At 40.5% G+C, this 144179-nt stretch overlaps 8 protein-coding genes across 8 annotated transcripts; 1 reads left to right on the top strand and 7 right to left on the bottom strand.

Moving 5' to 3' along the window:
* Positions 1-6178: 6178 nt before the first annotated feature.
* On the bottom strand, positions 6179-11471 carry LOC133013549 (O-acyltransferase like protein-like). Its single transcript, XM_061080524.1, has 15 exons — positions 11315-11471; positions 10579-10712; positions 10397-10475; positions 10181-10316; positions 9857-10053; positions 9023-9235; positions 8829-8931; positions 8315-8416; positions 8019-8184; positions 7840-7919; positions 7613-7723; positions 7303-7426; positions 6971-7157; positions 6398-6540; positions 6179-6280 (listed from the first exon to the last, which is right to left on the bottom strand). Exons 1-15 carry the CDS (start codon positions 11469-11471, stop codon positions 6179-6181), a joined length of 2034 nt encoding a protein of 677 aa, XP_060936507.1.
* A 4346-nt stretch (positions 11472-15817) lies between these two features.
* On the bottom strand, positions 15818-21466 carry LOC133011011 (O-acyltransferase like protein-like). The gene is made up of 15 exons (XM_061078690.1): positions 21310-21466; positions 20497-20630; positions 20315-20393; positions 20100-20235; positions 19776-19972; positions 18893-19105; positions 18699-18801; positions 18185-18286; positions 17883-18054; positions 17704-17783; positions 17477-17587; positions 17168-17291; positions 16820-17006; positions 16247-16389; positions 15818-16126 (listed from the first exon to the last, which is right to left on the bottom strand). The coding sequence occupies exons 1-15, from the start codon at positions 21464-21466 to the stop codon at positions 16025-16027; spliced, it is 2040 nt and encodes a 679-aa protein (XP_060934673.1). The 3' UTR covers positions 15818-16024.
* Positions 21467-23666: 2200 nt separating this feature from the next.
* Positions 23667-37411, bottom strand: znf532 (zinc finger protein 532). The gene is made up of 9 exons (XM_061077454.1): positions 37352-37411; positions 33179-35513; positions 32348-32529; positions 27999-28175; positions 26265-26427; positions 25788-26108; positions 25133-25245; positions 24342-24474; positions 23667-24211 (listed from the first exon to the last, which is right to left on the bottom strand). Exons 2-9 carry the CDS (start codon positions 35480-35482, stop codon positions 23708-23710), a joined length of 3897 nt encoding a protein of 1298 aa, XP_060933437.1. The 5' UTR covers positions 35483-35513; positions 37352-37411; the 3' UTR covers positions 23667-23707.
* Positions 37412-44313: 6902 nt separating this feature from the next.
* grp (gastrin-releasing peptide) lies at positions 44314-45663 on the top strand. Its single transcript, XM_061082733.1, has 3 exons — positions 44314-44464; positions 45289-45515; positions 45603-45663. Exons 1-3 carry the CDS (start codon positions 44314-44316, stop codon positions 45654-45656), a joined length of 432 nt encoding a protein of 143 aa, XP_060938716.1. The 3' UTR covers positions 45657-45663.
* Positions 45664-47403: 1740 nt separating this feature from the next.
* Positions 47404-49712, bottom strand: rx3 (retinal homeobox gene 3). The gene is made up of 3 exons (XM_061080333.1): positions 49448-49712; positions 48926-49152; positions 47404-47850 (listed from the first exon to the last, which is right to left on the bottom strand). The coding sequence occupies exons 1-3, from the start codon at positions 49710-49712 to the stop codon at positions 47404-47406; spliced, it is 939 nt and encodes a 312-aa protein (XP_060936316.1).
* Positions 49713-54336: 4624 nt separating this feature from the next.
* Positions 54337-59250, bottom strand: cplx4a (complexin 4a). The gene is made up of 3 exons (XM_061080405.1): positions 59087-59250; positions 56956-57043; positions 54337-54564 (listed from the first exon to the last, which is right to left on the bottom strand). The coding sequence occupies exons 1-3, from the start codon at positions 59248-59250 to the stop codon at positions 54337-54339; spliced, it is 480 nt and encodes a 159-aa protein (XP_060936388.1).
* Positions 59251-61133: 1883 nt separating this feature from the next.
* Positions 61134-72853, bottom strand: lman1 (lectin, mannose-binding, 1). The gene is made up of 13 exons (XM_061067302.1): positions 72612-72853; positions 70660-70814; positions 69330-69437; positions 68729-68790; positions 68275-68374; positions 67696-67819; positions 67282-67340; positions 66980-67112; positions 66531-66718; positions 66082-66158; positions 62401-62563; positions 61641-61765; positions 61134-61545 (listed from the first exon to the last, which is right to left on the bottom strand). Exons 1-13 carry the CDS (start codon positions 72829-72831, stop codon positions 61509-61511), a joined length of 1551 nt encoding a protein of 516 aa, XP_060923285.1. The 5' UTR covers positions 72832-72853; the 3' UTR covers positions 61134-61508.
* A 7868-nt stretch (positions 72854-80721) lies between these two features.
* On the bottom strand, positions 80722-125616 carry ccbe1 (collagen and calcium binding EGF domains 1). The gene is made up of 11 exons (XM_061075715.1): positions 125333-125616; positions 125159-125239; positions 98111-98163; positions 97785-97919; positions 97332-97469; positions 95921-96030; positions 94631-94736; positions 93851-93990; positions 91847-91882; positions 81812-81847; positions 80722-81354 (listed from the first exon to the last, which is right to left on the bottom strand). Exons 1-11 carry the CDS (start codon positions 125434-125436, stop codon positions 81154-81156), a joined length of 1140 nt encoding a protein of 379 aa, XP_060931698.1. The 5' UTR covers positions 125437-125616; the 3' UTR covers positions 80722-81153.
* Positions 125617-144179: the final 18563 nt, after the last annotated feature.

Below are 144179 nucleotides of genomic sequence, written 5' to 3'. Positions count from 1 at the left end.
GCTGTGTAAAAGAGAGATGGAGTCCAAGCCCCTCATCTGACTGTCTGGGAGAGACACCGATGACCGAACAAGGTCAGCGGTGTAAAGGAGTGACACATCCATCAGGACTGCTAGCTGAAATTGCTCAAGGGAATATTCAGCAGCAAGACTGCGGCTGTCAAACAGCAACTTTAGGCAGAATTTTGGGACAAAGTTCTCCGTGCCGCGACAGATCTTTTTTGCAGGGTGACATTTCCTCCCCTTAGGGTGCAGCTGGATCCTTTAATGTTTACTGTCAGCACCTGCAAAGTAAAGTCATAACCAGAACATTTTAATACTTCAAAAAATGAAGTAAATTCACTGTCAAAAGCCTCTAAACTGAGTCTTGTGTGTTTATTTATTTTATTTTATTTTGTAACTATTTGAAGCCAGGCCCACTATCTCCCTCTAGCTGTCAATTTGTGAGACATGATTATCTTAGTTGCAGATGCAGATGCCCCTGTGAACGATATCGCCTGCATTTTAGAAGCTTTAAAAGGCCACTTGACAAATCTTATCAACAGGAAACCTCCCGGTTGTTGTTACTTTGAGGCTGATAAAGACATCTGATGTGTGTGTGTCTATGTTCCAGGTATTACTCGTTCTGTTTTCACCGTCACATTATGGGGACATAGTTGTGGGGAAAAAAGTCTAAAAGTCTAAATCACTAAATGTAATGTCCTCTGAAGTCATGGAAACATGACTCCGGTGTGTGTGTGTGTGTGTGTGTGTGTGTGTGTGTGTGTGTGTGTGTGTGTGTGTGTGTGCTCTTGTACAGCTATCTTTGTGAGGACCGGTTTGAGTCTACTTACGGAGTGAGGACATTTTGGGAGAGTGAGGACATTTTGGCTGGTTCTCACTTTGTGACCCCCTTTAATGGAGTATTTTGGGGTTAAGACTTGGTTTAAGGGTTAGAATTTGGTTTAGGTTAGGTTAAGGGTTAGGGTTAGGCATTTAGTTAGGTTGGTTAGGGTTATGGAAAGGGGCTAGGGAATACATTATGCCAATCAATGTCCTAAGATAACTGTACAAACGTGTGTGTGTGTTGTTAATTGTCTCCAGACAACAATGTCCTATTTCTACTACCTTGCACAGCGAAGAAAAAAATTGATATGCATCTTTTATCATATATATAGAATATATAGCACGTGGAGCTCAATGTCATGTTATTGAATCCTGTGTGAATTTGTAATTTTGTCTACAGATGATCAATGAATGTACACCTTATCTTATCTTAAATTAATTTGAATTAATTTAAATATACAATGTGACCTGTTACCATTATGAGTATATTTGTAAGCAGTTTCTTAAATTTCTAGTTTTGTCCTTTAGATTACTGTTGCAACTATACTGGCCAAGGCCCAACCGTTCCCTTATGAAAACACATTTAAATAAGAAAAAATTTAAACAGATTATCATGCTCAAAATTGCAAACACTCCCTCCCTACATGTATCAGATTTTTTTTCATCAAGATCCATGAATTATTCTCTGAGAGAAAAGGTTTTGTATAATACCAATAACTAATAACCAAACAAACACAGACAAAAAAAGAACCTCCTTATTGGTGGAGGAAATCAATTCGTGATTTGAGTTGACCGTCAGAATATAACCTACTTCAAAGCACTAAAACGATATATAACCTGTGTTTGTCTTACTAGCTACGTGCAGCATGACATACGTGCAGATGCCTGATGAGAAGTGTTGAAGGGAGGAGGCTCCGAAACACGTAGCCTGATACACAAGATTGCAGGACCAGGAGCTGGTGGCACAGACACTGGAAAAATACCAGTACTTCTTCACCCATGACCTGCATTTGTCACATTCCTGCTGCACTGAAGGACACCTAGCTGAGCCCTTGAGTCTGAAATGTTTACTATGGAGCTTAGAGTCACACTTGGTGAGTCTATTGACAAACACACATTGCATTTTATCAGTTTCTAATAAAATGAAAAATTGAAAAATCCATTATTGAATGTTTTAAAAAAGCTGTAGCCTAATTTTTTTATTCCATCGACGACGATCACCTATAGTTGACTCACTCCATATCTACATACGTTTGAATTGCAATCAATTGTTTATTAGTGCACTAAATCACACCTGTACTTAAATTACAGAAAAACAATAAAGCTGTCAGCACATGTGTGGCTGACTGCAAGGAAGTGTAATTCGATTTCATTTCAAGTGTCTGTTTCAAAATAGATCCAGCCTCAGTCACACAACCCCCCCCAAACCCACACCCCCCATAACCAGCAAGAGCCTGCATCTTTTAAAGCGTCTGTATGCGAATGTTTTGCCTGAAAGACGTGAGCTAAACGAGCTTCTGAGTACATTTTAACAACATTCTATCAAGGAACACCACTGCATCTAAATACGAGACTTTTTCGACAAAGAGAGGTTATAAAATAAGCAGGGAGGTGAAAAGTATTTTTGATATGCATAAAAATTCATTACATACATAAATCACATTCATTTAATTCTGATGCTTGGCAAAGTGTATGATGCGGCATGGCAGAATGTGTGTGTCAGCCTGTCAGCGGGGTAACAGGCTAGTGTCTATTCCCCAAAGAGAACCAAAAATACAAAACAAGTTTGGTCGCAGTGGAATCACACAACATTGAAGGATTATCATTACTCGAGCCATTAAAAGAGTCATCAAGCTTGTGAAGGGGTATTTCCAGCCATGCAAGTCGTACGTACCCTTCTCATAGCCATGAAGTTGAGGAGATAGACCTATGATGTTGGACTTCAGCGGGAGTTCAGGCAGAGCCGGCCGTCTCGGGGTGTGAGTCTATTTTTAACTGTTGTCCCCCGCAAGTACAAAGTCGGATACATGATATTGCGGGCATGTGCCGATCTTAAATATTTAACACTGGATATCTATATTTACAGGCCTTTTTGGTGATGGCCTGATTTACGCAATGACTCTGCTGTAGATCTGTAGAAGAGTGGATGTGGCTTATTTGACTGTTGGGAATAAGGATTTAAGAATAAGAATATGGGCAAAACCTGCATCCAAGTTTATTTTTTCCATACATTTATACATTTTGTATACAGGAAAGAAATTTGTGAATTTTCAATCGTATGATGACATTGTCCAGTATGTTCATTATTTCATTTAAATGCCACTGTTAGAAGTCTATACCCTACTGCATGTTATAGATTAAGTTATCCTGTGTTTTCCTCTTTCAAACTTAATTACGATTAGAGTCACATTTCTGGGGCAATACCTCTAACTGCACTGGCAAAGCAACATTGCAACCGTATGAGGCCTAAACTGTTCTTTGAAAAAGTATTATTTGTGAATTTGCTCACCTTGAAATGACATAAGCAGTGGGCTAGTTTCCAATCATTTAAATGGTGGGATGATTTTAACTTGGAAAAGCATGAAATATTGATGTTTTTACTTGCCAAGCTTCATAAGTCCATTGAGGCTTTTATTAATTAGAAGTGGTGTCAGATTGGATCAGAATAAACAGTTTCACAATTTGGGAAACAGGTGTATTAGCTTTCTTGCACGGAGGTAGCTCAGAAGATTGATACCACTTTATCAGTCTGCTAAATTTAAGGTAGAGGAGTTAGCTTTAGTTGAGCATAAAGATTAGAAGCAGATGGATACAACTCACCAAACTCGTCAACAGAAACTAAGCTTAGCTAAGATAAGCTAAATAAGCAAAACTGAGCTAAATTAAGCTAAGACTAAATAAGATAAGCTAAAATAAACTAAGCTAAGGTAACCAGCTGCTGGACTACTTGATCTATAGCACGTCGTGACCCGTAGGTTGTCACTGATCTTTTCCAGGCCTTTCCAAATCTTCATCTCTGACTATCAATACTTTTAATTGGACCTGACTTGACTCATATTGCATGTACTGCAAATTTTTCCACGTAAACCGCTTCCTAAAAGTTGTTTCGTAACAACAGCAAGGGGCAGTGTTCTAACCAGGTAACGGCAGTTGCATCTTTGTCCCTTTGACAGTTGAGATGGAACAGAGACTTTTATGGCTAAAATCAACACGTTGTAAAAAGTAGTTTAACAACAGAGACATGGCCTCGCGTAAAACAGCAATGCTCCAAGTTTAAAATGGTAGAGAGAGAAAATAGACTGTTTCTAGCTACTGCTCATCTGAGAGCTCCACCTGCTTTCGCAAAACAACATGTGAAGTAATCAATCAATCAATCAGTTTTATTTGTTTAGCCCATATTCACGAATCACAATTTGTCTCATAGGGCTTTAACAAGGTGTGACATCCTCTGCCGTTAACCCTCAACAAGAGTAAGGAAAAACTACATAACTGAAGGTCAATGATTTGATGGATTATTGTCATCATGTGGAGTATCTGAGAAGAAATATTTTATATCAAGCAGTGTTGTTGAATTCATAGTCCTCGGTCAGCAGCCACCATGAACCACCATCACCACCAAATACCCATTGTTATGGTGAGGCATTAATGATGAGCTTAATGAATTAACATCCCTCACACACACACACACCCACACACACAAATCCTTAAATTATCTTTTAACTAAAATAAGTTGATGAGGACAAGTTGAATTTATGTCATGTCCTTGAACTCCTTTGTGCCATTATGTAACAGTTGTGTGACCCTCCCATGCTCTTGTGTTGCATGAAAAATCTACTGAGCAACAAGGGAATTATTATTGGACTATTATATGTGTGAGGGAGTTGTTTTATGCTACTTTGCATCAAAACTGGAGATTCTGGAGATTACATTGTTGATATAAAATAGAAAGATATATTTGAGGGCAGGTTCATTCTAATGAAACAACCTTGTAATGTAATGGAGAGCAGTTTAACTAACAAGCTTTACTCATATTGTGTCACATTTCATCGGACTGATCATGTCCTGGGATGGGACTTGAACGAGGCAGGACAAGTTCTGATCTTGTTATGATGTAGCTTTTAAAAGATATATGTGTGCATATGCATGTGGAAACATCTGTGGCCTCTCAGCAGCAACACATTTAACGTCTCGGTAGGGAACAGCTGATGGGCTGTAAATATTGTGTGGACGGACAAATATTCTGCACCGAAATTCACTGCACAAAATTGGAAAATAACCACTTTCTGTTTTCAGTGGTGGGGGCAACAGTTGATCTTTTAATTACAGGTAGAAATATAGAATTAGGCAGCAGAACTAATATCAATATGAGTATCTCAACCATGATCAATATTGTCTAAATTAAATATTTCTCAACGGCAAATGAAACCTTCACATCGTAACTTTAAATGCTCTGAGAGTCTCAGACATGTTAAAGCATCTTGGGCATGTTGTTGTGGGGTTATGGATTGGCTGTGGCCCCTTGGACCCATGTAGTCATGGAGAAAGAGGTATCATCTTACCCAAGCTGGATATATTTTTACACCGTGTTGTTGCACTGGCTGTCTTGGCCTGGCGTCTGCTGTCTCTCCTCAAACTTCCCGGTTGAGAGCCAGGAGGAGAACTGTGCTGCACATGGAAGAGGTGTGCGTCACGACCAGGTTTTGTTTGTGTGTGTGTGTGTGTGAGAGGGTCAGTTAAAGGATGCTTTTTCCAAAACCACTTAAGGCAGTAGTGTCATAGCAGGTGACTGACTCATATGAGACACCTCTTATATGCCAAAGTCTTATAAAGAAATACCAAACCATATTTGGCAATAATCTTATACAACTGAGCACATGACAGTATATCCTTAGTTAAACAATTATTGATAATTCAAGTATGTACATTGAAAGTTAAAATAATAATCATCATAATCATAATCATACACTTTATTTAAATAATACAATGCAAAACACAGCGACAAGAGGTTTTACAAGTTACAAATGAAAAATTTAAGGCAAACAATAAGAAATGATTGAGAGCAGTTTGAAGAACACACAACATTAGAGCACAAATACTTTATAAATAAAATGTACAAGAGGTTTAAAGCTATAGATGGTAACACAGGACTGTGGTTAATAATGAATTAAGGCCCAAATAGTATATGTAATGATATAATGATATAACAAATAAAATGTTACATCCGTGTTATTGGTTGTATGTTTGATTGGAAACTACAATCTATTTTCAATATATTTAAACATATATCAATCTGAAGAATATAGAAATGGAGGTATAACGACTGGATAAAGGTTCTCTATTGGGTTCTGACTATCATCTATGTACGGCTGTATTTTAGGAGGTAGGGCTTCTCAATCAGCACAGTCAGCACGTAGCTCAGCACCAGCGTCAGCACCACATGGCCAAGGAACATGTACATCTAATGAAGAGAGAAGAAACAGTGCACTAAGTTAAAATAGTATATATATATATAAATAGAGAGCCAACTCTGTGTCAGCTGTAGGGTTTATGAAACCAAATGAAACGAACCACTTACAAAGTTTAAGTCTGTGTAGTGGATTGGGGTCTCTTGCAGGCCTATATAGATGATGATGAAAATAGGATGTGACAGGTAGCAGGCAAAACTCATGTTGGAAAGTGGAAGCCAGAAACCCAATGACAAGAAGCTCTTGATAAAACCTGGAGAATCAGAAATTAAAAAGACCTTCATATATTTGCTTTCATGTGTAAAATATTTCACTTATCACTTAACAGGAAATGTACACACATGCTACAACTGAACACAGTTTGTTCTTGTATACTGTGCAAAAGCAAGCTAAGCAATTTTGTTTTTCATGTTAAGTGTAATATGGGCTTCAAGCTCGGGTTGGTTATCATGGAAAAGCAGAGCAGGCTTCACTTTGAAAAAAATGCAACGATAAATCCTACACCGTCCCATTGTCAAAGACACGCCCCCAAAATGCATGAACACATCACTAACTGAAAATTTCCATTACTTTCATGACAACTGCTGTGATGTATGACACCCCAGACCCAGATGACTTTATTTGTAGATGGAATATTTCAACAACCAACAGTTTTTTGGACTCAGGGCTCGGGTTTTGTTTACCTCCATAACCTTCCTCGCAGGCCACTATGATCCAGGTCACAGCCAAAGCCCAGAGGGGTCTGTGCAGTCCTTGATAGAAGGCATGTGGCAACGACAGAGAGGTTGGCTCCTCCTGTAGGACGTAGGCTAATCCAACCACCACAGCCATAAGTGAAAGACAGCAGAACCAACCAAGTGCAGCCTGCCACTGCAGCAACAGCAAGAACAGCAACAGTAAGATCACACATGAGGGCAGCATTGTGACTTGTTGAAACAAGCATATAATTCTTGTTGAAACAATGTGTGTTGCATATATGCCAGAGGTGCCTTTCAATATAATCATACGTTCTTACCTTGTGCTTTAGGACCTGATCTTTCTTTGTGGTCAAGTATATTCCAGTCAAGACCCCTATTAGAAATGGCCCATATCTTGTGTAGGGTTTCACATAGTAATGTAAGCCATAATTCAAATGGAACCTACAAAAATTAACGAATAAGATATTTATTTTAATTACAAAAAAAACAGATGGAATGGCTAGTTTGTTTTTACTCTCTTTGACATTGGACGCTACAGTAATGACGTGTCAGTGTCAACAGACAGATTTATGGAATTATTAGATAGATTTGGTTCCTATTTGCATTCGCACTGGACCACAATCTTACACTGAAGATGGCTGGAAGACGGGCAGCTGCAGGAGCGCGGTCGTGACGACACCAGCAGCAATGGTCATCAGCATCAGGCCTCCGGCCACAGCTGCAAACACACCTTTGTTCCTGATAAACACCAGATAGGATGGGTAGGATTACGTGTGTGTAACGCGGTGGCTGTTTTAAAACATTGCAAATTACAAAATATTTTTGGAAATTATATGAAAGCACAGTGGACATACAAGTTGTAGAAATAGAGTAACAGTGGAGTGGTGGCATAGCACTGGAAGTCAAGAGACAAGTACCATGCCCAAGGGATGCACTGGAGAGAGAGAAGAGACAAATGTGCAGAAATAGAGTGGGTCAATAACATACAAATACATTTTGCTACAGACAGCCAGAGACAGGTTAAAATTACTACCGGCTGTGAGGATGTGAGGAGATTGCTAATCAACAGGATGTTCCCCCACCAGTACGTCTTACAGTCCGCCATTGTCTCCATGATTTGGAACCAGTAGGGCCCCCCCTGTACTAAAGAGGTGAGGCCATTGGTGAAACACAGGATGAACAGATGCAGTGGCTGAATCCTGTAATGAAAGAAATAAACAATTAAATTGACATTGGTTCTGAGATCAAGTTTTAAATGAAGAAAAAATGTCTTTGTGACACTGACAGATTTGCATGAGTTGATTGGGTGAATTGATGAATACACTTTACCTTTTAATCCTGTTGAAGAGGTAGCTGGCCACCATAGAGATGCTCAGTTTGCCACCAGCCCTGTTGATGGAGTTTAGCAGAGACCTGGCACTGAGCAGACCCCTGAAACACAGAAGCTGCCTTTAAACTAACCCTTAACCCTTTTTCAGATACATTGGATTATAACAGCTTTCAGGCATGAACACCAGAATATAATATCCAGAAAATTGGTTCTTTTTCAGGAACCTGCCTCTTACATATGAGGAACGTAGAAGGAGATTGTCCGACACATTCACAACAACAGGAACAATCGTAAATATTTGTGTACTCTTTAAGTTAAGCCTACTTTGCGTGTTAGAAATGTCATCAACACGGCCACTTTCTTGAACTTTCAATACATTTCCCTGTTGTATTCTCACATAGGCCCACTTGGACATTTTCCTGGCCCTTTTAATTAAGGGGCTGACAGGGGAAATTCTGGAACTGCCTCGAACCCGCTTGGTGATTCCACCACTGTCTTTACGCTTCTCCTCACCCCAGCAGCAAAAAGCTGTCAACAGCCAGAAAAACAGGTCCAGCGAAGGCAATCACATACAGAGGGTTGCTTTTTACTGCTTTCTCCCAATGTTTCTTGTTATCTGCAACAGAGATGATACAATATAGGTACAATGATATGTGAGTAATCGGGAGAATTCCAAACTGAATGAGCAAAATACCAGTATCTCATACCCAGGTTGTATATGACAGAAAACTGGGTTGAGTGGCCACACATGATCCAGAACAGGCTGAGGACACGGATGCCGTTCAGGGAGGAGTAGCCTCCTCCTGGGATGGATGAGGAGGTGCTCAGGACACCTTGGTTGGTATTCTGAAGAGAAAGTGCCTCCAGGCCCCGGTTCACACAGCTTCGAGGAAAACACAGTGGTGTGTGGCTGGTGCTATCTACAAGGACAATATAAAAAATAAACAATCCATAAATATAAAGATTTGGCTACTGCACCTTGAAATTATTATTGAAATTGTGTTGCACATAAATTACTTTTATATTTGGTTTCAAAATGTAGCAACTGCTCTGTTAGTAAAAAGTGTAGCTGTTTAGTAGGGTATTCAAAAGTATTGATACTTTGATACTTTTTCAATAACGTGTGTTTAAAAATGATGCAATCTGCATAAATTTCACTTTTGATGGTATCGAAGAAAATAAGTGAAACAAATCAACTGATCCTAAACACCTTTTGTGGCCAGTTTTTAGTATAAATCCATTCCTTGTACAAATTGATGAATTCATTATTAATTAAATGAATATGTATTGTATTTGTAAATGACCATCACTTATTGTCACAAGCTTTGGGTTGTTACACAAAGAGTAGGGTCGCAAATACAAGCGGCCTAAGTGATTTTTCTTCGTCAGGTGGCTCACGATGAAGCGTTGTTTTTTATACATTATTATCAAAGTTTTTGTTTAGTTTTGGTATCATTACAACCCTAGTTCAGTATCTATTTCATTATCTATTGTTTGTTGATCTTGCAGTCACAACTTGCAACATGTTCCTGTGAACTTACCCTTTTCCTCTAGGGTGCCACCATCCCATTCACTGCCAGAGGAGCCATTGCTCTTCAGGGTCCCATAAAGGTTGAGCTCAGTGTTTATAGAGGAAGACTCAAGAGACGGACTGACCTCCCTGTTCCTTTTCCACCTTATTATAGCGGTGAGCAGGGTGGCGGCAAGAGGAATCGTGACCACCACGCAACACACAAACCTGCAGGAGAAAAGGTGCCAGTATTTTAGATGGAGTGTAGAATCCCTCAGATGAAGTCCTGCACATGTAAAGAAGCACTTCTCCTGTTCAATACTGATGGAAATAATTCAGTAGAGTGTACACTGACAGGCAGATGATATCGAATGCATCTGGGGAAACGGTGTTGGACAAACAGTGGGTCATCAACAGGGCCTGAGCGGTTTGATTGACCAGGATGGAAGGAAAAGGAGGAATGAGGGAGGTCTGACCAGTCTGAAGTCTCCCTGTTAAAAAAGTCAAGATGTCAAGATAACAAAATTTCACCAAATAAACTGAGTGAATCAAGAATTTTTGAATCACTGACCGTATAGCACCAGCATTTCCACATCCTCTTCCCTGCAGGAGTCAGGAACACAAATACCCACAACATAGTGGACTGCTTCCTAGGTAAGTTAAAACACTGCAATTGAAATAGAAATCTCCCATCCTTGTAGCTAGATGCCAGGACAAGTTTCTATATCTTAAAATGACGGTTCATGTTGTTACCTGCTGAAGAAACACCTGGCAGTACTGTCCAGAGAAGGTGGAGCCATGGGCAGACTGACACTGCTGCCGCGAGCCCAGCTGGTTGACATTACCTCCTTCAACATTGCTGCCCATCTTTCCAAATGAATCATACACTGATAATAAACACAAATACAAAAACAATTCTTTTTTATTCACTTTCTTTAACATTGCTAGATAAGGCTTTTTTCAACATTTTCCATGGTTTGTCAGAGAGTGAAATAATTTTGCATATTTATTGGACTGATGTTTATGACAATTTAATGCAGATCTAAAAATAAATCCAGATCCAATGAATTCAAACTTTGATCTTAACAGAGTAAATCTTTCAAACTTATATAAAAGTCACAAACAAGAATAGTTATTAAATAAATTCAGTTTCATTTTATGAAAAAAAATTCAACAATAATAATAATCAAATAATAATAACAATCAAAATAAGAACAATGAAGAGTAATTGAATAACTTCGTTTTCAGAACATATTTCTTGCATAAACAAGCATCTAAAAGTGTCTTAAAAAGAACAAAGAAAAAGGCAAACATTTTTTTAAATGGGTTAAATTTAAATATAAGTTAGTCAACAAGTAAATGAAATTATATGCCTATCTAAGTATAAGTGAATTTAAATCTATTGACTCAAAGTTGGAACTATCAGAAATCTCATATTTTTTCTATTTTCATAATTTATGTATTTCTTTAAAAAGGCAGCATCACTTACTGCGGACAGCGTATTCCCGTGGTCTCTCCTGCTTTAGTTCCCAGAGGAAAGCGTTGGTGTCCTCCTCACATTTTGTAGTCACATTCAATACCTGTGTGGTTTCCAGCTCTAAACTAGACCCTGCAAAAAGAAAGAACACCAAAAAACCCAGAGCCATTTTCAGGACTGAATGTATATGTTAGTAGAGGAGAGTTTAAATAATATAGGAAGGGACACACCCTTTTCAAAGAGGTCACATAAAGTTATCCTCTGGCCGGACCTACAAAAAAACCTTCCAATCAAAAAACAAGGCAATCATCCCCACCTACAGGTGTGAGCAGGATTGGTTTACATGAGGAGGCTGACAGAGAGATCCAGGCTTTGTGATTATGACCCCGTGCCAAATCAGCTAAGTGTTTTGGTCCCATGATTACAACTGGGACTCCAGATGATTTATCATATATGTGAAATACATTTTTCAAAAAGCCTTAAAATTCACTGAAGAAGAACTGTTACATTACACCCCTTGAATTAGATCTTTTATCTCAATTATCTTATCATAACTGTAAATCCAAAGTTAAAATGTGGGAAAAGAAATACCACAGACAGTCCACTATCTGACCACTAGAGGGAAAACTTGTCCTAAAATTGCATTTACCAGGCAACAGTGAGAGAAGATACCTGCACTAATTTAATATGACATAGTTTCAGTCAAGTCAGTTATAGTTTATGAGCTTATGAACTATTTGCTAACACACCAGCTACACTTCTCATCAGACTGGTGGAATGGTTGGCATAGAAAAAGGTTTGAGGAAATGTCCCAACTCTGAGAGAGAGAGAGAGAGAGAGAGATGTCACCTTTGCAAGACATTAATATTCCTTTGATTTTTGACCACTGACACTGTCACTGCAGGAGTTGAGTTGTTTGTTAATGGCTCAGCATCAAAGGATTCATGGTCCATGTATGTCTGAGATACAGAACATCGTGTTTTAATGGCGTGTAATCAAACTTTGACGCCACGCCACGGTCACACCATGTGACGAAAAATTGATCTTTGAGGTTGTTTGTATCTTCGTCTTGTTGTGATGACACTCATCTCAATTTGAAGTGGATCTGATGTAAGCCCTGGAACAAGTACCTCAAAGTAAAAATGTGGAATATGGCAAAAATCGCAACTTAATCCCGTACAGGCTTCCTGTTGCGTTTTTCAAATTGGACCTCAGACTTTTTTGTTTGTCCGGTCATGATAACCCTGTGTATTGATTTTTGTGAACAGTCAGTGCTCCGGCCCTAATAATAATAATCCTTACAATTGCAAAAGGGCGTCACGTCTGTCAGTGCCTGTCAGTGCCTGTCAGTGCTCGGGCCCTAATTAGCAAATAAATAATAAAATCACCAATAAGACATTCCATATTAATTAATGAGGGTCTTTTGTAACCCATGAAGTTGAGACTCCACTAGGCTCAACCAAGGCAACATTGAAAACAGCATTCAGTAAAGGCTACGGAAACTGTTATGCCTTCTGAAGTACAAATTGTACATTTCACTGCTGAATTCAATGCTCAATCACAGATAATTCAAAAGCTCTCTACTCAAGAAGACTCCAACCTCACATCGACATATTTCCTTTGACTTCTCTTTGACCCGATACCCATGTCAAATTCTTTTTTCTAAGGACAATCGTCCTCGCTGAGTCATCAGTTGCAGGATTTGTGGGTGTTAGACATGGCGGCTTAACCTGAGTTTGTTTTATCCATGTGGCAACCTTTCACTGACACTATCCATCATCAGCACTACTGATCATTTAGGTGTTAAGGAGCAGGTGCTCTGTGTGGTTTCGGCTCTTGTTGTGCCTCAAGCCTAAAGCTGCATTACCATCTGAAATTAAACAATTCACACTGAGCTGAACTGTATATTTCAATATATTAAATTATATTTTCATATCCTGATCTGAAATTACCACAAAAGTTTCTTTAAAACATTAGGTGCAGCTGAAGGTTTAATGTCTTCATGTGAAACACAACACTCATCAACAGCTGGGACTCTAAACACTTATTTCAGTTTCCTAATAATTATAATAATAACAGACGAGCCCTTTTATTCCAACGTCACATCATAGCTCTTCCTTCCACACTGACACATTTCCCTGTAACCCAACACCCATGTCCAATTCCTTTCTCTCAGGAAAACCTCCCTCGCTGCTTCGTCAGTAGCAGGATTTGTTGGAGGTAGACATGGTGGCTTAACTGGAGTTTGTTTTACATCGGCAGAAGCCAGGGGCTGGAAGCATTATGTTTCTGGGTGGCTGGGCGGGTGGGTCCGTCCGTCTGTCCGTCCGTTCCTTCATCCATTTGTGCGTCTAATCCAACCATCCCCACTTGTGAACATGATATCTCAAGAATGAAATGGGTGAGCTTCTTCAAAGTTGACAAACTTTCACTTCAGCTCAAGGGTAAATGATTAGAATTAGGTGGTTAAATGTCAAAGTTCAAGGTCACTGTGACCTTGAACTTTACCCTATGGACATGTTTTCTTAAGAACACAACTCAAGTAACAGCTGGGATTCGCTTAACACTTCTTTCAGTATGTATGTACCAATTGAGTCTTGTAATGTCGGGCAGTTAATTCATAGTACACTTTTGTGTGTATTTTTCAGGTTGATCTACAAGTGCTCCATGTGTGACACTCTGTTCACTCAGCAGTCCCTGCTCTGCGCACACTTCGACCAGCAAGTTGTCAATCATCGTCTCAGTGTTCAAATGCCCGAATGCTCCTTGCACTACGCACAGAAACAGCTTATGTTGAACCATATCAAAGTAGGATTGAAGAATTGTTATTTCATGCATGTTATTGAGTTTAATAATGACTTATGTTCCTAACATCATCATTAAGTCTGCAACAAAACATCATACAAAATTCTAGAAATGTTTTGCATACCAGTGTTAGAAATAAACACATTGAGGTACGGTGAAGGTTCATCCTTCGCCAAAGGAGACGATGTTGTCATAACTCCAGTGTGCATTGTCCTATCACCACCAAACTTCTGTCTCATGATCAGAGTCCAAGCCTGAACAGCTCTATGTGTAGGAAAGATCATCGGTGCCAACCTGCCCACCATCCAAGTACTGTACACCTCCAGTCAGGAAACGGGCAGGACAGATCACTGCAGACCCCTCACACCCTGGACACAACCTTTTCCATCTCCTCCCCTCTGGGAGGCACTACAGATCTCTGTTTACCAAAACCTCCAGAAACAAAAACAGTTTCTTCCCCCTCGCCATCTCACTTCTGAACAGCCAACCCACTGTGGCACTGTGCAATAACCCTGGATCTTTATAAATACCACTGTAAAATTACTCCCGGAATTATATTTTATTATAATTATATTTAATTTTATTTATTTACTTCAACCCTACTGTATCATACTGTTTAATATTTATCCCTGCACTTCTTTTCTTTCTTTTTCCTAGACCATCGTACTGTTTGTATTGTTTTGTTTTTGTGATGTGTATTCTGTGCAAGCACACTGAGAGCTTCTTCACCATGTCAAATTCCTTGTTTGTGTAAACTTACTTGGCCAATAAAACCTGATTCTGAGTCAATATTTCCTCAGTCATTTTTTTTTTTCAGGCAAAACGCATGCAATGCTTCAAAGGTTGTTTCGTAACAACAGCAAGGGGCAGTTTTGTAACAAAGTGTGAGCTGTTCAACATCGTTGTTCCTGTGACAAGTGAGATGGAACAGAGACTTTAACGGCTAAAATCAACACGTTGTAAAAAGTAGTTTAACAAAAGAGACTTGGCCTCGCGTAAAACAGCAATGCTCCAAGTTTAAAATGGTAGAGAGAGAAAATAGACTGTTTCTAGCTACTGCTCATCTGAGAGCTCCACCTGCTTTCGCAAAAAAACATGTGAAGTAATCAATCAATCAATCAAATTTTATTTGTATAGCCCATATTCACGAATCACAATTTGTCTCATATGGCTTTAACAAGGTATGACATCCTCTGTCCTTAATCCTCAACAAGAGTAAGGAAAAACTACTAAAAACCCTTTTAACAGGGTAAAAAGAACGAAGAACCCTCAGAGAGAGCCACATGTGAGGGGTCCTCTCCCAGGAAGGACAGAAGTGCAATAGATGCCACGTGTAATGGAAAACATCAACAAATAAGGATGTTTTCCATCTTGATTTGAATAAACAGTTTGTAGCATAATGGAAGGTTAATGAATTGATGGATTACTGTCAGTAATGGTCGAGTATCTGAGAAGAAGTATTGTATAGCAGTCTTGTTGTGATCATAGTCCTCGGTCAGCAGCCACCAAGATCATTAACCACCATCACCACCAAGCAACAATCGTTATGGTGAGAAATCAATGATGAGCTTTATGAATTAACACACAAACACACACACACTAATGCTTACATTATCATTAAAAGTACAAGGAATTGGTTGTATGTTTTATTGAGAACTAAAATCTATTTTCAATATATGTAAACATATGTCATTCTGAAGGTTGGTGCAAATGTGGATTTTAGTGCAATCAATCACAAGCTCACCTTGTTTTGGAGACGTTTCCTTTTTCTATATAAAACACGTACCTTAAGTTTATTAACCGGGAAGCGTATTTCCACAGGGAAACTGTTACAGCTCATAAGGCACAACCAAACAGAGTATAGAAATGGAGGTATAACGACTGGATGAAGGTTCTCTATTGTGTTCTGGTTATCATCTATGTACGGCTGTATTTTAGGAGGTAGGGCTTCTCAATCAGCACAGTCAGCACGTAGCTCAGCACCAGCGTCAGCACCACATGGCCAAGGAACATGTACATCTAATGAAGAGAGAAGAAACAGTGCACTAAGTTAAAATAGTATATATACCGTATATAAAGAAAGAGACAACTTTGCATCAGCTGTGGGTTTTATCGAACCAAATGAAACAAACCACTTACAAAGTTTAAGTCTGTGTAGTGGATCGGGGTCTCTTGCAGGCCTATATAGATCCTGATGACAATAGGATGTGACATGTAGCAGGCAAAACTCATGTTGGAAAGTGGAAGCCAGAAACCCAATGACAAGAAGCTCTTGATAAAACCTGGAGAATCAGAAATTAAAAATACATTCATATATTTGCTTTCATGTGTAAAATATCTCACTCATTACTTAACAAGAAATGTACACACATGCTACAACTGAACACAGTTTGTTCTTGTATACTGTGCAAAAGCAAGCTAAGCAATTTTGTTTTTCATGTTAAGTGTAATATGGGATTCAAGCTCGGGTTGGTTATCCTGGAAAAGCAGAGCAGGCTTCACTTTGAAAAAAATGCAACGATAAATCCTACACCGTCCCATTGTCAAAGACACGCCCCCAAAATGCATGAACACATCACTAACTGAACATTTCCATTACTTTCATGCCAACTGCTGTGATGTATGACACCCCAGACCCAGATGACTTTATTTGTAGATGGAATATTTCAACAACCAACAGTTTTTTGGACTCAGGACTCGGGTTTTGTTTACCTCCATAACCTTCCTCGCAGGCCACTATGATCCAGGTCACAGCCAAAGCCCAGAGGGGTCTGTGCAGTCCTTGATAGAAGGCATGTGGCAACGACAGAGAGGTTGGCTCCTCCTGTAGGACGTAGGCTAATCCAACCACCACAGCCATAAGTGAAAGACAGCAGAACCAACCAAGTGCAGCCTGCCACTGCACCAACAGCAAGAACAGCAACAGTAAGATCACGCATGAGGGCAGCATTGTGACTTCTATCTGTATCTGATATTACAAACAAGCATTTAATTCTTGTTGAAACAATGTGTGTTGCATATATGCCAGAGGTGCCTTTCAATATAATCATACGTTCTTACCTTGTGCTTTAGGACCTGATCTTTCTTTGTGGTCAAGTATATTCCAGTCAAGACCCCTATTAGAAATGGCCCATATCTTGTGTAGGGTTTCAAATAGTAATGTAAGCCATAATTCAAATGGAACCTACAAAAATGAACGAATTAGATATTTATTTTAATTCAAAAGAAACAGATGGAATGGCTAGTTTGCTTTTACTCTCTTTTACATTGGATTCTACAGTAATGAAGTGTCAGTGTCAACAGACAGATTTATGAAATTATTAGATAGATTTGGTTCCTATTTGCATTCGCACTGGACCACAATCTTACACTGCATATGGCTGGAAGACGGGCAGCTGCAGGAGCGCGGTCGTGATGACACCAGCAGCAATGGTCATCAGCATCAGGCCTCCGGCCACAGCTGCAAACACACCTTTGTTCCTGATAAACACCAGATAGGATGGGTAGGATTACGTGTGTGTAACGCGGTGGCTGTTTTAAAACATTGCAAATTACAAAATATTTTTGGAAATTATATGAAAGCACAGTGGACATACAAGTTGTAAAAATAGAGCAACAGTGGAGTGGTGGCATAGCACTGGAAGTCAAGAGACAAGTACCATGCCCAAGGGATGCACTGGAGAGAGAGAAGAGACAAATGTGCAGAAATAGAGTGGGTCAATAACATACAAATACATTTCGCTACAGACAGCCAGAGACAGGTTAAAATTACTACCGGCTGCAGCTGTGAGGATGTGAGGAGATTGCTAATCAACAGGATGTTCCCCCACCAGTACGTCTTACAGCCTGCCTTTATTCTCATGAATTGGAACCAGTAGGGGCCCCCCCATACTAAAGAGGCGAGGCCATTGGTGAAACACAGGATGAACAGATGCAGTGGCTGAATCCTGTGATGAAATAAATAAAAAATTAAATTGACATTGGTTCTGAGATCAAGTTTTAATTGAAGAAAAAATGTCTTTGTGACACTGACAGATTTGCATGAGTTGATTGGGTGAATTGATGAATACACTTTACCTTTTAATCCTGTTGAAGAGGTAGCTGGCCACCATAGAGATGCTCAGTTTGCCACCAGCCCTGTTGATGGAGTTTAGCAGAGACCTGGCACTGAGCAGACCCCTGAAACACAGAAGCTGCCTTTAAACTAACCCTTAACCCTTTTTCAGATACATTGGATTATAACAGCTTTCAGGCATGAACACCAGAATATAATATCCAGAAAATTGGTTCTTTTTCAGGAACCTGCCTCTTACATATGAGGAACGTAGAAGGAGATTGTCCGACACATTCACAACAACAGGAACAATCGTAAATATTTGTGTACTCTTTAAGTTAAGCCTACTTTGCGTGTTAGAAATGTCATCAACACGGCCACTTTCTTGAACTTTCAATACATTTCCCTGTTGTATTCCCACATAGGCCCACTTGGACATTTTCCTGGCCCTTTTAATTAAGGGGCTGACAGGGGAAATTCTGGAACTGCCTCGAACCCGCTTGGTGATTCCACCACTGTCTTTACGCTTCTCCTCACCCCAGCAGCAAAAAGCTGTCAACAGCCAGAAAAACAGGTCCAGCGTAGGCAATCACATACAGAGGGTTGCTTTTTACTGCTTTCTCCCAATGTTTATTGTTATCTGCAACAGAGATGATACAATATAGGTACAATGATATGTGAGTAATCGGGAGAATTCCAAACTGAATGAGCAAAATACCAGTATCTCATACCCAGGTTGTACATGACAGAAAACTGGGTTGAGTGGCCACACATGATCCAGAACAGGCTGAGGACACGGATGCCGTTCAGGGAGGAGTAGCCTCCTCCTGGGATGGATGAGGAGGTGCTCAGGACACCTTGGCTGGTATTCTGAAGAGAAAAGGCCTCCAGGCCCCGGTTCACACAGCTTCGAGGAAAACACAGTGGTGTGTGGCTGGTGCTATCTACAAGGACAATATAAAAAATAAGCAATCCATAAATATAAAGATTTGGCTACTGCACCTTGAAATTATTATTGAAATTGTGTTGCACATAAATTACTTTTATATTTGGTTTCAAAATGTAGCAACTGCTCTGTTGTGGTTGATTATGTAAAGTTTATTTAAGTAAAAAGTGTAGCTGTTTAGTAGGGTATTCCAAAGTATTGATACTTTGATACTTTTTCAATAACGTGTGTTTAAAAATGATGCAATCTGCATAAATTTCACTTTTGATGGTATCGAAGAAAATAAGCGAAAACAAATCAACTGATCCTAAACGCCTTTTGTGGCTTTTTTAAATTTTTTTTTTTTACAGTTTTTAGGATAAATCCATTCCTTGTACAAATTGATGAATTCATTATTAATTAAATGAATATGTATTTTATTTGTAAATGACCATCACCTATTGTCACAAGCTTTGGGTTGTTACAGAAAGAGTAGGGTCGCAAATACAAGCGGCCTAAGTGATTTTTCTTCGTCAGGTGGCTCACGATGAAGCGTTGTTTTTTATCCATTCTTATCTAAGTTTTTGTTTAGTTTTGGTATCATTACAACCCTAGTTCAGTATCTATTTCATTATCTATTGTTTGTTGATCTTGCAGTCACAACTTGCAACATGTTCCTGTGAACTTACCCTTTTCCTCTAGGGTGCCACCGTCCCATTCACTACCAGAGGAGCCATTGCTCTTCAGGGTCCCATAAAGGTTGAGCTCAGTGTTTATAGAGGAAGACTCAAGAGACGGACTGACCTCCCTGTTCCTTTTCCACCTTATTATAGCGGTGAGCAGGGTGGCGGCAAGAGGAATCGTGACCATCACGCAACACACAAACCTGCAGGAGAAAAGGTGCCAGTATTTTAGATGGAGTGTAGAATCCCTCAGATGAAGTCCTGCACATGTAAAGAAGCACTTCTCCAGTTCAATACTGATGGAAATAATTCAGTAGAGTGTACACTGACAGGCAGATGATATCGAATGCATCTGGGGAAACGGTGTTGGACAAACAGTGGGTCATCAACAGGGCCTGAGCGGTTTGGTTGACCAGGATGGAAGGAAAAGGAGGAATGAGGGAGGTCTGACCAGTCTGAAGTCTCCCTGTTAAAAAAGTCAAGATGTCAAGATAACAAAATTTCACCAATAAACTGAGTGAATCAAGAATTTTTGAATCACTGACCGTATAGCACCAGCATTTCCACATCCTCTTCCCTGCAGGAGTCAGGAACACAAATACCCACAAAATAGTGGACTGCTTCCTAGGTAAGTTAAAACACTGCAGTTGAAAAAGAAATCTCCCATCCTTGTAGCTAGATGCCAGGACAAGTTTCTATATCTTAAAATGACGGTTCATGTTGTTACCTGCTGAAGAAACACCTGGCAGTACTGTCCAGAGAAGGTGGAGCCATGGGCAGACTGACACTGCTGCCGCGAGCCCGGCTGGTTGACATTACCTCCTTCAACATTGCTGCCCATCTTTCCAAATGAATCATACACTGATAATAAACACAAATACAAAAACAATTCTTTTTTATTCACTTTCTTTAACATTGCTAGATAGGGCTTTTTTCAACATTTTCCATGGTTTGTCAGAGAGTGAAATAATTTTGCTTATTTATTGGACTGATGTTAATGACAATTTAATGCAGATCTAAAAAATGAATCCAGACCCAGTGAATTCAAACTTTGATCTTAACAGAGTAAATCTTTCAAACTTATATAAAAGTCACAAACATGAATAGTTATTAAATAAATTCAGTTTCATTTTATGAAAATTCTACAATAATAATCAAATAATAATAACAATCAATAACTTTGTTTTCAGAACCCATTTCATGCATAAACAAGCATCTAAAAGTGTCTTAAAAAGAATAAAGAAGGAGGCAAACATTTTTTTAAATTGGTTAAATTTAACTATAAGTTAGTCAACAAGTAAATAAAATGATATATCTATCTAAGTATAATAACTTAGATTTCTATAACCACTGTCATAATTTTACAGTTTTGTAGTACTGCATATATTTTTGTAATCTAAGAAAAACGATTTATCTTTGTCTATATCTTTTGTTTTTGATGTGAATTTAAATCTATTGACTCAAAGTTGGAACTATCAGAAATCTCACATTGTCTATTTTCATAATTTATGTATTTCTTTAAAAAGGCAGCATCACTTACTGCGGACAGCGTATTCCCGTGGTCTCTCCTGGTTTAGTTCCCAGAGGAAAGCGTTGGTGTCCTCCTCACATTTTGTAGTCACATTCAATACCCGTGTGGTTTCCAGCTCTAAACTAGACCCTGCAAGAAGAAAGAACACCAAAAAACCCAGAGCCATTATCAGGACTGAATGTATAGCTTAGTAGAGGAGAGTTTAAATAATATAGAAGGGACACACCCTTTTCAAAGAGGTCACATAAAGTCATACTCTGGCAGGGCTTAAAAAAAACCGTCCTGCAGCAAAGACAAACATCCCCACCTGCAGGTGTGAGCAGAATTGGTTTACATGAGGAGGTTGACAGAGAGATCCAGGCTTTGTGATTATGTCCCTGTGCAAAATCAACTTAGTGTTGTTGTCCCATGATTACCACTGGGACTCCAGATGATTTATCATATTAGTGAATTACACATTTCAAAAATCCTTAAATATTCACAGAAGAAGAACTCCCCTTGGATGTGAACTTTTATCTCAATCTTATTTTAACTGTAAATCCAAAGTTAAAATGTGGGAAAAGAAATACCACAGACAGTCCACTATTTGACCACTAGATGAAAAGCTTGTCCGAAAATTGCATTTACCAGGCAACAGTGAGGTAAAATACCTGAACTAATTTAATATGAAATAGTTTCAGTCAAGTCAGTTATAGTTTATGAGCTTAGGAACTATTTGCTTTCACACCAGCTAAACTTCTTATCAGACTGGTGGAATGGTTGGCATAGAAAAAGGCTATACCCTTGTCCATTGTTTTAACATTCAGTATATTGCAGGACAATCGCATTTCAAATCACGGTTATTAAATTCAGCAGGAGTATGAACAATCACGAGAGGATTTGTGATTTAGGTCCTTGGAGATGTCTTATGTGCAGTCGACATCAGATCGCCCTCTGGCAGGTTTCATAATTTATTGACACAAAGAACAACTTTGTACACAAGCATCAGAAATGTCTTAAAACAGCGGCAGCAGCAGATGCAAGACACTCTCTAACCCACAAACAATTCACAGACTGATTCTCACTTGCAGTTTTACAGCTTAAAACAGTTTGATGAAGATGATGATGAGACCTGAGTCAAGCTGTAGATAGTTTAAACACAACTTCCAAAGGTATGTTCACTGGTTTGATTTTATGAGTGTCACAGCCAAGTTTACATTCCTGCACATAAATACTGCTCTGTAATATCAACATTCATTATGATTTCACAATAAACCACAAACTGAAGAAGCTTAAAGAGAAAATGCGAAAAAAAGATGTGCTATGGCTCATTTTGGCAAATTTCCCAGGGAATAGTTCATGGAATTTAATGAAATATAATTATGAGAGTGTGTGATTTGGTGCACCTTGATTGAATTCACAGGAACTGAATGATTTCTACTGAATACATTTCTTGTTTTTATTGTGCTATATTGATAGGTGAATTAATCTGTGGATTAACTGCTGTTTAAAAGACACGTTAGTGTTTTGTGTCATATACTTTAAATATTCAGGTACATAAAAAAATGTCAGAAGTCAAGTTGAAATCTCAAAGAGCTGCCATTTATAGTGTACTAAGACAGGCATGAAACGTCAACTTACAAAGACTCAGAGTATTTTTCAAAATTCAGTTTTAAATTCAAATTTGGCACATATTTTTTTCTTTAAAAGACAATGCCTGGTGTACTAGTCAGAAAACCTGGGCTATAAACTAATTTTAAATCCATCTATATTCCATATTTTCATGGTATGTGTGTTTGATATATAAAAGATAATAACTTGACTGGGTGGTGTGGGGGTGCAGCTGAAGGTAGGATTTATCTTTGAATGATTGTCCTAAAATTTCTGATGTTCCATTTAATTGCAGCTCCAATCTAATGGAGAGATTGAGTTTCACTTCAGGGTGTTTTAGAAGGAGACAGGGACCTCTGTTTTGCCAGGAATGGCTCAGAGAGAAAAATGCGTTATCTGTGAAAATAAACAAAGTTGAGGTTAAGTTACAATTGAGGACCTCAGCTTGGTGAATCATCTGAGAAACCAAAATCTCCAAGTTGAACATTCATTCTTGCAGACATTCAATGGACATTAGCAGCATTGAGAATTTGGATCGCTGCTGACTGTATGAGGATTAGTCCCATATTACACTAATACATCCATACATCATCTTATCTGAGTTAAAAATTACCATGGAAACTGTTTAAAATAAAAAGGTCTATTCAAGGCCTGTAAAGTATCTTGTTTTTGTAACTTAAAGACACTGACTTCAACATGTATTACATATTTCTGTGAGTATATTGTATACATGATGTAGTATTTATTGTGTACATTATGTACAGCATAATCACCAATGTACTGTATGTTGTTTGCAATGTTAAAAAGTGAGTTCTTCTCACTTCTCAGCTGCACTCAGTCTCTTAGACTTGATAAAGGCCATTCCATGTGTCCTCATGTGAGTGTTCAGGTTTCCCTCAGTTTCAAACATCTTCCCACACACTTTGCATTGTGTGATGGGTTTCCCATCGTTGTTCTCGTCCGTAACATCCAGCTGGTTCTCCCTCTGACTCTCATCATCATCCCTGGCCCGTCCGTTGTATCGGGCGAGGCCGTGCGGCTCCTTCAGCCGATGAACGATGAAGAGGTGTCGGGACAGTGATCGGTTGGAGGTGTAGCACAGGCCGCACTCCTGACACTGGTAGGACGAGCCATCGGACTTGTGCTGGGGAATGTGTTTTTGGAAAGCATCGATGTCATCTGAGGTGAAGCCACAAACCGCACACTTGTGAAATTTGGGGATGTTCACTTTGAGCCTTTTCAGAAGCTGTGAGTCTGATCCCCTGAAGTTCAAACCTGACGATCCCTCATCCTCCTCTGGCTTCCTCTTTGGGCTGGGGGTCTGTAGAGGTGATCAAGAAAGTAGGTTAGGTAAAGACGGGAGAATCATGAAATTCACTTGTAGGGTATTGATTCAAAAGGAGAACTTCCCTCTGATAAAGTTGCATGTCTCCAAATTTGTGCCAGAGTACCTTGTCAGGTAATTCCTCCACATTCTCAGAGCGGACGGTCTTCCCCTCTGGTTCTTTGACGCAATGCATCATCTGAATGTGCTGATCCAGCAGCACTCTTTTAGTGAAGGGCTGACTGAGAGCTGGACAGTGACTAACGGAGCACAGAAAACCATCAATTTTAACACCAGCAAGCTGAAAATTTGACATTTTATGTTCATCCTCAGGTTCACAATTTTATTTGCGTTATAACTTAAAAGGTTTATGCCGGCCTCTGCTGCTCATGCTGGTCACTTTACTTGGCTTTATTGGGGGGTGCCAAACTAGCTGTTAGGCATGTTTTATGCAAGTGTGGGTTAGGCTTAGGGTTTACTGCGGCCTTTTGAATTTCTGATTGGCCTCACTTGATATTCTTCCTAACGTTAAACAATGATAACTCTCAATGCATAAAACTAAAACCTTCAGAGGCAGGGTACAACAAATCCTGTATGATACAAGATTATGATCATCAAGGATGAGCAGTGTCCAGTGTTTCCTCTCGACTAAAAAGACATTGGATTTGTAAGACAAGAAGAATTAAGGGGCAACTTAGAAATTAATAATTTTCTGCTTTAATCGACTACACATCAGGAGCCTTTTGAGTTTGGTTGCTGCAGATTTGTCAACATTGGATACTGTAGTGTTGTAGAGCAACAATAACTCCTTTACATACAAGAGTGTGACTCAAACAGTTAAACACAACAATTGTTTGGACCCTGCATGGATTTGCAATTGTATTCACTGAGACCTGATGAAACAGTGTGTGTACTCACGGGCATGTGTAGACCTTCCGCAGCCCCTTGTGTTTGAGACGGTTGTGTCGACAGAGACTGTGAGAGGAGCTGAAGGACTTGTCACACTGTCGACATGGGTGCTTCTTCAAGATCTACAATGTGAGCATGAGACTGTTTAAGGTAACCTAAAGAAATGCTTCATGAACACCATCTATCTATCTAATTCCAGAACTCTGACTGTCTGTCTGTATGTGACTCGCATATCTCAAGCTACCTTCAACTAATCGGCTTCACACTTGGACCTGAGGAAGTGCAGTGTCCAATTTGGTCCAAGTTGGATATATGGTACATTCAATATTGATTAAATATATATAAACAGGCAGTTAGCATTCGCTAGCGGTGGCAGCTGGAATTCATCAATGTAAGTTACGTTGTCGATCCTGACGACAGCAGGACTTTTCCGGGGCTCATGAACTTCAGGTCACTTTAACACATTTTAGAAAGACAGCTGCATTCAGAATTACCACAGACCAAGAAAAAAGCCCATTCCAGACATGATCACTTTTTCTGTCTTTATATGCTATAAATATGCTGAGAATCTTCTCCATTTTGGACTCACCTCCTGACAAGGTATTTCAAAAACATGATGTGATCAAATAAAAAAACTTCTATAAGAGTGAAGTCAGACATTCACCTTTCCATGTTCACGCCTCATATGAGCCACAAAGACCTCCCTGGAACTGAAGAGGGTACTGCAGTCCCCACATGTGTATCTTGAGCTTGGAGGGCTCTTGAGCCCTGCTGAGGATTTACTGTTGCTTTTCTTTTGTGGCGAACTTGAAGGTTTCTTTTCTCCCTTGTCTTGATGATTAACATTTCCTCCATCTTTTTTGTTGTTATTGCTGGAGCCGTTGGTGTTACTGCTGTTATTAGAATTTGTGGGCTTGATGCTGAGAGGAAGGTTGATGCCCAAGTTTGGTGGACCCTCGATGGTCTTCACGGTTCCATGAATGGCCTGGATGAATGATCCACACATGCAGATTTAATCATATTTCTGAATTTATATCATTAACACTGGTATGCAAAACATTTCTAGAGAATTGAAATAGAAATCGTATAATTTTGCATGATGTTTTGTTGCAGACTTAATGATGATGTTCTTCAATCCTACTTTGATATGGTCCAACATGAGTTGTTTCTGTGCGTAGTGCAAGGAGCAATCGGGGCATTTGAACACTGAGACTTTATGATTGACAACATGCTGGTCGAAGTGTGCGCAGAGCAGGGACTGCTGAGTGAACACAGTGTCACACATGGAGCACTTGTAGATCAACCTGAAAAATACACACAAAAGTGTACTATGAATTTACTGCACAACGTTACAAGACTCAATTGGTACATACACACTGAAAGAAGTGTTAAGCGAATCCCAGCTGTTACTTGAGTTGTGTTCTTAAGAAAACATGTTAATAAGGTAAAATTAGATTTCTTGAGGTCAGAGTGACCTTGACCTTTGACATTTGACCACCAAATTCTAATCATTTACCCTTGAGCTGAAGTGAAAGTTTGTGTCAAATTTGAAGAAACTCACTCATGTCATTCTTGAGATATCATGTTCACAAGTGGGGATGGTTGGATTAGACACACAAATGGACTGAAGGACGGAGAGACAGACAGACAGACAGACAGACAGACAGACAGATAGACAGACAGACAGACAGACAGACAGACAGACAGACAGACAGACAGACAGACAGACAGACAGACAGACAGACAGACAGACAGACAGACAGACAGACAGACAGACAGACAGACAGACAGACAGACAGACAGACAGACAGACAGACAGACAGACAGACAGACAGACAGACAGACAGACAGACAGACAGACAGACAGACAGACAGACAGACAGACAGACAGACAGACAGACAGACAGACAGACAGACAGACAGACAGACAGACAGACAGACGGACAGACAGACAGACAGAGGGATGACCCAGAAACAAAAATCTTCCAGCCCCTGGCTTCTGCCGATGTAAAACAAACTCCAGTTAAGCCACCATGTCTAACTCCAACAAATCCTGCTACTGACGAAGCAGCGAGGAAGGTTTTCCTGAGAGAAAGGAATTGGACATGGGTGTTAGGTTACATTGAAATGTGTCAGTGTGGAAGGAAGAGCGATGATGTGACGTTGGAATAAAAGGGCTGGTCTGTTATTATTATTATTATTATTAGGAAACTGAAATAAGTGTTTAGAGTCCCAGCTGTTGATGAGTGTTGTGTTTCACATGAAGACATTAAACCTTCAGCTGCACCTAATGTTTTAAAGAAACTTTTGATAATAAAATTATGTCAGATCAGGATATGAAAATATAATTTCATGTATTGAAATATACAGTTCAGCTCTGTGTAAATTGTATAATTTCAGATGGTAATGCAGCTATAGGCTTCAGGCACAACAAGAGCCGAAACCACACAGAGCACCTGCTCCTTAACACCTGAATGATCAGTAGTGCTGATGAGGGATAGTGTCAGTGAAAGGTTGCCACATGGAATAAAACAAACTCAGGTTAAGTCGCCATGTCTTACACCCACAAATCCTGCAACTGATGACTCAGCGAGGACGATTGTCATTAGAAAAATGAATTGGACATGAGTATCGGATCAAAGAGAAGTCAAAGGAAATGTCTCGATGTGAGGTTGGAATCTTCTTGAGTAAAGAGCTTTTGAATTATCTGTGATTGAGCATGGAATTGGGCATGGAAATTCAAGTTTTTGTACTTCAGGAGGCATAACAGTTTCCGTAGCCTTTACTGAATGCTGTATTCAATGTTGCATAAAATTGAAACAGATTGCGTTGAGAACAACATTTTATATAAATCACAAGTTTTGCAAAGACCTACTTGGGCTCTCCAGCCTTCACTCCTGGATGCTGTATATGTGCATGGGAATGTGTGCCAGGTGCAGTCTTGAAGGCCATGGGGCAGAGAGGACATTTATAGAAGGTCTCACAGTGAGCGCTCTGGATGTGGGACTTCAGCGTTGCAACATCGGCGAAGACCACACTGCAGTGATGGCAGCTGGAGGGAGACAAGGGGCAACAAAGGTAAGGTAACAGTCAAAAAGGTAACAGTCACACAGACTTGAACGTAAATTCAATTTAATTCAAATTTTCAAATGATTTTTTAAAAATCTGTTTGATGTATTGTCATTCAGCTCAGCTTAGCTTAGCTTAGCAGGTGAAACAAGGTTAAAAGGTTACAAATAAAATCTGCGTCTCAAAAAGAAAACACTAATGAAGCTCAGCTTAATGTCTATCAGGAACGTCATCTTTCTCATTTATTCACAGTTCTCTGTTTTTCTAATCAGCTGATTGTGGGTATTGTTTCAGTAATCCAATCAGACTTCTCTATGATCTCAATCAGCCGATCAAGTTGTTGCTATCAAACTTTGAATCTGCTCTCTTCTCATTTCAATGATTCTCCCGTTTCGATCCGTTTTTCATATCCAGAGCCTTGGTTGAGCCTAGCGGAGTCTCAACTTCATGGGGTACAAAAGTCTCTCATTAATAAATATGTAATTCTATGGAGTCCAAGCCTGAACAGCTCTATATGTCAATATTTCCTCAGTCATTTTTTCTTTTTTTCAGGCAAAACACATGCAACTCTTTAAAATGCATGTGCTCTGGGACACCGAATGCTGCTCTGCAGTCCTAGACATTTTTGAAATGATATTTTATAGTTGGTTCTTTGCAGGGTTGAGTAATTCTGGTTTTAATTATTGTTTTTCTTAATGTTATTAGGTGACTTTACATGATTTTTTGAAGGTATTCCTTTTTGATTCACATTCGTTTTCCCTTTCCTGCTTTATGTCAACATCTGCACATAAATACATAGCTCAAAGCAGCAAGTGGTTAACTTAGCTTAAAGCAAATATTGGAAGTAGTTGGTTCAAACAAAAACTGTTGGCAAATAGACTATCATTGGTTGGCCGTGTCTGCTTAATCTTACACGTCCACGTAAACGAAAACAAACAGATTTTAAACAAGTTGAGATGGAAAAACACACACAACCAATTATATGAGCAAAGGCAAAAACAACTTTCAGCAAACACAACCAAAAACAAACACTGTGTCGTGGACTACTGCATATTCACGCACACAATTCAGGTTTTTCAATGGACCTCGCCAAATGGAACCCTGGGTAATCAGGCCCAGTTTTCCACTCACTATAATGCCAATATAATTTTTGCAAAGATATTATATATCTATATATTGCCAATTCCAATCCTTAATCGCCCTTTGTGCTGACTCAACACAACTTAGAAGCTGTTGAGTCTTTATATATGTATTGTACAAACTGGCTAATGTGTACAACTTCAAGCATGGTTGTGTCTTCACGTTGCCGTCCCTACAGGCAAGATACCCTACAGGTGTATTGTCACCCTGCTGGAAACAACTGCAAACACAAACGCAGGCCCATTCAGTGAAGATAGTCTAATGATAAATAAACAGGCTTACATATAGATGTGTGGACAAGCTGGCGGGCATGTGTACAGGCAAATAGACTATCATGGCAAATAGAGTATCATTGGTTGGCTATGTCTGCTTAGTCTTACACGTCCACGTAAACAAAACAAACAGATTTAAAACAAGTTGAGATGGAAAAACACACAACACAACCAATTGTATAAGCAAAAACAACTTTCAGCCAACACAACCAAAAATAAACACTGTGTCGTGGACTACTGCGTATTCACGCATACAATTCAATTCAATTTTTAAATGGACCTCGCCAAATGGAACCCTGGGTAATCAGGCCGAGTTTTCTACTCACTATAATGCCAATATAATTTTTGCAAAGATATTATATATCTATATATTGCCAATTCCAATCCTTAGTCGCCCTTTGTGCTGACTCAACACAACTTAGAAGCTGTTGAGTCGTTATATATGTATTGTACAAACTGTGAAGATAGTCTAATGATAAATAAACAGGCTTACATATAGATGAGTGGACAAGCTGGCGGGCACGTATACAGGCAGGTTAACATCCAGTCAGTTACAAAATACAGCTAATAGACACAAAAGGTTCATAAACCGACAAACGGACGAGGAGCTGCTGACAAAGGCAGCTGTAAATACAAATTTTTGTATATTTTTTGTGCAAGAATTATAAATATGAATTTCAAAGTTTAAATCTTTAATAGTTTGCAAGTAATGTCAAATTTGTAAATGTGTTATGAGTCACTATATACACAGTTAAAAACAGAGACAGCGTTCATTTCAAACTATTTTGACAAGACTCGCTATTATTATTATTTTTTTTCTGGCAAATGAATTGGCTTTTTGAGGGCTTTAACAGGCTCAATTTCTTATAAAAATTTGCAGAAAGTTAGAAAATGGTGGAAATTTAAGTATTCTGGAGGAATTTTCAATGGGCGTCACAAGTGGCTCAACGGTGACCCCCGAGACCCCCGGAACATGTTCACTTCGACCGATCTTCACAAAAATCAATACACAGGTGTATCATGACCAGACAAACAAAAAAGTCTGAGGTGCAATTTTAAAAATGCAACAGGCAGCCTGCTTTTTGGCATTTAGTGGCCATTTTGGCCATATTCCACCTTTTACTTTGAGAGGTACTTGTCCCAGGGCTTTCATCAGATCCACATCAAATTGAGATGAGTGTCATCACAACAAGACGGAGATACAAACAACCTCAAAGATCAATTTATCGTCACACGATGTGACCGTGGTGTGGTGTCAAAGTTTGATTACACGCCATTACAGAACACGATGTTCTGTATCGCGGACATACATGGACCATGAATCCTTTGATGCTGAGCCGTTGTAAGTGGTCAAAGATCAAAGGAATATGTATGTCTTGCAAAGTTGACGTCTCTCTCTCTCTCAGAATTGGGACATTTCCTCAAACCGTGTAAACATTGAGGTACGGTGAAGGTTCATCCTTCGCCAAAGGAGAGGATGTTGTCATAACTCCACTGTTATAAAGCAAATATTGGAAGTAGTTGGTTAAAACAAAACCTGTTGGCAAATAGACTATCTTTGGTTGGCTGTGTCTGCTTAGTCTTACACGTCCATGTAAACAAAACAAACAGATTTAAAACAAGTTGAGATGGAAAAACACTCAACACAACCAATTGTATAAGCAAACGCAAAAACAACTTTCAGCCAACACAACCAAAAATAAACACTGTGTCGTGGACTACTGCGTATTCACGCACACAATTCAATTCAATTTTTAAATGGACCTCGCCAAATGGAACCCTGGGTAATCAGGCCCAGTTTTCCACTCACTATAATGCCAATATAATTTTTGCAAAGATATTATATATCTATATATTGCCAATTCCAATACTTAGTCGCCCTTTGTGCTGCTACTTAGAAGCTGTTGAGCCTTTATATATGTATTGTACAAACTTGCTAATGTGTACAACTTCGAGCAGGGTTGTGTCTTCACTTTGCCGTCCCTACAGGCAAGATACCCTACAGGTGTATTGTCACCCTGCTGGAAACAAATGCAAACACAAACGCAGGCCTATTCAGTGAAGATAGTCTAATGATAAATAAACACGCTTACATGTAGATGAGTGGACAAGCTGGCGGGGCAGGTATACAGGCAGGTAAACATCCAGGCAATAAGAAAATACAGCTAATAGACACAAAAGGTTCATAAACCGACAAACCGACGAGGAGCTACTGACAGAGGCAGCTATTTTTCGTGCAAGAATAATATTAAATGTTAAATCTTTCAATATTTTGCAAGTAATGTCACATTTGTGAATGTTTTATGAGTCACTATATACGCAGTTAAAAACCGAGACAGCGGTCATTTCAAACTATTTTGACAAGACTCGTAATTGAACCATAACTAATTGATTGAACCATAATTAATTGGTAACTGTCTATTTTCTTCCCCCAAAGTTTCATAATGTATAAAATCACTTTAAGTGATGTGGAACTGTCAAGCTGGTGAAAACACCATGTAATATTAAGTATAATTAGAGATGACATCATAAGTGGTGCTTTGAAAGAAAAGCAAGAGCCATTCAAATCAGAGTATAACCACTTACCAAAGTTGGACACTACTCTTTGGTAAATACAATCAACATGTTTTGCAGATCTGACTATCCAAAAAACAGGGTCTTCAGAAACAACTTTGAGAACTATATCACAAGTGAGGACTTAAACTTATGTTCAAATAATTGGATTTACTAAAGGTAGACTGACCGGTAGCCGACTCTGCGGGTGTAATGTAAGCAGCTCTTGGTAATGTGCGACTGGAAGTGGACAGATCGGCAGCTGGCGCCACACTCAGGACAGATGTGAGGAGACTTGTGCTGGTGGATCCGCTGGTGTGACTGAAAGCTGCACTGATTTGGCAGAAGCATTTGGCAAATAGTGCAGGTTTTCTGTGAGCACAGAGGAGAAAAAATTGATTGAAATGGAGAAATATATTAAAGAAAATTATTGCATCCTGAGGGCTAAATATGTATTTCCCAGAGAGTACTTACTTAATTATGATATTACACAGATCTCATTTACTTTGGAACTACCTTCTGTTACTGAGGGAAAAAGTGCCGATAGAAACAATGTACATCTCAGAACCTTGGCCCAGTAACACTAGAATGAAATTATAAAGTAATATGAGTAAACAGACTCAGCTTTACAGAGCTTTAGAGTTTCAGCTTATGATTTCAGCTAAGTCTTTAGCAGTCCAGCTCACAACTTCACTGTTTTGGTTCACTCTCACTACACTCATAGATACCAGCTACAGCAGGCTTCTTATTTTTGGGCTCGAATAGTTATATCTGCTGCATGTGTAAATAGACAATTGTTTGCTAACAGTCTCTCTATAACAACTTATAAAGAACAATAAAGTTACATCTTGTTTTCACTGCCCCCAAGTGGCCACAAACATCAACAACACTTCATAGGCCACTATACTCGGTAAACAAATACATCTTGCATTAGCCAAATTGATTATTTCCATTTCAGAATCCCAAAAATGTAATGGAACAATTTTATGTTAGAGTTCACGCCATAAATATATCCACACACCTGTCCACTGGACTCTGGTGCATGTTGATAGTGCTTGGCTAGCAAACTGTCATCTTGGAACATTTCATTGCACTCCATGCACTTTAGGCCGGGCCTGCAGAGCTTTGATCCATCATCCTCCAAGGGCATGGCTGCCACAAAAGGAACACTGCAGGGAGCTGAAATCACTGCAGTCTGGGACCCACTGACAGTGCCTTTCCATGAAAATTGACTTTTGTGTGCTTGGGCTTGGGAAATGGTGGTGGTACCGGTGATGTTGGTTGAGCCTGATGACAATGATGTGGGTATCATCTGGTCTGCAGGGATGGGTTTTAGGATTAGATGTGAGCACTGCATGACAACCCCTTTGTCCTTGTGGCACCTAGCATGAGACAAGAGGCTGCATTTATTGTAGAACACTAGACTTTTGGCACAGTGGTTGCAGGTGACCTCGATCCGCACACTGCGACGTTCGTAGTGCTGTGTCCGGCTCCTCTCCAGAGCAAATGAATCTCCACACTCCAGGCAATTGTAGCCACTTGAGGGTAGAGAGATACCGGCTGCGGTTGGCGGGGATAGGTTTGGAACATACACAGGGACAGGATTAATGCTACTTAGGACTTTATTAAAGGCGTCCACTACAGAACTTTGAGTGCTAGAGATGACTTGAACCCTGGAGACTTTCTTTGAAACCTGGCCAGTAAGAATTATCTGCTGCTTGACATGTGATTGTTTCGGGCTCTGCTTGGAGGAGGCCAGGGCCTGTCTCAGGTCACAAGTCACAGTCTGAGGCAGGAGGTTGAGGTTACCAAGATGGACTGTCTTTGGCACAAGTTTGGCATTGGGCAGACTGGAGGCAGGTACCATAAGAGTCTTTCGCTGGAGGACTTTAGCAGCTTTCAAGATGGCACTGCTGGCACTTTGCACTGATGCAGCAGGAATGACTGTTGCTTTGATTGTGGTGTTGTTTGCCAGCTTAAGGTTGATGACTTGTGAACCAGCTGTCTTGACTGCAGATATCGGCAAGAAAGCTGTCGCCACAGGTTTAATAGTCATTTGCTTGGTTATTTCAATTGATGGTCCTCCAGTGGTGGCTACAACCGTAGTTGGCAGCCTCGTGGGATTTGAGAAAATTGCAGTGGTAGTTTCCATGACAGATATGCTATTCTCTCCTTTTGTCAGGCCGTCGGGATCAAACTCTGGGAGAACGCGGGTGACAGTGCGCTTGATCTGTCCGGAAGAGGTCTTGATTGTTTTGATCCTGACCTTTGGGATGACTGGGGTTGTGTCTATGCTTGAGGAAGGGGAACCCTTGCTGCTACCTTCACTGGTGACACTAGAGGGGCTGTCTTGTGGTCTTGTTAGTAGCATCTTTGCAAACTCAAGGGCTGACTCACGCTGCTGTGGCTTTTCCGGAGCAGCAGGTTTTTCATTGACCTTGTTGGTTTCTTTATGTGTTGGGGGAGAATCCAAAACACATAAGTCCGTACCATTGGCCTTTTTGGCACTGAGGGCTGCTATGGCTGCTATACAAGAAGACAGTTTTGCAATGGACTTACTCTTGACCTGGGGGGTAGGGGACACATTAACAAGTCTTGAGGACTCTACAGCATCCTTACACTCCTTGCTGCGAGACTTGAGTTCCTCCTTAGGTAAACTTGACTGACGGATATTGTAAGACTTGGAATCTCCGATTTTGACACTATTTTTATTGTTGTTGTTGTTATTGTTTTGATCAGGTTTTTGGTCTTTCTTTGCTCTGGGCTTAGACACATTGTTCACTGATATGGGAGATTTGGGATTCTGGTCATTTTCCTTAGCGGAGGACCTAAAGAATGTCTGACCAACCCGATTGTCCATGGGGTCATCTACCTCAATTTGATCATCTTCATCAAACTCTTCAGCACTGGAGATGGGGCTGAACTGGTTGTAGGTGGATGTTTGGTTGTTAACTGGCTGTCCTTCCTCCCTGGGGGCTTTCCATCCATTCTTGGTGTATTGAGGAAAACCTGTTAAGAAGCCATTATGAAGTCTGTTGCAAGTGTCAACAGAATGGGAGTGGAAATTCCTTTCTGATGCAATTTCACCATTTTCCCTAGTGTCTGTTTTTCTTAGGTTCTTGACAATGACACTAACGCCAATGTCGTGTCCTGTTGAGGTGTTGTGGGCCTCGTCTTCATTAGCAGTCACCCCAGTGGGTTGCTTGAGCTGTCCGTCGCGCTCGTCACAGTGGCCAGATTCAATAGCAGCTTTTGGATCCACCATGTCGGGGATGTCGAAAGCCGCCAGAAGATCGTCAAAGTCGGGCGTCTTCATATCGCCCATGGTCCTGATCCTGGTCTGATGAGGAGATCACCTAGGGAACACAGATAAAATAATCATTAGCAACACAACAGCATTGTTCAACAAATTGTATTCAGAAAATTATGTAGAGAGGGAAAATATAAATGGATATGATCACATTTGTTTTATTTCTGCTGTAACACGCAGGTCACAGGTGGACAACTTTTATTAATACAGTTGATCCCTTGAGTTATGGATCTTAATTTTCCTGGTCCTTTTCATAGCAATCTGCTGATTAGACTTAGAAATAAAGTTTTTGCAAAACTGACGACTGCCGTAGGGTTATGTAAAATGTAATATTGATAGATTATTTCGCCTATAGTTTCTATAATTGGGTAATGATAATAATAATAATAACTTTATTTATGTAGCAATTATCTAAAAAAGTTTACAAATAAATTATCTGAGAAGAAGCCACATAATTCATCAAATTAAAATGTTCTCCTTTATTTTGTAAAAAATTATATAATTTGTGGTGGATTTCAGGCTAAGCGGATGAACGTCAGTCCTTAGTTATGCAGTTTCATTTGACACCACTTGGTGTGCGAGTGTCCACATACAGTGCAGCCTGTGGAATGTCATGTTAACCATGACGTAGTCACGACCTTGTGCTGCTTGATGTTTCATTGATGCATTAGCAGACTGAACTTAGTGCTCCCCCTCCCTCTTCAAAGCACTGATGAAAGGCTCTGTGCTACAACTGTACACATGTACAATTAGCACTGCTCCTGCAACATTTGTCCTTAAATCAGATACATGGATTTATTGTTTTTAGAGAGAAACACAAACTGACGATCCTAGCAGGGGGTACTTAGCAAACCATTTCAATGGCTCAATTGCTGTAAGTGAAACAAATGAAATAGGGAGAAAAACAATAGTTTGAAATGCAGATTTAATTTTATATATGTATCGCAGTATATATATAGATATATATATCTATATATATATAATAGAAGATGATTGATTTTGCTTGCATTTTGAGTAACTTCCCTTTTAGAGGATTGACGCTTCCCTGCTGGTTTGGGGTGAATATAACATGTAAATAATACCTTCGCTGAATGCAAAATGGAATATAAATGTGAACATCAGTCACACTTTTATGTAACATAATGTACATTTATTTTTATGGATCAAAAACACAGAGCATGTTCTGGTCATGAATTCAAAAAGGAGAATGTATTTTTCAAAAGGAGCTGTTTGCTTTCAGTTTGATATAAATCCTTAGAAACTGTTTTTTATGTACTTTAACCGTGAGCAGTGTGACGGGACTGAAGTGGCTGTTTGTATTGTTGACTTTGGGGACAAAAGACACAGCCATGGAGCTGCTCTGCTCGTATGTGCACCCAAATTCAAATGCATGGAAGCCATGTCTGCACACACACTGAACCACATTTTACAGTCTCACGGCATCTTGAAGTCAATTGCAACAATCCCGGATGCAGATGACGGGAGAGGTGTGATGGTGATGAGGTTCAGATGAAGACCAGACAAGAGACAGAAGGAGAGGCGTTTTGGAGAGAGAGAAGGGGCAGTCGAGAAATACGGTGAGGGGGGGGGGGGGGGGGGGGATGGCTGCCGAGCTGTGTGAAGCTGCAGCAGAGAAAGAAAGGCCTGGTGGAAAGAAGAGCTACTAACAGCCATGACAGCTACAGCAGCCTGACGCAGGAAGTCCATGATTGTTTAATACGGACAAACACGACAAATACACCACACACGTCCTCCTCTTAGCAACAGCAGTTTAATACACATGCAGTGTCACCACCTGAAATCCACACGCACGGTAGAAAAAGACGACTACAGTCTCAGATAAGTCAAATTTCAAATGTGCAAAGCGAAGCAGCCTGTCCTCACCCTCTTTCCTCCGTCCCTCTCCAGTCACTAGCCAAACCTTCCCTCCTGTCTTCCTTCCATCCTGCAACAAACACAGTCACAACACTGCTAACCCACAAAAGGCATCCACCCCACCCTGCCTGGAAAAAAACCGTCCTGTCTCTTCCCCAACCAGGAAAAGGCCCAGAACACAGGGTCAGGTTACATCCATGGGTCTTGGTGCGTGGTGGTGGTCCTGTGGTGAGGATCCTCCTGAGTCACTCTCTGCACCATCAGCAGCCCACAGACATACAAACAGACAGAAAGATCATGCTCCTGTGTGTGTGTGTGTGTGTGTGTGTGTGTGCACGAGGCAGGCGCCAGGCAGCAGATTCACAGACTCCCGGCCGTCCCCCCCATCCCCCTGCCCTGGTCCCTTCCCCAAAACCTCCCCTCGCCTGTGCTGCGAAGCCCGTCGACACCCAGCCAGCGGTGAGCAGCAGCAGACGCAGCAGGAGCAGGCTCTGTGCCTGTGCCATGGTGGCCAGTAGCTGAGCTGTGATGGGCTGCCATGGAGAAGCCTGGGCTATCGCTTTCCCTCAGAGGAGCACAGAGGCGGCATTGTTCCTGTCAGCCCTCTGTCTGCCTCAAACCGGTTTCAGCTGGTTCCGGTCACCCAACATAAAAGCCCCATGCTGCAGCATGGCCTCGGAAACACACAGGGAGAAGCCCTGAGACCACCTCCCAAGAAACACCGCGACATTTGCAAGCACAAAGTATATGGATGTTGTGGTATGAAGTCAGTGAAACAGGAACACACAACATTATAGACTACAGACAGATGGAGGTGATTCACAGGAGTAGCTTGCACGGCCTGACAACCAGGCCACAGAAACACACACTACAATAATAAACAGCAAAAGGATGTTTGGGTGAGCACAGTCACCTTCAAAAATAATAAAATAATATCAGAACGACTGTATAAAATGATGCAAATAAAACAATATAGACAAAAATATGTCCCAAATAACAAATACACAAAACTGCTGCGGGAAATGATGACAGCACATTATAGAGAAGAAGAAATTTAGGTAACCGTGATGGTAGAAGCTCAGTCCAGTGCCTTGGCCTGTTTCTTAGGCAGATCCCTCAGAGCTCTCCCCCTACACTTGCTGGTCGTCTCCCTGAAAACTCAAAACTGGCTTGCAGACCCCCAGCAGCTTTACACACACAGCACCCAGATGTAAAGACAGGATCTGTAAAAGCCCCAAACACAGACAATCTGACATGGGCAAAAAACGCAGGCCAGTCATGCACCTCCCTCCCCCTGTTCTCCATCAAACACATGCCCAACCTACCACACATGTGCCACCACAGAGACACACATACACAGAAACATGCACATTCATGCATATTTGCATATAGAGGTAAATGTGGCATACCCTGGTCAGATTTTTTTCCACTCTCAAGAGATATTCAGGACAGAAAAACAGTCTCCCTGCAGAGGCCTCAGCACCTGCCTTCACTCAACTCCAACCATTCTCCTCCACTTCCCTCCCCCTTCTCCCCTCTCTCGTCCACTGGGTCAGTACTAGACGTGCTCAGTCCCAGTCCAGGCCTCGTTTTTTTCCCGGAGCCCCCAACACCACCACCATGGCCGTGCATGGAGGGACAGGCGGAGAAAGGGGGCAGTTTTCAGCAGGCGAATCAGGCCTTTTGTTTCTGTGTGTGTGTGTGTGTGTGTGTGTGTGTGTGTGTGTGTGTGTGTGTGTGTGTGTGTGTGTGTGTGTGTGTGTGTGTGTGTGTGAGAGAGTGTGAGTGTGAGTGTGCTGGGGGGTGAGGGGACTCTCCACTCCGGCTCTGGAGCAGCGGCAGCAGCAGCAGCTGGTGCAGAGAAAGACGAAAGAGAGAGAGGGCGAGATGGAGACAGAGGAAGGTGGGGGAGATACAGAGGAAGAATGGAAAAGGGAGCAGGAGCATGAGGGCTTGAATATGTGCAGTACATCTCAGGCCTGTGCTGCAGCATAAGCAGATGTTACAAGATAAAGATGTTTTCCCAGGATCGTGATGATGAACTAATACTGATCCTGACCCTTTGCCTTCAAGGATAATCTTTTTTTAATAACATGACGTATAGCCTCCTTTTATAGGCCCGACTGGCTATCTGCATGCTGCGTACACCAGCGTCGATAAAAGCTTTGCAAACATACCTTGTATTCTTGCAGAGCAGCAGCCTGTTCTGGCTAAGAACACAAGAGAAACACGCAATGCAAGAGAATAAGGCAACCTTGCACTTGGAAAGCCTGTGACATAATGCATATATATGCTGCAATGGCATCACTTCTCAAATTCATGTCATTCAGTTTCACATCACAGCGGAATCGTCCTGCTACAGTTATTAGAGAAAAACAGCACACCAACAACAAGGTAGTCAAAATCAGATTATGTAAGGTCATTCTCCAAACAAAACACGGTTGTATATATAAATATGTCATAACCTACCTGTGTGACTGCAGGAAGAGGCTTTCTCTCTTTGGCCCTCTACCAGTCCTTCACACATCTGGCAGCCCCCTCAAAGAAAGCCATGAAATGCTGCAGCACATAATCTAATTATCCTTCATTATGCTAAAGGCCGTGCACAGATTTATTCACACAGAGGCAATTTCATACACTGCGGGGCTGGTGGAGACGTGCACATATATCATTAAAGGCCCTCATGGTGCCTCCTGCCTCTCCACAGTGTGACAGATCCAGAGAGGAGGCTGAGGTGGCAGCGCTCCCCACCCCCGACAAACACACAGTCGCATGACGTCACGCTGCCTCCATTCATGTCGGCTGGAAGCAGCAAAGGGAAGCTGCCACGAGCTCGCCATCTCATTTTCTAAAGATTAATTTCCTGTAGAAGATACAGATTTATGGTTGAATCGCTCGTATATATACACAGTACATTTTTCCATTATATCATCTGAGTCTGGGATATTACGGTATATGTATCAGGATTTGTCAGAGCTAAAATCTTTAGTGTTTATAAAATGTAGCCTAATTCTAATATCATCTCCACAACGTCTTTAATAATTGAAGATATAACCCTGATAAATGTTTTTCTTGATTTACTTTGGACTCCAATTACAAGTGGTTCCCAATGTGTTCAAATTTTTCACATTATAACAACCATGTGCTTGAACATATTTTCAAAATATATCAATGATGTGTGACTTTGCTTAAAGCTATAGAGCTAACAGTAAACAAGGGATGGCTTAAATGTGCACCTTACTGGATGCTTAAGATATAATTTGCCCCTCTGTGTAAATTGTGGCCCCTTTTTGGCCCCTGGATATTAGTTTAATCCTTTATCTGCCACTGCCTCAGTTTGTTCCATTTGAAGGATTTTAAAGGTCACTTCTGGCCTTTAAATATATACAGTTTTAATATAATACACTGTAGTATCCTTGAAAATGTCAGTATATCGACCTAAAGTTTTAAAGCCAAATATTGTTCAAACCAATTAAAATGCTATTTAAAATCCTAGCAGATATCATAATGTGCACATTTTGTGTCTCGGATTTGGACATTTCACTGCTGTTATTTTATAGAATATACAAATAGAGTACATGATATGGTCAGATATTGAGAAAAATATGATTTTACTGACTGTAAAGCAAATATAAGAGGAAAACTGCTTTTTGAAGTATTAAACCTTAAACTTGCATTGAATTGAGTTAAAAAAAAATAATAACACAAGGATGAATCATTCATACATGATCTTTCCATAAAACTAAAGCTTTTTGTTTCTGCAAATCCGACCGCCACCTCAGAGGCCCCTGATTGGACGGAGCTGTGACGAACAGCAGAGATCTCATAATGGAAAACTACCCGCTGTAATTGACACTTTCTGGCTGAAAGGCCTCCCTTAATCATTTTTACTTTTCATCAAACCGGTATCATTACAGTCGTGACACCGCAGTCAGAGCACTTAGTGTAGCGTGTGGCATTTGGAGACAATGAATGGTATGAATAGGAAACAGACAGGATGTTATTTTCCCTGCTCACTCATAGAAATATATTTTTATCATGACATTAGTTATTGTTCATCTGTTGTACATGAAAATGTTAAATTACCCCAAGGAAACTTATAACAGTAAAGACCATTTTGTGCTAATATACAAAAGTAGTGGTTGAGCAAAGATAACTATAACAATGCAATTTATTATCAATACATTCTAAATAACTGATAAATTCCAAATTTAATCTATAGTCTATAATCTACATATTTTCCATCATGTTATGAAAATAGATTAAACACTAAACAAAAGTTTAGTTTACTATAGTAGAGTAAGTATATCTTTCATCATAACACTGGATTATTTATACAAACCATGAAGTCTTTCCGGGAACATTCACCCAACAGTGCCACCTAGTGTCTTTACTACTAAATGGAAAATTAGTAAAACCGGATACAAAACCATTGTCTTTATTCTTTCCTTTTATTAAGATTGAAATTATACACCAGGGAAGAACATTGTATGAAAAACAGCAGGTTCTTTCCCACATAAATATACTGTATTTAAAAAAAACCTTCACAGCTCTCATGGTATAGGTAGAAGAATAAAAACTCCTCGACCTCTCGGTATGTGGCAGGTTCATACCTTCAATTATGCAGCATGCTTGACATTTGTCAAGATATATTCAATGATTTTTTTAAATACCAGAGCAGCTAATTTCAAATTCTAAGAACTCATGTATGGATATTACACTTAAAAAGCTTAAAATTAACCTCTTTATTAGCAGATATATATATGAAATAACCTTATATGAATAATGCATTTTGGTTTCTCAGAACATTTCCTTGGGGCACGATCATGCGCAGGATCTTGTTGCCTCACGTAAACACAAAACGACAAATACTCCAGATGGCACCTGCTCTGTGAGTTCTGTACCTGCCGCTGCCCTTTGACCATGTGGTGAATCACCCTGTTTGGTTAAGGTCAGTCTCGGACGGGGATGTGATACGTTCTGAGCGCAAGATGCTCTCTAATATCCTGCCGGGGTGTGTAAGTGGATAATGCCCAGAGGAAACCTTTAACCTTTTCAACACAAAATGTTGCTATACCTGCAAAGGCCTACGCACACGGAGCACATGGACTCCGTATCTGTCCTCATCCATTGTTATTCCCATCTGTGGGTCAATACTGTCATGAAAGGGATCAGTCAAGTATGAGAATTTGTTTTTTTAGGGCCGATTAATTCACACTGTTGACCTTTCCAGCGGGTTCAATACACTGTAATAAGCAGTGCCGATAAATGAGGTGGACCACATCGTTCTGTGTCGTCAAATATTTGTCTGTGGCAGAAATATTCCTCATTGTCTTGTTGGACTTGTGTTTGTTTTTTGAAAATTCTGCGTCATTTCCTCAGCTCTGAAAACGGGAATGTTTTGGAAATCACACTTTATTCAACAAAAGCAAGGGAGATTTACCCAGAATGTTTCAAAATGAAAAAAATAGAAGCAACAGGCAGGTTTGGATTTAACACTGATTTCTTTAGTCAGTGTGGACAATAACTATATTACGTTACCATACTTAACTTGATTGCTGCTTTACTACTCCATCCTATAGATCCAACACTTTTTACTACCTCACAGCTGTAGTTCATACTGCTTAGTTTGCAGATAAAGATTTTACAACAAGACACCAATGTGTTAACTTAATCAAATATATTGTAAAATCTAATTACGTGATATATAGTAACATTCTGAAATGGGGATTTGACATGATGGTGATGAAAGTTCTGCATTTCTCTTTACCAGGGATATTATAATGACTGAAAGGACTTTTACCTTTGACAAAATGTATACTGACTCAAGTTTTGTTCTTTGTTGTAATTTGAAATCATAATAGTTTTCTCAGGCCACTTTTCATATAGAGCAGGTTCAGATTATTCCTAAATTTGAAGAACTTATTACAATATGATCTGATGGCTAAAATCTAGATCTCATTTTAGACGAATATAATGTTTTGAGGTATGTTCATTCATTAGAAACATACTCTCATTATATTGCGAAAGTAGCCAAGCCACATTTTATTATTTCTTCAGCGGATGATCTGTCGTTTAAATTATATGCACAATTTGAATGGATTGAAATGACTAACAAAGTGAAGCCGAACCATCTCTATCGCCATCTGGCTGCAGGATAGATCACATACTCCACCCCCTCCATGTTAGTGGATTGGACGTACACGCCAAATCACGTTTTCAGTTTCTGTCATTTGATGGATAGTTGTTATAACAGTTATGTAGTAAAAAAGTTTATTTTTCTGAAAGGTTTGATTTAATGCCTCATAAATAATCGTATCAAACTGAATGTAAAAGAATTGTGAAAAGGGACGTTTTGCATGAGCAATTCTTTTCATAAATTCATGCATTTGGCTGAAAACAGTTTAAAGATGGATATTTTTTTTAAGTAAATCATCTGAGTTCTTCTGTCGTCACTGGTTATCGTGCAGCTTCCTCCTCCACGTGCACATCCTTGTTATGACGGATGAGGCGTAACTAATTACACACACGAGCCGTCCATCTCGACGACGTGACGCTGGCCAGCTCTGGACAAACAAGAGCAAAGAGCAGTGCTGTGATAATTACAGGCTGATGGATGACGACCACCAGTATCCTTCATGTTCCCTCTCGTCCTGACAGCACTTTTTAAAAAGCAGCTGCTGGCGTGCAGCTGGATCTGGATGAGGAGGGGGGTTCTGAACTTTCGTCATTAGGGCTATTTCTGGCTCAGGCTCCGGGAGTGTAACTTCAACAAGTCCGCAGCTCGGACCGACTCCCCCTCTCCTCTTCCTCTGCTCTTCCTCTGCTCCTTCTCTCTCTCTCTGCGCCTCAGACAATTAAAGAACACAATAAGTCGACTATGGAGGAGGTTTGCTGAAGTTACATCGAGCTGATTTCCCGCGGCTGAGGATCCATATACGTTTAGTTTATAGGTCTGATAACTGGTAACAATGGGCGGAATGTGCTGGTGTTATCCGTGGACCTGCAGACTGTGGCCGCTTCTGATTCTGGCGACTTTACCCAACTGCGTGGTGCAATACTCAGAGAGTCCGGCTGCTGTAGTGGGGAAGATGTACCCAAGAGGCAACCACTGGGCAGTAGGTAAGAACAACCTGATACTTCACAGGAGATACACTGAGTTAACTGCAAAAGGAAATGTTGACTTAATTGGGATTAGACTAATTGATTTAATTGAAATGAGACATATAACTTTATTTGGAATGAGATGTTTTGATCAAATTGAAATAAGATGTATTGATTTAATTGAAATTAGACGTATTGATTTAAATAAAATGAAAATGTTGATTAAATTGAAATAAGACATCAATTTAATTGGAATTATACATGTATTTAACTGGGAGAGGACTTCTTAATTTAATTGGAACAAGTTATGGATTCAATGACTGGATAAGAAATATGATGTAACTGAATTACAAGTTATTGATTTAACAGAAATGGATTTAAATGGAATAAGAGATATTGATTTTATTGAAGTAAGACATATTGATTAAATTCAAACAAAACATATTGATCAAATTGAAAATAAATTTCATTTACATGGTTTAAATGGGAATCTCTTACCTCCGCTTCTGCTACTGGACTGATAAATTAAAAGAAAAAAAATACAATGACAGTCAAATAAAAATAATTAAATTACAATCAAGTGAATTTTATTCAGTTAAATTAAGAAAAGTGTCTCCCTTGGACAGGAAAGCTGTTTCATGTGAAACATCACTGAAGCCACTGCATTTGTTATATGTGGTAAAATTAGAGTCTCTATTACTATACTTTTACTATTCAGTGTGATTACAGATGACTGATCACTTAGGGACGCATACTATGTTAGATAATTCTGGTAAGCCTACATGTAGTTCAATCAGAATATATACAGATCAATCTTCATGCATCTCTATTCAACATTCCAGGTCACTTGATGGGTAAGAAGAGCATCGAGAGCCCGCCTGCTGAAGTGCAGGGGACGAACCTCAACAGTGACCAGCTCACAGAAACAGAGCTGGAACGATTCGAGCCCCTGATGGAGGCACTGACAGAGCAGAAGAACCAAAACCAGAAGAGGCCCCAGACCGCAGACAGGCTGCTCCGACTGCACAGAGGCTGGAGAGAAGAGGTCAGAGACAAATATCTCAGAGAGGTCAGACTTTGGATTTTACGTCCTTATTGATCTTTAAGTGGTTTAGAAATAAGATAATAATTTGTGTTTTTCTCCATTTCATCCCAGCTGTCAGACCTGATTCTTCTATCTTTGAAACTGCGAGGCAACGACTCCACCTGAGGGCGAGGCGGTTTCTGTTTGAGAAGCAGTCACCATCATCTACTAAACACTGTAATCACATATCCACACTGACAGGGTTTTTTTTTCTGCTATGAGAAAATGGTTGAAACTGGATGTTTATTTTAATCAGTGATTTCAAATTTCTAAATCATGCAGCGGTTTGAAACCTGAAAACGAGGCCTGAAAACTGTCACATAACCCCAAAACACGGAATAAATTTAACGCTGTGATAACTGCATTGTTGACGTCTCATCATGCTTTGCAGACATTTTTTTTCTTATATTTATCAAATATGATCATCTAAAAATAATATTCCTGTTCACTCCAGGAGTGCAGTAAGTGGTCTGTACCGCTAGATGGCACAAGAGCATCTGTAGTTTTGACGTAACATGTGACCAGTAGGGTAAGGTATGCAGGGTTGACATGATCATAATTACAAATAAGAAGCGATCATAAGAAGACGATTATGGTCAATTCACTTTACCTTTTATGCTGCTTTACTCTCATCGGAGGGAAGAAACGTGCCATTAAGGACAGGAGGATGGATGATGATGGCGACTGTTATTAGCCCTTGGGGCTTACAGACAATAGGACATGCTAATTGAAACAATTTGGCTACACACATCTTTCTCTAAAGGCCAAGGGACAGTTTTTTTCTCTCTCTTCTGTTCTCTTCCCTCATTTTTCACGGATGATTGGCCAACAATAGAAGTACAAGCCACTTTCACCCCATCACTCATTACGAGTGTAATCCCAGGAGCGAATGGGAGACGGTTTACAGGAGCTAATGAGGATGAAATAAGTGGGTTGACAAACGCAGAGAGAGGAAGTCTGGGATTTAAACACACATTCCCTCCATGCTGCAAGGATACGCTGCTTTACTTCAATGTTTAATGTTAATTGGCTTTGCAGCTTTATAATATAACAATACAGATGATTATTTTTTTAAATCCAAATTTGTATTTACAGAAGTCATATAATGGACCTACTGGAGTCCATAATGCCAAACCTGAAGGGATTTTCACAGCCTTTGCAAAGTATTTTAGGTAAAAAACATAATCAATTAAAAAACAATCACAACCAAAAACATCAACTGTTTCACTAGTTTTTTATTTAATATACAAAATCTTTCTTCTCAGCACCCTAATTATTATCCACCACTAGAGGGTGCTATAGTCAGAATTTTCCATATTGATGTGTGCTGAGTTTCTGCAGTTTAGTCATTATTTTCTTTGTTGCTTTTACACACAGTTTATTGTATAAAGAAAATGTTCACAACCGATAAAATTTTTCATGGTGAAAACTGAGAATGTGAGTCCAAAACCAAGTAGAGGGAAATGAGGAGTGCTCCATTTACAGCAGTAGAATAAATACAAACTGGTGGCTAGAAATGGAATCTCTATTTGTTCTATTGGTGACAGGACACTGGGTAAGAATGAGCGTGTTCTGAATGAACGTAGAAACTTTAAGAAACAGTTTGCAGAGAAGATAAAGGAGAAGAAAAACCCAAAACAGAAAACTCTGATTTATCAGTAGTTCCATATTTTCACAGTAAATGTACAGTTAGTGTCAAACCTTTGCAGAAGGTCGGGTTAGGATGTGTCTAATCCTAGAAGTCAAACTGCACTCCTCACTTTCTCAATGTCTAATACTGCAACCCCCTCAGCAGGAGGATAAAGTCACGTTTCCAAAAGATGCAACAGATGTATTCTGGTCCTTCATGTCCATTTCTGAGCTCCACTTAGCATCACCACGTCTTCCCAATACTCTGAATGTGTTCCTTCGCCTTCATCCTCAGTGAGGCTATACTGGAGTTCCTTGGATCAGCAGAGCACTGGTACGCCTGGGGTGGGGGGCACATAGAGCCCATGTGGGGCAGGTGCTGGCCATGTCCCAGGCCGGGGCAGGACAGGAAGGAGGCCGACAGGGAAGAGGGCACAGAAGGAGGAGGAGAGGGGTTGTAAGTGCCCGAAAGGCCCTGCGAGCCACCGATGAAGCCCGGGAGGGACTGCAGGGAGGTGGAGGTGGTGATCGGGCTGGAGAGCCAGGGGTCCAGCTGCAGGCCGGAGCCCAGGGAGCCAGTGGGGGAGCGGCTCAGGCAGAGCAGAGAGGAGGAGGTGTCCTGGAGCTGGATGGAGCTCACCTCCAGCTTCTCCTGCCGACGCCACTTTGCCCGTCGGTTTTGGAACCACACCTGAAAGAAAGAGGAGGATTTTTTATTTTCAATGCACTTCAAATCATTATATCTTTGTTCATTCCTGTGCTTGGGAACTCTATGCAGCATTTTGGCCCTCAGAGCGTCTCTTAAAACACAAAGAGAGGAAGAGAGGAGGAAAGAAGAGCAGCTACAAAAAACACAGGATGTAAGGTTAAAATATCTTATGTAAAAATATCTCATTGTGTTTCAGTATTTAAATTCCATTCAATACAATTTTATTTGAACAGACCTAAATCACAACAGACATTATCTCAAGGCACTTAACATAGCAATATCGAGACCTAAATACTATGTGAACAATTAAAAAGACTGGATTAAATTATTAAATGTATGAGGAAAGATTTGAGCTTTTAAACTAAACCCGTTCCTTCAAATTGTGATGCTGTAATCAATAATTGCATGTTAACATACAGACATTTTCAAGAAGGTGTAATTTTCCAATTTCCTTTAATAACGATACAAATAATGATGTGATAAAAGCCTCATTTTCTTTTTACCAAACCAAGAGAAAAATATGACGTTAAAATCATTTTCTGCATTTAAATGAAACACCAATCTGTCAAAATAGTAAAAATGTCTTTACGGATATATAACCGTTTTAGTGACTGGTGGGTTAAAATAGTTGTAAATAATGGGATATAAGATAGAAAATTATGACGTATTATATATATATTCATAATCTCAAAGTAAGAGTATTGTCCAAAACTCTAATAATTGATTTAAAGTTGAATAGTTTTAACCCAAAACAAAATTTGGAGGGAAAGATGAAACCTATTCAAATGTTGCTTTTGATCTTTTTTTTTTTTGTAGATCTTTGGCATTTATCAAAAATATTGTTTTGTTCAATGGTGAAAATTATAATCACCATGGTTATACAGCCATTATGTGATCTTCAAATTGCTTTTTAATTGTTTCCTTCAGTTTTCCTTTGTAACTTCTGTAGCTCCTTGTAACTTTTGGAAAGGTGCTGTATAAATAAAGATCATAATGATCAGTAACAGGCCAATAAAAGTGTGATGAACAAAAGGTTTTTGAATTTCCTGGGACATACCTGCACTCGGACCTCCGGCAGGTTGACCTTCATGGCCAGCTCCTCGCGGCTGTACACGTCCGGGTAGTGGGACTTCTCGAAGGCTCTCTCCAGCTCGTGGAGCTGGAAGGTGGTGAACGTGGTCCGGTTCCGACGGTGCTTCTTCTTCGGGTTCTCGTCGTCGGACAGTTTCCCGTCGTCTCTGTCCGGTGAGTCCGGGCACACCGAGGCTTCCGCGGCGCACACAGCTGCGGAGACACGGACCAGGGTGAGGGGGGAGAACATCCAGGAAGGTACACGTTTTTTCCAAGTGTTGCTTATTTAATCTGAACTCTAATATTTCTTATTGCCACTCAAATCTGCTGAAGACAATTTGTTTTACATCATAAAAAATGACTCCTGATTCCCAAAAATATTTCCTAGAGAAACTAACAGAAAGTGCCATTTAATGTAACGATTTTAAACCTTAAAAAACCACAACGTCTATATGTATTTCTGCAGGTGAAATCGTCTCGATTCCTTAATTTAACTGAATCGACTTACTGTCAAAACTTTCTGCGTAAAGACTCTTCTTCCCCGGTGTCACGGTGACGCTCCCGGTGCGCTCTGCGTCTTTGGCCAGAACTTTTCCCGCCATGCTGTACGAGGCCGACTTGTGGAAGATGGTGTCCTCTTTAAATCCCAGTATGGCCTCGATGCTGTGGATCGTGGACGAGTTGCTCCCGGGGCTCTGAACCGAGCGTGCAGAGGGAGACAGGCGCTCATCCATCATCATCATGACTTGGGCAGGTGATCCAAGAAGCCACATTGGTCGGTGAGGTCTAAACGATGGTGACAATTACGCACAGTCCAAATCCAAAGTGCAGCTCTTTCTGTTCCCTCCTGTTTGGTAAAGTTGTGGATGTCAAATAAAAAGTTTGAGGGATGTTGGGGGAACTTGCGCGCAGGACGCACACCAGTGGGGCCGCCTTGCGCATGTGGATATGGAGCATCCTCAGAGGGGGCTTTTAAAGTAGCGCCTGCTGCACGACCCCCTGCTCAAGCTGCAACCCCCTGCTGCACGTCAGAGAGAGAGAGAGGACGTCCCGTGGGATTTGGCCCCGCTGGATTTAGGGGTAACTGTGCGCCCGTGGCACCGTGCAGCCTCCCATAGCTCCTCCCAATCTCAAGTGCATCAGTCGGTGGATGCTGCCTCTAAACCTTCTTACATAAATCTTAAAACCATCTTTCCACTCCTCCAGATGTCATGTCATGTCAGTCTGTCAAAAAAAAGAGGAAGATTATAGGCAAACAGATTAAGGTACAACAAAATCATAATTACAAGATTTCTGCTCAGGACATGGATTTCAAGATGACAGCTTAGTATTTAATCAAAGCGTCAAGATATTGTTGCCAAAATGAATTGATATTTGATTTTGTCGAAGCATTATTTGTCTTATTGACCTAAAGATAAAAAAATAATCACACCTCTTGACTCACATTGAATGTAAGTATACGATAATAGTCTCTTTAATTCAATTAAACTGTAAGCTAATGATTCCTAAACCAGACTTAAACTGTATGTTAACCAGTTCTTACAGGTGTTGAGTCCAACAGGGAAACAAAGCCCAAACAATAACTATAACCACTTAACAGCAAACAAAGATTGACAGCAGTATAGTAATCCTACTTAAGGGGATTACATTATTTTACTGAAAAGGGTTAAAACCCTTAAAACTATTTAGGTTTTCCTAATCACAGAAGGTGACCTTATCCTTTGTTTGCCAGAGAGAGGAGGGAGGGGGATTCGCTAACTGAGCACTCCTTAATTAACTCCAGAAAGTTGGGAGTCAATGCATGCAAATGTTATTTAAACAGAAAAAAAAAACTTGTTCTCTTGTCATCTCCTGCTTTTGTGTGTTGTAATGATGATTTGTGGCGAATGCATGAGGGGTTTCTAAAACAGATTTGAAAGTATCAGGGGGTAAAATAGTCAAACTCAATTTGTTTCACCCTTAGTTTCCAAATGTATTTCTGAATCCAGATGAGAACTTTTATTTTTCCCTCTGTTGAAATCACCTGTACCTCAAAGTTGTGTGAATCTGTTGACAAAATGGTTTTAATTTTAAATGTAAAAAGGCTAAAAATTGTGTTTCAAACAGACCTGGTCTGAGACAGTGAACCTGTCAGAACGTGTTAATTTAATAAAATGTATGTTTCCACAGAGAAAACAGTGCTTGGCTCAATAAGAGAGAATTTGTGTTTTATGGATATCAAAAATATTTTACAATTCAATTTGAAACAACAATTTAAAATGTCTTATCAGAGGGGCCCCTGGACCATGCTCCGCCCTCTGTGTGTTCACCCCTGTTCACCTCTCAACCTTAACTATTAACACTTTATATCTTGTTTGTTTAACACGTAAATAAATCCATTTTTATTTGCCTTGTCTGGGCAAATCACAGTTATTCTACAGAAATAAAAATAAATAAATTATTATTTAGCCTAAACCAAATTATTTTTACCCCAAAGATGTTATACATTTATTGACTGCCAGAACAGGCTTCATTATTCAGGGGGGGGGGGGCTATAGATTTGCTCCAACACAAGAGCAGCTCTGAAGGTGCTGGATGCTGAGCTCTGTCCAGGCCCCTTGGTCCCTGGGCCAGGAAGTGCTCTCACACAAAACTGCAGCCATCAAGTTAAAAGCATGAACATATTGTCGAAAATATCATTATTAGCCGGTGTCAGAGAGAAGCGGCATTGAGTCATAGTGCCATAGTATAATTTTCAGATACCTACTTTATTCAATTCCATTAAATGCAATTCTATACGTCTGCATTTCAAAGGCAAATATGGTTAATTTCACTGCTCTGTAAAATAAGACTTTGCTGATTTATGGTTGATAGACTTAACTGTTTGTAAAGTATATACATTTAAACTAAAGGTCTTAATAATAATATAACAATCGGAATGGGATTATTAATATAATTTTAGCGATCATGCTCTACTCAAGGATGGTTCAGGCCCAAGTAAAAGAGCCCCCAGACCCTTTTACATAAGTTTCTATTGATTTCCATCAAATGGCATTTCAAGCTGAACATAAATGTGATTGACTTTTATTGATAAACAAATGTTCAATATGTTTTTAGTCTAGTTGAACTATCAGTGTTTTGGTCATGGTTAATCAAACAGTCCAACCATTAGCATAACCTATAGGCTACTTGTAATCCTCGATTTCAACTGTTATTTCAACCATTTGTCGAGTACTTTTATCAAGCTAACTAGCTAATATGACTACATATTACATTTAGCAACAAAATTGCAAATTAAAAAGTATCATTTGTATTTTTACGTTGTTTTTTTTTTTTACTTATGCGGGTTAGAAACCCTTTGTCAGTTCTACCTCCATTTTAATATTTTAATAAATGTTAGCACCTGTCTATGCGTCTTGAAACTCCACAACAAACTGTGATGGAGTGGATGAGACTATTTACGTCTTTTTGTCTCTTATATTTGAAGATGAATATGATCGACTCGTGTAATTTGCAGAGCTGGTAGCTAAGCATTGTTTTCCGATGAAAAGAAGAATGACATATCCGGCCTTCAGACTTTGCTTCGTCCGCTAACATCCCCATCTGGAGCGAGAGAAGAGAGAGAGAGAGAGAGAGAGAGAGAGAGAGAGAGAGAGAGAGAGAGAGAGAGAGAGAGAGAGAGAGAGAGAGAGAGAGAGGGGGCACAGGCTGACAACCTTGGCTGTGCTGATCCTATTAGATGGTAATCTCCAGACTTCACAAATCCACAGCCGTCGTTTCGACTTCATGTGAAACTCTAAATGTTGAGGATTCCTTCCTTCTTGCCTCCCCCCTCATTCGGCCTAATCGTCCCTAACAAGTGTTTTTATAATGCCCAATTAAATTAAGACTGATTTCTTCATTCACAGCGTAAGCCTTTGATTCAGGTAGATGGTTTTAATCGCTCAGTTGGTTCAGCTTTGTACGTTTTATGCTTGGACAGCAGAATATCTACATGTCTGAGCATTTGAAAGGTCGCTAGTGAAATCCAGACATAAAGCACCATGCAGCAGTATTAAAGTTAATAATCATAGCAATTAGCGATTTTCCAAAACTAACATCATTGATAGTTTAACCAATAATAATCGTACATAAAAGAGATTGATTTTCTGGTTTGATTTGAAGAACCAGTTAAAATTGTGTGAAGTTGTATGGTCACTTTTTGAAAGCATGTACAAAATTGCATTCAAATATCATAAATGTAGGAATTTGCAAAACAGTTTGAGTTTGTCAACCACGCAATAAAGTTTCAAACTGTAGAAATAGTTGTTGCATTTGAAAAGATGTCTATTTAAATTAAGTTTGTGCTGGAGTATTTTCTAATGAAGTTTCAGGACAAACTAATGTCTAATCTGTCACGTGACACTGAAATTACGAACTATTCTGACCCTGTTTTTACGCCTGAGCTGCAATTAGCATTTTGTCCACAGGTCAGGTGAATCCTTCCAATCAGGGCTGAAAAAGGCCGATCCTAGTTACACACCCTGGTGCCAGTGAAGAGTGTAATCTGCTAGTGGAACAGGATTGAAACGCTATAATTAGCGCACGTTTATAGTAAACCAAACTCCCCCTGGTGGCTAGTCTGAGTATAGAAATACAGTGGGATTGCTCTCTGAAGAGGATTTTCAAGCTTCACGACACAAACAAACATATTTAATGTGTTCAATACACATCTTTATTTAAACATGACATTTGGTTTACTCAGTTTTAAGTACCTCCATGTATTTCATCAGTGTTTATGTTCATTCCTCTCACTGGAATGGAATAAATATATATGGAATAAGTGTATTGATATTAGGATTTGTGCAAATCTGCAAATGTCTCTGCAAATGTTTCAGGCTCACTGAACTGCTGACTTGTTTGTGTAGAGAAAGTAACAGTAATTCTTAAATATTGAAAGACAGAAAAAAACAATCTAAATACCGTAATTATTTCAAATACCACATACAAAAAAAAACCTAGAATAACCAACAACCAAAAGGACAGTTGAAATACACAGACGAAACTGTCTCATTATATCACAAACATTTTGAAATGCACTGTGACCTGTGACAGAGAAGTGAGAAGAAATACTTTGCATGGACGTACAGGGAAAATCACATTATTTGCATATTGTTTAACCAAGAAAACAGGGGAGACGTGGGGCACCTTGGACATGATTTAAAATAGTTTCGGATTATTAAGTAACTGGGAAACTTTTACAATATATCCATTTTCCCAGATGCAGACTGGTAGAAGTAGCACTGTATCACCTTGAGGGGACCAGGCATATTTTTTACAGTTTAGACGGATGATTTGCCTTTTTAGTGCTTATGACAGATTCTACATGTTGACTGAAGTTTGGTCTGTAATTTCCAGGAAATTGAAAATGAAGTCCGTTCACATGACGGAGCACTTCTCCTCCGCTTTAGTCTTGAGCTCGGTGACGGTGGCCGAGGCCTTCTCCTTCAGCTGGTCCATGTCCATGTTCTGCAAGTTTTGAAACTGGCCCATGAGGGAGTCCTTGCCCTCCTCTTCCGTGGCGTCCTCGTCCACCATCTTGAGCAGCTCCTCAGGCACGTCCACGTCGTCCCCGGCCATCTCGATCATGTTCTCGTCCTGCTCGCTCTGGGGACGGTGAAAGCAACGGCCAGAATACACGGGTCAGGACACAGAAACATGGACATATGACAGTAAATGGTGTGACGATATAAATCATATTAGAGATATTTGAAATAATGAAATGTCTATTTTAACACCTGTTCACAATTTGTCCAACAGTTTTTAATCTGTTTATCTGTGGTATACAGATGCTATTTTTCTCTTAATCATTTTTAATTCAGTTATATCTATAAAAAGTCAAAATATGTTTGTAAAAAATATATTTTGTGACAATGTAAGGTCACACAATATGAGGCTTCCAGGTGTAGGAAGAACATTGTTTGTTTTCCCTGGTTATAACAGAGACTATAGAGATGAATTCTTATTTGCAGAGGTAAACAACCTAGAGGCTGACTTAAAGGATTTTTACAGGATTAACTTTCTGCCTGGCTGCCTGCTTTTCAAAACATTTCTGGTTCCACTGCCACACTCAGGCCTGTCACAATACATATGCCAGTCATGGCTTATGAGAGGACTTATCACAAAGCTAAACTATATTTAAACTAAAAAGTCAATATAAAACATCCACAACTTTAAAATAAAGTACATTTTGTTTATTCCTAACAAAGATTTTAAGCGTTTTCTACCCTTTTCACATATTTTTCTGATGCCCCTGTGTCCTTTGACTTCCCTCTCTCTGCACTAAGTGCTCAGGCGTCATGGAAATGCTCAATTTAAAACCTTTCCAACGAACTAAACCTAATCACTTAATATGTGGAAAAGTCATGCAATAGGCACTGTACTGTGACTACTTTAAACTTCAATCTGTGGGATTATCTGGGACCTGCCTTTAGCCTTTCCTCTCTGAATCCCAACGATAGTCTAAAGATATCTACTATACTGTGTCGCACGAGACCCTAATGCCAGTGGACGGACAACAACATCTTCCTGTTTACTCACATGAGATATATATGAATAAATAGGGGTTTTTCTAAATCACACTTGAGTTCACATTATTTGTGTCCCCAACCCTTCAAAGATTAAAATAAAAGAATTAACAGAACAATATGCCTTTAGGTGCTTTATGGTGAAGGTGAAAATCCATTTAAATGTATATTTCAGCTCTAATAGAGACACTCCTACAGGCTTTGTATGTCTGTCTTTTTCAAACTGCCATGCAATACAAACATCCTTTACAGAAAATAATTACATCTATATGCACAGCTCCCTGCCATTGTCTCCGTCATAAATGTGTTGTTTCAATTTAAAAGAGACAAACTGTGAAAGGAAATGAACCCATTGTTTAAAACTACAGATGCAAGAGGCTGCTAGAAAAGCCTCCAAGGTCATCGCTGCATTCATGGGAATAGGAAATCATCTCATCATAAAAAGCTGTATTAGAAAGTGAATTTCCAATAAAAACACACAGTTCATTACAGGTAAGGCTGGATCAGCAGATTAATATATATAATTTTAAGGTTCTCGATATTTACCTTTAAATTGCTTAGATAAAATCACATCATACCTGAGTTGCTCCTTCCATTACAGCTTATTTCTCTGTAAGATTCCCTTTTAAATCATGTAGCTGCTCACGCTACAATCACTAAAGTAGTTGTGGCTCTTCCTTGAAGCCGGTTCACGCTCCCTGTTGCTCCCTAATGAGCCTGGGACACCTGCTCAGCGGCATTATTCCCTGTTAAGACTCCAGGTGCAATGTGGGACACATAGGCTGACGTCTCCGAGACGCTGCTTTGAGTGTATTTGTCACTAATCTACTGGCAAGGCCTCCACCTCCTGTCGACCAGGCTGCAGCTGCCAAGGACTCCTGTTAGATAAAGGCAGCCTCTGCTCACTGTGAAGCAGCTATTTGCCGCTCGGGCTCAGCACAGTCATCAGATGCTGCTCTTTCTGCCAGTCACTGGAGGAAAGGGCCTTTTAACAAGAGCTGACTCATAGTTTTACCAGTCCTTAATAGCAAATGGAGAAAGGGGCCATCTGATCAATATATATATTTAAAGAAATCCTCCAGAAACTGCAACTTGGGTCTTATACTATAAACTTGTATAATCTCCTTTTTTTGCATGTAAAGCAGTTTACAACCATATATTAAGTGTTTTCAACACACTGTAAAGCAGTCGTAGCCACATTTAATCCCTCTTAGGGAACCTGTGAGCAGAGGCTGGTGTATAAATGTTCTATTTTGTAAAATACTGTTATAATAATCATTTAAATATGTCTAATAAAGTTCTTATATGTCTTTATATTAGAGGTTTCAAGTGTGTCACAAAAAAAAAGTGCTTACAAATATCAAATACATCAGTAGGTCAAAGCGATGTGTTACTTTAAGATCAACCATTATACCGTTGCTCTATTAAGTATAATTTAAACACTACAACATCACAGATTTAAATCCCTTACCTTTGGCAGTCTGTATTTGTCTCTGAGGCACACCCTAAGTGTGGCCCTCTCTGCCTTCTTGTGTAAGAAATCTGCATCTCTCTCCATCCTGAAAGAGACACAACAATGTTATTAGTACAGCAACATTTACTGTCAGTCACAACAACATCCCATGTTGTTCAAAGTTAAAAAATATTATGTCTGTTAATCTCTTTTCTGGAGAACACGATATCTGCAGGTGGGATTTTGTGTGTTTGTCTTCAGTGTGTCACGGGTTCAAGCACCATAACATGTTTTCAACACCAGGATTTGATGTGTTTCATTCTGTTTTACCTTTTATGTGTTTCCATCCAGTGTAAAGAAAATAAACCTGGACCTGATTCCACAGAACTCATCGCAATATTCCAATAGGACAAACCTTAGTAGCTAGGTAATCAAATGAGTAACCAATATGGACTCAATATGTACCAATGCTTAATGAATGTGAAGTAAAGTTGTATTTTTTACCATTAGTGTATATTAGTGCTTTGGCTTCAGGGTGATTCCATCAACAATTTCAACTGTTGAAGCTTTTTGCATGAAATCTGCTTCAAATAGAAAGCAAGTTCAAAATAAACAAGGAAAATGTATGAAAAGACTCAAATTGAAATCTGATCACAAACCTGGTCACATGATGACAAACCATTCAGCTTCTGACGTTTTTTTGTATTTCTTATTTTCTGTGTTTATTAATTGTATTTTAGCAGTGTTTTATTTTATTTTCTATAATTCAGTATTTTGTACCTTTAAAATGTCATTACACTGCAACAAAACAAGGATTGGTTATTGAATTCTCTAGTTTAAACAAAGGCAATATATATATTTGATTAATTTCGATGCCACTTTAATCAAATAGTTACCAAATCTTGGGGCTTATTCACTTTTATGAGGTTATTTAGCATTTATTTTGTCCCCAGATATGCATTATGAAGTGTGCTGTATGTCGCTGAGGATCTGGTCCTTAGAAATGTTGTATTTCATGTATGCCACTACTGGTTAACCTCCCTTATATCTACAGAATATAAGATGCATACTGAGACTGTATTCTGTATCCAACAATAAATATGATATCATAATATAGTCATAATATTCTAATATAAACACCTCCAAAAATCTAACACAATCACAAAAACTTATTTCACCTTGTGATGATTATTTCATTATTCAAAAGTGTTTTCATTTTCTAAACACAAACGCTTAATTCATCAAAGGCCATTTCCTGATGTCAATGTGGTTCCGTGGACTTTGTGAGACCCTAGGTGTTCCTATAAATCATGGCAGTATTCACGTAAACTTTCCCTCAGCCAATTGAAGATGGGATTATTAGGCCAGACTGAGTCGAGCAGATTTGCAATCAAGCCAAGATGGCACAACCTGTTCAGGTTGTGCCATCTTGGCTTGAACAACAAAGTGTTGCACCGAGGTTTCTGTAAACTACACATTCATTAAAATGGCCTTTACTTTACAGATCATGGAGATACTGATACAAAGTATTTTATTTCCCAACAACGGGTTTGTCTGCATCAGGAATCATGGTTGAGTGAATATGTGAATAGGGTTACTACAAATCTAAAATAACGGAGGGTGTTGTCATTTTAATTCCCCAAACAGGAGAGTAGAGAGCCTGGATTAATCCTGTTATGTAATACAAGCGGACTGAATTTGATGCTTTAAAATCGACTGTTCCACCAGTCGATTTTGAAATATCTGTGCTATTGAAAAGAGCAGGAGTCCATGTTTTCAACTGAATACTGGATTGTTTTTAAAACTAAACACTAAATAGAATGTTACCCATCTCCGCTCTTGATGCAGAAACTGATGACAGATTATGAGAGATTATTGATCCAGGTCCATCATGACCTCTAGTCCCGGTGGATTATAATGTAGAAATTGTAGGGGAAAAAATCATTGTGTCGCTCAAAAAATTCACATATGCAGAAAAAAAATACAAATGAATTGGTGTTGGATGAGAGTGTGGTTGCAAGACAGGGAAAGTTAAACAGTGACGAAGTGGACTGCAGCTCTTCAAGGTCAGATTCTGCAGCCATACAGGTTCCCACGGACCAATGGCATCAATTCATAAAGGACTGTAGGGTCCGTGTTGTTTACTTACTTCTCCTCCACCACCTGTTTTTGGTACTCTTCATACTCCTCCCGTGTCATCCCCGCTGCTTTGGCTGGATCTGTGGGGGCGGCCTCCTCTTCTTTGTCACCTCCACCCCCGAGGCCAATTCCTGACAGGGGGTTCCCAATCATGCTCTTGATCAAGAAAGCCATCTCGACCTCTGTGACTGTTTTCTCTGCTTTCTGGTTGGAAGTAACGTAGCTGCCCCTTTATGGCGCCCTCCGCTTTGGCTTCCTATAGCTGTCAAATCCAGTGGTAGCTCTCTAGCTAACCTGCTGCTTGTCTATGGATCCAAGGACACACTGATGACAGGCAAACACACACACACACGGTTTGCCTCGGCCATAATCTGGATTTAATCCCCCCTGCTCCACTACGCTAAGAGGCAGATGGCCTGTTTTCTCTCTATTTTTAAATCATGCAGACCTTGGTGGATGTTGTTGTCTTTTTTATTTTGGACATTTAGTGCATTCTGTGGCAGAGCAAGGTGCAGCATTTATCATAAAGAAATAGAGTTTTTGTGGACAGGGGCCTTCACTTTGTGACCACACACACCCTCTGCTGCTTAATCGTATTAGTAAAGTACGGGCCGGCCCGTGTGCAGCTTAAACAGCTGAGGCCGAGCAGAGTGGAGAGAGAGAGAGAGAAGCGGGATTATAGTCATGTTTATCCGCACTGGAACCTCCCATCATGCCGTGCTATTGTTCCGTGGGAAGATGATTGACAGGAGGAGATATTGCTCAGGCTTCAATTCTTCATTTATTTTGGTTACCTCACTTGTACTGAGCTGTCAAATGTTTCAGAAATGGGCCATCAGATGTGTACTGTGATTTCTATGCTCAAGTGTAATCACACGTTCATTCTTTACTGCAAGATCACTTGGCTACTGGTCAACACTGCAATGTTGTGGAAATCAACAAGGGTCTCTCTAGACATCCAAGGACACCTTACAATATATCATGAAAATACTATAGGTGTAAAGTGTGCAAGAGATTAAGAATTCACAGATCTTTTTTACCATTGGCTCCATTCACTTCCTCTACATCTATGAAATAACCTGCAGAAAATAGAATATACAATATATAATGCATGTATGTTTTTTTCAAGGAAAAGAAAGATGTGCAGCAACAACTACAACATTTCTCTGAATGTCGCTCGCTTCATGATTTTGGAGCAGAATTAAACATCAAAAAATATGACATACGATGACAATGAATGTCAACATACAGCTATCATTTGTCGATGTTTCAACAAAAGTTCTGGATGTAATTTGCATCGATAGGAAACCTGAACTCTAATCAGGGATTATGCAAACACTGTTGCAGCTTGCTGCACATCTTTCTTTTCCTTGAAAAACACATACTTGCATTATTTATCGTATACATTCTATATGTTCTGGAAGTTATTTTATAGATGTAGATAAAATCAATGTCAATAAATTCGAATGGACTTTTTTTTCCAGAGCAGCCATTTTGACATACAAAAAGACAAATGTAAAACAGAAAACCCACCGTACATAATAATATTAAAAAAGGTAAATAATGTAACTATCTGGCCCCAGATCGTTAATCTGGACTGTTAAAGACCTGTGACTTCGGTCTTCAGTGAAATGAATCAACCACTATTAAATTAATTGTCATAAAATGTGGTAATTTGGATATTTATAACTATTAGATGGTTTCTTTTTTTTTTTTTTATGATTAGTGACAATAACCTCTTCATGTAAAACCACCAAAGGGTTAACATTTCTAATGTCCAGTCATTTAAATATCGAACTGATAAAAAATGAAAGATTTTCTAATTTGCAAGATGGCTGTGACTAAGTTCAGCCCCATTGAGCCACTAATTCCTGTGTTTATAGTTATATGTAAACTACAACTCCTTTAAGAAAGAATCCATGAGTGTAAAAAGTTAATAAAAGCTTTGCTCTTTTGTTATTATGCAGCAGTGTAATGTAAATTGTTCATTTGGAGGATGTCAGATTCTGACGGGTCTGACTTGATCAAAACAGAAAAACAGAAGCAGACATCATCTCTTTGAGTTTTGTTCACCAAGTGCTCAGCATTCTTTTATACAAAATTGCACAAGTCAAAACACAGGTAGATTTCTTTTGTTTTCAGGTTGGTTTCGTGGAATGGGACTGTGGCAGATTCAGCTTTAGAAAACAAAATCTACGGATCTGACTGATCAGAAATACTGCAAGGAAGTTATAGCATCAGGATGGAAGTCTCACACTAGCATTTATACACAATGATTGATCAAATTAAAAATCTGCAATTAATTAAAATAAACTCCATCGACAAAATTATTCTTTTCAAATAAAATAACTTACAATCTGAAAATATTTAAACCAAAAAAAATTACCAAAATGGACATTCCCTCATTTACACAATTTCATTTCAGAATTTCATCAAAAGAATTTCTTTGCTGCAGCTTCTTGTTGAGTTCTACACAAGAGAAAAGGAGAAACAGAGAATTCATTAAAAAGCAATCGATCTTTTAAGCACAATGAACTGAACAAAAAAAAATGAAAGTGTCTTACTTGTACATGATGTAGCAGAAGAACAGGACTGACTGGATGACGATGAAGATTATAAAATGAATGGTGGATAAGCAGGAAGGCACAGGAGGTGGGTCAGGGCACTTTACGATCTTCTCAGCAGGATTCTACAGGAGAAAACACACAGAATAAGATTCAGTAGAGGGAACTCTTCTAACTGTCTTAGTACTTTTTAGACAGAAACTCAAGAAAATGTGTCTGATCATTTTCCGGAGTTTGCCTTTCACAAATGAAGAATGCAGCAGGAGATTGCCGAGTCGGACGCTTCACAACAACAGGAAAACATCATTCAGGCAAAAGAGTTGTGTTGATGTTTCTGTTGACAGCACATCGATACTAGCGTCGGTCCTTATCCCCAAACACTCGTATCTCAATGTCTAAGTTCTCAGAGATCCCTGTCTTTGTGTATGGCACCTTATAGATATTTGCATTCTATTTGTTATGTAGATTTGTTTGCAGTTTTGCATCAGTCGCTGTTAGAAACGTCATCAACACACCCACTCCCTCTCTGTGAAGCTTCTGGATATTTTCCTGCCGGGTTCTCAATTGGGCTCACTTAAAAACGTTCCCAACATTCTACTGGGGACTAGCGGGGAAAGTTTGTGTGCAGGTCTTGAGAAAATTTTGCTTCCTCACTTTCAGCATCTCTGGAAAATTCCAGGAACAATTCGGAGAGTTCAGTGCATGTGTGCAAGTAGCCGAAGTGTCGGTGTTGAGTCGGATTCCAGACTCTGATCTGTACCTGAGCACTGCGCTGCACCAGGTGATCCACGTCTCTTTTGACCGTGTGCAGATGCTCCTTGATTTCGTTGAAGTGCTGAATGGTCTCATATGTTCCGATACCAGCTGCATTTCCCTGGAGCTGGGCTGAGCCGATCTGTTTCAGCGACTCGTGGAAGGAGCTTCTGCAGAGACGAGGAGAGGACACACAAAGGGATCACAGTCCCTGTAGAGGAACACTATGCCTGTTTCTAATACATCTTCAGTCCCGAAGCCTTTGAAAACCCAATAAACATGTCAACAATGCAGTCTAGTCTGTTTACCTTTCACAGTCTCATACATGCGTAGAGTAAATTCATGTTTGGAAACAGAACAAACAGTAATATGCTCTGTGGTATCATTTATTTACCACCATACAAATAGTCCAAAATTAATCTTTTAATCCCTATTCACAAGAGGCTGCATATTCTCAAAGTTTGAAAAACAGAAAATTACCATCTGATAAAAGAGGTCATGATTGCTAAATTAATCCCTTATGAAAACATGTTCTTACAACAGATTACAAGTACAGGAGGTTAATAAAAAACCCACAGAGGAACACTATCTGGAATATGTAATCCAGACTCTCGTCATGATGCTAAACCCATCTAGAGCATTTTCAGTATGGTGTATGCCATTTATTGTGTATACAATAAGATGTTGTATACTTAGAGCAAACACATTATGGCATTTTGAGTGTATAGAGTATAGTATATGCAATCAAGAGCATATAAAATGATGGCATACATGTTAAATAGGGTTAAGTTAATAGGGTTAAAAGTTAATGCAAATATCTGATAATAGGATATACACATCCTGTTATGTTTATGGTCAATAAAAACAAGTAGTAATTTTTCTATACTAAAACGGTGGCTTTTTATGCATCAGGAGCAGAGCCAAGATTCTGGAATGATAATAATTTTGTTTTGTTTTGTGTCAATGCAACTGTCTCGGCCTGATTATCGTATTTTTTTTAGGTTACTAATTGTCAAATGTCCGTAACTCATTACCTCGAACAGACATCAACATGGATGACTGAACAGTGCTGCCTCCAGTCCTCTGTGTCTTTACTTTCACTTTCAGAAGTAAATGAGGTTAAAATGCAAAATAAACCATTCTCAGGAGAGAATGAAAATGTCTAAGCTGGGATCATATTTCTCAACAAAATGAAATTTCTCAAGGCTGATTACTTACAGGGAGGAAGCAATAAGTTTCCTTTATCATCTTAAACACATCTAAGACGATTACAAAGAAAAAAAAAAGTGACTTGACAAATGAAAGGAATTCCAGCAGCGTAAGTCCTGATTGTGACAAGAAATCAATTGGAAGGAAACTGTGTTTTGCTGTGTATGACAGATGTATTTAAAGACGACTAATCTTATCAGGACAAAAATGGTGCTAAGATGTGGCCTTTTCTTGCTCGGCCACATGGCTGCGGTCTGAGAGGACGGCTAGGGATGACACATATACAAAATCTAATTTGTTTCGCATAAAGAGGGGGAGAGGACAACAAAAATCTCCCTTGAGAAAGTAAGTGAGCATTTATTAAAGCCGACATCTAATCTTTATTTACCACAACTGACCCATTTATGAGCGGAAAGCCCTCCTTGGAGTCTCGGATGAACTCCTATCATCAACTTGGGTGTTTAAAAAGACGGGTCAGGATAAACTGAGAGCTTAATCTACAAGGTAATACAGATCAGTCGCTCACATTAGCGCACAAAATGAAGCAGCTGCCGCCTTTTTGCCGCAGGTCTGAACTTAGTTAACGTGTCAATCAGCTCATTCAGCTTCACCTCCTCCTCTTCAAATGACCACTCTGATAATGTGCTTGCTGGAAATTACAGAAACTCTGTCTTTTCCTGCCGTCTATAGGATTTAATTCACTTATGAAGGCGTCTGTGTGGAATTAAATATATGAGACAAGTCAGAGTCCATGTGAGTTATGGGTCAGCGATGAAATAAAGAAAATCATGTATGCAGAGTCAATTGAGGATGAATGTCCTGTTGGATTTAGGGCATATAAACAGCTTGGTTCTTTTATGATACATGAGACTAAGAGATTAATGTTATATGAAATAAAATCTTTAATATCTTGTGGTTCTGATTAATTCTTTATGCAGATGGTGGGTTAAAATTAAGAAATGGCCGCGACAGGTCAATTACTGAATAAATTAACACTGTTGATCTTTGAAAGGGCACAATTTGATGGGGAAAATTAAAAACATTAACATTTTCTCAACAATTAGAAGCTGAGCTAAAAGTGAAGCTATAATTAAACAACTAGCTGAATATTTTATTTAGGGAAACGAAGTAAAAATAATGATTAAAATCCACTCGCTAATCTTTGGTTCTGAAGATGACTACTACTTCTTCTTTTTCTTCTTTTTTTAAATCTCTTGCGTGCTCACAATGACTAAGCCCACAAGCACCTTACACGAGGCGTACAAAAGCACAAATATGTTATTTACAAAAATAAAAGCGCTCCACATCAAAAAAATCACATTCTCTATACCTAATAAGGGTTACCCACGGTAAGTACCAAAATCAAACAGTCATCTGAGTCTCTGCTGTGGAAGGCACACCATCATAAAATCTCTTAAGCTGTATTATCTTGGCATTAAAATCTGTGCAGGCTGTGATCTGAGAGTGATAAGGAGAGTGTTTTTTACAGTTGAAGGAGAAGATTACAGCTGGGCTTTACTGTACCTATCACACTGTGCCTCAGCAATGACAGGATTCTTATTACGTGGAATAATATATTTAAAATAAATGACTTTCTTTATCTGGGATCAGACTAAAGGAGTTCCAGGCCGATATGACCCTGATTCGGTCACCAAAAGAGATCGCTGGAGAAATCTGGTGTGGAACCTGAGCTCGATACCGATAAACGGCCCAGATTGTCGGGTAGTGTGTTGGTTACAGAGCATTTCTTAAACCTCCCGAACTGCCCACAGAAAAATCTGGGCAGCACCGATAATTATCAAACATGTTTGATATTGATTATTTAGAATCAGGAGGATTATTTTTACGGTGAAACCACTCAGCAGCTGATGGTATGGACGAACAATGGTTAACAGTCTGAGGCTAACGTCGGCTAGCATGCGACTGTTGACATATACAGTTCAAACTTAACCTGAAGAATAGATAACCCTGGTTAACCCTGTCTCTCCATCCATTTTTTCATCCAGACTCATTTCGCCTTATGCTTTCTTTATTTAGATTACAGCAACTCTTCCCAATCCTGTTTTGGGTGATGTGCCCTTATTGTTTATTATATTGTAGAGTGGCCATGTCTAGGATGATGGAGAAAAAGATCTGTGATTCTCCTCATGTTCACCCGATTTCAAAATCAGTCACGATTTTAAAACTTAATTCTTAAATTAAATATATCATCTTATTTTTACATTGTAACAACACAAGCAGAGATGGACACAAGCGGACTCAGTGTGGAGGAAGCCGTGACAGTGGCTGGACTATCAGGCAGGCAGACACCTGCGATGTTGCAGCCACGGCATCCTGAGATTAAATGTGATTTCAGGGAATTACCGGCAGGATTTCCCTTGTTTTTCTGGAGTATCACAGACTGCTTCATCTGCGGTTGCACAAACAGCTCGTTTTTTAGGACCGAAAATCCGCAACAATGGATGATGTTGTTACTTACTTTAGATCGTTCAGGTTTCTGAGAACCTCTTGCTGGGTAGACAAGACGGTGCTCAACTGTGGATTGACAGAATCGACCTAGAAGACCAATACAGCACAGCGTGATCAAACACAATGTCAATGTTGACATTTGATAAAAGCTGTCATAAAATCAGGTTTATAAGTTTAGATAACCAGTCATAAAAACAGTTTGTTGGAAGGAAAACACAAGAATGTCACTGAAGTGAATGTTAAATGTCCATTTGCTTTTAAAGCTTTATTTCTTTGTTTAAGCAGGTTTACACTTCTAGATTAACACAGTGATAAGAAATGTATCTTGTGTTTGCAGAAAATTGTTTCCTTTGTGTGAAAAGGAGAATTCTAGATGAAATTAAGTGTTTTTTTTTAATCCTGAACTGACTTTCACTGTGTGGATCTGGTGTAAAAAAATTCTGGCAATAAAAGACTCACCTGTCCCGACTCAACGTTTGCCCCCTTTTTGGCGACCTCATCGGTGATAACGGAGACGTATCTGCGCTGCTCGTCCAGGATCATGGCGAGCTGCCGGTGGAGCTGTTTGATCTCCAGATGGATCCGGTTCTGGCCTTCAAACACCTGCCGGATCTCCCTGTCATTCACGGTCTCATACAGGTCCTCAACTAAAGAGGAGAACAAAAATGTAAAGATTAAAATCAACTGAAATTAAATCAACAAACCTTCTATGGGGAAATTTGGACATGCTCATGTTTTTGAGTAAATTATGATTCAGAAATTTGTACATTTCCAAATTTTAATTGAGTTTGTTCCTTCAATATAGACAAAGATTAAGAGAAAAGCAATTATACAATTTTACTCTTAATGATATTTTACCCTGTGCCTTTAACATAATTAATTGGGCCGTATGATTTCAGAACACTTACTTGGCTCTCCTTGGACGTCTGGGTGCTCTTTCTGAAACTCCTCTTTCTTTTTGTCGAGCTCTTGCTGGAAGTTCTGAAATTCCTCCTGGTACTTGTCCTTCTCTTCTTTAGGAATCTCAGATTCAGGTGGGGGCTTCAATGGAGAAGACAAAAAAAAAGCCCACTCTGAGCTCAATAGAGGCCAAGCTTAGGCTATATTGTGCACATGCGAGCATGCGCACACAGAGACACACACAGCTACAGAAAAGTAAGTTGCACACAGGACTTGGAGAGAATGAGGAGCTCTAGGAAAGTGTAGTTACCGGTTGCTGGCCTGGTTCTGTGAGTCTGAATAACAAGAAGGACAAGACATCATGGTCATCTGAGGGAGGAAAGAAATGCTGAATTAGAAAATGGCAACAGAGAAGCTTACTGCAAACACAGCATATCTTGGGAAAAACCTGGTAAATACAGAGTAATAAACTGATTTTACCTTTGTAATGGTATGTTTTGTTTATTACTACATGGTAATAGTTATTCAAAAACATGAGTAATATCTCAACAGGGCAGAAAATGCCAGTAATAACAGAAATAATCCCAAAATAATTAGGCTGTGAGGGTAGAACACTTTAATAATGGAGTAATATCACAGTAATGAAATAATGAGGATACGGTTATGGTGGGGAAATACCCTGATTCTTCTTTTTTTTTTCTAATAGTAGAGAACACAGTAGTACCTGCTAAACCACCGGTGGCGGCCGAAATGCCAAAGAAGCCCTCAGTGGGAATGACCATGTTGTCAATCTTTGTGCAGAACTCATAGTCGTCTTTGTCTGGAGTGAAACCGTTGTTGATCATCACCTGAGGAGGAAAAAAGAACGATACTGCAGCTGATCAAAATACTGTTGACTGTACTGATATCGACCAATATATTATATCTGTCTATATATTTTTTTCTTTAACTTCTAAGATGTCATTATCAAACCCTCACTACAAAAAAAAAGTAATAATTTTTCTGTAATTCCGATTTTTTTTACACTATAAACATAATTTGTGATAAATAACAATTTTAAAAGAAAAACACAAATACAACCTAATATATATATATTTTTTTACATACAATGTAAACAAATGCTGAGTTTTTCTGCATTGTTTATTTTGTAAAAGAAGTTTCATTTTGGCAAACCTTAAAGTAGACACCGATATGTCTGTAAGATGATCATCACTCAGCTGATCATTATATATATATATTATATACTGTATATAACGGATTCTCAGCATGTGCCAAAGTGCTGTGTGTCCGTGATGCTTCCTACCGTCAGTGTCTTCTTGTAGTATGTTATTTTGGCTCTGACAGGATACGGTTTGTTGCGGAAGTCTCGTAAGCATGTGCCGAGAGCTTGTGTGGTGCCGTCACTGTCAGAGGAACACAACATTGTCAGAAAAAAACATAACTAAACCAAGGCTCCAAGTCATCATGAGTTGGGAAAAGGACAGTAGGATCAAGGGGTATGAACCTTTAATATATAAGTGAATACAAATTAATGTCTGTTTTTGTAAACACTCGGTTTGGAAAACACTGTGAACTCTAAGACAAACTGGAATTGAAAGAGTGATTTAAAGCTTTCACTGGCTCGGGGGAGATTAGGAAAAATGGAGGATTATTTACTTTCCAAGCAAATATAATCATATTTCCTAATCTTCTTTAAGTTGTTAAAAAATTTGAGTTGGTGATGACATCAGACCTAAGCAAGAGAACTGTTTACTTACTTTTGGTGGTCATAAGCAAGGTTGCCATTGTTTCCCACAACTATTATGGACGGGTTATTTTTCTGGATTGAGGATGAGACGACAAGGAGATGGATTAATCCTTCACATCAAGTAAACGTATTTTAGGTAATCTCATGGCAAAATATCAAACTGGTACCTGAGCACAGATAAACACTTCTCAAATGTGACTTGTTTTGCCCGACAGCGATAAACAGATATATTTTTATTTTCAACACACTTCCTTTTTGACTACAGCAGTTGATAACAATCAAACATGAGTAGATGTCTTCTTCGTCAGATTTTTTAACTGGCTGCAAAGAATGAATCTGAGTTAGCTGTGAGTCTGCTCAGGTGCTGTTTCTAAAGCTCCACATAAGACTCATTCAGGAACAGAAAGCAAATAATATGTAAATATGTTTTAACTGTAAAATGGCGAAACTGACTTCTGTCCACAAAGGCTCCAAATGAGTAACAGTCTTGTGACCATTCACTGCAACTGTGTCATCGATTGTTTGAAGCACTGGAAAACTCCAGAGTAGTGTGGACGGCAGGCGTGAACGTAGCAACAGTGAACAGAATTTTGTGTTAAGCTGACACTGACCTTTCCATCGTTGTCAAAAGAGTCAAAGAAAATTCCAAGTCCGTTCCAGTGGTCGGCGGCTCCGTACACTGGGCCGTCGAGGCCTTGTGCCGTCGTGAACCACACAGCCTGTCAACACAAAAGAAAATAGCACACATACTTAACTTAAATTATTGTTTTGGTGACATTTGTTAAACAAAAGATTAAAAAGTGGTACCCTATGTGCACGCTGTATATACACGCTAGCTATATATACACGCTAGCTATATATACCCCAATCAGGCTATGCTTTGTTTATTAATTTAACAATGCCAGATTACAGCTGGGCTTTATTGTTTATCAAATTGCAATAATTCCATTTCCATTATGATGTCATTATATATTTTCTGACTTTGTCGTGTTGTCTTATGATGTCATATGATGTTGAATAATGATCTGATCAATACAAGATTATATTTATAATAATATTAGATGGTCTCTCTAGCTTTAATTTCTGCCCGAGGTAACATGGAAGCACAATCAAACTCCTGCATCACCCGTCATGTTCCTGTCTGTGAACGACAGTCATTTCTTCTCATCAGTGCAGTTTGCCTAAAATACTGCAAATAGCAAACTGTTGTATTCCCCAGGTGTGGAGACGCTTGTCATTTCCCCCTGTGGGCATGACACGCCTCCTGAAACAGGGAGGTGCACCTGCGCTTCAGATACAGGTTTTTCCATACTTGACATTCAGATTCTGAGAGGCAGCAGGTGCTTTATACAGTAGATATACTTATACTCAGCTCCAATTACAAGCTAACTTTCAGATAGACGTATGGTAAATGTATGGTAAGATTTATTTTTTTTGTTCTTTAATTTCAAATATGACACTGGATGTGATAAGGTGTAAGGTTGTGGATTAAAGATAAATTGCAGTGCTGTGCAGATTAGATTTGGGGATTGATTTTGATGATGCATCAGCTTCTGTAACAATGCAAACACAAAACTTTTCAGACCTTAGTCCAGGGAGAATAAGCATTTGTTTGACAACTTTTTCATTTATTTCATTCATAAAGAATAACAGTCAAACGGAAGAAAATTTTGCCGATTCAGATTATGAAATATTTGCAGAAGACAGCGACAATATCATCAAGCATTTCAAATTGTCATGTTCTTGATGCTCGATGCCACAAACACTGTTTGTTTTCTACTAAAAGTATTAAGGTGTAATACCCAGCCCATAGTGTAGATTCATGCAGTTGTAAATACATTGAGTATCTCAGCTCAGTGTTGATCAATTTGACCTCAGTTTTTGTACACTATATAAATTTCTCTAGTAAGCTTTTGTCCCTGGCAGTGTCCCCCTCCTTACCAAACCGTCCGCTCCCATCCTGCCTCTTCCAGATACTCTGAAGGTCACCTCGGCCTCCCAGTGTTCGAAGTTGACTGGGTTCTTCGTCCACACGGAGCCCTTCTGGCTCCTGAGAGACGGGGTGATGCGCACCTGGTCTGCACTGGGGATAGCATCTGGGATGGAGGAGAGAAGAACGTTTCAGTGACACGTTAAGTTTGATGGTCTCTATGGAAACAATACCTGGGTTTCATCTCCATTTCAGCAATCTTGTAGTATTGTTTGTTTATTTTCCCACAGTAAATTCTTTAGATACTTGAGACACAGGATATTTTCTTCTGATTATCTCTTTGTACAATCAAGAGGTCATATTGGGATTTGTGATCTTGTGCTGTGCTTACACCTGTGTGTGTTTGTGGGTATTGTTGTAGGAAGGATTACTAAAGAAACTACCGGTCAGATTTCCAAGAAAACTTGGTGGCGGGATGTGGTATGGGTCAGCAAAGAACTCAGGAAAGTTTGGTGGTAAACATCGCAACATTTTCACCAATTTCCCAGGAAATAATTCATGGGTGTTGATGAAAAATATCAGAAATATTTAGGGAACTGGTATTGATGATTGTGCCACTTGATGTGACTTGATTTGATTTAAAGAGACTCTTGGGCCTTGGTGGAGGAACTCTTTTAACTGAGAGCCATCCTAGTTGTTGCTGCTTTTCTCTTCTTAATATAATTATAACTTGAATACAGTAGTTTGCACTATTTTCTTTAGTTATCTTTTAAAGCAAAAACACCAAACTTTACCGAGTGTCAGTTATAGTTCATTGATGACACTTAATTGTTAGTCTTTGCCTGATGTGAAAGTTGACAGAATTAACTTTGAGTTTTGGGCTGTTTGATGGGGCAAAACAAACAACTTGTGTAATGGTGGCCTGGGGGGGGGGGGGGGGGATTTAGCTGGGGTTTGCTGCAAGCTCCTTGTACATGTCTGCCTCCCGGTTTCCTGTCATCTCTGTGTAAACCACTGTTTACTAGGGGACAACACAGAGGAGGCCGGAGAGGCCAGAGGAGATCTATGTGGACTCAAGGGAACTGTGAGGATGGCTTTCTAAAGTTTTACCTCTGCCAAAGAGTTGATGTTTTGTTATCTGCGTTTGTTTGACAGTTAGGCAATATCATGCAAAAAAAATACTGGGACAGATTACCAGGAAACTTAGTGGAAAGATGTGGCGGTCGGTCAGGGAACAGCCCATTAAACTTCGGTGCAGATCAAGGAATTTGTTTTCACGATGTTGTGAGACAGGGCGTTTCACAGAAAATGATTCATGTCTTGATGGAAAAACACATTTAGGGGACACGTATCTGTGAGTTTGAGCCCTTTGGTGCAGAAAAGGATCAGAAAACAGGGCATTTAAATGTGGTTTCACGAGTGGACTTGCCAGAAGTTTCCACACAAGTATCAATGTAGTTTATCAATGTGTTAATTTTTGGATTAAACTGTAGAGTAATGTGTAGACTCATTGATAATGCTCAGACCCATTGACGCCGGGTTACAGGGAGTATGTGTAATCTGTGTATTGATCGCTCATGTCAGCAGCTGCACGACTCGCTGTGTGATGCAAGAATCCAAAGGCCTGTTCCCTGAGGAGGAAAGTTCAACACTTCACATGCATGTGTCAGTACAGGTTCCTGCAGGAGTCAGAACCTTTAACGTCCTGTTTTAAACCCTGGGTTTTATATGTGCACGCGTGTGAGTGTCACCGGGACTTTGAGGTGAAGCTCGGCTGCTAAAAATCCATCAGTTCGCTGACGAGGTTTTGAATGAAAGACACAACCCGCTGTGGCCACAGAGAGAGGGGTGCAGAGCGGAAACACAAGCCGCTGACAGGACGCCTCTGAGCGGACTGCCTTCCCACGGAGGGTCGGAGCCGGAGCCGGAGCAGCTGTGTGTTGACAGCTGGACACGAACTTACTTCCCGAGTGGATCCAGAAGGGGATGCTGCCGTCGCCCTGCGCCAGGTGAGGACCCTTGAAGCTGTACTTGTACTCGAAGCGGCGGTGGAGAGCCTCCTCCGTCGCGGACGCACCGGAGACCATGTCCCCGACGCTTCGCTGGAACAACAACGTGGCGAGGAAAGTGAATATCAACGCAGGAGCGGTGCAGCCCGGCGGCCGCGCTGAGGACTCCGCCATGTTTGTATCACTGCTGACGTAGCGCTCAGGAGGACAGGGGCATGACGGGAAGCCTGGAGGGCCAACAGGGCGTTTTCTCATTGGACGGTTCCTCTCTCACTCATTCTCTGTCTGCCCCCCCTCTCTCCTCCTCTTCATTCTCTGTCTCTCTCTCTCTTCTTTCTCCCTCACTCTCTTCTCTCTTTTTCTCCCTCTCTCTCTTCTCTCTCTCTTTACTCTCTCTATGTCTCACTTCTCTCTCTCCCCCCTCTCTCTTCCCTCTCTCCCTCTTTCTCTTCATTCTCTACTTTCTCTCTCTCACTCTCTCTCTTTCTCTTCATTATCTACCTTCTCCCTCTCACGCACTCACTCACTCTCTCTATCTCCCCCCCTCTCTTCTCTCTCTCTCCACCTCCCTCTATTATCTCCCTCACTCTCTCTCTTATCAATCTCTGTCTTCCTCTCTCTCTCGCTCTTCTCAACACGATCTATGAGCAGGGGCGTAGCAGTGTAAGTAACAGTACCGAGGGCAGCACCACATGGTTCCCCCTCAAATAAACAGTAAACTGCTAGGGGTACTAGAGAGTACCCTACATGGCTTGTATGCCCGTCAATCAGGTATAAAGATGCCATTATGATAAACTGTACTACTAATATGAATGGTAATTTAATTCTAGCATTAGTGTCTGTTGTTTATTATGTTACTTTCATTGGGACCAATAATAAAAGTTAGTTTTATGTAAAGAATGTTATCTGATGTGTAACTCATACATCCTGCACAGACTGCACCTCTGGTAAACCTATACCCCCCCAAAATAACGATAATCTGTCCCGTATTAGTCATAAAGAAAACAATGATGTAACAAACAATAAACATATCAAATATAACAAACCTACATGGTGATGGCCGTCCTTCAGTTGCTGCTCCTCAGCAGCTCATGGGCCTGCATGAGGTCGGTGAAAGGTGAGGTGACTTAAGCCATTTCGGCTGCAGGAGCTTTCATGCTGCCATGAGCTGTCTGAAAGCCTCAGTGGGTGACGGGGAAACGACACAATTGTGTGCCACTCACTTTCTATTTACTCTAAATCAGCTTCCTCCTGGAGGCGCAGCATCACTTTCTGTGAGGGGCTGTGATTACTGGTTCAGGAACCAACCTCAGGACAACAACAGGCTATTGTGGTGACACTAATCTGGGGATTTTGACCACTCTGGCAAATGATCAGCAAATGATCAGCAAAGGGCAAGGACTGAGCTGCATGGTGTTTACCACAGTCAGGTTTTATGCTTCATTTCATGAGCATTTCCTTTATATGAGATACATGAACTGGGCTGGTCTGCTTCTTTTTTTGCCACATTTTTATTCTTACACATGTTTACCACTGGACTATTTCTCAACCTTTGCAAATCGTTTAGCCACAATGACAGCTGAGGTTTCCAGAGTAGAATATCTTTTACTTCTTTAATTTCTAATGCAACACATATGGTGCCAATCATATAATCAGTAATACGATGAGATTGATTTTACTCTGTCTGGAAGTCATGAACAACAATCACACAAAAACATACTTTGTACCAGAATAATCAGAGGTGTATTAGAAGGGCACTTGGAGGATGCATACCTCCACTGAGGCTAATTGGCCACCTACGTATTATTATTCATAGCATTTTACACATGCCTGTTTTCTTTATAAAGATCTTTGCATTATTTCTTCAGAAATTAATAAATACTGAGAGAAACGCAATGTTAAAGAAAGTGAAAATAGAATTTCCCTGATCCACTCCCTTTATTGGATCTGCTCCAATAGTAGAGGGATTCTTCCCTGGCCCATATCACAGCATTCCAGCACGTTTCGATACGATTGGTTCGTAGTTTTTGCGTAATCTGGCTAATACACAGACAAACAAACAAAGACACCACCAAAATACAATGAAAACATAGCTTCCATGTTGTACAGTTAAAATCAAAAAAAGTGATTACTTTTTATTTTCTGTGTCAACGACACAATAATGAAACACATTGTGAGGAATGAGGAATCATTGCTTTTTTATCAGATTAGTTCCAAATAGTGATCTGAACAGGAAATATTGGGGAGAAAATCACAACTAATTAATTAGCTGTTCACAAACAACCCTTGATACTGTAGAAATAAAAATAAAAAATCAATGTCATGTCAACGTAAATTGTATTTATATAGCACATTTAAAACCACCTGGTCGAAGTGCTTTACAGGTGTAATGGTACAACAAATGGACCGTAAAATGTAATACATCATTATGCATCTAATACAAATAAAAGAAAATTGTATGTATGATATACGATAAGATAAATTACACATAAAATAATGACTGAAAATTATAGGAGACCTCGACAAATTCATAAAGAACGAGATTCTAAGTGAAGTACATGAAATAATAACTGAGATGCTAACTTTCGTGTAGCATCTGAAACGCGATGAACTCCAACAGGTTTCCAGTGGATTTAGGAAGCAGAGAAATTAGAGGCCTCCGCGCTTTGTCCGAGGAAGTCCCCCATTAGAAAGTTAAACCGTGCTCTTTGTTGGGAAACGGGATTTAAATGACAATGGCGATGCTAATGGGCCCATTTAGCGGCGGACAATGCGGGATCCTGTAGGATGTTAATGGGTCACTGAGACTGTGAATAGTTTATCACGAGTCAGCACAAATATTTGGCCAGTGAATTACACAACGCTGTATCTTGGAGGTGACGGCAAGTGGATTGGCGTTTTTCCGGCGATACTGTTATAACTGGAGCGTGTACTAATGACGTCTCAACTCAAATTGAAATAATACTTTAACCTTCTTCTTAGATCTATTTAGTCTGCATATATCTATCGATGTAGTCTAATTGTCTTTCACTTATTTCCTGGTTTTCACCAATGAACATCAGATCTTAATGTTTTCTTTGTTTGGTTTTGGGCATGTTTTACGTCGTCTTTTGGTTTTAGAGCCTCTGAATTGGCCTAATCGGACAAAACAAATACCATTTGTGCGATGTATAGGGCTCCACAGGGCATTGGAAGATGTTTGTATTACCCCTGTGTCACATTGGGGGAAAGGGAGAGTGGCCCATCACCTCCTGGTGTGACGCGTCGGCTTAGTTAATGAAGCCTGTTGCTTCGCGGTGTTTGGAGGCACAAAGCAAACCATTATCACATGAACGCAGATGTCTGCTGGGAGGACGTCATGCTCGGGAAACGTCCCGTGGTCCAACCTGCTGTGCTCTTGAGTTTGTCACCAGGATACAAATCTCGAACTGATCCAGGAAGACAGGAGTAAATTAGTGAGTAATGGTAGAATGGTCTGTATTTATTCTGCACTTTTTTAGTCTTGATGACCACTCAAATTGCTTTATGGTACAAACTTGCCATCCACCTATTCATACACACATTCCTGCAGTGCATCTTTGTGCAGGACTTACTCTATCACACATCACTCACACATTGTCAGTAGAGCCGTCAGGGGCAATTTGGAATTGCTGGGATCGAACCACCAACCTTTGGGTCAGATGACGACCCGCTGTATCTCCTGAGCCACATGGGTGGATTTTTTTTTAATTATACCAATGCAGATAGATGGGATGGACACCCAACCAGAGACACACAAGCCTCATTTATTATAACCAAGACCAGATTTTTACTCTGATTATTAATATTTTGCATCAATCACCTTCAAAGAAACGTTTTCATATAACTCGCTGCTGTATTGTTTGTTGGACACGTCACCCTCCACAGTGCAGAGGGACCAGGACCTTTGCTTCTGATTGCCTCAACACGGTCCAGTGTGGTCCAGGCAAGAGAGGCCACTTATTGTCCACTGAGGACTGTGCCACATTCATTTGAGGAGCAGCCCTTTTTCTCATTATTAACAGACACACTAAACTGTGGGCCCCAAACAATACGGCGCAGATCCCTTTGTGCGCACAAGTAAGTGCTCAAAGTTTCGGGGCGGCCGCATGTGTGCCCTCCACCGCTCCCTCGCCTTTTCAGATACCTGCACATGAGTGAAAGATGGCGAGGACACAAAGGATATCCTGAACTTTCCTTTTTCTCCCATTCTGTGAAACGGGCCTGCACTAAATCTTTTATTTGTGCAAAGCCTCTCATTAACTCCACTCATGCCGCCTCCCTCGGTTTGCCATCGCTTAAGTACTGGGTGTTGTAAAAAAAGCTACCAATTAGTCCCTCATCAGCTCCAATTAGAGGAGACAAAGCCTGTGTAAAGATAACTCGATGAGAGGGAGAGGTGGAGGGGTTAGGGCCGTCTACGTGTGCTCCTGTGTGTGTGTGTGTGCGAGTGTGTGTTTGTGTTTGTGTACATGTGTGGAGTCCCCCCCGGCACAACAGAGTTTGCAACCATTGAAGAACTTGTGGCCATTCAGTCTGACCCACTGCAGCACAGGTCCATTCATCCCCCCCTCCCACCCCCCGGCTCCTCGGTGGACCCCTTTTCTCAGGGCCAAGTGTTGTTGTGCTGGGAAGACAGGCCCCCCAGGAGTCCCAGAAAGAGAGCCATTCAATCCTCTTTACCTGTTTGCAGCGTATAAAGCACTCAGGGCCGGGCCGATCTCTCATTATTGTCTCCTTCACTCTCAGGACTTCCTTAAACTTAAGAGCGAGCCCCCTTTAGAGGGGGAAATAGGGGATGCATGTTAAGGGGGTGCCTTTCGCCTCATTAGAATTGAATTTGCACTGTCTTGTAATTACGTTGGAGGGCAACAATGTATTTTCTTTCTCCATCATAATCTTCACTGAATGGGGGATTTTTGGGGCAGTTAATTTGCTGCCCACACTAATGCATTAATTAATGAATTGGGTAACACTAATTTTCTCTATGCTGCCCCTCTCTGTTTGTTTCCATCTGCGTCCTACAGTTCTGGGCAGCCACTACTAATAAAATTACCTCATTAAGGCCTTTTATCGCCGCACAGTAACTCACTCATTCATTTGCTATGTAACATTTTCTTTGGGAGGGGGCTGACTGGGTGACAGCTCCCATTCAGCATTGCGTCCCTTTGTGGGGAATAGTTCTAAATAATGAGGGGGACGAGCAGGGAGATATAATTAGGAACAAGGGGCCACTTCAGCAAATATTTGAAATCTTTAAAGGCTTGTATGATGGTGATTAATTACTTCCCAAGAGGATTTTGGGGAGAAATATATGATTTTTTTTTTGTACACATCCCCTCTATCAGGACCTTGTTGTGAAGATGTCAGCAGGAGTTTAAATATCGGCTTCTCTTTAATCAAATGCAAATAATGACATCAGCTCTTCTCTTCTGAAACTGACGACATGTCAACAATGATGTTGCGTTTAATTAAGGAGGCATTGGAAAGTTTTAGAGGATCCCTCTCCATGTGATCTTTTTGTTTTAAACATTTTATAAAATGACGGTTGGCATGGTGTTTATATCCGAATACATGGTTATTTACACATTAGTTGACAGGAAAGACTGTTTGTTGCATTTGACTGTTAGTTAATGTATATGTTATAATGCATACAATTTGTTTTGATCATTTCACCGACAGAAACAGGCCACGCTTGATGTTAATAAATAATAATGATCTGCTATCGCTACGTCAGGACATAAAAAAGGAAAAGTGAAGCTGAGGGAAAATGTCCACAAAGCTTTATTCATGTTTGTGTTTTGATCGTCTTCATCTGCTCCTCTTTGAACTGCACAAGTTTAATGAGTTCACCAACACTGTTTGCTGGGCCTGTACACTTAATAAGCAAACACTGTAATGTTCCTGAGAAATGACCGCCACCTAGTGGACAAAGGGGCGGCACTGGATGATGTCTGCTCTGTAATAGTTTCCCCCAAACTTGAAGAATAACAGTTAAAAGTAGAAACAAGAGACAGTGTGATGATCTTTTTCACATGCAGGGACCACGACTCTGTCCCATCTGGACGCTGGACTCCACTGGACTGTTCAAATCTCAGATCAGTCTACATGACATCTTATCTGTCCCTCACTTATTAGATTTGAATCTTTGGTTTAATTTTACCAGTTTGTTTTATTTCAATTATTCTTGTGTTACTTATAATATATCCTAAGTAACTTGCTAGTCTAATGCTGTTAAATCAATTATTATTAATATCATTGTTGTTGTTATTTAAGTGAACTTTTGGTAGTGTTTGTCTAATTACATTTTTTGTTGAGGGGTGTTTTCTGCAAGGCAGTGGTTTTACTTCTATACTGATACCGATCGTAAGTACAAGATTTATTGTAACTGAATCTCTACAAACAAAAACTGCACGTGACAAATATGCAATAAAAAGTTGATGAAAAAGAGAAACCAGAGCTGGTTAGGTTGATCTTGACCCAAAACTATTATCAGAAAATCAGAAAATGCACATACATGCATTTTATTGGGTAATTGTGATGTCAAATAACACAGAAACCAGTTAAAACATGTTTTAATAGAGACACATCAGCCATTTATTATTTGTCACATTATTAGACTATTATTAGATGTGTAAGAACAGAAAAATAAGAAATCAGTCATGTAAAGTTCTCCTTGTCTCTGAACAGATGTGCTTAGTTGCTTTATTCTCCTGTGGTTGATGAAGTATTTGAAGGGAAGTTACAACATGTTTGGATCAGAAGGTTTCTTGAACAGGTCTGTTTTGAGTTTTATTGAGTGTTCTTGTTTTTTCTGAAAATAAAGTGAGATCATCTTGTTTCCCCCCCAGATCGTATATGCAGCTTCTCATCTTCCAAATGAAGACAGAGTGAGATAAATATGAGTTATGAGCAGCAAAAAGAACAAAACTACAAAGTTCATGACTTCAGGAAAGGCTGCACTACTATATCAAAAACGCAGCTAGAAACCTAACACCAAGACCTCGTTCTCACTTCAGAGGCCCAGCCGCCTCCTCCACAAAAACTGAAGGAGAACATATAATATCAGACTTCAAAGCTGTCAGTATATAGATGAACCAGGGGAGGTTATTGTGGATAATGGCAAGAAATAATATCATGTCATACTGTGTAAATCTATCGGTCCTTTCAGATTAATCATTTGCAGAGAAGCATTTTTTATTGATGCTGGTAATAAGCAGTGTACAAACATTTAATAAACTGTTTACAGCACACTATGTGACATAGTTTTAAACAAGACATATTTTGTTTATTTAATCTGACCATAATATGAAATATATTTCTGCTTGACAGATGCTGTACATTCATAAACCTAATGTTCTTATATCTTATTACTACTCCATTATAATGTGTCATAATACTGCTTGGGATTAATAGTTCATTTATTTCTCAGTGTAATGACACTGTAGAAAACCTGATGACATGAAGTTAACCAGAATATCGTAAATGTCAGTGAATTAGACTGTTGGCTTTGAGTAGGTCGCCCTCTAGTGGGGAATATAGTGAAATGGTGTTAGAAATTCAGTCAGTCTCATTCATGAAGCCATACATGTAAACTGAGTTGAGTTCAGATGTGCATTCGATTTCACAGGTAGTGGGAAGCGGGGGAACGACTCAATGAAAACTTTGGATTGACAGTTTCCTGCAGCACCCGAGTTAAACTCTTACTGGTTTTAACGTAAATAAACAAGTAAACTATAAACATCTGCCTGCTGGAAACTGGCAATAACACCACTGTTCTTTATAGACTGTCCCCAACTCACCTTAGCCAAAAAATCAATGCTCTTATCAGGTGAACTAGTTGAACCTTGTCAAGTTGTTACTCTTTATTGACTTGTGTGTATTTTGTTTGATGATAATGCAGTAATACAAACCGCCCTTAGTTTTTCCAGAGATAATCTGAGGTCTAGAGAAGATGCACGAGGACAAGCTGTTGTTAAGCATCACAGCCCTTAGTTTTCTTTTCCATCTCCTTTTTCTCATATCTCACAGATGAGGACAGAAGGCTGTGGAGTCACCCTGCAGTTTTATTTCTCCAGTCCAACATCCCTGCTGCTTGAATCTCTTTGCTAAATGCATTCAAATGGATCAGAGCACAACATGTGTCACAAAGCAATGAGGAGCAAACAGCTTCCACGAGAGACTTGTTTAATGTGCTGTGAAGGAACAATATGTTTCTGAAAACATCCAATAAAAAAAACATGCATTTGCACAGTCTGCTCATTTTGTTATAAAATTACATATACTCTTGTATATCATACAAAAATAAACATCTGTGATGAAACAACATATATAGTTTATACAGTTAAATAAAAAAAAAATAAAAAAAAATAAAACCACTTTCAGTATTGACATCCAACATACAGTCTTTCAATCGAGCCTCTTTAAATATTTCAGTCACAGTCAGTCCCGTCTGGCTTCCTCCTCCTCTCCACCTGTTCAAGATGGAGCTTCTTTGTCGTCGTCCCCTGATCCCGTGTCCAGACTGTCCGTGTTGACCCTCCAGCTGTCGGGGGCTGTAGAGAAGTCGTCCACCGGCGAGGGCAACGACCGACCGTACACCTTGCTCTGCAGTTCAGCGATGTCGTTGCGGATGTCAGCCATGAGCACGAGCAGGAAATTAAAGGAACCTGGAGGACCCTGGTAGACAAAAGTGCCAAATATGAATCATGAGAAAAAACATTTTTTAAAATAATCTATGGACAACTAGATGTAAAGGCTTGTTTATGCTGCATTTATGTGCCAAAAGGGATACGTCCAATTCAAAACGACACATGAGTCCTTTACTTTGGCATGGTTGTTAGGCAATGCCTCCACTAGAGGGGAGTGCAGAGACTTGAGCTTCTGAGAAACATGTCGGCATTTGGATAATGTACCTCTAAAGAAAGAGTTCGTCCCTGTGCTCGGTCGAAGTAACATCATATCCTGTGTGTCTTACCAACGCGTAAAGTCTCTCAAAAAGTTGTGGGCACTGAACATCTCCTGATATTTTAGCATTAGCACCATCAGTTATTATCTAAGTCAATAATTACTCTATAATCTGATTTGTAGATTAAGTTTAGCTCTGAACAATGTGGCTTCATTATCAAAGTCTTACTGGTGGTCCGACGGGCCCAGGAGCTCCTCTATCCCCCTGAGGAAACAAAACAAATATTTAGTCGAGATGAATTACAGTGGGAAAAAAACATGAGAGAGCTTTCTAGATAAGGAGCCGGATATACGGGGTGTCAGGGAACTTGGATTAATACATACTTTTCAAATATTATCACACACAGTATTCAAGATATTTAAAATTGAATAAGTCACAATGTCCCTGACACATGGGGAGAGAAAGTCGAGCTCAGGATGAGAGTGACTACAAATTACACATTTTCAAGAAATACTGGGCCTTAGCCGGTTAAAAGAATATTTTTTATTTTTTCTAACTGAGAATAAAATGAGAATAACATAATCAATACCACTGTTATGTCTGTGCCTTAAATATGGCACTGGTGCTGGTAGCCAAGCACAAAGACTGGACACAGGGGACAACAGCTAACCTGGCTGTTTCCAAAGCTTCACCCCACATCTCAAGTTCACTAATTGACATTGTTGTATTTCGGTTATTTAATCCACGCATTGACCTGAAATGTGAAAACACGAGTTATGAGTTACTGTAAGTGCTGTGATGGTGTCAGTCCCTGTTCCCTGCAGAGAGGAACGGCCCTAGCTCTGCATCAAAACCACAACCTTTCATTTCCAATACATTTGATGCCATGTGTTCTTGAGCAGCAGTGTTAGAGGGTGTATTTCTGAACTCTGGGGAGAGCCAGGACTCAATGTTTGCCCTTGCATCCAGTCTTTACGCTGAGCTGAGCGAAGCTAATTCAATCCCTGCTGTAGCTTTCTTGAAGGACGCTGGTATCAATCTTCATTTCCAACTTCTTCACTGTGAAAGCGAGTGCCTGCATTTACCAAAATGTCAAACGATTCCTTGCTGTGTCTTCTCAGTGGCCATCAAAGAGAAAATGGGGCTCTTAGTGTATCATAATGTAATGGTAGCTTGACTGTGACTTGATCACGGCGGCCTGTTGACCTAGGTAGCACGTACACACATTCACCAGGCTACCGAGGCTGGTGCGAGCCGGCGTGGCTCAGGGTCACGGTGGGGCTGTGAGTGTTTTGGCAGATGGTTTGGATTTGTAACTCAGAGAGACAGATTAGCATCACCCTCCATCTATCCACACAAACATACTGAAGGAATACAGAGGTGCTGTGTCAATAGATGCACCTAAATTGCACCGTACATGATCCACGAGCTGAGCAAACACACAAGAACCTTTTACTTATCTTCTTCAGCGAGACATGGGTGACTGGGCATTCTTGATGACAAGTAACAACATCTCTTATCAAAATTACACTTAAGCACCTTTGCCATTTGTCAAAAAAACAACTAACTCCCACCAACATCTGGCTTTTGTCTGAAATGGGAATGGATATGAGAGGCAGTAACTGCTGGGTCAAATGACTCTGCAGTAGACACAGGTTTTTATCGGCAGTGATGGAAACATGACACCTGGGTGAACACGCTAATTTGCGGGTTTGCCTGTGTTTAAAAAAAACAACTCTATACTTGCTAATATTGGTGTAAAAGAGGTATAATCCACTAGTAACTAGTAATTTTGTAGTAAATCAGCCTCAACCTTCCACACACTGCAAATCTTATCCTCAAAGCAAGTTGTCTTACAGCATTTAAACCAGATATTAATCAATTTGAGTTCTGATGTCTGATAGTGTGTCACAGATCATTCCCAACTACTTCAACTGGCTGCTGTCCGTCTGCACCAGAGACTCTAAATAAGGATGGACGTCATGACCGATCCCCTGTAGTATAGGTAGTAGAGCACGCCTCCTCCGTGTTAGTGGATGAGATGGGGATATTGCGTGTATCAGAGGGACCTTGATACTCCCGATTGGTACTGCACAAACTCTTTATTTCTGGATAGCGGGAGGAAGTGGAGACGCATTATCCTTCTTTAAAAAAAGTCTGTGGTCTGAACAGGCTCTGACATCCTGTAGGATAACAGAGCTTCATTACTCAAGAGGCCTGTTTTGTGGCTAATCATTGTATGGCCACTGTTGTTTGTTGTCTTTGATGATGTCCATACTATCTTTGTCGGTAAAAACTGAGTTTCTCTAACATCTCCATTTGATGTTTGTCTATCAATGACACACACATGGAAGCAAAAGATGCTGGCAAATCGGGTTTAGTGCCAACAATGTGAAAAATGCTAACACAAATCTCACTGTAACCGGGATGGGTTCTGCATTGTGCCTCCATAATATGAGGCTTAACCATCTGCTGGAGTCTCTTTCTGTAACACTTAGCCTCAGGCCTCCCAGGAGAGAAAAACATTCCAGTTACTTTTGAAATGTTGGTACTACCTCCCGGTAGCAAATCCAGAAGTTATTTTCGTGTAATCTGTATGATATTTGAATCAATTGCAATAACCTTGAGGGATCCACAGTCGTCACACTGGCCACCAGGTAGAAGCTGCTCGGTAACCACCATGGATAATACATCCATGGCTGCCACTTAAAATACCAGCTGTTGGCCTCAGCCACTTGGGAATTTGGTCATTTCTGATTTAAGAGAGAAATCATGACCAACTGTGAAAACCTCACCTAACGTAAATACTGGCAGAACACATTATACCAAGATGCTTTTGTACAAGCCACATCATTTCAACCTATACAACTTTTGCAAATTTTTTCAAAATTATGCAAACTACTGAAATCTCTTTTTTTCCTCTCTCAAAGCTGCTTGTAGCAACTTGTAGTACAGGCATCCCAGCGTCTGCAGGGACTAACTCTGCCTGTGCAACATCCAACTGAGTCAGTTTGTCAGTATCCTGGAAGCTGCCGAGTGCTTTTCTGGTGAGGTCGAGAAACAATTGAGGCAAAACAAACTGGCGGAATGGAAGGTTAGCGGTTAGCACTGTCGCTTCACAGCAAGAAGGATCTCCGTCTGACTCCTGGTTCAGCCAGGGTCTCTCAGCATGATCTCTGGATACTCCGACTGTAAGAGCCATTATGCAGTATGTGTGTGTATAGTTAAATATTTATGTTGGTTTACAATCTCTTATATTATCCAGGTTTATAGTTTAAGTTTTGTGCAGTTAAATTTTATGCTGTATATCATGGTTTCTATATTTCAAGTATATTTTGTTTTGAGCACTGTTTGCGGGTTGTTTTTGCAACAGTTTGATGAAGCCGTAAGGCGGTTCTCTATATCAGGTGGGTCGTGAGCCAGCGGGGCTGGTTAAGTGACGCACAAGAAGATTGGTGAGTTTAAGGAGTCTGCAGGAGTTTACTCCAACAAGTTTTGACCGTGATTTTAACGTGAAACATGCTTGCAATCTTGAGTGACATCTACGTGAAGACTGCCTGGGAATATCAGGTGCTGTAAGGCTTACAGCCACACCAACTTGAATAAAATCACTTCAAGATTAACCCGCCTCATGTGTTCGTGGAACAGTGGGTTGCCACGCAGGGTCGGGCCTGACTAGTATGTGGACACGAGTCAGCTGTTAAAAGTACTCCCTCAGACAAAACCAAGTGGCCGTCTTATTGGAACGGAGTGGAACGGCCACTACAAAAGTCAAAACTTGTGAGCGCAGCGGACTGCGCAGCCATCGTGACGAGGAAGGATCGGACTATTACCTGGGCGCACGGACAAGTGCCAGTGATCGTGAAAGGACCTGCCGCAGAAGTTACGCAGGAAATTGGATTGTTGAACACAGACATCAACTTGCGCATGTCAGTAGGGCTGTGGGACTATAAGAACAGGCTGCTGTCAAAGTGAGACGTTACATCAGCAATACGTCATGGCGGATGAGAATGATGATATTGACGCACTTGCGGACTACGGCCACAAGAGGGCAGCAGAGCCCACGGTGAAGTCAATGGAGGAAAGGAGTCATCATTACATCAATGCCAGAAGAGGAAAATTAAGAATGTTAACAAACAAGTCAAACGAAATGGATCTATTAATGGAAAACAACTGCAACTTGGAGAAAGTTAAGTCAAGGCTGAAAGTTCTTAAAGCTACTTATGAGGACTTCAAAGAATGCAACAGTACGGTTCTGCTCTACCTTCATCAGGATGAGATAAATAAAGACCAAGAAGAGTGGTTCTATCCTAAGAAAGATAGGGTGCAGGAATTCATTCAGAAGACTGGAACGTGGATTAATGATGCTGAGTTGGAAAAAGAAAAGTCTCAAGAAGTTGATGAGGCTGTAACTCATATGGAAAGTGTGTCTATGGTGTCCCAATCTATCGGGTCAAAGTCTGGCAGTGGAAGTAGTAGAGCATCTTCTGCTCGCTTAAAGGAAGAAGCCAAGCGAGCAGCTCTGGAAGCTAAGGCAGCCGTATTCAAACAAAGGCAAGCCTTAGCATTGAAGGAAGTGCAGTTAAATACGGAGAAGGAGGAACTGGAACTCAAAACCGCTCTGGCAGTGTCTAATGCTAAAATCAAAATCTATGAAGAATATGATTCCCCTGTTAAAGGTGATCCTATGAACAAGTATGTAGATGCTGTAAATCTGTCACAGACTCATTTAAAGAAGGAAATTGCCCATCCAGAAGCAGGACACCGTCGAACACACGACCCCTTCAGGGATGAAAAGCCTCCTGATAGGATGCTACTGCAGGAGGAGCTAGATCTAAAGAACACAGAAAAGAAAAATCAGCTGCAACATCCCATGGGGTTCTTCAGGACCAAGATGGCACCACAAAGGATATCTTCAATGTCATTAAGCAGCAGGCTGACATCACAGAGCTGCTTGTGAAAAATCAGAACTTGGCACGTCTGCCAAAACGAGACATTCCTGTTTTCTGTGGTGACCCACTTGATTTTAGATCATTTCTCAAGGCTTTCGAACACACTGTGGATTCCAGAACAGACAACAATGCTGATAAACTGTACTTCTTGGAGCAGTACACACGAGGCGAGCCACAAGACCTTGTGAAAAGTTGCCAGCATATGCCAGCACATCGTGGTTACCATGAGGCCATGCAAATGCTGGTTGGTCGCTATGGCAACTCGCTGAAAATTGCCACAGCATTAATGGAAAAGGTGTTTAGCTGGCCACAGATAAAATCGGAGGACGGTGTGGCACTGAACAGTCTCTCTCTCTTCCTCTTGGGCTGTCGTAACGCTTTAGAAGATGTGGACTACATGGATGAGTTGGATAACCCTACAAACATGAGAGTTATTGTCTCCAAGCTGCCCTACAAAATGAAAGAACAATGGCGGGCACTTGCATTCGAGATCCAGGAAAAGAGTCAGAGGAGAGTGAGATTTAAAGATCTAGTCGCCTTTGTGGACAGGCAAGCAAGGATCATCACAGACCCTCTCTTCGGAGATTTGCAAGGCCCCGCTGCTGAAAAGAAGGAAAAGAAAGTTTCAATGATTGAGAGAAATTTCCAGAAAGAAAGAATAAAAGGAAGCAGCTTTGCTACAGATGTGGCCACAGCCGAAGAGAAAGATGATGAAAGGTCAAACACAAGGAAGTTCAGTACATCAAACACTGTAGCTTTCACTAAACCATGTTTGTTCTGCAAAAGGAATCACACACTAGAGGAGTGTTGGTGTATTGCAGAAAAACCTCATAAGGACAAGCTGGATTTCATATGGAAGGCTGGACTTTGCTTCGGATGCCTAGTTAAAGGGCATTTAAGTAAAGACTGTAAAAGGAAAATGTCATGTCAAACATGTTCTGGAAAGCATCCCAGCATGTTACACATTTACAGAGATGACGCCCACAGCCAGTCAGGTGTAGAAAGGCAAGAGGATGCTTCTTCAGATCAAGCTGTGGTTTCCAGTGCATTGGTGAGCCTAACCCAGAGCAAAAACCTTGTGTTGGGGCCGTAGACAAGTGTGTTCTTGCCATACTTCCAGTCTACATCAAGGCAAAGAAAGGAAACAAAGTTGTTGAAACTTATGCGTTTATTGACCCTGGGAGCTCAGCAACCTTTTGCACAGAGTCGTTAGCAAGGCAGCTCAATCTTCAGGGAAAAGGAACTGAGTTGATCTTAACCACAATGGGCTCAACAAAGGAAGTGAAAAGTTGCCTTCTTAGAGATCTGGAGGTCTGTGGACTTGAGGAAACTAGTTTCATCAGCATGCCAAAGGTCTATACTCAAAAGAGCCTTCCAGTAAAAAAGGAACATATTCCTATGCAGGAGGACATACAAGCATGGCCGTATCTCCATAACGTGAGGCTGCCACACATCGATGCTGAAATAGGGCTCCTCATCGGAAATAATGTGCATGGAGCGTTCGAGCCATGGAAGGTTATCCACAGTCAAAGCAATGGGCCATATGCTGTGAAGACAATTCTTGGTTGGACTGTTAATGGTCCGCTCAGCGAACACAAGGGACAGTGCTTTGGATGGTGATGAACAGCAGCAGGTCACGATTAACCGAATCTCAGTGGAGACAGTGGAAAAACTGCTCATACAGCAATACCATGCTGACTTTCCAGAGCATTGCAACAGCGACGAGGTGGAAATGTCACAAGAGGACAAGCGGTTTATTACCTCTGTGTCTAACTCAGTTAACCATGCAAACGGACATTATTACATTAATCTGCCAACAAAGAAACCTCTGATTATTGAACCTCAAGAAGAAGCTCATCAAGAATCACAAATTTCACCAGGAATACAAAGACTATATGAATGACTTGTTAAAAAAGGGTTATGCAGTTGAGGTGCCAGAAACACTGCTGAACCTACAGAACGGGAAGGTTTGGTATATCCCACACCATGGGGTCTACCACCCGCAAAAGAAAAAGCTCCGTGTGGTCTTTGACTGCGCTGCAAGTTATCAGGGCACTTCACTGAACAAAGAGCTGCTTCAAGGACCAGATCTCACAAACACTCTCCTTGGAGTGTTAACAAGATTCTGACAGGAGCATGTTGCACTAATGGCAGATGTTGAAGCTATGTACCACCAAGTAAGAGTTCCAGAAGAGGACACAGACCTCCTGCGTTTCTTGTGGTGGCCACAAGGAAACCTGACACAGGAAGTTAAAGAGTACAAAATGGTTGTACACCTCTTCGGTGCCACTTCATCCGCTAGCTGTGCCAACTATGCTTTAAGGAAAACAGCAGAAGAAAACAGACCTGAAGCATCACCTGAGGCTGTAGACACAGTTCTCAGGAACTTTTATGTGGATGATTGTTTAAAGTCAGTCAGCAGTGATTCTGATGCTATTTCCCTAAGTAGTGACCTCATGTCCCTGTGTGCTTCTGGAGGCTTCCATCTGACAAAATGGACAAGCAATAGCAGAGCTTTCTTAGCGGCTTTTCCTGAAAATGAGAAGGCAAAACAAGTTAAGGACTTGGACCTGTCTACGGATGCTCTTCCTGTTGAAAGAGCGCTAGGCGTGCTCTGGTGTATTGAGGCAGAGCAGTTCATGGCTAAACAGAGCTGGATTGAAGGACCATCAATCTTGAGGGACGTGGACAATCAACATTCAGGAAAGCAGGACTATGTGGCGCTCCCTGAGGATGATGATGAGGTGAGGAAAGCTGTCATTGTAAACTGTACAGCTGTAGCGGAGAGTACTGCCTTGGATAAATTAATGAACTATTACTCTGACTGGCATCGTCTTAAGAGAGCAGTAGCTTGGATGCTACGATTGAAAGAGGGTTTACTGCTTTCAAGTAAAGGGCAGCAAGATTTGAGAGCTGCCTTGCATAAGGGACCTCTTGGCGGGGATTGTCTGGACAAAGCCGAGATGGATATAATCCGATATTGTCAGCGTTGCAGGTTCCAGGCAGAAATCTCCGCACTGAAAAAAGGAAAACAGATTCTGAAAGGAAACAGTCCCATACGCAAGTTAGACCCAATGTTGGACAGCGGCATCCTAAGGGTAGGAGGTCGCCTGAGCAAAGCTGCAATGCCTGAGGAATCAAAGCATCCCATAATTATGCCAAAGGACATGCATCCCACAACCCTGCTTCTGCGGTACATCCATGAAAAGGTTGGTCATTTAGGGAGAAACTATACGATCTCTCGTCTACGCCAAAGGTTCTGGGTCCCAGCAGCTAATACAGCAGTGAGGAAACTTCTGTCCAGGTGTGTTACATGCAGAAAAATCCAAGCAAAAGTTCATGGACAAAAAATGGCAGACCTGCCTTCAGATAGATTACTGCCAGACAAGCCGCCTTTCACCCATGTAGGTGTTGACTATTTCGGCCCCATAGAGGTCAAAAGAGGTCGAAGTATCGTTAAAAGGTATGGCGTACTTTTTACCTGCTTGACAACACGAGCTGTTCACCTGGAGGTCTCTCACACACTTGACACAAACTCATGTGTAAACGCCCTTCGACGGTTCTTGTGTAGAAGAGGTCAAGCTTCAGTAATAAGGTCAGACAATGGCACCAACCTAGTCGCTGCTGAGAAAGAGCTACGAGTAGCCATGCAGCAATGGAACCAAGCCAATATCCAGGATGCTCTTGCTCAGAAGGGAGTCAAGTGGATTTTCAGCCCACCTGCTGGACCCCATTTTGGAGGAGTGTGGGAGAGACAAGTGAGATCAGTGAAAAAGGTCCTCAAGTCTGTTCTTCGAGAGCAAACAATAGATGACGAGTGTCTTCAGACTTTATTTTGTGAAGTTGAGGCAATACTTAATGACAGACCGCTAACGACATTGTCTGAAGACCCGAATGACCTTGAAGCCTTGACACCTAATCACCTGCTGTTGTTAAAGAAGAAGCCCTTTCTTCCAGCAGGGCTATTTCATAAAGATGACTGCTACTCACGCCGCAGATGGAAGCAAACTCAGTATCTCGCAGACCTGTTTTGGAGAAGGTGGGTGCGTGAATATCTACCCAGCCTACAAGAACGTCAAAAGTGGAATACCATCAAGAAAAATATGGAACCAGGACAAATTGTTATGATCCTGGATGACAATGCCCCCCGGAGCTCCTGGCTTCTGGGTAGAGTCGTGCAAACCATATCAGATGGAAAGGGTCTAGTTCGTCGAGTGCTAGTAAAAACCAAGTTCAGGACCTTGGAGAGGCCTGTGGATAAGCTATGCCTCATATGTGACGTGGACACTTAAGAATAAATACCGTGACTGTTGAACTTTTGAACTCCATTGCGGGGTGAAGACGGATTACTTCTTCTCGTGTGCATACAAAGTGTAAAAAAAAAAAAAAAAAATCGTGTTTGTTATTGTGGTTTAATATGGCTCTTGTGATGATGTTGCATGTTTAAATAATTATAAAGTTATCCTGCCTTATAATTAGGGGCCGGAATTGTAAGAGCCATTATGCAGTATGTGTGTGTATAGTTAAATATTTATGTTGGTTTACAATCTCTTATATTATCCAGGTTTATAGTTTAAGTTTTGTGCAGTTAAATTTTATGCTGTATATCATGGTTTCTATATTTCAAGTATATTTTGTTTTGAGCACTGTTTGCGGGTTGTTTTTGCAACAGTTTGATGAAGCCGTAAGGCGGTTCTCTATATCAGGTGGGTCGTGAGCCAGGGGGGCTGGTTAAGTGACGCACAAGAAGATTGGTGAGTTTAAGGAGTCTGCAGGAGTTTACTCCAACAAGTTATGACCGTGATTTTAACGTGAAACATGCTTGCAATCTTGAGTGACATCTACGTGAAGACTGCCTGGGAATATCAGGTGCTGTAAGGCTTACAGCCACACCAACTTGAATAAAATCACTTCAAGATTAACCCGCCTCATGTGTTCGTGGAACAGTGGGTTGCCACGCAGGGTCGGGCCTGACTAGTATGTGGACACGAGTCAGCTGTTAAAAGTACTCCCTCAGACAAAACCAAGTGGCCTTCTTATTGGAACGGAGTGGAACGGCCACTACACCGACTTCCCTCACACACGATGCAGACTGGGGTTATGTAAATAGAAGACTCAAAATGTGTGATTGTGAGAGTGAATGGTTGTTTGTCTCTGACCCATGCAGCTCAGTGGTATTGATATCTGTCCTGAGTAAGTTCTGAATGTACCCAAACGCGGCCTCAATGCCCCCCCGCAGCCCTTACAGTGTATATGATGTATTGATGGAAGTTTTATTTTTATTAGCTGACAAAATAGGTTGTGACCTCACCTTTCGCCCATCCTTTCCTGGTGCTCCTGGAGGCCCCTGCAAGATAAAAAGAAAGGCATTTTATTTGTGTCAATTGTTTGTGTCAGTCTGATTCCGGACACTGTAAAATCCCAATGATGTAAATAAGCATGTGTGGAGAGGCGGTGGACTAGTGGCAGAAACTTGGTCTATGGGCAGAAAAGGTCTCTGGTTCGTCTCTGGTTCGGCTCCACGGAGAAACAACAAAAAGACGAACCTGGATTGATCTGCCCAAAAATCCAAGAGGATTCTCCATACCCTGTCTAGTGCCCCTGAGCAAGGCACCTTACTCCCCCAACATCTGCTCCCCGGGCGCCGTACATGGCTGCCCACTGCTCTGTGTGTCCTGCACCAGATGGGTTAAAAGCAGAGGTTAAATTTTCCTCCTTGCATGAGTGTGCTTGTGCATGTCTGTGCACGTGTTTGGGACAAATAAATGTATCTTAATCTTGTCTGTTAGCCCGATGACGCATCTTGCACACAAACCAAAATTTGTCACTTCAATTTTGTTCTCAGAACACCCATTTACTCTAAATCGTTTTCTAGTCTTGGTGACCAATCAAAGTGCTTTACAGGACAGTTTATTGCCATTCACGCACACATTCATAGTGCACCTATGGGCAGCACCTTCTATAGGGGGCAATTAGGGTTCAGTGTCTTGCCCAAGGAGACTTCGGCATACAGATGAGGAAGACTGGGAACAAACGGACGACCTTCTGGTTAGAGGACGACTGCTAAACCCCCTCAGTCACAGCCAACACTTAAACACTGACACCTCCATCGCACTCCACCGGCAGAGATCAATTGTGTGACGGCCCGCAGGCCATTTCTGAGCGACTTCAGCTCAGCGGTGGAGAACACTTTGATCTCCTCCCTGGGATAAACATCATTGAAGAAACCTGACGAAATTGTATCAGGAGCAGTGCCAATATTCAGATCAGCGTCAAGCCTCTGTCCCACATTCACTGTCTCTTAAAACCTTGACATTCACCCAAACACATGAGACCTGGCTGCAAAACAGAATAACAGGGCTCAGAATCTAATCAGGGTTCTTGTGCGAAGACAGGACGACTCCCTCCTAGTCAGCATGAGCACTGATTAAATATATTAACGGGTCATGAAAAAAGATTGTGAATTAAAACACATGTCCAAATGTCACAGGAAGAAAGCAATACATCATTTTTTTAAATGTTTTTTATGTAAAAACACTGTTCCTGACCCCTTGGTTTTGGCCCCACGCAGCTTGTGATATGACTATTTGCAGGTGTTGATAGTCTGATTAATCGGTAACGAGATTGCATGAATACAAGCGTTTTTAAAAGCTAAAAATATGACTCACTGGCCACCTCCTGCACATTCTTGATTCAGGTCCCACACTTCAACACGGAGGGTTTGCACTCGAAGGCAAAAAATCGCGGCAAGCCAAAGAAAACAACTAAAGCTGTAAATGGATTCAGTCCTCTCTGTTGGTTTTGCCGTTACCATGTGTCATCCCTTTTTTTCACCTTCCAAAAATTAGGGATATCTCTAAGAGTGTGTGTTTTTTAAATGTGTGAAAGGAAACATGAGATATTTAGTTGCTTCATACAGATAAATCAATCATAGCTCTCCTGGGCCCTGTCTCACGACGCAGGATTACTAAATTATCTGAACTGCTTTGGCAAGAGCAACCAACAACGCCATAAAAACTGTGACTACACTAAAAGGAGATTTTCCAGCATTCCAGATTAGATTCAATTCCAGATTAATTCAGTTATTCTGCCCTATGTCACGGAACAGAGGTGTGGATCGAAAACAACAGCAAACAAAGACAAAGACATGCGTAAGAGTGTAGTTTACTGTATCCTAGAATGACACAGAGCAGGTCACAGTCAGGACACACACGTTCATTGTTGCTGATTCAGAACCGTGTGCTGTTAAATATGAGATTACGCTGAGTAAAGCTAAATATGAAAATTACTTTCAGGAAGAATAGTACAAACTGACCACAGATCCTCGAGGGCCACGTTTGATGTGGTACAGATCTGGTGTGGGTCCAATGGGCCCCATCAAGCCCCTCGGTCCAGGAGGGCCAGGGTTCCCCACTAGACCATTAAACCCTGGAAGGCCCTCTGGTCCTGGATCTCCTAAAATAAACCAGAGTGATATTAGTGGACCTCAGAGAAAACTTAAGTAATCACGGCAAAACAATTTACACACAGTATAAGACTGGGTTTGATGCTTTTCAGCTAATTTCTGGCCTCACTATTCAGGAATCCAAGGCCAAAATATCCTGCATACTAACGCTGCCATCTTGGACAGTAGTGATCTGGCAATGGAGCCAGAGTAACAAGGTCCCACTGATACACACTCAACGTTTTACCCCATTATTATAGCATCAAGTAATTCAAACAAAACCTCATTGAAGAATTGTCCTTGAACAAACATCAATGTGGTAAGAACTATCAAAAATGTTGTATGTAATGTATAAGTGTGTACTTTGATATTTTAGTTTGGTCCAAGTCCCAAACACTAACATGGAGGAGGCAGAATCTATGACCATAGACCATCTTTACACACAGTCTGATACATAGCATTTAATTTGGCGATCTCTTTTCCCTGGAGCGCCACCATAAGGTTCACATTTCTGGTTCTAAATGAAATGCCTGGACAACTGATGGATAAATTACGGTAAAACTTTGCTACAGATATTCATGTTCCGCTTGTTACTTTGTGATCCATGAACTTCAGTCAGACATTGTTTTATCATTTTCAGCTGTGTTTCACCTGGGGGGCCAGGGAGACCCGGAGGCCCTGGTAGAAATGCGGAGGAAGTCATTTTCTCGCTGGTCATCTGCTCAGGGACGTCAGCACTGTTTGACAGCATGGCCATCTTAACGAAAGGATGCAGAACGAAAGGACTGAATGAACAGGTCAATGAAAAGGCATCTACAAATAACACCATAAACAATATATTAAATTGTCAACATTAATACATGTCATCGTGGGATGTGGGGAATTTTTTTCCTTCTTCTGGAAGCAAACAATGTGTAACTGCATGTGGTCGGCATTCGTAACATGGTTTTGCGCTGTTGAACAGGACAGGGAAATTACACACCGAAGGGCCAATTCCAAGTAAAATGATGTTTGAAATATGTACCGTGGCAAAGATGAAAGCCAATCTTCCATCTGCAACACGCTACAAGGTGGAACCCAGACAGATGGTGGGCCAGGCAACCCCTTTACATTATTCAGCATGACCATGGAGAACTCCTGCCCTGTATGCGAAGTGGCATCCTTGGGAAAAGCTATGTTTGATCTCTGTATAACGTCCTGCAGATCTGGAAATCCCAGTGGGAAACACCCAAAAGACCTTACCTCTATGCAGCAGGGGCTGACTTTCAGACACAGTAAGTATTTGAGCCGCAGTGTGACCCTACATTCAGACTCTAACCTTCTGGAGTGAATAAGAATATAATAAGAATATACAGTCCTCAATAACTATTATGCTTGTAGTTTCTTTCTTAATATACTGACATTAGGAGAGAAAAAGAGGCGTATACAGCAGCGCATTGAGAGCACCTGGACCACACAACTGGAAGCAAACCATACATCATGTGCTACAGTCTGGAGGAGTTGAGAGCCACTGTTGACAGACTCGTGCTCTGATGGGTTCAGATGCCTCCAGAGGGAAATGTGTGATGATAAGAAAATAAGGAATATGAAAAATTGTTTGTAATATGGTTATACCAGTGGATTCATACGAAGTGTCTATACAAACTTACACTTTACAATCACCCATGTGTTTAAGAGGTAGTGCAGATACTTTTTTAATACTCTGCACAGTAAGTCCTCTTTAAAGGAAGTTATTTAGTTTTTTCCCCTAATGTTGTCTTTGTATATTTTATTGTCTGTTTGTTTTATGTCTTTTTAAAATGCAAAGAGCATTAAAAAAAGACATTCATCTAACCCCAGTAAAGTTGAATCATTTTAGCTTTTTTATTTCATCGGGAAGAAAATTGCTTTAATGAATCTGGCTGCTGTTGTTGATTTTTGTTATTATTTTGTGAGCTTCACCTTCTGCTTTAGCTGCAGGACCGACATCTTGATCTGGTGGAAATCATCACAGGTGGCTGAGCAAGTCCCAGCATTCATCACGTTGTCTGATTTCTCAAGGAGATGCACTGCTGGGGAACCGAAGGAAAATAAAGATTTGGTCACAGAAGTTTCCAGAATTTTTTTTTTCTTTCATAAAATCTTTAGAAAAGGACACAAAATGTCCCCTTATTTTCTAAATGTATGGACAGACTTGACATGAGCTGGACAGGTATACAAGACAAGACAAAGCAAGTCAAGATATGAAAAGATAAGATACGATTTGATACAATACAATACAATAAGTCAATATATTATTTGTTCTACAATAGGGATATTTGCTTTGCTGCAGCAGCAAAGAGGACAGTCAGAAAATTGACACCAGTTCATGTAATAGTTAAGCAAACATATAACGTAAAAACAAGGAAAATATCATTTCTTAATTTGTGCAAATCTTATTGAAAGAAACAAGACTCCCATACTCTCATTTCACCTTTACACTCTGTCTGTAGAATCACAATGCAATAAATAATTCTGTCATTTTCAATAACCAAAAACATGAATATGAAACCGAGCCTCCGTGTGCTTCCCTGGTGACAGTTTGATGGCTTTTTGCAAACTCTTTCCATTTAGGGAATGTGTGACTTATACAGTGCACGCTGACTCTGTAACATTTTCATTTTCCACCCACACTCACTCCTCCGCTGTTTATTCACTCAGCACATCCAAGCATCAAGGTTGAAGTAACATACTTGCACAATCCTGTACAAACCAAAGAAAACAAGACAATAAGCACAAAGCCGCCCTAACTCTCCTGGATTTGTCTCTGGCCTGTGTAGAAAGGACTCTACTTTGAGCATGCATGCATTTTATGGATGAGCGAACATGTCTGGACACTATTTTCCCCCACTGTGTTACAAAGCAGCACATAAAGCAGGAGCGTGACTATATGAACCATCATTTCTCACTCCTGAAATGTTTTAGTAGGTAATGGAAGATAAACTCATGGGAGGAAGTAGCAAATCTGCAGCCTCTGTCTGCTTCACTGGGAACTGAATACAGGGTTGAAGGAAGAAAAAAAAAAAGACGTTTTGACTTTTCGTCTGGACCATTTGTGATGTTTTCCTCAAATGCATCCAGCAAATCAGAAGAGACCGGGAGTCACGGGGGCAGCCGTATGTTTGGGAGACAGAGCTGTTCTGACAGGCACAAGGATGTGGGATGTGTAATGACTACCAGGTGTCTGTGTGTGCAGGACCCCATTCTCTCTCCACTGTACACACACACACACACACAGGCGCACACACACACACCCGCGAGGAAATAACAATGTGTGGTCAGCTCTGCATCACAGTCAGATGTGCTTCGGAATAAAGAGAGAACGTCTCCTCACCTCTCTCCCCCTTGGTGCACATTTTCCCATCTTCTTCCAGGAAATAGCCGGTGTCACACTCACACCTGTAGCTCCCCAAAGAATTGATGCAGATCTGAGAGCAAGCGGTCGTGTTTTTGTCTGCACATTCGTCAAAGTCTGCAGTGACAGGAGGAGACAGAGGGGAGACAGCAAGCAAATTACGGAGAGACAAAATGTCAATCAAGAGAACCATTAAAATGCAAAAACTAATTTGCACATAAAGTAAAGCATTTACAGTAAATCTGAGATGTGCAAACGAGCCTTAAAGGAGACGGGTGCTTGTTTCTCACTTTTTCTTTCCTCTAGGGTTTTATATAGCTTTTTCCTATAGTAATCAATCAATTAATTACTCAATAATAAAATGTGGGTTTTAATTAAAGCATGTAATTTGTAAGAGAAATAATCTTGATGATTTGTTGCACAAGGTCTCACCCAGACAGTAGGGCTTCTCTCGCTTTCTGTGGCGCTCCCGGTCATAGCGGTAGCCGGGGTAACAGGTGCAGACAACTCGACCGAAATGGTCAGTGCACTGTTGCTCACAGGGGGCGCCAGCGCACACGTCATAATCTGCAGTAAGAGATTAGTGATTTCATCAGTGTGAACGCAAGGGAACACAAGGGTGAGGCTGATGTTCAAAAGTATCTCTCAGACGGTTTTCATTTTTCATGCTTGTCACAGGCCATTAAACTGCCTGTGACGTTTAAACAAATAGAAAGAGAAAATAATCATAGGACACACTTCCAAACTGCTTTTCCTACCTTCAGGAATGCACTGGCCCGACACAAACTTGAAGCCCTTGCAACATTTCTTTCTGTAAAAGATCAAATGGACATGAATGTAAGAGGAAAATCCCAAATACTCACATATTATATTACATTAATATGATATCTACAAGATTTCTACATAATGTGAAGAATGATGGACGGAACATGAATAAAGATCTGCAGGATTTGTTGAGATCCAGTAATTCTGTTTGTTATTATGATTGAGTTAATGTGAAAAACATCACTGAATGTGGCCAGACTTCACACACACCGACACATACACACACACACACACGCACTGCTGTCTATCCTGCTGTGGCATGTTAGTTCATGTCTGTTGACTTGACACTGAATTACAGTTACTGTAAAATCCCCCATCAGGTTCTGAATGAACAGGCGTTTCAAATTTGTCTGGAATATTTATCTTTTGAATCATTCACTGCTGACAGAATACTTGTACTCCACTTCACTCCTTTACTTCCCATTGTCTGTCATGTCTTTCTCTTTCCTGTTTACCTACACTCAGATTATCCAGTGTAATCCATACATCTGCACTCAGATTTGATCTAATTTCAAGTTTTGAATGTGGTGTGCGAAGGAGTGTGAAAAACAACAATCTGAGACAATGTGAAGCAATAAACTAACAAATCAGTTTCATCATCTCCTCAGACATCTGTGTTAAGTTTTATCAAAAACATCTCGACGATGATGACGTACTGATGCAATAATGTATCAGCACAATCTCTCACATCATCATGTGCTATTATTCATCCCTCACTCACACCCGGCTCTGAGGAAAAGTGCTACCAGGTGTCACTTTCATACTTGAGGTGATGAATAAATTCTGCACTATGAAGTCATTGCAATGCAAAACGGTCTAGATCACGTACTGAACGAAGACCTATTCTGTAAAGCTTCGGAACTTTCAATCAGAAGCAGTTCTGGTCATGGGGGCCACAAAACTCTTATCAGTTCATATAGGAATCCAATTGAACATACATCATACAGAGACAACCAGAAAACATATTTGGCCACTCGCTGTCGTCAGCACTGTGTCATAAAAAGTGACTGATTCATTCTGAGGGGGAAAACATCCCTGTTCTGAAACACCAACCATAATATGAGAGTTGAGAAGATATGCATGGAAAGAGTTTTAATGAACGTTGTGGCAAAGTAAGAAAAGCAGAACCTGTTTTATGACGACAAACTACTGATTGATTTATGAGATCTCTACATTAAATGGTCCATTAGAGGCTGAGAACGGAAACAGAGAATAGCCTATAGTACAGTGTACCATTCTGAAACCAAATGTATCTACGAACGGAATGACCCATCTGCACTGTTTGCAGACATGACATCATTACAGAAATATACTCTTGATAGAGCGACATAATTCACTGACTCTGCATCGCTGCAATGCAATGGCTCTACTGTGTACAGTCAACCCGCTTATAAAGTAATTTTGAAGGTTACAGGATATACACAGCAGCCGAGCACTTATTCACTCCCACAACTGAATATTTATTACCTGAAGAGGGGCAATAAGGACCCCCCTCCCTCCCTCAACTTGAGGCTCCCACTGAGGAATATTATCAACAATCTCATGTAATGACAGTACTCAACACTGCAGCTCCTGTAGTTATGGTAAAGGAGGAATAATCATCACTCGAGAGACCCTCTATGATTTGAGAGCAAGGCAGGTACAGTGTGTGTGTGTGTGTGTGTGTGTGTGTGTGTGTGTGTGTGTGTGTGTGTGTGTGTGTGTGTGTGTGTGTGTGAGGGAGAGCGAGGGTGGGACTTGTGTGATTCTAGAACAACTGACAGAGGGACACATTCAACTGCTATATCACTTGGACCCTTTCCTTTCAATCAGAATAACTCAGATGCCGTGGTGGGATGTAACAAAGTAAATTCAATAAGTTACTGTACATAAGTGGATTTTGTATGTATGTATCTGTAATTTACTTAAGTACATTTATTTTGACGAGAGCAACAAGAGCAAAGAGCAGCCATAATGAAGTAGGAGCAAGTTGTATTGTAAGGAATAGGCTACACTCGACAATTACTTTAATTTTAATACTTTAAGTACATTTAAAAGCACAAACTAACTTACTCTTAATCAAGTAGAACAGTGTCTAATGTGGCTGTAAACCCACTAACCACAGTGGTACAAGATGTTTTTAATGGGGCCAAGATACTGTACTGTAAAATGAATCAGCGTGTGAAAACCTCTTTCAATATGTTAAACACTTTTCAGCGCACTTTGTGTTGTGGTGTTTGTGGGTGGGAGAGGCGACAGCTTGGACACCCTGAGAGAGTAGATCTAAGGATGGTTTCCTGTGTGACCCAATATTTCATGTCAAAATAACATCTCCACGGGGACGGAAGGCAATTATGGCAAATAAACAGCTTAGCAAAATAACCAGAGTTAGTCGAACAATCGTGAGAAAACAAACATCCATGTCCGTCTCCAGAAGATCATGAAAGAGGCAGAAGCGTCCCATGGAAACTGGATCCAAATCTGTGTCCTGAGTTCACTTTTACTCTATTATATTATCGTTTCGGAAATACTTATCAGCTCTCGATTCCATGTCTTTGTCATAAGGTTTTGATATCGATATCTTCGGATTCAAGGACATTTTTCCATCCATCTACCATTTATACAGCTTATCCTTTTAAGGTTTTCGGGGGAGAAGCTGGAGTCAATCCCAACTGTCGCCAGGATTTGACATTTTTAAAAATATATCTATTGGCCAATATATCAGTGTAGGAAATGTATTCATTTATTACGAATAGCTAAACGATCTAGATAGAAGTTACAATATACCCTTATATCTTTAAAGTTGAAATTACACACTAAGATGATATGGTTTGAAATGTTGTTTTCCAAAGGCATAACATGGTAATGTAGTTAAAGCTGCAATGATGCCAAACACACCTTTCTGAAATGGTAACTGTTAGTTGCTCGGGGTAAAATGCATATGGTTTCCTATGGTCAGGGCCAAATGCCGTGTCTATGAGGTGGATAAACTCGATATAGCCTCTGCTCAGGCTCACGAACGCCTCAATCGAAAAGGATATGTATTTCCATATAGCTTTGCCTTGATTTAAACAACTGTCTCAATCAATATCTGGCTTTAATTCCCCAAAAGCTATTTAACAGTCGACTTCAGCTCCTCTCACAGTGTTTGAACAGCAGAAACAGCTCAGATCCAGACCAGTCTCCACACTGGCACACACGGGGGGCGGGAAAAAAGAGCAAAGACACTAATTTCTCTTCGTGCCTCTAACAATACTTCCACAAAAGATGAATCATTTTTTAACAATAATATTCAAATCACACAACAAACTCCATGCTGAGCAGGGACCACAGAGACTCGTAACAACAGCGTAGAATGCAGTCGTCCTGTGCCGAGCTTGTTAGCGGCTCATGAACTTAATGCAAATCAGCAAACAGATTGAAAACACATGTGGATTGCATTCATATTCATGAGCGAGAGAGCAAGGCAGAAGGATATCCCCAAAAGCCTCCATGACACTCTGCAAGAATATCAATGAGCGTGGTTTACATAGCCACATACCCACACACACACTCACATATTACCAGCTTGTAGGATGACATTTGACTTCACACACACTACGTCGTGCACTTGTGCAGAATGGCAAGGACATCACACACAATCAGTGTTTTGCCACCTGTGCCTTTTTCGCCCTAAAGGTTATTTAATTTTGCCAGTAATCCATATCATTTTACACACAGCCCCTCTGACAGAGAGACGTAGATTAGTCTGACCTCAGTTACCCGGGTTGAACCATAAGCACTCTAATTACCTTATAAACAGAGGACCCCTCCTCAAAACAACATGGTGGGCCAGTCTGGTCTGGCTCTGCCTCGTATAGAAACACGCTAATTCACACGGACACACAAGCATAAGTGGAGGAGAATTATTCAGTGGATGCATAAGGGGGCTTGAGAATGACAGGGGGTTGTCTTCATCACATTGTAGGATGCTTAGTGAAAACAATTAGAAAACTGACGGACACGCACACACACACACACAGCTGTGAGACAACACACACAGCTCAGAGGAGGCTTATTTGTCTAGCATCGCTGCCAGTGATACAACAACATGTCTGCATTCCACACCAGAGGAGAGAGGACACAACTGCTACACTCACCCTGATGCTCATGTCGAATTCAGTGTGACTACAAAAAAATCAGTTCACAATATAACAGCTTTGATTCAAGAAAATGTCAAAACAAAGAAACTGTAGGGAAATAAAGAAAATACATGTTTGATCACAGGAAGTCAAGAAACTACACAAACCAAAATGACTAAATCTTATCATCATCATGGTTTTGTGATGTCATTGGTGTACTAGTACCTATATTCAGTATACAACAGGATGAGTGAGAATCCACACAGAAAAGACCCAACAAATAGATTGATAGGACATTTTAAAATGATAACTGTGTTTCCACATACGTCAATTCCTAACAAATAAAACCCAGAAAGTGAAGGTAAACGGATGCATTGTCATTGCAAACCCCAGCAACGAAATTGAGCCGTAAGAAAATAGGAGTGCAGAAGTTATCTGACCTTTAAAACTTGTTTCAAAGACAGGAAGGTTAATGCCAGGTTCAGATTCGACCCTGTACAAGCACTCCTCAGCCATCTCTCTTTTAAATTCAGGATGTTAGTATGACCAAGGCTAATCACTTGGCTGAGTGTTGTTTTTAATGACATGAGACAATACAGGAGACAATGTGGCTCACACAGTCTTGTACTTCTTTCTTAGTGAGGACACTCACTGGCATCATACATTCCCTTTACCCTAACCTTGAGCACCATCAAAACGAAATACTTAACCCTAACCTAAACCTAGCTCAAACTCTAACCCTAAAACCCCTCACTCTGTAAGGTCTATGTACATTTCACTTCAGAAAGTCATTTAGAATATATGAGAAACTGAATTTAGCTTCAGTCACACTCACACCAGAGTGGCTCCTGCGGCTTAACTCTACTTTAGGTAACATTGTTGTTACGTTCATTCATAATGTTACATGCAATAATAATGTACAGCAATGATGAATCTCTCATAATACCTTATAAATTACATTTAAGGGCCTGCATGCTGTACACACACACACACACACACACACACACACACACACACACACACACACACACACACACACACACACACACACACACACACACACACACACACACACACACACACACACACACACACACACACACACACACACACACACACACACACACACACACACACAAGCCACGTCTCCATGACTTTTACAGACATTAAATTGACTTACATTCATTTCCTGCAGACGTATTCGAACCTTAAAAATATCTTCACCTTACATTTTTGAGATTTATGTCATGGTACTTTTTGTGCCCTCATAACAAACACACACACACGCACGCATTCACAGAGTCTAAAACATCACACTTCCTCTGCAGATTGAGAGTCTCCACAGTGGAATATAAACAATCTAAAGAAAGTAGCACAGCATTTTGTGATGCCTCCCGCTTTTGACATTCTTGCTGGAATTTCTATACATTATGTCATTCAGAAATAAAAGTCAAAATGTGTCCCAGGTCAGTAAACACACACACACTCACACACACACACACCCATTACAAACAGGAGATAAAGTTAAGAGAGTTATATTAAGAAGGACAGTTACGTCTGCCGACGCCGTATCCAAAAATACAACCCCCGGAGGAGAACGGGTTTATAGGAAGACATATAAAAAAACAAAGCAGGGTATGTTTTCAGAATGCCTGCATACTTTTGTGCTTTTTACATCTCCAGACTTAAACCCCCCACAAACCCTATTGGAAAAGTAATTTATTCAGGTCATAATAGATGCAGAAAAGGACGGCATGAGGGTTCACGATGTACTCACATTCCCTTTTCTATGCAGTTTCTTTAGCTATGCAATATTTTCTCAAAATGATCACGACTAATTATAATGTATAGATTGGAGATGCCAGAAAAGGTAAACAATGTTTAGAGAAATATGTTTTTTTATTCTCCAACCTGACATCTGTTCATTGAAAGCAGTTAAAGCATAACAACCCCAAAGTATTTAGTAGTATAACTCAGCGTGAAGACTAAAGGGACATTACACACATCGCAGGTTCCAACAACAACTCAGCTGTTCAAGAACTTCACACGCACACTGAAATTTATAACACAAGGAAAGAACAGGCAAGTTTTTACTGGCACAATCTTTCTACTAATGAAACGGTAAACGTTTAATAATGGCACCAGATAGAATATTTGCATTAGGTCTCATACTTATGCAAAAGCAGATATTCCAGAGCATTGGTCCCTACTTATAAGGATATTTTTACAACACATCTTTTATGCAACACTGAGCTTCTCCACCTGTTGCTGTTTGAGTATTTATAATTAGAAACAAAAATATTGTCAAGCTGCAGTAACATTGTTCGGGCCAATGAGGAACAGAAGATGTCAGATACAAGCTGCCAGACACACAGCCCCTGTCATATTATCACCTTTACAAACTGCTTTGGCTAAAATGTGAGGAAACAACAGCATACTTCCTCATCAATTTGGCACATACAAATGCAATTGACCCATTGGAATCCATAAAACCGAAACTGTGAAGCTAATGACGATGAAAAGGCTCAGCAAATGAGATAACTCCCAGAGGGCTTGTCACTGCGAGCGACCCCTTTCACATTACATGCACTCGTCTGACTGAATATCGATATGCGAAACAACTTCACAGAGCTTAAAGGGAGCATTGACCATACAACGACCCTGTCACAGATCTTGGACTTACTGCACGACCCACCTCTACTGACGTCTTGAAAATCGAAGAGGGTAAAATGAGCTGTTCTCTGCAATTATGTTTCTATTTGTATCCCGGGTGATTGCCTATATAGTGCATATATATATATATATATAGCCCCAAGTGACGAGCTGCTATAAGTGAATACCTCAGACAGCGGAAACGCAATGATGATGAGGAGGAACCATTATGGAAGGACAAGCCCCTGCATGGCATATACCTTTCGACAATTAGAGGAAGCGGTTCTAGGAACAGGTTAAATACTGTGAAGAACCCTCAAACTCCCAGGCCTCTGGTAGGCAACCTGAGCTTGAGGAAGACATACCACTTTATGTCTCAAGTGTGGGGAGCGAAAACAATTTATAAATGTGTCAATGTGTATATATATGTTGGATAAATGAATGTATATGTATGTGAATATGTCCAGATGCATTTGTATATGTACCTGTTTAGATACATATACGTATATATCTATATATCTATATCTATGCATATATAATATATGTATGTGCATGTGTGTATATAAACATGGGTTAGGGTTATGTTTATGTCTGGCCAGAGAAATAATTGTGTCCCATTTGATCACTAACATGGTACATTAACTAGCCTATTGGTTAATGACTGTCTGAACTCCGAGTTCCCTGCCTGTAACAGTCACACAGCTTTGACATAACCCCCCATGATGTAAGGCCCCCTCATGTTAAACAAACAAGCTGGTCTGGTTTGAAAACTGTGAATATGAATCACTCAATTTAACATTACTAATAGCTTTTAATTCTTGCAGTCTGTTTTCATTTTCTCTCTTGTGACGGTAACAGGAAAATCAGATAAATGTGAAAGAACAAGGAAAATATGCTGCTGGAGTGTGTAGCAACACGACACAGACACACGTTTAAGGAAGTTTTCAGTGTTACATTTATAGTCTACCTAAGATTACTTAAAAATGTGAAACTTATTAATTTTCTAAAACTATTGAGAAGTGTGATACAGCCAGCATGTCTGACTATATGCCTGCTCCAGGATTACTCATTAACAGGGAATCTCACAGTGACGGCATGAACCAGCCACACCAACAGCCCAAATCCAAAACAGAAAACAATTTGACATGTCTGTCTAATCAATACGCAGCCATATAGGAAATGAAAAATTGCTATAATACATGACAGCTGAACAATGGCTGAAAAGGGTCACCTAAAAAAAAGCGAGCTTTTCAATGAGACTCTCTGCAGCAGAGGCACTTGGGTTCTGCTCACCTTCTGCACATAGCCTGAGCCAAGATGCTACTTGTCTATAAGAGAGGCAATCCGAGCCCCTGCCTCTCTCATGTTGCTATTCCTCAGTGGTGTAGCCGCCTCAGACAAATCAGATTTGACTCTGACCACATGCTCCAAATGTGTAAGTAATCCATAATGAAACATATCTGCTTCTTTGCCACATTTTCAGTCGAGAAAGTCACATTTCCGTTCAAATACATTTTCATTTAGAAGCTGAGGGCAAGTGCAGAGGTATATGAGATGTTTCTGACACTGACACCTCAGGAAATTATACAGAGCAGGGCTGTCTGCGGCCTGTTACTGTAAACCATCATCAGCCCTTCCATGTGTTTCTAACTCAAACCATTCTACTGGACACAACCCAGATATTATACCGATCCCCTCCAAACACTGAGGTTACTGTGAAAGCGTGCAACTTCCACATCAGGGAAATGAAATGTTTGAAATATTTAAAGGAATCTTTGAAAATGAACTGTTGTGTTTTTTTATTCAAAGATTTAACAGCCCATTACATTCATAAAAAAGAATCCCTGCAATATGAACAGCCCTATATGCAAATGATGCCAAAAAAATCAGATGTAAAACTGGTCCCTTAAGAACTGGCCTCCAGAAAGGTAAACTAAAATCGACAGTCGTTTATGTCAGATTTATTTTATTCCGGTGCAGAAGATGGAGCCAATAATATTCATAAAGATCTAAGAAGCAGATGTTCCTCTTTTCTCAGCTCAGACCTTCCTGTAGTCAGAGTTGGTCGACCATGTCTGTACCTGCTCCTGATGATTTTACAAGCACTGTATAAATGAGAAAGAGTGCTGTAAATAGAAAAAGGGCTTTCAATCTTCCTTCCTTTCAGGTTACATGACAATGGGGCCTCCAGTCGTTACGTGCGAGCAATCAATACAGTTCTATAGCTGCAGAGTGATGAGAGTCTTATCAGCGGTCACACATGGGAGAAGTAAATGAAGTGTCATAAAGCTACGAGAAGAGACTGAAACCTTTTTGTGCTAGTGATGATAGAGCTACGACATTCATAGCTCAGGTGATCATTTTGGTGTTCGACTACTATGTCCTGGTTTCCACCCTCCACTGTTTTCAAGATGTATGTAAAATGGACAGGCATCTCAGATATGCAGACACAGACATATCTTTTTTCTACGTTAAGGCAGCATAAATGAGGCTTAAAGTCTCTTTTTGTTCTGTTCTGATTTTTAAGCAACGTGACCCATATATAGTGAGTCATTCATTCTGCCAGGTGACCAGATGTTCTTTAAATACATCTGATATCCTTGTCCTGGGGCTGTATCATAGCAGGAGATTATTATTCCCAGATATTGATCTAGTTAGTGTATATTCATTCTTTATCTGTTTCATATGTTCTCATGACACAGAGTGTGCAATGTAACTGAGATGTGACATACGTTAGCCCATTTGAGGTTTGGTGGTTTTGTTTTAATACTTGCATGTAGTGAAATGTAATATTCTGTCCGGGGACTGCTCATAAAAATTACCCACATTGGCTAACTTGGGTTTCGATTTAAAATAACTCTTATTAATGTGCATGTTTCCTCAAGAATAAAACATTTTTGACATTCTTGAGCAGAAAGTCGAAGGCAAGGGGAGGAGGAGGGGGGGGGGGGGGGCAAATGAGTAATTGAACCAGACTGGCACGATGTAGCTGTACGTCTGCAGCGTGGTGGGGTCTTGACAGGTGGACAAACACGCTGACGGTGGTGGTGGTAGCGAATATCGTTAACCGAATTATAACCCACTCCCAAATATTGAAATTCAGCAGCATGCAAGTACAATTCTCAACGGACGGGGCAACATCTGTGCTGCCAAGAACCGCCGAACGTGACGGCCCTTTTCAAAAAAATGTGATGTAAATGTTGAATGCTGCAGCTGTTTATAATTTAGAACGAGTCTTTTCCTGTGTGGTAACTGCTGCAGTCGAACTTCTGTCCTTCAGGGCTGATAAATTAGCAGCTTATTCTTTAATGGGAGGATAAATGAAGGCTTTAAGTGGCACAGCGATGAACTACAATCACATGTGAAAAAATAAAAAAGTACAAATAAAAATTTTACACACATCCCATTTCCCTCAATTAGCTGATGAACTCATCATGCAGTTCCTGTTTGACGGTAAAAATACTCCTAGTACAACTAATAGTCAAATCTGATAAAATGTTGAAATTAACTCGTGCACATTGTCAGAGATACAGAGCAGAGACATTGGGGCAGAAAAAGAACCACAGCCTGTGGTTCGCATATCATCACATCTCTTAACCATTGCAGAACCACAGTTTGACCAAAAGCGTGACCACGCTGCAGCTCTCCATGGAAAAAGAAACAACATAACACAGATGGGTGAATGAGTCTCAGCCAAAATAAACAAGAGTGCTTTTTAAGAAATTTAAAAAATCTCTTGAGAGGTAAATGTGAAAATAATGTGAAACAGGCACCACAAGGTCTCAAACGTCAGCCGGCAACAAATCAATCTTAAAATTCAATTCATGTACTTTACTTTTATGATGTGTTTAAAATGGATATTGAAGGTCAGACCACGAGTTGAGTAATGAAATGCACTTTAAGCACTTATCAGTTAATATATATATATCAATATCTTAAACCACTTTATATGTTAACACAAATGCCCTTATGCCATATGAAATTACTGGGATTAAAAATTATAATATATTTCAAAAGAGACTTGGTGGACATCTTCTACAGGTATATGGGTTTCCTTTTCACATTCAGTCCTCGTTTCTACATCTTGTTTCTACTATACAGCGTTAAATTATGTATTCGCTCCACATAGGGTCAACATCCTCCAAACAACAGTCGCCAAACTACTCAGATAAAATGACTCCAGGCGTTTGGACACGTTATTAAGCATGTGAAGTGCACGCTCTGTCCGGTAAAGGCTTGTTTTGCATGAAAGTCTTCTTTCAAGTGGAAACAGATGGCAAGATGCATCTGTAGCAAACCGAACCAAATTACGCTCCCAGCGGTCCAACAATACTGTTAAACGGTCAAATATTGAACATGATTTCAATTTTAAAAAGATTACGTCGTACGAGTGTAAAAAAGAAAACAAGATGACAAAAACTTTCCTAATTGTGTGTGAGAAGGAATCATGTTTGTTGATCTTTGAAACAGAACTTATTAACATCCATATATTTCTGACGTGCCACTTTAATTCACCGAGGCCACCGCACCAGGGAAATAAGAGAGAGGAGGGAGACAGAGGATGTTTGCTGCTGCTTGTGCTCTACATCCGTCACTGAGGAATGCTCCCAAACACTAACATGTCCTCCCCTGCTCTCATCATGATAACTTGTGTCTTCCTCTGTGCTCTTAAGGAAAAACTATGGCGATTCATTTTTTACCTAATAGGGTGCATCAGCTGAGTTGTTGACGAGGCCGTGTTTAAACAGCCACTTCACATCGCAACGATGATAAAATCACAAGGACATTTTGCTAATAGGAAGCTTTGTGAAATATCCCCCCCTACGGGAGCAAAGGTGAATGACGAATGAGTATCAGACTTGAAAAACCTGCCGCCTCCTCCCACTCAGACCACAGCTCAGCAGCGACTGTGAGAACTTTTCACTAATATATTCATGAGCCAGTCAGTTGGCTCGACTTCTGTTACTCAAAAAAATGGTGCAAAGTGCGGAAGCCTTAAAGTGACACGTTAATGTCTGGCTCGGGGGCATATGTGACATGAATTATTAACATCAAAATTAATACGATTTCTGTGGGAAACAGATTCCAAGGTTGAGTAACTCTTCTTTCTGCACGATAGGAACAGTTTCTTAGATTTAACCATGAGTTCTGTGTATTTTTTTATTTTGCACACATCTTATATGACAGAAACCAAGTGCGTGCTTTTAATGTCTATCTTTAAAGCAACACTTTGTAAATTTTACTTAGCCACAGCGCCCTCTGCAGCCACACAACTGAACGGTGGATATCACCCATGATCCCGTTTCCTTAACCAGAAGAGCTGCGGCCATAACAAATAAACCAAACCCTTTATTCTTCATATTAATGAATATTGGAGATAAACACTGGTTTTCAATGACTTCTCAGTCTCTTTAGCTGATCTACGGTTCAGCATCACTCTTAAACTTGTTTGGCCTTAAGCTGTTATTGTCAGTTACACACTTCTCACAGGTAATTGTACCAATGTACCAAAGTTACATAAGGTGCTGCAGATCATTTTCGGAGATTACAGAGGTGAATTGTGAGGCAGCATGCTCGAGGTCAGTTGCTGTGGACCTTCTCCGGAGTTTCTCCTGCCAGCCCCCGAGAAAAGACTCTGGACAATGTCCAAATGAGGCCATGTGAGAATACAGCAGGATAATATCTGGAGAATTCATGTGTTGATGAAGTTTCTCACATGATGCCAAACCTAAAACCTGAAAATTTTTATATGTTTGATATATACACTTAAGAAACTAGTGATGGTAGAGCCAAGAGACAAAGTGCATACAAAAGAGTAAGTATAGGGGGGGCGCTAGTGAGCAGGAAATGGAGTGAGACGCTAATTTCAGTGCTCCTGCAGAAGCTACAATATTTTCATAAAAAAACAGCTACAATTCCAAAAACATCAGCCACAAAGCTCACTGAGGACAACGCAAAGGGACCACCACCGGACCCATGCAAGATACGCCGTTTTGAATGGCGGAAAAGCTTCAAAAATACAAATATAAATCCGGCGCTAGCTCATCGCGGCCTACAAGAATCACGAGACAGAGACCACCAGGTGATCCGGACCAACCTTCCCCCACCCGAAGTGAAAGCCCAGGTATGACCACTGAAAGAATGAAAGCGGATATCTTATCTTCCCTAAAGGGAGAGATTTCCAAAATCATAAGAGAGGAAATTAAAAGTGCGTTAGCGGAAGATTTCCATGCCCTGAAGTCCGAGTTACAAGCGGTGCGGTCCGAAATCGCTAGCAACACGACCGCCATCCAGGCAGAAGTTGACCACATGAAAACCGAAATAAAAGACATTAAGGGCGGCTTATCAACATGGTCCGACGAGGTGGCGACACAACAAACTACGGTAACCAGCCTCCAAAGACAGGTGACAACTCTAACAGACCGATGCGAGGACATGGAGGGGAGAATGAGACGCTGCAACATCCGTATAGCCGGCATTAAAGAGCAACCGGACTCCAGCTCCACCAAAACAGTTGCTAAAGTTATCAGAGAAGTCCTGCAGATGGACCGGGATATAAAGATTGACCGATCGCACCGCACATTCGCCTCCAGGAAACCGGGAGACCGGGAGAAACCACGCGTGATCATCGCTAAACTACACAATGACGGGGATGCTGTAGAGGTCCTGAGGAGAGCCCGAGACAGAGCGCCGCTGGTGTACAACGGGAACCGGATCGCCATCTTTCCAGACTACACACCCAGCGTCACCAAAGCCAGAGCCGCATTTACAGACATACGGAAGGCCCTACGAGGAAGGAAGGGGGTCCGCTACGGTCTACTGTATCCAGCCAGGCTCCGGATTTCACACAACAACGAAGACGAGGAGTTTCTGGATCCCAGCAGAGCCATGGAGTATGTCCAGAAGAAAGTGATTCCATCTACTGAGGCTGCTGACTAGATTTACCTCCACCAACACTGTTAATTACAGTAAGGACTGCCCAGTGAGTTTTGCACATATTGGCACATCATGTCTATTTTGTATTTAAATATATATTTTTTCTAATATTACTCAAAGCCCACTTGAAAACACAATTCCTTATAGTCTATATTGTGCCTATTATTTCTATTAATATTATTTGTATCATTCCTTTACTTGCTCACAGTCAGCTACCTTAAGAGGTTGTTTTGTTTTGTTTTTTTTTAGCTCTACACGCAACTCAGGTACTATTTTACCATAAGGAGCTGTTTGATTTTACAGACCTATACCAGGTACTGCAGGGGCCTGAATGGCCATTACTCGACACTGTCCCCTTTCTGTGTCTACTTACTTTCTCTTTATTCTTTTTTTATTCCTTATCTTAGCACACCTTAAGCATAGTTGATTTTATCTCAACTGTGCACCGTTGCTGCTTGCCCTAAGTGGCTAGGGACTAGGTCCCACCGGACTGTTGTTGATGTTAATTAACAGCAGTCACAACTGTTGTGCTCCCCTTGTTCTGATCCCACTGTTCCCATGGGATCCTATGTTGGATATAAGTGCAACAAGGTCATTATCTACTTTTCTTAAATATCCCTGTTTAACCCATCCCTGTTGTTTTCATTATGTAGTTCAAGTCCCCACACTCCACATAACAGGATACATAGCCCAGGTGCTCACTGCTCACTTCCGCTTCCCATTTCCCTACACAAACTCTCAAAATATCCAAATTAAATATAATACGTTATGTACCCGCTAAAAGTGATAAGTTATAATGTCAAAGGTCTCCATAATCCTGTTAAGAGAAAGAAAATTCTGCATCAGATGAAACAAGCAAACTGTCACATTGCATTCCTACAGGAAACCCATTTATCTGATGCGGAACATGAAAAGTTGAAAAGATCCTGGGCAGATAAAGTATATTATTCTTCGCACCAGTCAGGGAGAAAAAAGGGAGTATCCATACTGATACACAGACAAATTAATTTCACACAAACACTGGTACATAAAGATACAGAAGGGAGATATATTATACTTAATGGTTTAATTGATGGCATAGAAGTGTCCCTCATAAATGTGTATGCACCTAATGAAGACGAGCCCGGCTTTATCAGGACATTGTTCAATAAGATTTTAAAATATAGTTCAGGACTGCTACTGATGGGAGGAGACCTGAATTGCGTAATGTCACAATCAATCGACCGACAACCTGCCTCTAAAGCTCCACTCTCCAGAATGAGCAGAATGCTCAAATACCAATCGCTTGAGGCAGGCCTAGTAGATGTATGGAGAAGCAGGTTTCCGAGAAACAGGGATTTCACCTTCTATTCAAGCAGACATGCATCCTACTCAAGGATTGATTACTTCTTTACCACTAAAGCAGAGCTACATAGGATAGTAGACATTGAGATCCTTCCAATAACTATATCTGATCACGCACCTGTGGCATTAAAATGGGACATAGGCAAAAGACCAACATCTAAACAATGGAGACTTAATGCATCTCTCCTTAATGATAAAGAATTCACCTCCTTTGTCACAGCAGAACTCAAGGAATACTTGGATAATAACACCTCGGCTGAAACGAATCCTCTTATATTGTGGGACTGTGCCAAAGCATACATCAGAGGCCGTATTATTTCATTTACATGTGCGAGGAGAAGAGGTAAGGAGGCTAAACAGAGAGAATTGGAAGATAAAATAAAAGATTTGGAGAATAAACATAAACAATCAGCATCGAGCAGTCTCCTAAATGACCTAAACGCAACCCGGAGAGAACTCAACACCCTACTATCAGATAAAATTGAGCGAAGTTTAAGATTCACAAACCAAAGATACTATGAACACGGCAACAAGGCAAGCAGATTATTAGCATTTAGATTAAGAAAACAGAAATCATCTAATACAGTACAGAAAATAAAATCAAAAGAAACGTTTGTTACAAAACCAGATAAAATAGCAGAATCATTTGCTAAGTTCTATGAATCTTTATACAAAAATACAGATACCTGCTCTGATGATGCAAAACTTACAGAGTTCCTAAACCCTATAAAATTAACTGTACTTACAGAACCAGCAGCCAAGGAATTAGATGAGCCTATTGAGGAATGGGAGATCAAGCAAGTGATCTCAACGCTCAAAAATAATAAAAGCCCAGGACCAGACGGATATATTAATGAATTTTATAAATCCTTTAAGGATATTTTATCACCACTGTTGCTAAAAGCATACCACCATGCATTAGAATCTAAAACTATGGCACCATCTTGGAAAGAGGCCACTATAGTGGTAATTCATAAAGAAGGCAAGGATCCCACAGAGTGCCAATCCTATAGACCGATATCGCTGCTGAATGGGGACCTGCGCATCCTAACAGCAATCCTAGCAAGAAGAGTCAATCATGTCACAGTCTGCTCATCTCCTGTCTGCTGGTATTTTTCCACTCCTCTGTCTCTGCTCCACTCTACCTGTTAGCCACGCCCCCTCATCAGGCCAACTCTCCACACCTGTGACAGCCCTGGCTGCATATAAGCCTGCTCCTGTCTCTGCTTCAGTGCCAGATTGTCTTGCGTAAATGCCTGACCTCCAGCATTTCTCTCTCCGGCCTGCTACCTGTTATCTGCCTGCTACCTGCCTGCTACCTGCTCCGGCCTGCTACCTGTTATCTGCCTGCTACCTGCCTGCTACCTGCTCCGGCCTGCTACCTGCTATCTGCCTGCTATCTGCCTGCTACCTGCTTGCTACCTGCTCCGGCCTGCTACGGCCTGCTACACAGCTCACCACTGAACCTGTCTGCATCTAGGTAATCCTCCTGCTGTGGACCTTGCCTCCACTCAGCAACACCAGACTCACTCCTTGCCAGATCTCGCTGAAGATCACTGGGAACAAAGACTTTTCACCCTGCCACTGTTAAGAACTGTTTAAGACTGCAGTGAAAAATAAAGTTCATTACCAATTAAGATCTCGTCTGCCTGTGCTGCATTTGGGTCCTCACCATACCCGTGACAAATCATATAATCACTGAAATTATCCACCCAGATCAGACGGGATTCATCACTGGAAGATACTATGGCGATAACTTAAGACTCTTATTAAACATTATATCCCATCAAAAAGAAGAGCAATCAGAATCAATGATTTTGTCCCTAGATGCTCAAAAAGCATTTGATAGAGTATCATGGCAATATTTATTCCAAACACTAAAACGATTAAAATTTGGCCCCAACTTTCTAAATTGGATACATACATTATATTCATCACCACAGGCAGCTGTTAAAGTTAATGGATATAGATCACAAAGATTCACTCTTGAACGCGGCTGCAGACAAGGCTGCCCTTTATCACCCCTGCTGTTTGCAATTAGTATCGAACCCCTGGCCCAGCTCATCCGAGATGATAACAAAATAAAAGGAACTGTAATACAAGAAGAAGAGCATAAAATATCCCTTTACGCTGATGATGTATTGTTATATCTGACGCAACCTGCATCAACTATACCACATCTAAAGGAGCTCATCTCACAGTATGGATACTACTCAGGATACAAGGTAAATGTGGAAAAAACAGAGGCTATGGATGTCAATGGTAACATCTCAAGAACTGTAAAACTCCAAAGTGGATTTAAGTGGTCAAAAGACAGTATAAAATACCTTGGCATACACATCCCCCCATCCTTACAGAATTTGTACGAGGCCAATTATAGTAAAATAATTTGTTGCATTAATAGTGACCTGGAACGATGGTCTGCGCTCCCTTTATCCCTACTCGGTCGTGTTGAAAGTATTCGCATGAATGTTTTGCCCAGAATTCTCTACTTATTTCAGATGCTACCTATAGAAATTCCAAAATCGGTATTTGATAATCTAGATAAAATCATTTCCAAATTTATCTGGCAAAAAAAGCGCCCTAGAATTAGACTTAAAACCTTACAACTATCTAAGGTAAACGGAGGCCTGAAACTTCCAAACTTAAAATGTTACTTCTGGGCAGCACAAATGAAACCCTTGATAGCGTGGATTCAGAATAGCACGTACACGACCCACCCACATATAATATATGGACCCAAAAAGTATGGGACATCTACCAAATGGAGCAAATCACATATTCATTAAGGCTCCAAAAGTCTATCTTTACTAAACGATGGGGTCCTGTCTATGCGTTTTTTAATACAATGAGGGTTACTAATTAATATCGCTCTGGGCCTCTGATTGTGCGGCTATCTGTCAACTCTCCCTACTTACGTACACCATACACCATCCTCTCGGAAAAGCATATATAGCACCTATGAAACTACATTCTGGAGGGACAATAACTATTTCTTTATCCCTGGTTTTGTTTTCATTTACTTGTTTTGCTTTTTTCTTTCCTCGTTTAATTGAATATATTATGTATGCAATCAATCATCTATTCTTATTTTTATCCCCCCTCTTTTTCTCTTGGAGTGAGCACTGTTTGATGTTTGTTGTTTCTTCTATGCATTGCACACTATACTTGAATGCCATGTATAACAATATTGTATACAATTGAAAAATGGACAAAGAAAGTAACTGTCTGGACATGCATATTGTTTTGTTGAAAACCAAATAAAAAATAAGTTAAAAAAAAAAAAAAAGAGTAAGTATAATATTGTTTTAAAGTGAACAAATAAAAAAAAGCATTAAGCTTACTTCTTCCGTTAAATGCATGGAGGAGGGTTAAAGCTGCCATGGAGCTCAATCCCAGAGAAGCTGAAATAACATGTAGAACTTCCTGTTCACTTTCAAGTGGATAAGATGCATTTGATGGAATTGAACCGATTGTACGTTCAAGTCCTGCAATAGTAACAACAATAAAAACTATTACTAAAAGAAATTAATGGATTCAGTCAACGGAAACACAAGTGTGCTTTTACAGGAAATGTTGCAAATATCTATTTTTGTGATATGTTTGAAAGCTATGCACACGTGTAAGGTTACAGTGACTCCATGTTCATGAGTATCTGCTTGTGATTCATCAAATTGATCCATTTGTGAGAACTATTTCACCGCTTTGCATCAGGTTGACACCAAGAGGAGAGTTGTTGACGTGTTTAAGAATCAACCAAAAGCAGAAGTTACCATCAGTATTTTCACTGGAAATAATCACTTTAAGCCTCCGTCAGACACACAGACGAGGAGCCTTCATGGCAGCCGACCTCCCTTCAACTGTGTGGGAGCTGTCATTAAAGAGTAACAGCCAACGTTCACTTTAACGCTTTGAATCCAGTGTACAGTAAACAGCAGAACCACTTCACTTAACAGCCTCCGTATCCTCTTTCTGAGGATTGATAGAAAACAGATGTTGACGTCTTCTGCTTGGAGGACATTTGGATTGTGATGAATTATTGGACATGGTCTTATGCTCATGTCAGTTATTGAGCACATGTTTGGGAAAAGCAAACGTGCGTTGTATTCTAATAATAGAGCTGCTGGTCAAATGTAATAGTGTAGCTTTCACCTCTACCTGTGCTGCTACAGTTGACGGACTCATCCTGCTGGGAAACGATACCAGCTATGAGAAACTATTCCAGGTATTTTTGATTGGCATGAACTTCAGCAGCGTTATCTGATTCTGCATCGACAGCGGCTCATTCTTATAAACTCTGTTTCCCTGGAAGGGCTGTTGAGAAACAGCTTGGATGTATTCCATGCTCCCTCCTCAGACATCTTATTCACTTTATCATGAGGCATCTTTATTTTGGTCTTTTTAGATGCAAAAAGCTACAGTGGCTAATTTGTGGTTTAAAGTAAATGTAAAGAAAATGTTTTCTGTCTAAATACAGATTGGGTTCTAATAAATCAAACATGTGCCTCCTTTGGCACCTACTCTCCGTGGTTCTGGAAACCTTTAAGAGGAAACCATTAGAACGGGGATCCCAGCAGAGCAACAGCTACAGCAAGTGTAATGGTTTGCTTCAGTGCCATAGCGAAATCTGCCAGAATCTCTCAAAGTTTTTTTCCGTCAACAAACAAGACAAGACTTGACAAGTAAATCAACTCTCCTAACTCTGCTTTATATCAAGTATTAGCATCAGGAAGATGATAATTGTGCATGTTAGTAATAAAAGAAAAACATCTATATAGAATGTCTGCAGATAAAACTAATATTTTCCAGGAATGAGTTTTCATTCTATTATGTGATTCCACCTTGAACCTAAGAATGACCCGGGATTCAAAAGTTTTGGAAAATATAAGTTTGGCCTCTTGTTAAACTAGAATGACAGTGATTAGAGCGCATATCTCCGATAACATCCAACAGACCCTCAAATTCAATCAAGCTTCACTAAATTTCACACACATATCAGTTCCATATATACAGATATGCATGATTTTTTGCCGTCAGGATCGATAAATTATTCTCTGAGAAATTGGTGAAAATCTCAAAATACCTCAGATCTCTCAATGTTTAAGAAAGTGAAACATATAAATGTTGACTCCACCCCTTTTGTTAAGATCCATAGCAAACCTCAATAGGTTCCTTCTTGATCTTTTTCACACCCTTCAGTTGTGGAAATCTGTTCAGTTTTTGCAAAGTAGTCCACTGTTGACAAACAAACCAACGAGAATGGCGCTCAGTAGAATGTACTACACCCCGAACTTCATTTAGATCTGCACCAAATGCACACATTCATAAAAATAAGTCCACTTAACGTGCCTGATTTAACAAAAATCAAGTTCCATTTGTTTTTCTTTGATAAATTGACAAAATTTCCTAATCTCACTATGTTAAAGAAAAGGGGGGGGGGGGGGGAGATGTGGATCCTTCCACTGATCGCGAGCTGCAACAAAGTTTGATGAATTCTTCCCCTGGTCATGTCACATCCCTCCACAATCTAGGAAATCAGCGGAGGTTTTTCTCTGTTATCCTGCCAACTAACAAACAACCACAGATGAAAACATATCCTCCTTGGCAGAGATAATGAACCTATTATAACCCCACTTAATATGTATTCCCATGAATCAACTTGTGATTGTAATTGTAGTGCTATCACAACATTGAGTTTTTGGTGGACACTTTCCCCAGAAACGTTCTCCTTAACGTTGCAACTTGTCCATGAATAAATACTCCATGAATAGTTTTTAGTACAGATCAGAACATTAACAGTGGAAATTTCGCAGCAAAAAGCACAACACATACAGGAAGTAGAACGACACTCAGTAGAGCGCACACCGCTGCCAGCGCCAAACAGCCCACTCACATTTAATCAAGCCGCACCAAAATTCCCAGATTCTTATCAGTTCCCGGAAGATGCCTGTTCTTTTACCATCAAGATCCATGAATAAGTCCTTGAGAAATGGTGAAAATATAAATAAAACCACCATATCCCACAATGTTAAAGAAAGTGAAACCTTTTTGGTCAGATCCACAGCAGGTTTGCTGGGTTCTCTCCTGGCCTATGTCACATCCTTCCACCAAGTTCAGTCGAATTCTGTGGAGTAGTTATTGGGAAATAATGCTGAGATCAAACAGAGTTGGAGGTGGGCCCATGAGTCAACCTATTGTAGTTATATAATGGAAAGGGGGCGTTCTTGGATAACAAATTTTCCACTGAGAAATTCTCCAGAAAGATGCGACTCATATGTTGTGCCCATAAATCTTGACTCATTCTAGTTTTCGGTCCAGAACGTTTACAGTGGAAATGTCGCGGCAACAACATGAACTAGTCTGGTGAACTCTTTCAGCTGTGCCACAGTATATCCTTCATGGAGCGACAATCACTGGAGGGACGACAATATGGCAACAACGAGTGCATTTCCCTTGTTGAAAGCTTTCTGAATTGTAAGAAGGAACATAAATTTAGCTGAGAGGGTTATTCCAAGGTGCAGAACATATTTATATGTGATGTGAAAAACAGATTTGAGAACCATGGATACGAGACCGTCTGCAGCTCTTTGTGGCCAAGTCGAAGAACCAGACTTGAGAGATCATTTCTCTGGAACTGAGCTGCACCCCCCACTGTGTGTGAACCCAACATGGAGTCACAATATAAATCAATTATTGGTTTTACATGGAAAATCTATATCCTATTGACGAATTTCAAATCACTCGCTTCCCTGGAATATAATCCACGAAATGAGTAAATAAAAGTGAGGAATAGAGTGAATGTGCTATAAATAAATTACAATGCAGTACAATGGAATGAGGTGATGGGGACATTTTCCAGGACACAAATGTTGCGGTCTGTGTCGGCCCAGTGCATGTGAAGTATCACGGCTATCCCGTCTCACTGGGGGGGCAGGAGAAATGCTACCCTCAGTTTCCTCACTGCGTAAATCTGAGTTTGTCCTAAATTCCAGAGTTGTAAAGGAGGGAGCAGCGCAGAAATGGGAGGAAAGGGTGAATAACACAACAAAATGCTTGGTACCACCACAATTATTTGGAATAATAACAAAGCAACAATTACACATCATTTATGTCTTAACTGTTACAGCTGCGGAGTGGAAAGACTCCCTCTGCCTGTGCTCTGCTTCTTTTCCAGAGCAGCATTTCCCCTTACAGGGAAGGTAAGGGCTGTCACTGTATACCTAATAAATCACACTAATGTAATCACTGTTTCATGTACCCTCTTGTCACGTAAGAAAAGTTATAAACACTGGTTATTAATGCGTCTCGATGCTATAATGGCTAACACACTGGATCTGGCTCTCATCGCGGATTACGTATCACATGTTCATCTCAGCAGCAAGAAAAAACATTCTGTGTAAACTGTGTAAAATGATATTTATTCAACGGCATGAAAACGATTTCCGTAGACGTCTTTTTCCGCCACGCTCAATTGCCAATTCATAAAGCTACTTAGCCGAAAGCCCAAAAAAAGATTTACCCTTTGCTAACAGTCGGTGTCAGGTACTACTTTCCCCCCAGGGGGTCTGTCTCTACAAAGGGAGGATCATGAAGTTAGCTGGATAAACTGCTGAGTAAAGCCTGGAACTGCAACTGGAGCATTGACTCAAATAAAGACCACGAACTCAAATAACATTACACTCGTTCAACTTATTCAGTAATCCTCCTTTATAACACAGGGCCGCAGAAAGAAAAATTCTCTGGACTAAGAAAGTGATGGATTAATGTTTTCAGCAGCAGCAACCGTGGTTTTGAAAAAAAGACAATGCGCGGAAGAGGAGCATGGTTAGCGTGGCCAGCAATGAACAGCAGCGCCAAACCAATAAAGAAACCAGAGAAACTGACAGAAACTAAATCAAATACTTTACACACACAAGCTTTTCCTGCTCAACTGATCCGTGGGAGGCACATTGCAGAAAGGCAACAGCAGTGACCGCGTAGCACCGGCGGTGTTGCCAAATTTAAACAAACACCTTATCCTGTAAATCAAAACCTCTAATCAAAGCAATTGTTTTGCAATCACTGGTGTTCAAGATTAAAGAGCAACTAGAACCCTGCACAGCCCTTCACGCTGAGCAAATTGAACTGTGAAGACAGCGAACATTCACATATATTAAGCATTGTAACCTAGATGCTGAAGTAGGAGGTGCTCAGGTGGCTGAAGCACCCCCTACTGCCAAGGAGTGCAACTACATGCAGGTAACATTCTGAGAGTAGAATAGAGGCATTTTCATAGGGTTTGTTTTCATTTTTAAGAAGAGTCAGTGTGTTTTCTGTGTAGCCTATCTGATGAACAAATGCGGAACGTAACTTATACAGCATGATGGAGTATAGACCTGCATGTCCAGAGTTGCAGCTTCGACATACAGCGAGTCGGTGTTTGCCGTCGGTTTCAGCGTAAAATGTTACAAAACAGGTGTAAAAGGTTGTTGGCCATGTTAATGTACTATGAACTTTCTCTCAGCGACCCTAACTCTGACTGACTCCCAGCGTCCCTGCACCGTGAAGCCTGAAGATGCTGAAAGCCAACGCACTAGGTCTTTAACACGAGAACCCAAGTATGATGAAAGAACCCAGAGAGACAGCGAGAGAAGGATGGTGCCTGCGCTGACAGGGAGACAGATGTGGCCGAAGTCAGCCGAAGCCCTGGTACTTCTCTCGTGCCCGTGACATATGCCCTCTGGGTCTCTGGTGCCTCCTCTGGGGCTGTTTCACAACATGACGGATGCCCCGAGGATGAGAGTGCACACTGTGGCATACCATGACGAAAGGGAGGCCTGTTTCAAAAGGTCCATCATCAGGTCATCTCCTCTTCCATTAGGCTGACATTTTGTAAGGAAATCTAATATTGATCTTTCTTGTCAAGAGTTATATCAACACTCTTACATCTGTTAGTCAGATATAAAGCTAAAATCAGCAGCCTGTTAGTTTAGTATCGATACTGGGGGAAAAGGGGGAAGGAGCTAACCTGGATCTTTCCAAAGGTAACAGCATCCACCTGCCAGCACCTCTAAAACCCACTAATTAACATGTCATATCTTGTTTGTTTAATCTGTACGAAACCTCAAGTGTAAGAGGTGGGGGGTTATGTACTGGAATAGGTCTTGGCAAAGGGCAGCAACTTTCCAAACTTTCCGATTGGTTGCCTGGCAAAGGCTCTTACTGTACAAGACATAAGAGTGCCATCAATCTTCTCATCCCACTCTTGAAGAGAGCAAATAAGCAAGTTCATGACTTCTATTGCTTTAAAAAGCAAAACGGGACAATTGCTATGTCCATCATCCTCACAATTCACCTCCTACGTGGGTTGTGGGATGGTGGCTCGTGGAGCTGACATTGGGCAAGACGTTGGGAGCACCCCCAGCGTACTGCAGTGCCAACATACAGAGATAAACCACTATTCCCAGTCACATTGACACCTACAGACAATTTAGAAGAAAGCTGGAGTACACAGCGAAAACTACAGGAAATGCAAACTCTTACACTTATATCTATAATCATAACAATTGTGATGTATTTGTTATGTACTTAATTTAAGCAGATCAACAGACAAGCAGAACATATTTACCTTGGTGATAATTGCATTCATTAAACTCAGGACTACATAACTATAAAAAACTTACTAAATGCTATGACCACAACCTCTGTATAAACACCCAATGAAGGCACTGTTAAAATCATATGCATATAATAGAATAGTGTTACTGCACAGAATGGATATTGCACTTAAAAATGATGAATATCAACAGATATCATTTGGTAGATATTAAAGTTTATAGCTGACATACAAAAATAGGGGGCCATTGGACTATTAAGACCCATTTACATATCATCAAAATCATAGAAATGTCTGTACAAGCAACAACGATTATAGAAATTGTTTTTAAGACAGTTTTTTTCAGACACAAAATGTTCTGAGATGTGTCGGCACATTGATACTCCGCAGAGCGCCTAATGAATGCCATGAGCCTAAACTTTCCTTTGGCAACTGCATCGTGCCAACTAAAATCACGCTCGGTTCCCTTTGAACTACATCTCAGTCATTGCCAAGGTGTAATTTCGCTGGTATGTAACTGCGAAAACCTGCAGAATGCAAACACCATATTCATCAAACGTGGGTTTACAGAAAGGTCGCCTCCCTCAGCATCCACGGCTGAAGTGCCCTTGAGCAAGACACATCCCCTCCCTGTGGGTGCACCCAGGGTTCTCTTAGTGTGTGTTCACCACTCACGGATGGGTCAAATTTCTTGCATACTTGACGTTAAATGACACATCTTCTTCCTCTCGTCAAATTCACATCATTCATTCGATTTTTTTCTTTATTGGGGACCACAACAACATTTCTCTAAGAACCATGACAGCACAGCCGGGCGGTCATCAGGTCACACTGTGCAAGTGAACCTAGATGCACCCACACATTAACTCTGCACAAACAGCTCCTCTTCTTTAAACAAACATTGTGGGAAACAACTGTGGCTGCGGCCAATAACCTTAAACCAACATAATTACATTGAGATGGTGTTTGAGGTTTGAAGATCAAACGCCATGTCATCTTAAAGGAACATCCGGAGGAGCGATGTGGAATGGCAGACCTTCTACTCTTGATTAAACTGTCTGGCCCTCATCACAAACTTTTTGCTCCAAACATCTTCATCAAAATGTCACACCTCATCAAAACTAGGGAGTTTTTAAGGTATAAATATAAACCTTATTCCCGAAACTGGAAAACAAATGCTCAGAAAGCTTTAAACTCTCCTGCCTGAAATGCCCCATGTGATTCTAAAGATCGCAAATAACTCAACTCTGAAACAACAGACCGCATCAGTTCAGGTGTCTGTCAGCAAAGTTTCAAAGCAAAGATTTGCCCTGTCAAAACTCATGTTTCAGAACTTTTTTCAAGAGTGAAAACTCAAATAGATAATCATGTTGGCAGAGAAGTGGATTTCTTATTTGAGCTCATCAAAACATAATGGCAGGCTTCAAAAGTTAGTTTCAATCATGCAAAACTTTCTTCTTTACTAGATTTAAAGCTTTCAAACACAGACTTTCAACCCTTTAAGGCATTGTTTTCAGTTTGGGAATATGGCATGATATTTATTCCATAGATATTTGCTTGGTTTTTCAAAAAAACTGCATTTACAAGTCTTTTTCATTAAGCCTGAGAGGCGGCTACTTGCAATGAAGACAGATTAGTTACTAACAACTTAATCCGTAGCCTCTGACAGGAGTTTTTTGCTGAGCGGCCACACTGCAGCGTCCACTGTGTCTGTGAACTGTCATAATTACAGCCGGTGGCGTCAGAGCATAACAGGCCAATCTGGGGGCTTGTGGATATTTAGATTGCTATGATCCCTTTGAGTCACAATGGGAGACTAAAAGGGAAAATCCACATTTGATCCATTCATCCGCAGAAGTCCCATCATTTCAACACATTAAAAACTCTTAAAAAAAAGATGTTTTGCAATATCTGTGATGATCAACAGCCTTTCTTGGAAGCAAATTCATATTTATTTGACCAAGAGTAGACAGAAATGATTTAATCTCATGCATAAAGGAGTGCAGGGGGGTGTTTACCAGCCTTTGCAATTTTCATTTTCTGTCTTTGAATCCATCAGCAGAGCTCGGGCCATAAGACTTGATGTGATTTCCACTCAGGCTACATTTAATTTGAAGTGCTCCATGAGGCAGCACTGTGCCCAGCATTAAACAAACTCCAAACTATTCCAGTAACATTTAACCACCACCAGGTGAACAGCGTTAGAGCTCGGGGTGATAAATGACAGGTCTCATTTTACATCATCTGCAGCCACATTTCTGAAACACTCTCACGGGCACAGAACGTCCCCCCACTAGCAGCTTAATCATTTCACACTCTTTCTGATGCAGCATCCAAGAGCAGATTCACACTACCTGTGACACGTCGTTACTTCTCCAGTCGACTTCACGCAGGGGTACTTTGTTGTGGAGATGTTATTTTCAGAGCACCCGTCACTGTGGAGAAAAAAAATTTTGGAGCAAAGTTAAGCACTCTGCACACGCATGTGGTTCTCCCCGTGGTCTTATTTTGGCGCAGACAGAGTTTACCCGTCACTGGCATCCTCCTCCTGGTAGGACCAGAGCAGACCCCCTGAGAAGCACATGCAGGTGACGGTGAGCAGAAGAGGACTCCTGTGGTGGTTTAGTATCATCTCATCGGTGCAGTCACCTGGCAGCTGTCAGTAATCCGCACTGGCAGTGGTGATGACCTCTGTGCCGCGCTGCAACTTCGGTGCGTAATAGTGGTGCCGGAGGACGCGCGCGGACCCTCCCACTCAGCCTGCGCTCCTGAATGAACGGGTTCTAATTCCTGTCACTGAACTCAGACTCAACTTTCACTTCTCTCTACTAAGTTCAAGAACTCCAAAAATATTTTCTTCTAAACTTTTTTATTCTCAAAAATGTCTTTCAAGAGGAGTTAAGCAACATATAAATAATTCCTAAGGGTGACGGTCCTGAAAATCGAGTACAAAAGGGAACTGACGCACACACACATTCACACAAACAGGAAAGCAGGGCGCACTGTGCGTCAGGATCAGCAGCTACATCTTTGCTACCACCGCGTGGCGGTTAATGAAACAGCGATTAGTGAAGGTAAGCATTGTGTGTTTATAGTGGATTTATAATCTTTAATTCATAGCTTTGTTAACGGTTTATATTTGATTCACCTGTAGTTTAAGGTCAATTGCTGCCGAGTTGTGGACAAAAAACAAGCATTAAATCTATGGCTGCAGGACATCTGGAGAGAATTATGTTTTTAAAGAGTTGACCACTGCACCGTTTCAATGTAGACCACTTGTTGATCTGACTCTTGAGTCTAAATTTGAGGAGGTAAAATCAATGGAATTTAGATTGACCAAATCAATGTAAATAATCAAATATGCGTTTTAAATGTATAAGCAGCACAACATATTTCCAAAGTGGTTTTAAATGCATCTATTGCAACCAATTATATTTACATTTTTTCCAGATTTTCAATTGTAAAACGTTAACATGTTTATTGAGAATATTGTAAAGAAATAAAATAAATTAGTGCAGCACTTAGTTTACTTAAATTAAGACAACTCCTTTAGTCTTCTGTAACATGTAATGGTAGAAGCACGAATGCAGCTTTTTCAAAGAAGACCTGAATATTTATGTTGATTTGTTAACATAAATAACAAATCAACATAAATATTATTATTTGCTGTTTATCTATTTTGGGATTCTTCTTAACGTTTGGAACTAACGATCTTTGATTACTGTGTTGAAACACTGGGGACTTGAAGTGCAAAATATCAACAAAATGCTCAGTGTCGTGAATAAAAAGGTTATTTGATTCAGTTTCAGTATTTTACCATTCATTAATTATGAAAGATAAATAATGCAATGAATAACAGGAATTAAGCTGTACCTTCCATGTTCTGTTGACCTAAACCCACCTCATCTTCCTCACTCTTCAGGGTCGGGCGAACTAAGGGAGTTAATGAGAAACCCTGAACCGAAACGCTGCCGACTTTCATTCTGATTGACCTTCACCTCTGTGAGACCTCTGACCTGAGGACAAAGCACCGTTCGCTGGCACCTGCAGAACCCGGGAGTTCTTCAGTTTCTCAGGAAGGCATCAGTGTGGCGTTACAGGGGGATGGATAGTGGAGGAGCCTGTAAAGGATATCCCAGTGAAACAAGAGGACCGCGGTGTCACTTTCAGCCACTACGGTCGCTTTTCAATCTGGGAGGTCGGTCAGGTATGATTTTACCTTATTTAATGATATATTAGTCAGAATTGAGTGACTCAACACACTATTTCCCATCACCCTCGTGCTCATCTTTCTATTGAGGAGAGTGCTTTGTGCCCGTGTCATTCAGGAGAAATGACACCTCGAGCCTGCTTCAAAGGGCCCCCTCATGCATGACCATTCCAGCTCAAGGGAAAGCAGCCCTGCTCGCTTTCCTTTCAGCAGAGCAGCTCAGCGGCTGTCTGTGAAGGGGGTGCAGTTCAAAATCCTGCCACTTGATGGCCCTTTCCACCAAGAGATCTGGCCCCCGCCGCTCCCCCCCCCACCCCTCTCGCCACTGTCGTCATCGTTGCCCACAAAATGGATGACAGCTTTTAGAAGTACCGGGGTGCGTCACGACTCTGAGGTGCACATGCTGTGCCATTTATGTTCCACCTGTTTTGATGCCTCAGCAGCACCGAGATCTGCAGGCAGGATGTACACGGCACAAGTAGCCAATTAATGTTGCATGCTGCTACTGTATCAAAGCTACGGGGCTAATGACCACACTAATAACATCTTCTGCCTCTGAGATAGGAAATAATTATCTGTGACTGTTTTGCCAGGTCATCAATTTTTCAGGAAACAACACAAGAAGATCACAGGAAGGATTTTATCTCCTCTACTCTGACGATGCACTTTATTGTCCCTTTCAAATAAATGTCTCTCGTTATATAACTAGTAGTAGCTTTAATAGTGGTTAAATCTTGTTTATCACGACATTTGGCCCCCTTGCTTTAATCATAACTGTGTCCGGTCGGCCGCCTTCCTCTGAACTGAATGACAGCTTGAGCTACGACCCTGAGTGGTCCCACTATCTGTTTCCTGCTCTCACTGTTTAAACCAAATCACTAAATCAGCGTCGGCGGGTGTTTCCTGGCACAGCGGAATTGATTAAAGAACAGGTGGACCTTTTTTTCTGTCTCACACTCAATACTGCACATCGAGTGAAACTCTCATCTCTGATGAACTTCACGAAGGGGGGGAGGAAAACAAATTGACCCCGAAACTAGATCAGATGAAAAAGAAAAGTGATGCAAGGATAGAGGATGCAGTCAGGCCGAGCATTGTATGGGAACAAACAATAGGCTGTAAAGACTAAAACCCCTAAAACCCCCTGTGATGGGACTTTGGTTTGTTTGGTTACGGAGCAGCACTTGAGATCGATGATAGAGCCTGAAAACACAGCTGGAGAAGAAGAAAGAAAGGTGGAGCACACCCATAGACTGTTAATCTTATGTTGGTTTCAGGGGGGTTACATTGCAGCGAGAAGACTTTGTAAGTTAGGAAACAAGAAAGGAAACAAGTTCTAACAAAGGAGCGAGCAGCAGAATGAGAATATGCGCAGTGAAAACCCTTTCTGAGCCTTGTAGGTCACTGACATTGACATTGACCTTTTCATGGATGCTTCATTAGGGCCGGGCTGCAGCAACAGACTGCTCACAAATACACAAATACAGTGTTTTTATCCTGTAAGTGCTCCGTCACACATGATAATATTGCATGGACTGAACACCCCACTGTCTAAACCCTCTCTCTCTCTCTCTCTCTCTCTCTTCACAGTGCAGCACTGCAGTGCCGCTCTGCACATGCCCAGACAGACGGCGAGAGAGAGGCACAACAAGTTTGAGCTCAACGGAAATATTAACAGCCTGCATGGCAGACAAATCCGTGAATTTTCACTGCAGGCTGAGAGTAAAACTCAAAATAAATGACATTTTAAAAAGGTTGCTGATGTGGACGCATTTGCTGTACAGGTACCTTATCTTTTTTCCTCAAGGTCACTTTTCCTCCCACGAGCTCTGTATACAATCTGAGTAAAAACACATAGTATCACGCTACCTTTCTCATCAGCTTTTTTTATTACAGTAATGAATTTGTCATTCCCCTCATTAATACAATGCCTCTACACTGTGTTTAACTCTGTCTATAAAGCTCCGTAGTCTCTATGTCAAATATCTCAGCATGGTAATTTATGTATATTTTATACAAACAGTATCCTGACGAGCCACATTTAACTAAACGTGATGTGTGAACATATGAATGTAACCTGAAGGTATTTTTGGCTGTTCTTCCATTTTTCAAGCTGCCTGGTAAATGGCTTCAATGGGCGGTTTTTCATTTATAGCAATCTTGCATATTTGACTTCATTCATCATTGAAGACTGTTGCTTCTTTTTTTTCGGAACACAAAAACACGGATGATCGATTCACATTGTGATTCATAACTCACACAAAAGACAAAATAAATGGGAGAAATATGCAATATGTTATGATGCTCCTGCAGCAACCTTTTTGAATGGAGGCCTAGATTAGAAATATTCAGCAAATGGTCTTTGATTCTATAATATTCACATGCTCTTAAGTACACTGGTTTCTGTAAGTGTTTCTCTTCTACTGACCATGAAGAGAACCGGTCCAATGCCAAAATAAAAAAATGGGAGACAAAACAACACACTGTCCTTGTTACAGCTCAACTGAAGTAAATATGAGGCTTCATCAAGTGAATATAAATAGGAGGAATGATTACAGCTGCTAAAACCTGTTTAAATGTACATATGAGCATGTTACTGCTGCCTCTGCCAACCACTGCAGTTTCAGTCTACAATTCCTCCAGATTCATATGAGGTCCCTGTGACCTTTGACCACTGAAATCTAATCAGTTAATCTTTGAGTCCAAATGACAACTGGTCAATTTGAATAAATTCTCTAGAGGCAGACTTCAGATATAATGTTCAATAAGAACATGTTATGTGAGAGCACCGTGACCTTTTGACCTTTTACCACTCAAATTAAATCAGTTAATCCGTGAGTCTAATTAAATATTTGTCCCAAATCTGAGGGGATTCTCTCGAGGCTTTGCTAAGATTACACATTCACAAGGCAAAAAGGTTTTGTGAGGTAACTGTGACCTTGACCTCTAATTTCTAATCAGTTCATCTGTGAGTCAAACTGACCGTATGTACAAGAGTTGAAGAAATTCCCTCAATATATTCTTGAGATATCATGTTCACAAGAATGGGACGGACAACCCGAAAACATAATTCCTCATCTGCACAGGGGCCTTAAAGATGTGAACCTATCTCTTAATTTGGGCTCAGCTTCAAAGTAAACGATACGTACATCAACCAATTACAAGAACAAAGGCATTTTTAAAAATAGAAAAATCTATAAGCTGTCCAATTTGATTATTTATGTCTTGATTTTAATATCAGGAGTAGATGATGTACAGGGGGCAATCCAATCAGGTTGGCAGAGCAGAGCGAGTGAAGCACAGCCTTCACAGCTCTGGCTCTCACTCGTCTTCTGTTGTGGCAGACGTTTAATACCAGAGTTTTTCGTCCTGTCATCTCAGTGAGAACAATTCCCGCACCACGTGTCGCTGTGACTCTGACTCTCTCCCCCACCTCCCCCCACTCTTCTCCTTCACCAGCACCAGCTGCTTAAAGGTTCACTGGTGAGTCACACAAGGTGTAAAGAGATGTGCTGTGCGAGAAAACAGGCCTGTGCGGTGGTGAATACAAAGTGCTGCTGCATGATACAAATATAGCGTTTTATGTATTTATATCTGCTAAAATCCTACAAGTCCAATCACAGATTCAGTACACAACTAGAATCTGGAGCTGATTTAAAGTGTTCATATATTCAAAAAACCCTCAATGTGGCATCAGAATTTACCTCTGCTAGAGTACATGTCTGTGCACGTGTCCCATCAGCGGTGCAGGGATCAATAAATATAACGTCAGTGCAGTGTCCTTGGGATGGCCACATTTCACCGCCCCTCCCTGCCATTATGTCTCTGCCCCTCCTCTGGCTCATTTTTACCACACACAGACACACACACATGCACAGTTCATTGCATCCCTCCTTGAATTCATCCTTTCTTTCCATCCTCCTATCAGATCCGGATACTCTTAGATAAAATAATGCATTGGTCTTGTCCTCTGTGACAAAGTGGTGTGTGTGTGTGTGTGTGTGTGTGTGTGTGTGTGTGTGTGTGTGTGTGTGTGTGTGTGTGTGTGCATGTGTGAAGAAGACTAGGGAGACATGGTAGCATGTGGAGCCAATAAGAAGATACAAAAAACTAGTAATAATTGGTTGGTAATCCTGGAAACGCAAGAAAAAATTTAACCAATGCATCCCATCCCCTCCCATCGTCCCTATTGTCAAAGCTAGGTTCCCAAAACACAGGAATTTGCTCTGACAGGCAACTGTGTGAAGCCGATGACACGCTCACTAACTTCAGGCTATCGTCTCCTCCATAGTGATTTCTGTTCGGGTGAAGGCTTCCATCATCCGCAGTTGACTACTGATACACAGGCATGCCAGCCAATCATTTCATTTGCTCGGGTTTATTACAGTACGACGAAGACAGACACCAGCCTTTCTTTATATTTTTTCCGGACTACTATGTTTATTCATGGCTGATTGTGTTTCTGAAACAACTCAACAACCCCTACCTTTAACCTTCACTTATATTCCTGTCAGGACTGCTGGTAGCTCCAACATCATGAGGATGACTTAATTTCTTTACAATCATCGTGTGTGCTGCATATTTCTTGATCTGGATGTACTGAGCCAGCGAGCAGATGGTTGTACTGTGGCAAACCATGCAGGGAAAATGGGAATAAAAAGTTCCTTTATTACCGCCGGCAATTTTAGTTAGTTTGTAACGCTTTGCGCTTCACAGATCTAAATTCCAAATATGATCTATATATGAACACAATATAATGTCTATTTTATATCTTTCAAAGCTCTTCTCTAGCGCCTCCAAGCTTCTCCCCTTCCCTGCTTTTTACCTCTCCCTATCTTTAGATGATGACTCCTGCGGGCTGTGGTGATCACTGCTATAGCACAGGTCTGATAATATGGCTCATCATCGTTTAAATTAGTTCCAAAGCATTAGACAGAATTGGACCTGGGTATCGGGGAATTTATGGCACAGTTGTGGCAACATGCATCAGTACACAGCCATAATGTTTAAAGAAGCTCTTATCATACCCATCTATTTCCTTTTCACTCTCGGGATATTTGAATTTGCATCAGAGACAGTAATCACAAATTTTTCCCTCCAGCAGTCGTTACTATAAAATCAAATTGATATAAACAGAACTTTGTTTGTTATTCCCGTTCGTCTAAAACAGTGTTCAGCGTGCAGAGGTGCACCTTTCACTGTTACAATGATCATTCCTGGGAAGTTGTAAACAACAGAGCTGAAGACACGGCACCTGCATGGGTTACTTCACTGTCTTTCTTTATCGCGCATGCTCTGCTTCTACTAAACCTGACACATCTACTATAGGAAAACATTCTTCCATTTGTTCTATGCTTTTTTTCTGTTTTTTTTGACTGCAAGTCAGAATCGCTCATTAGAAAATATCTATTGTTAGACAGCACAGCACAAGAACGACAAACCAATTGAAGAATCTCCAGCATAAAAGTCTGTAATGCCCATAGATATATACCCATGTATATAAAAATTGATGTGTACTCGGGGTCGGGAAAATTAAGCCGATGTGGAAGTACCTGAAACATGTGTTCTCTCAGATGACCAGCAGAGGGTGACTCCAATGGTTGTCTTTCAATTTCTGATGAAGTTTATGAGAAAATGACTCTACTTCTCACTTGACAACATCTAACAACAACAACAACTTCATAATGCTATTGTTATTATTAATAATAATATAATCTATGATATAAATATGTAATATATTATCTGCTTGTAAAATTATACTTACATCGTATGTCCATTCCAGTATTGCTTTTTAGGATTTACTGCTAAAGTGCTTTGAAAAATAATACGGCACATTCTACATACATAAAAGTGCCTTTTTGTGTGGTTTTCATTGCGTTTCTATTGTAGTGTTCAAATGATTGTGTAGAAGCGGAAGTAATACACATCACTGGACTACCTGTTGAAAGCTTGAAAGATGAGCAGTCAAGGTGCAGCTCACGCAATGACACAACAAAGCCCCAATAATAAGCATTTACTGACAAAACCTGTGACAAATTACACTTTGCATCAATTACTAAATTAGATCATTGCTCATCACATATTCTTCTCCTTGTTCAATCTGATGTATGGTCTTTCTAATTTCAACAGAGAAAAGTCCCTTCAGTCCTACATGTCATGCAGATTGCTGCTACACTGTCCGACTGATCCGCTTTAGAGGTCATCAACTGATTTTATCACCTAATTGAATTTCATGTGAGCCAGCCAAGGTGCCAATCATAGGCTGCAGCCACTGGAAGCCCCCACAGATTGGTTTATCTTCCAGGACTGTCACTGATTCCTTAGTCACAGATTTTGAATGTAAGTCTGGAGGCAACAGCTTGGAGAGAAGTAAACAGAAAGTTAGGTTCCCTGTGTAGGTGTTGGACACTCTTCAGAGCGGCTGTGGGTGGGTCCTCGTCCAGCTGTGTCACAGGGAGTTCACAATCAGGACAAGTACTGTTTTGGATTCAAGTAGGACATCCTCAAGTGCACAGCCCTTGTTTTCTGACATGTCCAAAAGCAGGCTGTTTATTTGTAGTGACAAATAGTACAAAGTCGAAAGTGTGATGAAGAATACACAAGCATACACTCAACTGCTGATAAGATTCACCCATAGATTGTACAGAGAGATGGACGACACATCTCCACTTGCTCCCATTATCCAGAGATGAAGTCAAAATATCTCAGATACGAGCATCGCCATTTTGCACATTTGGAGCCAGAGTCTGCATTAGCGATTGGGGGATTGAGTTGCGTTAGTAAGGTCCTGTTCATACATGCGCTCAACCAACGGCGAGTCAGTCTCAGCTGTCTATAATTTTATATCAATAATTCATTAAAACCAAACTCACCAGAAAAACCATCATTCGAACAAACACCAGTGTGATAAAAGCTACATAAAATAACTTAATTTGACTTTTTAGGTTGGTCCATGTCCAATCCAGAAACACGAAGAAGGCAGGGATATGAGCTATACTGCAGCCAGCCACCAGAGGGCGATCAAGGTGCTTTGGCTTCACTTTGGGAAGCAGTCTTGTCATCCAGCTTCATATTCATTCTGCATTCTACAGATGAATATTCAGAGTCTTGACAAGATTTTGTGGTTGGAGGTTTTCTGCTTTTTGTCTAGTTTGTCCAATCACGTTTGAGCAGGACTTGGTTGCAGTATATGTGGAGAGCAAAACAGTTGCAACAAATGAACCGAAATGCATCAGCTGCCAGGTTTTTTATTTATCTGCATTCATATGCAGATAGCTGTTTAATAGAGATTGCTGGTTGTGACAAAATCCAGTCGTGGATGTCGTCTATCTACTCCAACGTGTCTCACATGGCTAGTCAGACTGCAAAGAGTGTACAGGGAATGGAAGACAGTAAAGTCTTGGCCCAGATACCAGCCGTCTACACCGGAAGCTTCACAATATTGGCTGTTGCCCCCCAGAGGTTAATTCTTTGTCAGATGATGGCCAATGGGCTCCGAGATTCACCTTAACCTAACACTTGATGCAACTGTTTCACAACAGACATGAAAAACAATGAAAATAAAAGGTCACAATGCCTCCACTCACACTGATTTATTTCATTTATATCACATTGTTCTCCGTTTCAGTGCATTGCATTCAGTTTCTTTCAATCCCTCTTTCTCTGCAATCGTCAACATTACGCCCCACGCTGCACTTTACATTTCAGCTGTTTGCGTGATCACTACCTTATGACTCTGCTGTGTGGCGATGGATCGTGCTCCTGATGTGACATGAGCACCATCAGAGGCAAGGCACCCAGCTTGACACACACTTAACCAACTGGCTACTTACTTCATGTGATAACACAACTTTTCTGAGACCATTTGAACACTCACATATGGTTTTCATGGACATTTTTATATAAATATATATCCACTGTATGCCGCTGAAGCATAAAATATCCAACTCTTCTCATACTATATGTTGTTAAGAGTACTTGAAGCCCTCAAGCCTTTTAAATAATGCATTAAACTGCAACTCTCAGGTCAACGCGAGAAGGCGGCGGAGGTAAATACATTATCAATATGTACAGGTCTCATGCATCCTCCTCGCTGGAGTCTTCACAAATTGCTCCATCTCTGTCTCACCTCAGCCACATGGTCATTTCACTCTCACTTTGCATGATTCAATATGATTGCATAACACTGACGCTCACAGCTGCTGGTTTATTTTTTATTAATGCTTCTTTTAGGAGCATGATTTGCTGCGCTCCGTACAGTGTTTGAACTTGAATCACACAGGGTAGTAATTTCCCAGGGTTTGAGTGTTGGACCACGAGGCCAGAAATCTTAGATTAATGTTGAATTCAGACCTGAACTATTCTGGAAAAAAGTCAAGCAAAATCATCTAATCAGCTATTGCTTGAAACAGGAATACTGCAAAGATTAATCATGTGCCATATTGCACCATCTTCAGCATTCTTATCCAAGATATTTTGGCTTCATTTCTGGATAGTGGGAGGAAGTGGAGACGCGTCGGCCATTATTATATACGGTCTCCGGCTTCGCCAGTCCTGTGCGGCCGTGCATGTTCTGGGAGCCTGCACTAAGTTGATTAGCAAACACTGACGGTCAACTGGAGGGCTGTTAACTTCGGCAACATATGAATTTATTGAAGTACCTGCACATTTCATCCTGCTAATTTAATTACCAGTGAGTCTGGCTCAAGGACAGAGGATGGTGGAGACGTATTCGCAATTCAGAAGATGACAGACAGCGACAGAGGGAGAGAAGTAAAACAGGAGGGCTGCTCTTCTCAGCCCTTAACGATATCTGCTATAAAGCACAGTAAAAGTTAGGATAAATATCCCACATCCAAACATTAATATCAAATCTGATTAATATCAGATGAGAGATGATTTATTTTCATCCTGCATTCTCTACAATGTTCTTGAACAGGCGATAAAGAAAAAGTTGTCATGAGGATGAATCCATGAATGTCTTTGACAAGTTCAGCAAAAAATAACTCTTTTCATCCGTTCATGAAAATTCTATCCGGCATCATGAGATGATTTATGGTGCGGACGGACTAAGGGCACATGCTCTCCTCGCGGTACTTTGGATGATGGATGTATGAACTATAGGGGGTGAAACAGAGTTTCTGTTACTATGGTCTTTTCTCCATTATTATGGAGGAAGGAATCTCAAGGACTGAGAGAAGGTTCTCTTCACACAATAAAATATAATAAGATATTTAAAACAGATTGTTAAAAAGAAAGATTGACACTAAAAATTCACAAATGAGATTGAACGTTTTTAACTATTTTTGACATTAAAGATTATATAATATATTATAATATCATAAAGGATTATATTATGTTGTAAATGATAAGGCCAATTCCCAGTAGTTATTACTTTTATCCCATTTTATCTCCAGGATGGAAAACTTTGCTAAAAGCTACAGATTGTTTTAGCATTGGAATTTCATAGAGGAGTGACATACACATTCACCAGGCCGAAAAGCCATCAGTTCTCTCATGTTCTGCCTGAGGAAATGCAATCTGAAAAAAATAACACAGGCACGAATGCTGCTGTAACCTAACAGCTTTCGATTCCATAACCACTTGTATATTGTCTCTAATTTCAAGATGACAAGAACAAAATGGATATTGCTGCGTGCAGGAGATGAGAGGATCTTTGCTGAGCAAGAAAATAATTTGGTTTGGAACAGGCACTGAATGATGTTGTGTGTGTGTTGCAGCGGAAAATATAAAAAAGACTTTCGACTTTCTGGACCCAGTAAACCTATAAAGATGTCAAATGGTTTCAGTCTCAGTAACCAGTGTTTATAGACTCTTCATGATGGAGCAACCCCATCCTGGTGATAATTGTGAATATAAATCATGCATGTCCCTTTTCCATTAATTTTAAGCTTATTTCCATAGTCCTCTGAGTATTTTCAACACAGGACTATGTACATCTTGTCACTTTATCATACCAATAGGAAGAAAATGTCCCCAAAGGAGCTCAGTGGCATTAACTCTAGTGGTAATGGAGGTATTGCCAGCAGGGTGCAAGGTTTCTTTGACCTCTTGTAATTTGCCTGTAGGGCAAATAATAAGGTAGATGAGAAGCAACTGCCACTTCTCAAACTACCGTGACACGTTCTTATTCATTTATTTTCCGCTTCTTTTAATAGAATCAGTGGCAATATATTGGCTGAAAAAACTGCTCCATCATTTTAATATGAATTTTAATATCATCAGATGGACTTGAAGACCTCTGAGGCTCGGACTAAATTATGTGCTCTCCTCTAAATGCTCCCCACAGGGTTGTGTCCTGTCCCTCGTGTTTTTTCTTACTTGCTAACGACAGCAGAAGTTAGAACAAGGACAGACACATTTTAAAATGTGCAGATGACATAGTTAATGTCAGTGTAGCTCATAATAAAAATTGTGATTCATTGTTTGGTGTGAGGGACTTTTTCCTTCTTTTTCCAGTATCTCTTGGGCCATGTTTCTCTACAGGTGACAACAAGCTTTATTTCTAGCAGAGTGGATATGTGTCTAGTTTCCCAATCCTCATTGGGGGTTACCATAACAACCAAGGTCGAGGAGAGACCCTCAGAGACAGTGGTGCAGAGACACCCCTTAACCCATAACACCCGTCAGGTCGGGATTTACACACCTCTTCTCTGAGAAGGACATGTTTCATAGTTGACTTAGGTATAATAGCAAAGCAGTCTTTACACATCTATCTTCTCATGAAGAACTAGAATGCCACTCAGTAGAGCACATTCCTCTGCAAAGGCCTAACAATCCTATTATTAATCCACATTTAAAGTGAGTAGATCCACATGTTCACCTACACAAACCACTCAATAAATGCAAAAGGTTTGCAAAGGTAAATAGGTATATATCCATATATAGATATAAATCTATATATATATATTCTTCCTTGGTCGATTAAGCTTAATTAAATGCTTCTGTAGTGTGACCTATAGAGGTTGCACTGTCTGACACTATGTTTGTTGACTTCATTGTTAAAGGCCAAGAGGTGGAAACTGGAGAGCTGTGTGTTCCCAGTAGGTCGTTGACAAATAACTGAACTTTGATGGCAATTCAAATGACAAGAGACGAGAAGGAAACAAAAAACAATGAGAAAACAACGTTTCAACTGCAAATTATACATGGCATTGACATGGTATATAATCATTCTGTAACAGTTGTGATCACAGTCATTTACAGTCAATTTAGAGTCTCAAATTTACGACAAATCTGTATGTCTTTGGACTGTGCAAGAAAGCCAGAATACTTGGAGAAAACCCACACAGACATTGGGAGACAACATGCAAATGCTAACCACTGGACCGCCGTACCGTCCATTGATCTAATAATGAGCACTGATTTTTTTTTCCTCTCCGATCGCTGTGCTGGGGTCACCTGAGGTTTGACCAGTGGCGTGTGTCAAATTAAGCAACAGTTCTCCTCCTCCTGTCAATAAACCTCTGGGATGCCACATCAGAGCGAAGAGCAAACACTCATCCAGAAATAGCTTCCCTTCTCGCTCCAATGTCAGGATGACAAAGAGAAACTCACCAGAATCTGAGCACTGAGTACACACACACACACACACATATAACACACACACACACACACAACACACACATGGATCCTTTGTGTAAGTATGTAAATTGATTGGATCAATATGACCAATGTACTGTTAAGGGGGAACAAATACAATGAATTTTCACCTCTTCTCCCACCAGTATTCATTCATTCAATATTGCTAGTGATTTGAAACTTGAAGAAAAGAAGCATCTATTAGAATATTTATACTTAGTGCAGGTGTTGGGGGTGAAACCAAACACTTGCAACAAGACTCTACAGCACTTTACAACACTATAGAGATAGGCTTGCAGCTCTAATAAAGGCTCAGAAGCTTTTAGCTAAATGCTTATGTCAGGATGTGTTCACAGACAAAGTGTTGACATTTCAATAGTTGGTATGCGCGTACCATGCTTAGTATCTTATCTTAACGTGGTGGTAAAAAAGCAAATACCAACCCCATGGTGGTGCTCGAGGAAAAAAATCAGGGGCCTGGTAGGAGAAGCTCTGCATAATGTCCGAATCAAATATCTCGGACATTTGCATTCTCACTGGAAAATGTCTAGAGAATATCCAAAGTTCAATGCATGTCTTAGAGCAAAGAATCATCATCTGAGTGCTATGAATTGCCATCCTTGGTGTCATGGAGCTAGAGAGGCTGAACACAAAAAACGTTGACCCTACTGTGGCCACATAGAGAATTATTACTTTTTGTTTTACTGAGGCCTCTATTTTGAAATCCCCTTTACTCCTGCATGTCCCCATCGTAGGGCTGATAAGGAATAGTGTATCTTCAAGGTCACTGGGATTCAACCTCTGTGGACCATTCATTTCTCTACAAAATGTTATGGCAACATGTCAAATAGTTGCTTTGGAGATATTGGCTCGGACGCATTTGCAGTTGGATAAAGGGACTACACTCCTCGTAAGGTTACAGATTGTGACCACACTCTAATTCATGAGAGCAAACTGCTGCACATGTTAGTTAATGCACCTCTGGAGGTCAAACCTGTGGTTATAAAATGTGCAGCTTTGCCTTAGCGGCTCGACTGCCTCCGTAACAGCCACATGGCCACTGAGCCTATTATTACTTCAGGCTGACCATCAGCGCTTGGTTGGCTACTTTTATGCCACATCTGTACACGTCCATTTGTTCTGTGATGTAATACTTCCTCCTGATGAAACAGGAAACCATTTGATTATCACACAGCTTCTGTCAGAGCAGCAGAGGGCCAGTCCTGCAACACGAGGAGGGTTGTCAGGTCACACAGATGGCTTTTTTTTCATGGACATAATGTTTTTGCCCTCAAAAGGCTCTCTGGTCCCTCGTGAAGCTCCAGCCTTATTCTCCATAATATTCATGACACCACAATTTCCCGTTTCTTTTCTTTTTATCATTGTGTTCTATTAGATTTGATCATACATATTCATGCGGGCTGCAGCATCTTAATTGGAAATAAATACGCTTGTTTATTCGCACTCTCGAAACTCTCGTTAAAAATTACATGTGACACTATGTGACCCAGAAATTTTATGAACTGTGTATCAACAACAAACAACACAAATGAAAGGTGTCCTTACGATAGAGCAGTATCCTAACTGTTATTGGTCCTTACGTAATGATCATATCAAAGTTCAGTTTAGGCCACATGAGGAATTCAGAAACAAATCTGCTTTACGTCAACACAGAAACTAGGACTCGCATGTAAAAGAGGCCACAAATGTCTCCTTCCTAAGACAACTATAACCATCACAAACAGACAAAACAATAAATAAAAAATAAAATTCTCCATTGGTGTCTATTGGTCTGACCTTAATGCCAGATTATATCAGTATTTCATCAGACATCTGTCATGCAAGGAGCTGAGTAAACGGCACAATATGACTTGTGAGTGTCACAGAGGAGAAACGTAATTTGCTGACCTGAGAAGTGGAAAAAATGTGGGTTTGACATGCTAGAGCAGATATAAAAAGCACCCGGTGGCAAAGATAGGAATGTCCCACTTGAGTAATGTTACGTTGAATAATTTTGACATGCATGTTGATCGAAAAAAACACCTTCTTGTGAACATTTAAGCTGGAAAACTGTCAAATGAACAATAACTCACAGCTCTCACCATGTATGACACTGAACTCTGCAGACCATGCATCAAGGACACAGTAAATGTCCAGAGCATGTTGCACCTGCACTCTTCTACAATATATCTTCCTCTCTGCAGCAGTGTTGTTGTGTAGCTCTGCCTGTGGTCTGACCTCCATGAGGACAGGGGAATAACGAGAATTTTCCTGCAGGGCTCAATAAAGTATCACAATATTAAATTACAATATCAACCCACGTTTCAATCTCAGCATTTCCTGCTCATCAGCATCTTTGGGATATCATTGAGCTGACAGTATGACAGCCACTGAGCGTGCAGAGTGTAAAAGTGCATTTTTCTTGAGACAGACATGCAGTGAAAGATATAACATGTAACTATTCTCCATTAAAAAGTCCAAAAACGACATTTGGACTTATATCATCAAAAATGTTTCCGACAACCAGGGAAATCTCTACATTTATTCAAGGTAATTGGACATTTTATCTTAGTTGCCTTCGAATTGCGTCATATCCACTTTTAATGTGGCTTTGCCCGTCTCTGAAATTATTTCCAGGACAACATCATATGGCGAAGGAAAAACACAATGTTAGCCAGTTGGCCAGTTAATAGTCACTCGTAATGGATTATGAGCACTCAGTGCCATTTGCTGCGTAATGTGAATAAAACTTAAATTCACTAACTCATCCATAAACCATTAATAACTCCCACGATCCAACACTGCTTCATGGTGTCATCAAACTAAGAGCTGGGGTCTTTAGTTATCGTTTTGAGTGAGACAGTTGCCGGAGTTATTGTGTGTTGAATTCTGGACATTTTCCTGCATTTAACCTGAGGGGCTGTATGTGGAACTTTCAGGAACATTCCCTGCCAGCACTTTATTAAAACATCCGTTAAATTTCCAAAAGAGTCCACATTAGAATACAGCAGGTCAATTTGTGGGAAAATTCCCAAATTCACAACAAGACACAAAGTGCTGTCCTTCTTCCTGCATGCCCTGACCAGGCCGAAATTGTTGACTGTTGTCGTGAAAGCGTCTGACCTGAACAGTCTCCTGTGGCAGACCCAATTTTCCAGACATTTCCGGATGTTCACCTTTAAAAACAGCTTCAGTTCTTTAATCCTCACCAAACAAATCCAATAAAGATATGGTGAAATAGGGTTTTGTAAAGGGTCTCATGACATTAGGATTGGGGAGGCAATGGTAATACCACTAGCAGATGAACTGGCGGCAGTATCAGTATAATAATAGAATTACATCAGATCCCTTTCATATTTTATTTGGGGGGAAAAAAATAATAAAATAAAAGCTTAAATCGTCTAACAGACGGTTCAGGATTCACCAGCTTAGACTAAACCGGCTGCTGAGGTCATTCACTTCTCAATTCATTAAATTACAAATAGACATTTTGTTCATTTAATTGTGCTGTTGAGTTCCATGCATTAGTTTTGCTATATGGTGCCTGACTCTGCTCTGACTGCAAACCACTGCCCACAACAGCACTGCAATCTGTCAACGTCCTGATGAAGCACAGAGGAGGATATGAGGGGAGAGTCATAATATTATCATTCATATGGTTATGGAAACTACAACAAAAAGTCAATTCAAAAGGGATTTGCTTTAATCTGGCTGGGTTTAACGATGGCAGGATTATTTACTCTTATGCAGGAGGCTTTAAATGTCACATGTCCGCAGAGTCTAGGATAGGGATCGGGCTCTACATCACAGGGAAACCTTTGACTCCATTTGCCCTCCAACTGACCAGATTACAGTTTACTTTAGTGATGACTAACTGATACCAAACGGTCAGGATTTGAGTCCATCTAGGCACACCGTGCAAAAACACAATGTTCCTGCAAAACCCGGTAATTCATACAAGGCAGCCGTGCCCAGGCTATGCATGTATAAGCAGGTACAAAATGCTCACATTGCCAATTCACGATTCCAAATGTAACATCTCTCGTCAACATGAGGAGCCCTGCTGAATGGAAATAGCGAGGCAGTTCAGAATACTTCAGTGGAACAAAATGTCCAAAATAAAATCTGCAGGCAATTGTGAGTAACTGTGTCATTATCTTTACAAGAGACGCCGGTGTTGAATGTTTCAAATATAATCTTTGAGAAGCACAAAACTGCCATAAACACATTTATCAAATCAGGAACAAGGGGAAGATGGTTGAGTAAGAATTACCATTCAACATACACATGTACATATATCATGAATGTGATCTTTTGTCGGCATATGGAGAGGAAAATTGGATGCCTTGGCATGTGACAGATTGCCGGACCAGATTCGATTCATTCATGCTTGGAGAGGAGGCAGATGTCATTTCCTCAGATCAAATATAATCCGACAGCATTGGACTGTGGTTATTAATTGTTGTCAGCAATTCTCAGAAAGAAATGTATTCTTCCACAAAGACCATAACAACTGGCTGCTCTTTTTGCCCCCATTTTAAACTGATGATATAACACCACACAATGTCATGATCTCTGGTGCAATTACGTCATAAGTCATATGTCATTTCCCTTCACTACATTAGAATTCAAAACCTATAATAAGCACTATGAGCTATAAACTACAGGTTTCTATGCAGACTGAGATTTTACAAATTAAATATATGATTACACCACATATTTACAAAAAAACAATGAGTTAATGTAACACAATCAAGTTCGGCTCATAATACTGATAATGTCTAATGAAATACTCAAACAATTTTACTTATAATAACATATTGTTCCATTTACACTTCAATTTCATAATATAATTTCAACTCTGTGGGATATTACTTCACCACATGACCCTTGTTATTCACCCTTTGCTTATACAGCAAAACTATTAGCAAATTGACTTGAGCAACATATTTTAATAATAATAACTTCATTTTTAAAGCACTTATCTAAACGAGGTTAGAAAGGGCTTTACAAAAACCTAGTGATAATCATTTCAAGTCATCTTTCAAGTTGGTATTAACAAGCATTCTGTGTTTCAAGCCTCTCAAATGAGAATTGTCTGCTGTTGCTTGTTTGCTGGCAGTGGTGCGGACAATAAAGGTACTTCAATACAATTTGTCAGTAATTCTATTTCTACTTGTGAAATCGCTGGGTTGGAAACCATTGTTTTAGTCTTTACAATGTGTATTTAATCAGCTCATCAAATCTTGTTTCATATAAACTCTTGACTTTGAAAAGTGACTAATAGGCTAACTATATCTTTAGGAATAATGCGGGAAGCATGGGGGTAGTATAAAGTAGCATACAAAGAAAATACTCTAGGTACTGCATGGTTTTTAAGTAGATGTACTTACACTGTTGTTCAGGAGGTACCTTGGTCTCTGGTGAATTGTGTTGGATGTCTTTACAAACAGCAGACCACACATGCAGCAGTGTTGAATTTACAAACTCTCAAGCGAAAGAGAGAAGGTGAAAATAAAAAAAACACACATTTGAATCAGCCCTTTAAAACAACACATAGTGAA

The sequence above is a fragment of the Limanda limanda genome, chromosome 1 (genome assembly GCF_963576545.1).
Source record: "Limanda limanda chromosome 1, fLimLim1.1, whole genome shotgun sequence".
NCBI classification, from domain to species: Eukaryota; Metazoa; Chordata; class Actinopteri; order Pleuronectiformes; family Pleuronectidae; genus Limanda; species Limanda limanda.
Note: the sequence above shows the minus strand (reverse complement) of the source record. Positions and strands in the feature narration are given on the sequence as shown.

Bases quoted from the DNA above. Each gene is read 5' to 3' on its own strand.
- LOC133013549 (XM_061080524.1), bottom strand. From the start codon at position 11,471: ATGGCTCTGGGTTTTTTGGTGTTCTTTCTTTTTGCAGGGTCTAGTTTA. The intron at 7,158-7,302 runs GTAAGAACGTAT...CTGTTGCTGCAG, and splicing joins ATCAGGTCCTAAAGCACAAG to TGGCAGGCTGCACTTGGTTG. The intron at 6,541-6,970 runs GTAAACAAAACC...CTGATTCTCCAG, and splicing joins CTGCGAGGAAGGTTATGGAG to GTTTTATCAAGAGCTTCTTG.
- LOC133011011 (XM_061078690.1), bottom strand. From the start codon at position 21,466: ATGGCTCTGGGTTTTTTGGTGTTCTTTCTTCTTGCAGGGTCTAGTTTA. The intron at 18,287-18,698 runs GTGAGGAGAAGC...TCTGTGTTTCAG, and splicing joins GACAGCTTTTTGCTGCTGGG to GGGTCTGCTCAGTGCCAGGT. The intron at 17,292-17,476 runs GTAAGATTGTGG...TCATTTTTGTAG, and splicing joins GTCTTCCAGCCATATGCAGT to GTTCCATTTGAATTATGGCT.
- znf532 (XM_061077454.1), bottom strand. From the start codon at position 35,482: ATGGGCGATATGAAGACGCCCGACTTTGACGATCTTCTGGCGGCTTTC. The intron at 26,428-27,998 runs GTAGGTCTTTGC...TGTATTTTTCAG, and splicing joins GTGAAGGCTGGAGAGCCCAA to GTTGATCTACAAGTGCTCCA. The intron at 24,212-24,341 runs GTACTCTGGCAC...TCACCTCTACAG, and splicing joins TGGAGGAATTACCTGACAAG to ACCCCCAGCCCAAAGAGGAA.
- grp (XM_061082733.1), top strand. From the start codon at position 44,314: ATGGGCGGAATGTGCTGGTGTTATCCGTGGACCTGCAGACTGTGGCCG. The intron at 44,465-45,288 runs GTAAGAACAACC...TCAACATTCCAG, and splicing joins AGGCAACCACTGGGCAGTAG to GTCACTTGATGGGTAAGAAG. The intron at 45,516-45,602 runs GTCAGACTTTGG...ATTTCATCCCAG, and splicing joins GAGACAAATATCTCAGAGAG to CTGTCAGACCTGATTCTTCT.
- rx3 (XM_061080333.1), bottom strand. From the start codon at position 49,712: ATGTGGCTTCTTGGATCACCTGCCCAAGTCATGATGATGATGGATGAG. The intron at 49,153-49,447 runs GTAAGTCGATTC...GTGTCTCCGCAG, and splicing joins TTACGCAGAAAGTTTTGACA to CTGTGTGCGCCGCGGAAGCC. The intron at 47,851-48,925 runs GTATGTCCCAGG...TCTTTCTTTCAG, and splicing joins TGCCGGAGGTCCGAGTGCAG to GTGTGGTTCCAAAACCGACG.
- cplx4a (XM_061080405.1), bottom strand. From the start codon at position 59,250: ATGGCTTTCTTGATCAAGAGCATGATTGGGAACCCCCTGTCAGGAATT. The intron at 57,044-59,086 runs GTAAGTAAACAA...TGTCTCTTTCAG, and splicing joins AAACAGGTGGTGGAGGAGAA to GATGGAGAGAGATGCAGATT. The intron at 54,565-56,955 runs GTAAGGGATTTA...CACCGTCCCCAG, and splicing joins ACAAATACAGACTGCCAAAG to AGCGAGCAGGACGAGAACAT.
- lman1 (XM_061067302.1), bottom strand. From the start codon at position 72,831: ATGGCGGAGTCCTCAGCGCGGCCGCCGGGCTGCACCGCTCCTGCGTTG. The intron at 70,815-72,611 runs GTAAGTTCGTGT...CCTCCATCCCAG, and splicing joins CTTCTGGATCCACTCGGGAA to ATGCTATCCCCAGTGCAGAC. The intron at 66,159-66,530 runs GTGAGTCTTTTA...TTGGTCTTCTAG, and splicing joins CAAACGTTGAGTCGGGACAG to GTCGATTCTGTCAATCCACA.
- ccbe1 (XM_061075715.1), bottom strand. From the start codon at position 125,436: ATGATACTAAACCACCACAGGAGTCCTCTTCTGCTCACCGTCACCTGC. The intron at 125,240-125,332 runs GTAAACTCTGTC...TTTTCTCCACAG, and splicing joins GAGGAGGATGCCAGTGACGG to TGACGGGTGCTCTGAAAATA. The intron at 81,848-91,846 runs GTGAGGTCACAA...TTGTTTCCTCAG, and splicing joins CAGGAAAGGATGGGCGAAAG to GGGGATAGAGGAGCTCCTGG.